At 51.7% G+C, this 122,261-nt stretch overlaps 3 protein-coding genes across 5 annotated transcripts; all 3 read left to right on the plus strand.

Moving 5' to 3' along the window:
• The first annotated feature begins 416 nt into the window (after positions 1 to 416).
• LOC310918994 (alpha-tectorin-like) lies at positions 417 to 25,692 on the plus strand. The gene is made up of 24 exons (XM_083878084.1): positions 417 to 1,388; positions 2,701 to 2,765; positions 4,415 to 4,548; positions 6,640 to 6,927; positions 10,041 to 10,178; positions 10,691 to 10,856; positions 12,624 to 13,036; positions 13,318 to 13,888; positions 14,401 to 14,993; positions 15,394 to 15,967; positions 16,699 to 17,309; positions 17,591 to 18,152; positions 18,802 to 19,001; positions 19,795 to 20,178; positions 20,412 to 20,698; positions 20,796 to 21,076; positions 21,192 to 21,302; positions 21,670 to 21,872; positions 22,161 to 22,324; positions 22,429 to 22,677; positions 23,141 to 23,303; positions 23,599 to 23,686; positions 23,807 to 23,923; positions 24,698 to 25,692. Exons 2-24 carry the CDS (start codon positions 2,702 to 2,704, stop codon positions 24,796 to 24,798), a joined length of 6,462 nt encoding a protein of 2,153 aa, XP_083734210.1. The 5' UTR covers positions 417 to 1,388; position 2,701; the 3' UTR covers positions 24,799 to 25,692.
• Positions 25,693 to 28,668: 2,976 nt separating this feature from the next.
• SC5D (sterol-C5-desaturase) lies at positions 28,669 to 32,397 on the plus strand. Of its 2 annotated transcripts, none has more exons than XM_083878063.1 (5): positions 28,669 to 28,706; positions 29,338 to 29,555; positions 30,250 to 30,382; positions 30,816 to 30,916; positions 31,184 to 32,397. In XM_083878063.1, exons 2-5 carry the CDS (start codon positions 29,346 to 29,348, stop codon positions 31,646 to 31,648), a joined length of 909 nt encoding a protein of 302 aa, XP_083734189.1. In that variant the 5' UTR covers positions 28,669 to 28,706; positions 29,338 to 29,345; the 3' UTR covers positions 31,649 to 32,397. The 2 variants fall into 2 exon arrangements, with proteins under 2 accessions (XP_083734189.1, XP_083734188.1); XM_083878062.1 differs by lacking the exon at positions 28,669 to 28,706 and adding an exon at positions 28,709 to 28,727.
• A 4,240-nt stretch (positions 32,398 to 36,637) lies between these two features.
• Positions 36,638 to 90,217, plus strand: SORL1 (sortilin related receptor 1; the record flags this gene model as incomplete). Of its 2 annotated transcripts, none has more annotated exons than XM_083878166.1 (48): positions 36,638 to 36,850; positions 46,124 to 46,240; positions 46,531 to 46,656; positions 46,929 to 47,090; positions 48,109 to 48,176; positions 48,424 to 48,604; positions 50,445 to 50,546; positions 51,263 to 51,432; positions 52,245 to 52,437; positions 53,690 to 53,807; positions 54,291 to 54,364; positions 55,965 to 56,053; positions 56,157 to 56,335; positions 57,285 to 57,471; positions 58,470 to 58,598; positions 58,834 to 58,919; positions 60,468 to 60,640; positions 60,795 to 60,926; positions 61,056 to 61,147; positions 61,755 to 62,001; positions 62,404 to 62,542; positions 63,315 to 63,488; positions 63,640 to 63,753; positions 64,790 to 64,912; positions 65,519 to 65,638; positions 67,804 to 67,929; positions 68,175 to 68,282; positions 68,793 to 68,924; positions 69,282 to 69,413; positions 70,047 to 70,181; positions 70,472 to 70,627; positions 71,697 to 71,846; positions 72,262 to 72,390; positions 73,814 to 73,940; positions 74,467 to 74,636; positions 75,144 to 75,256; positions 75,502 to 75,606; positions 76,580 to 76,652; positions 77,786 to 77,868; positions 78,107 to 78,203; positions 78,761 to 78,945; positions 79,698 to 79,817; positions 79,900 to 80,064; positions 81,412 to 81,586; positions 82,025 to 82,131; positions 83,008 to 83,200; positions 84,315 to 84,527; positions 85,978 to 90,217. In XM_083878166.1, 48 exons carry the CDS (start codon positions 36,638 to 36,640, stop codon positions 86,043 to 86,045), a joined length of 6,570 nt encoding a protein of 2,189 aa, XP_083734292.1. In that variant the 3' UTR covers positions 86,046 to 90,217. The 2 variants fall into 2 exon arrangements, with proteins under 2 accessions (XP_083734292.1, XP_083734293.1); XM_083878167.1 differs by having other exon boundaries at positions 67,807 to 67,929.
• Between the last annotated feature and the right edge of the window lie 32,044 nt (positions 90,218 to 122,261).

A 122,261-nucleotide genomic window follows, 5' to 3' on the forward strand; every position in this document is an offset into this window, starting at 1 on the left:
CTGCCCTCCTAAAATAGCTGTTGGCTTAGAAAAGGGGAAAAATAAATTTAAAAATGAAAGGTTCCTGCTAGCAAGGCCATGCTTGGAGGATGGAGGGAAAGCAAATTCTGGGATTTGCTGTGGAGGCAGCGAGCTGCCTGGTGCCCTGATGTGCTAAAAGAGACTGCTGAGGTAAGAAACAGCATTTTGGGGGAAACTTGCTGAACAAACTGCTGGAGGCACCCAGAGAAAAACGTCTGGGCTTCTTGTTGGGCTACTGGCATTTCTCTCTGTTCCTGATAAAGGGTGAGGAGCACAAGAGGAATTAAGACCTCCTAGCAGCGAAAATAGGGAATAAAGGTCCCCCACCTACAATGTCAGAAGGGAAAATCGGCCAAGATCAGGCTGTTTTCCCACTGCTGGGGTTGGAGCAGTGCCTGTCTGACCTGAGCCTTCCCACAGGCTGAAAAATCAGTTCTAACGTGGCTCTGCTGGTGGATCCTTCACCCCTCGGCTGCTGTTCCAGCTCTCCCTCTCATCCAGCATGGATATGAACCAACTCAAAGCAGCTGGAATCTTTCTTGGGGTACAGATTGGGCTCAAATGTAGAGCTGTGGTCAGCCCAGATGCCAGAGGCAGGGAAAATCCCTGTGGAAACTGCAATTGTACGAGTGAAAATGATAATAACGCTCACAGCAGTGCCCCAGTGAAGGTCCCCACCAGCACCAGTCCTTCCAGAGAGGGTGGGAATGGGAAAAGCAAGGAAAAGTTTCTCTGGGCTGGACTGGGTGAGTTTTTCCTTTTCCACCTGTAAAAGCAGGGCTTGGATGGCAAAGCCACTCCATTGAAACTCCGGGGCAGTGCCTTTGAACGGCGCTTTAAGCCTAGCACTGTTTAATGCTAATCCTGTAACTTTATATAGATGGGCTTTTTTTTTTTTTTTTTTTTTTTTTTTTTTTTTTTTTTTTTTTTCCCTTCACACAAAGGAGGAAGGGGCTCAATTCTTCTGAGGGTTGGGTTTTCTGTTCCCTGAGCAGCAGAGCTGCGAGCCCAGTTCAGTCTCTCTGGCATTTCCATCTGAATCCACCTGAAGGGGGTGAGCTTTTGGGGAAGAAAGAGGCTCCTCTCCCTCTCCAGGCCAGAATCTGATCTCCAGATTAGCCTGCTGGTTATCAATAGAGGAACAACAGTCCTGATTGCAACTCAACACTGCTCCAGCCCTGGAAGAGCAGTGAGGAAAACGGAGTTTTCAAGTTGGAGAGCAAAGGACTGAGCCATCGTTTCAGTCATCAGCAGTAATTGGCATGGGAGGACGGGCATGCATTCTCCACTGACATAGGATTTCGCCCTGCTCTACCAAGACTGGTCTAAAATTTCAGACCTGATTGCTCCTCTAGCCTATGAAACAGGTTGGTAATTTTTTTTTTTCCATACCTAAAAAATGGTAGTTTTGGATGGGGTGTGTTCAATAGCGTGTTCCTTGCTGTCTGTCCTGCTTTGCTCCTGTCCTCACACTGCCACAGTCCCCACTGGTCACTCTCTGCTGGTCTCTGCTAATGAGACTCAGATTTACAATCTCTACAAAATTCTCTCACTCTCCTTTCACCTTTCCAAGACAGGGGAAGTGCTAAAACTTTTCCTTGGTGGAAACTTTTCCATCATTCTTTGGTGGAATGACCTTTTCCCCACAGAGAATTGCAGTCACATTGATGTGAGCGAAGAACTTCCCTTCCACTGTGTTCCAAACTTTCCAAGTAATGGGAGTCAAGTGGGATAAATGATGGGGTGTTCCTCCTGTAATCCTGTGCTCTGTGTCATTAGAAGGAGTTGGATCTGTTGACCCACATTTCCCATAAAAACAGATCCATGGGGAGAACACAAAGGGGTTTTTAGGGAGATTTTTAAGGCTGGGAAGGTGGGGAGGCTGCTGCTGACACCCAGGCTGTACACCATGCACACAGTTGGTGTGGGAAGCTCCCACATCCCTTCCCAGCACTCTGGGAGAACTCCAAACCTTCCCTGCAGACCTTCCTGGGAGCTCTCCCTGAGCCGTGCCCGCGCGGAACGAGCGCAATCAACGGGAGAAGAAATCAAAGCAGGTGTTTGAGCAATATTTTCTATTGGATTAATAACGAGTAACAAATTGCATTAGGCACAGAAGGAATTAGAGCTGGCACAGGATTTCCCTTTCATTTTGTGTCTGCGCTCTCTCAGTCTCTCATTGATTCCTGCACAAGGAGCTGCCCAGCTGTGTAAATGTTTGTGCTCCTTCCACGCTCATCCAACCCCCTGAGTGATGGTTGTGGTGGCAGCCAGGGCAGAGGATTAGCTGAAGTTGAAGCCTCTGGACCATGAGAGCAGAGCTGTTCCCCCTGGGATCAGCCAGGAGTGGCCATCCCTGCACTAAGTGGATCAGGAATTGCTCCTGAACTCTCAGAATGAGGAACCCACAGAAAGCTGTGGCTGTTCACAGTTTCCAAATACGAAATGAGCTCTTCCAGGTGTTTCTGGGCTTCCTTTGGCAGGGATTTGCTGTTACCACCAGGGAATTCTCCTCACACCAGTCCATGGGACAGGCATTTCAGGGCTGCCTGGCAGGTGAGGGACATCCAGCTCTGAAACCTCCACATGTCAGCAGCAGTCAGGCAGCTTTGGGAATCACCTCAAGGATGTGTTTTCCTACCAATGTGATGCACGGCTGGGGTTGTCTCCTTCCTGCAGGATGAACAAGAGATCATTTCTGGGAGCCTGGGTGGCCCTTTTGGTGATAACAGCACGGCAGAGAGGTGAGTATCTCCCAGCAGGAAAAAATTCCCCAGCTGGGCTATGCCCAGAGACCCTAGAGGGCTTGGGAAATGACCCCAGAGGGCTTGGGAAACACCCCAAAGGGTTTGGGAAGCACCCCCAGCTCCTTGGCTGGAGCAAGAACAACAACCAGGGCGAACTGAGTGTTTCCCATGGCGAAGGAGAGACTGAGAATCCTAAGGGATGCTTGTGTTTATAACTGATCTGGCTGTGTGTGCACCTGGAGCATTCCAGAGCAAGCAGGAGTTTGGGAAATGTCTGTGTTAGGGCTGCTGAGCAGGTGTGGTAGTGTGGCACTTGTAGAGCTAAAGAAAAATTGAGGAATGCCTGCTGAGCCTCCTGTTTGAAAAAGAAATAAAATCCACATCCTGTAGCTGTGCCTTGGCTGTGATAACTCATCAGGTGTGTAACAGCTGTGAAATGATTTATTTTACTGCCTGGCAGGAGGAATTTTGCTGTGGCCCTTTGGATGTGTCTGTGGAGACAGGGCTGTGGCTTGGACACCACCAATGCCACCTCCCTTTACGCCCAACAGGGCACTCAGGGCACACAAATGTCTTAGGAAATCAGGATTAGGCCAGTGGGTTAGGCCAGATTTCCCTTTATCTCCCTTTTCCCAGGGAAATTTGGAGCTTGTGAAGGGTCAGGCAGTGACTCCTGAATGCCCAGCACGGAGCATCCTCAGAGTTGGGCATCAAGAGAGCCCCTTCCCTGCCCATGGGAACACAAAACAGCCTGGCTTGGCTGGAGGCCCCCAAGAACTCAGGGCAGGAAATAAAAGCATGTCCTGAATCCAGGTGAACAGAGCTGGGATTGTTCCAAGCCCAGGGGTTCTGTCATCCCAGATTGAGTGTCGTGAGGCTTTCCTACATCAAAGAGGGGAAGGCAAACCCAGAAAAATCCCCTTTTGCTCTGTGAGGAGGTGGCTGGAGGAACAGGACGTGAAATGACAGCAGAAGCCTGGCGGTGGCTGGGACAGGAAGGGATGTGTGCCCCGGGGCCTGAAGTGGCTGCTTGTGCCTCAGGCTGATGGATTTTAGGCTGGTAAAAAAAGCAGCAGGCTGAAATGTGTCAAAACCATCTTCTGAAGTACTTTTGGGAGTGACAGTTATGTTCTCTGGCAGTGCCTTTTAGCAGGAAAGTTAATTTTGCTGGGAAATGTGGGAGCAGTCGTGACCCCCCAGGTGTCACCCGGGCCAGGAGCCCTGGAAAGGGAGGAACAGGCAGGAGGAAGGTGGGCACTGCCAGGAATGTGGCCCTGGGGGTTGGAATTGGTGCTGTTTGCTCCCCTGAGCCCCTCACCCTGTGGAACAGCCAGTTCTGCCCATCCTGGAGCAGGGCATGGACCTGTTGTCCTCGTGTGAAGCCAAGACTTTGGGGGTTTGACTTGGTCACAGTTCCAGGAGAGGAAAAACTGCAGCTGTGGTGCACCTTGTGGTCACTTCGCTGTGCCCTGACTAACCTGGATGATGCTTTTCCTCCTGAGCTTGTTCTAAATCCAGCCCCACAGCCAGCAGCTCTGCCCTGTCTCCAAGCACCCTTTGGCTGCTGCTGTTGGGGTTTGGTGCTGTTCTCTGTGGCCCCTCTGAAATCAGGACTGTCCTGAGGACTCCTCTCCCCCTCCTTCCAGCTCACACCATGGCGAGCCTGTATCCATTCTGGCAGAACGACACCAAAACCCCCAAAGTCGATGACGGGAGCTCACCTGAAATCAGGATCTCTGTGCCATTCATCTTTTTTGGAGCCCCGTACAGGAGCATTTATGTGAGTAGAGAAAGCAGCTCTTCCCTCCATCCTTTCCCTTGCCATTATTGGCTGCATTTTAACCACGCTCTGCCTGTCATCAGGAATTGGAAGATTTATTAGCAGCTACCTGACAAGTTCTTAGATTTCATGAACTGATAGGTTTTATGATTAAGAAAGTCAAAGGTGTATTTAATGGGATAATGTTCATAGGAAAGGAATCTAAAAGGCAATAAATTTTCTTTGTGGGTGATTAAATAGCCCAGCAAAGCGAAGGGCTTGACATGAGGGACATTATTCCTGCTCCATGACAAGGAACAAGAACATGCAGGACCTGCAGGGAGGAAAAGGGGCAACAGTTCTGTGAGGGCCCTGGGCAAGGACAGGCTGCTGCTGCTGCCAGGTGATGGCACAGCAAAATCCTGGCTCAGGGCTGGGCTGAGAGGGCTCACCTGAGCTCACCTAAACCTTAGACAGGGCCTAAGTCAGTGTGACTGTGCCACATCCCAGGTTTTGTGGTCTCTGTGGGATCAGAAGAGAGGCTCATCCATTCTCCAGCTCGTGTTTGTGCACAGCAGCACTGGGAAAGCAGAGCCCCATTCCAAACCCTTGTGTGCTGGGGGAGTCCAGAATGTCTGGGGCAGCTGTGCCTGTTGTTGTCCATTCTTTGCACAAAATGTTGTTTTGGGGAGCATCTCCAGCAGACTCTGGGGAGGCTGAGGTGGCACCTCCCTGCTCTTGGGGGGCCCAGGACATGTCACAGATGACAAAGCCAAAGTTTTTTCCATGCAGCCACCTGTGTCACCATCACCCACATCCCTCAGTGCTGCAGAGCTGCTCCCCCAAAGCTGAGTAACCCCAGGAAGCCAAGGCAGTGTCTCAGCAGGTTTGGGTGCCATCCTGCTCTGACGGGTGCCTCCCCTGTAGAACCCTGTTTTGAAGACTTTTCTGGGTTTTGTCCTGCTTTTGGGGCTTCCTGCACCAACTCTTGGCCACCATGGGTAGGATGAAGCTGAATCTGTGCCCAGCTGCTCACCTTGTATCTGTGGTGTTCTTATTTGAGTGCATTTTATCATCCTGGGTTTTGCTTAATTCTCTTAAAGGTGACAGGGAAAGCCTCACCTGGTACAGAGACAGAAAAACAAGTGTAGCTTTCCTTCCAGCCCATTAATTCCCTTCCATGGAGCCCTGCACCAGTCTGAGCACACAACTGGGAGGAATCCCAGCACAGACATCTCCACACTGCAGAAACCCCCCAAAAAAGAGCTGGGTTTGTTTTGAGGCTGGGTTTAATGCATCTGTCCAAAGTCGTGGCCGTTTTGGGGAGCTCAGAACATTCTTTGCTGTTCTGCCTCAGGAAAGAAACTCAGATCACAGGGACTGCAGAGAGATCCCAAAATATTTGAAGCTGTTTAAGTAACTATAGACCTAATTCAGAGTTCTTTGTCAAGTGAGGCACTGTCGTGGTTTGAAAGCAAAACGAGTCAGAGGCTCCAAGTCAGAAATACAATTTAATAAGAAGAAAGGGAAAAAGGTAAAAAATAAAATAAAATAGAATAAATGCAATGACACAAAGGAGCACTGCCAGAGTCAGAACACAGCCTGAGCAGGGTGGTGGGAGCAGTCCAGGTGAGGGGCTCTTCCTGAAGCAGTGATCCCACAGAAAGGTCTGGGAGCTCTGCTCCTCTGGGAATCCAGTGGCTCAGGGCTGCTTGTCCTGTCCCAAATCCCAGATTCTCTCCAGGTGGGAATGCTTGGCTCCTCCCCCTGGGCATTGGGAGCATCTCCCAATGGGATGAGGAGTCGTGCAGTGGCTCCTTGATGGCCCATTAAACAGAGAGAGCTCCTGGAGGGAGTTCCCTGTGAGTCCTGGGCAAGGCATTGATGGGCCATGAGCAGAAGAGCCCAAAGGAGGGGCCTGGGAAAACACTGCCCCACCTGGTTCCAACAGCTCATGGGGATGGGGATGGAATAAATACTGTGTGCACATCCTACACTAAACCCAGGACAGGCACCCAAATCCTCTCTCCCCACATTTCCTGACAAACCAGCAGCTCTGCACTGATTCATTCTGCTAAAACCAAAAGTGATGGGGGGGTGGTCTCCACACAGGTCAACAACAACGGGGTGATCTCCTTCAACGCACTGGTGAGCCAGTTCACACCCGAGGCTTTCCCGCTAACCGACGGCCGCGCCTTCGTGGCGCCGTTCTGGGCCGACGTGCACAACGGCATCCGCGGGGAGATCTACTACAGGGAGAGCACGGAGCCAGAGCTGCTCCGCAGGGCCTCCCGGGACATCCGCAGGCACTTCAGGGACATGGCCTCCTTCTCTGCCCTCTGGGTCTTCATCGTCACCTGGGAGGAGGTGACGTTCTACGGGGGAAGCGGCACCACGCCGGTGAGTGGTGCCTCCGTGGGTGTGTTTTGTGTCTTGTCCTGTTGTCTGTGGGTGAAACTGAGTGAGGCACTTGGTGTTCTGTAGCAGTGGAACATGAAATAAAGATGTTTGACTCCAGTCAGGAGGCAGCAGAAATCAGAAGGTTTTGTTTACAGTTCATCCAGCCCTTTTATAACAAAAAATCAGAAGGTTTTGTTTACAGTTCATCCAGCCCTTTTATATAACAAAAAAATCAGTAGAAATCAGAAGGCTTTATTTACAAATCATTCAGCCTTTCTATAACAAAAGCTGCACTAAAAAGGCACATTATTGGTCTATAGAGATGAAAAGTCACATTATTGATCCATAGGACTGACACCTCTCCCATTGGCTCAGTAACAGAAACAGCAATCAACACCTGTTGTTATGGGAAAGGAACACTGTTTACACAAGGTTGTTTTGGGAAAAAACTGCTTAAAAGTTTCCTTTGGGAAGAGCTCAGCAATTCTCAGGCTTAGAAAATATTGAATCCACAGTGTTCCTGGTCCCCACTTCCCCTCTGGGCAGAGGAGCAGCAAGGTCCTTTCATTCTGTCCCCTGGGAGCCTGCAGGAACCTGCCTCCCTGCTTTGAGATCTCCAGGGAAAGCATCGCCTCCTCAGTGTTTGTAGGATCTAAGCAAGGCTCTGACACCAATTAGGATGTTTTGGCTTGATCATAATGCATTTCTCGCATACAAACCCAGCCGCTCCTGACGGCAGCTCCCTGCCTGCCTGGGAGATTGATCACGCTGATCAGAGTCACACTAATGACTTGGCCGTGTCACATGGCCACGAATGTGTGAGCTGGATCTCACAGGAGGGGGATGGCGGTGGGATGTTTGTCAGGGCACGAACAGCTTTTAAATATCTGATGAATTTGTGAGCTGTGACTGCAGCTGATGCCAGGAGATGCTGGACTGCTGGTGGGGCCTGTGCTGGAGCTTGGGGTGAAGATAGAAGCAGAGGGGTTTGGGTTGGAAAAGATCACCTCATTCCATCCCATGCCATGGGCAGGGACACCTTCCTCAGGCTGCCCCAGGCCTCATCCAACCCATTCCTGAATAGCAAGTGAGGGATCCCAGCTATTGTCTGGATTGTTCAGGATTAGCCTGTGTGCTATGAGTGCCAAAACCCAGCCTCTCCTGTCTCGAGGAGCTGGCTCTGATAAACACTTCAGCTCTTTTCCATTTGTTAGAGAAGCTTGAGATTTGATGCATATTTTTTTGCCAGTCCTGGCAGCACTTGCAGAAAAACCCTACATATATATATTTATATATATATATATATGTATTTGCAGACAGCGAGCAATATAGAGATTCATGTATTGCCTGAAGAATTACATTTGCAACACAATGCCATTTATTTTGCTGTGGAGCAGCCCTCCTGCTCAGCAGCAGCCAGGGCTCGGGGTTGGCATGAGGAACAGCACCCTGCAACTTAAGCAGGAATTTCATCGCAATGCAGAAAAGCTGCAGAAAATTTGGGAATGTGGCCTCAGGGACGCTGCAGTTGCTGCCTGGAGGTGTCACCTGAACAAACAGGTTCATTTTCTGAAGGCCTGGTTGAACACAGAGGGTGCTCCATGGCTGGGAGCTCCAAAGAGGGGAATTTTGGGGGGGTTGATGGAAGTGTTCTCCATGAGAGAGCTGAGTGTAAGATTCACCTCCTGCCACCCTCCCAGAGGCTCCTGAGCAGAGCAGGGTTTGCTCCTGTGAGGAAAAGCTGTTGTGGCACTCTCCAAGTGCCACTGCCTTTAACGTGTGATGGGTTTGTGATTTCCAGCACCACAAAAGACTTGGCAAAGGTGAGCGAGAGGAAACCACAAGTAGGAGAAAGAATCCCAGGAAGAGGCTGAGGAGTGGAAGTGGCTCTGCTCTGTCTCCCTGCCCTGCTTGCCCTGGTGTGAACTGTGCCATTTGCAGCTGCTGGGAGGCAGCTCTGCCCACACCTCTCTCTCTCTCCTGACAGCTCCCAGAGCTGCTTCGCCTCCGTGCTGGAGAGTTCTGCTGGCAGGGCCTGGTTTCCTTGGAAGTGACATCCCCTGTGGTGTGCAGGCAGCCAGAGCAGCCCTGGGCTCCCCTCTGAGACATCCTCAGAGCCAGTGGGTTTGCTCCAAGGGGATGGAATGCTGTGTGACCCCCAGCCCTCCCCTTCCTCCAGCAGCCACCAGCTGCTTGCAGGGCTCAGGGCTCTGGCAGGATCAGCCCTGGTGCTTCCCACTGGGAGATGGTTCCATCCGTGGGCTTTCCCAATCACCTGGGAACTGTTTCTGTGGCTGTGGTTCCCTCCCAGGGGGCAGTGCCCAGGCTCGAAGGGTTGCTCTGCAATAACTAAAAGAGAGGCAGCCCATGCTTTGTGCCCTGCTAAAATCCTGTTTGCTCAGAGGCAGGAGGAGCTGCTCTCATGGCATGGTCCCAGGGCAGGGATGGGAAGGACAGGAAAATGCAGGGAGCTGAGAGAAGTGATGGACTGAGTTCCCAGTTCCTCTGCTGCTGGATCTGGAGGGATAGAGGGGATATCTCTATGCTTCTGTCTATCTGCACAGCTCTAAAAGGGAAGATGGGCTCTTGCCACCCGGATCCGGGCTGGAATGTGCCTGGAGTTTGTGGGGCTGGAAATGCAGAGTCATTTCAAGTGAAAGGAAGGACACGAGCAGAGGATTTAGCAGGTCGGGAGGGGATTTGGCAGCCAGCAAAGTGCGGGATATACACGGCTGGCTCGGATGTAATCCACCCTCAGCAGCGTTGTAGGATGTGAATGTGGAAGGGAACCGGGGAAGATAATGCAGGAATGAAGCTAAGACAGGGTAATGGGAGATAACAGATCACAGCCACCCAAATCCTTCCCCCTGAGCTTATTCTCGTGCTGCCATCTATTGGTGTTCCCTCGGATCAGAGACGGCCTTCACAGGCTCCCAGGTGGAGGAAGGAGCAGGAATTGGAGCTGCTGGAGCTCTGGCAGCAAGAACAAACGGGGTTGGGGTCTCATTCCACTTCTGCTCTTCACTGTGAGCCCCCCCGGGCCAGCCGTCAATGCGGCAGAAGGGCAGGAGAAAATCAGCATCACCCGTGAATGTGCCCGTGGTTTTCCACAGGTGAACACGTTCCAGGCTGTCCTGATCACAGACGGGGTCTCGTCCTTTGCCTTGTTTAACTACCACGAAATCAGCTGGACCACGGGCACGGCCAGCGGAGGGGACCCCCTCACTGGCCTCGGCGGGGTCATGGCTCAGGTGAGGCTCCTGCTCCTGTATCCCCATCCCTGCTGAGCTCTTGGGTGACTGCCTGTGGCTTTTCCCTGCTTGCTCAGGCCACTGAATCCCTCAGCAACCCTCGAAATTGCCTTGCACTGAACTTCTGGGCACGGTGGGATGAGCAGCCCAAAATTTGGAATGGAATCCTGCATCCCCACATTGCCTCCTCACTTCATCTCTCCCTGCATTGCTCCCCCACTTGATTTTGACCACTCAATTCGCCCACCCTGAGATCTATGTGTACACACGTGTATCTATACAAATATAAATCTGTGAGTGCACATCCTTCTGCTTGTAGTGCCTCTTCAGCTTTTCATTCACATCCAGACTACCTGAAAATGGAAATTTAGGCTGCCTGAAAACAGAAATCTCCAGCAAGAGCTGTTAAAAGTAAACCAGATGCACTCAGGGTGGAACAGAGAAGCGAGGAAATGCAGCATCACTTTCCCGTTGCCAAGAAGGGTGATGGATTTTCTCTCTCTCTGGTTTAGGCTGGCTTCAATGGTGGAAACCTCACCAACTTTTTCAGCATCCCAGGCTCCAGAACCCCAGACATTGTTAATATTGAGGAAACAACCAACGTAAATGTCCCTGGGCGCTGGGCTTTCAAAATAGATGGCAGAGAAATAGACCCGGCCAACGGCTGCAGCCTCAGAGGTAAGGGAGAAATGCCATTGCTTGTCCCCAGATTTTAGGGTGCAGTGTAGCACGAGGTGATGCTGTTGGGGTGCTGCAGGATCTGTGCTTTTACCAGGGCATCCCCATGAGCTGCAGCTGCAGGGACAGAAACACAGGAGAGGGTTCAGCCCTTGCACATCTCCGAGTTCCTGCAATAATTGGTGGCAACAGGAAAGACCCGGGGACAGCAATTTCCTCCTGCCCATAAATTAGGGGAGCTGATGTCGTGGTGCCATTTCCCTTGTTTGTGCAGGAGGAGCAGCAGGTTTTGCAGGCAGGACAAAAGCCATGTGTCTGCAGCAGTTACAGAGTCTGTGCCTGTCGCTGACAGCGCGGGGCCATAAAGGGATTAATCGATGCACACACACTGCCTGCACAGGGACTGTGCTGCTCAAAGATTATTGCATTTCCATTTGACAAATAAAACTGTCAGGAGCATCCACTGTGCTCCAGGAGCCTTTCCAGCAAGAGAGGATTGTCATTTGCTGACAGACACTGGAGACATGCGGCTTCTTTATGTCCTAGTTTAGAACTAGTGAAGGTCCACGAGATTCCAAGGCTCTTGCAGCTCCAGCAGAGTTTTGGGTCCAGCTGCTCCAGCATTTTCCACCTGCTGACCCCAGGAAGAAAGGCTGGACTTGGCAGAGAAGCTGGAAAACCAGTCTCAGCTCTGCAGGTGACAAGAGGAGTGCGAGTAGATTTAAATTTCACAGCAAATGGCTGTGACTGCCCTCCACGAGAGGAGATGCCGCATGAGGTGTTGGATTCAAACGACACCCCTTTCCCAAATTCCCCACACACCAGCATGGCTGGAGCGTGGGCCTTGCCAAGAGGAGACATTTGTCAGGGGGAAGCAGTGGAAAATAGCTATTTGGGTTTGGGTTTTTTGTTTTGTAGGAGGCAGGGAAGAGAACAAAAAGTTTATCAGAGTAAACTCAGGCAGCGCACGGCAGAAGCCACGCGCCGGAGGAGTGTGAAAAATGGCCAGATGGAGGGGAGAGAAACTCTCACGGGGACTTGCCACCCTTGTTCTCCAGCCTTCCCCCTGCCTCTCCTGTCTGTCACCAGGCACACCCGCTCCCTCTCTGGCGGTGTAACACGTCTGCTCCGTCTGGGGCTGTGCGATCACTCAGCGCCCCGCTGGGGCTCGTGTGTGGGGTGGAAGTTGCTTATCAACAGCTCTTTGGTGTTGTAACTACTACGAGCTCTTCCTGAATGGGAGTAAATTGCTCCTGGGGCTGCTGATGACAGAGTGACTTTTTGACCAGCAGAGATATGTGAGCAGGGGAGCCATGGAAGTGACAGCAGAGCTGGAGGATGGTGCAAGTGCAGCAAAAGTGCTGGGAACCAGCTCCAAATGGGGCTTTTCCTTTGGGAAAACAGCACGAATGCCTCTTGTGCCCTGCAGTGCTGAAGAGGAACCAGAGTGGTGGGTGTCCGAAATGTGTGGAATAAGCTTCAAGTTTTCCAGCCTGCGTGTTACAGCACTGACCTCGGATTTGTGACGGCACCCGCAGCATTCCAGGCACTCAGGGTGCTGGTAGGACTCGAAGAGGATACACCAAATGTTAGAAACAAAGCTTGGGATTTGCTGAATAGCTCTTTCTGGGAGTTTGCACAAAGAAAGCAGCTGAGAAGCCCAGCAGCAGGACCCAGGACCAGCAGAGCCCCCCGAGGCTGCACTCAGAGCGTGTTTCTGTTCCAAGAGGTGATGTAGCGTGGGTTTTTCCCTTTCTGTCTTTCTAGGACAGTTTCTCCGTCAAGGGGAGATCTTTTGGGACAACGCCAACTGCACCACCAAGTGCCGCTGCCTGGACTTCAACAATGAGATCCTCTGCCAGGACATGGCCTGTGGCCCCTTCGAGGCGTGCGAGACCAAGAACAAATTCTTCCAGTGCGTGCCAGTGGAGAGCAGCACCTGCGTGGTGTTCGGAGATCCACATTACCACACCTTCGACGGCTTCCTCTTTCACTTCCAGGGTTCCTGCTCCTACCTCCTCGCCAGGCAGTGCTGGCCAGGCTCCCAGCTGCCCTACTTCAACGTGGAGGCCAAGAATGAGAACCGAGGCGGCTCCTCCGTCTCCTGGCTGAGGGATATTTTTGTGGAGGTCTACTCGCACAAGATTGTTCTCCCCAAGGGCGGCTTTGGGAAGGCAAAGGTAAGAGCTCTGCTGGAAGGGGAGAACTTGCCAGGTCAGCTCCTCTGAGGTGGCAGCAGCGCTGTGCAGGCAGCCTGGAGAGCGTGGGATGGCACTTGTGGGCCTTGTGTGTCCTGGGGAGTGGGCACAGGTGGCACAAAGTGCCTGTAGCTTACCAATGGCTGTCCCTCTGTGCATGTCCCTTCCCCAAGACCCCACCACGGGGCTGTCCTGTCTGTGTCCCAGCATGAGGCCCCTGCTGTTCCATGCACTGGCTCAGCTGCTGGGCGTTGTCCCCGCAGGTGGACGACCTGGTGGTGTCCCTGCCCATCTCCTTGGAACTGGGCGCAATCAAGGTCTACCAAAGCGGCCTGTCCACTGCCCTGGAGACTGACTTTGGCCTGCTGGTGACCTACGATGGACAGCACTATGCCTCCGTGTCCGTGCCGGGCTCCTACATCAACGCCACGTGCGGGCTGTGCGGCAATTACAACAAAGACCCCGAGGACGACGTCCTGCGCTCGGACGGGAGGATGGCCACCTCCGTGCCGGACCTTGGGGAGAGCTGGCAGGTGCCACACCCCGAGCGCAGGTGCTCCACGGGCTGCCTGGAGAACTGCAGCCTCTGCGACCCCACCACCGAGGCTCTGTACTTCAGCCCCGAGTACTGCGGCTTCATCAACAAGAGCGGGGGGCCCCTCTGGGAGTGTGGCTCTGTGGTGGATCCCACTGCCTTCATCCACAGCTGTGTCTACGACCTCTGCAGCGCCAAGGACAATGGCACTGGGCTGTGCCAGGCCATCCAGGCCTATGCCACTGTGTGCCAGGCCCTGGGCATCTCGGTGGGAGAGTGGAGGAGCCAGACGGGATGCGGTGAGTGTTTGGGAGGAGGGGAGCAGTGCCAGGGGTTTGCCTGTGTGCCCAGGAGTGTGTGACAGGAGGGAGAGGAAATCCAAGGGAGGGAATTGCCTGAAGTGGAGGGAGTTGGGAGAGAACTGATTGGTCCCTCCTCTCCATGGCATCACACCTTTGCTCTGGCAAAGGTGTGGCACAAGTCAGGTGTGAGGTGGGAGCTCCACTTTGCTCTGGAGATCATCAGCTGCCATGAGGAGAGCTGGAGGCTGGACTGGAATGGGGACTGGTTGGTCAGTCCCACCATCCTTGTGGCCTTAAATAACTGTGGGCAGCTCAGTGGCTCTGGGGCTTTTTTGGAGAAGCCCAGGCCTGGCCAGGGAGACCTGAGTGGGAAATGGAGGGGCTAGTCCTACCACTGGGGGCTCTGTGTGGTGATAGCTCTGTGTTGTCTCTGCTGTGGTCAGTGAGAAGCTGGCAGCTGACCCGTGCTGTAACACGGCCCTTCTGTTTGTCCCCCTGTGTGACCACAGCGGCGGCCGTGCAGTGCCCAGAGCTCAGCCAGTACTCGGTGTGTGCCACCAGCTGCCCTGCCACCTGCTCAGACCTCACGGCCCCGCTGTCCTGCACGTCCCCCTGCACCGAGAGCTGCGAGTGCCCTGAGGGCCACGTGCTCAGTGCCGACCGCTGCGTCCCCGTGCAGGGCTGCGGCTGCGACGTCAATGGCCGCTACTACCCCGTCGGGGAGTCCTTCTGGGCCTCAGCAGACTGCTCTGTGCAGTGCCACTGCCAGGCTGGAGGGGAGGCCAGGTGCTTCAACACCACCTGCCCCGAGGGAGAGATCTGCACCATCGAGAATGGCTACAGGGGGTGCTACCCAAAGAGGGAGACCGTGTGTTTGGTGGGGCAGGACCAGGTGCTGCAGACTTTTGATGGCATCACCTTCCCCTACCCGCTGGAACAGTCCTACACGCTGCTCAAAACATGCCCAGAGAGGCCAGACTTCATTGAGGTGGACATCAACCAGAAGAAGGTTGGCTCTGCTCCCAACGGGCCGCGTGTTGTGAGGGTCCAGGCGGCCGGCCAGGAGGTGAAGATTGGAGGCACCAGGCTGTCAGACATTAAGGTAAAGGTGCTGCCCAGGGACAGCATGGGAGGTGGTGGCTTGTGGTGTGATCCAGTGGAGACGGGCTTATGGGTCTGTGGCTGTGGACACCACAGAGACACTTGAACCATCATGTGGAGGCCCTTTGGGTGCCTGTGAAGTTGTTGTCACAGCACTGCTCCTTCCGTTTGCTGAGGAGGCTGTCCTGCCTCCTCCTTCTCCAGCAACTTGCTATTTCCCTGGAAGAAAAATTGCTTTTTGTGGGGGAAAAAAATCAAAGATACAGCTGTATGACCTCACTCAGAGGAGGCTCTGGGCCTTGGAGGGTGGGTCTGGGTCAGGAAGTGTTTACAATGTGCACAGTGTGGTTGGGCAGAGCCACACCAGCCTCCCTGAAGCCTCTCCACCTTGTCCCTTGTAGGTGAATGGTAATGACGTGGAGCTGCCCTATTTCCACCCCTCTGGGCGCCTGGAAATCTACCGGACTGACAACAGCACCGTGATGGAGTCTGAGGGGCTCCTGGCCATCAGCTATTATGACTCCGGCCTCCTGGAGATCCGCCTCTCCACCTCCTACTTCAACTGCACCGGGGGCCTCTGCGGCCTCTTCAACGACAATGCCACCGATGAGTTCTGCCTGCCCAAGGGCAAGTTCACCGACAACCTGGAGCTCTTCCTGGAGAGCTGGACCACTTTTGACGAGATCTGCAACGGCGAGTGCGGGGACCTGCTCATGGCCTGCAACAACGACTCGGAGCTGCTCAAGTCCTACAGGAGCCGCTCCAGCTGCGGCATCATCAACGACCCCACCAACAGCTCCTTCCTGGAGTGTCACAGCGTGGTCAACGTCTCGGCCTACTACAGGACGTGCCTGTTCCGCCTGTGCCAGAGCGGGGGCAATGTGTCAGAGCTCTGTGACTCGGTGGCACGCTACGCCACCGCCTGCAAGAACGCCGACGTGGACATCGGCCAGTGGAGGAGCCACAGCTTCTGCCGTGAGTCCCCCAGAGCTCTTCGTCACCCAGGGTGGGGAGGAGGGAGTTTGGAACCCACCAAACCCAGGCAGAGTCCTTTCATCACCCAGGGTGGGGAGGAAAGAGTTTGGAACCCACCAAACCCAGGCAGAGTCCTTTTCTTGGGGATTTGTGGGCACGTGCAGAGGCGGAGCAGCTTTTCATGCTGGAGACTCAGGCAGTAGTTCCTGGTGCCAGCAGAGATAAATTTCCCAGGGAAGTGGTGGGATTTCAGGAAGCAGCAGAAGTTTTATGGAGCGCTGTAGAGGAGAGTTCCAGAGCTGCAGATGGTGTCTGGCGGTGCCGTACGCCACCACCAGAGGATAATTTGAATAACACTGGGTTTTAGCTGTCGCTGTAAACTTGCTGTGGATGGGAGAACATTCATAATTCAGAAGCAAATGTGAAAAATTGTGAGTGTGGAAGTAGACAGTGAAAAGGCTGCGCCTGTCTCTGCCTCAGAGGCTTCAGGGAGGTGTTTGTTTGGGAAATAACAGGAGGAAGTGATGTGTGGCACATGGCAGGACAGGGCTGAGATGTGAGATGGCTGAGGGGAGAAGGGGTTGCAAAGGGAATGGGATGAACCACTGGCCACAAGATGCTGAGACTGTTTCCCCTTTTCCCCTGAACCCATCACCACCTGCTTTTTGCCTCTTCCTCACCCCGTGCTTTTGGAGCTGGGGGCTCAGGCTCTGTGTTTGCCAACCCCACAGCTCTTGCCTGCCCGGAGAACAGCCACTTTGAGGAGTGCATGAGCTGCGTGGAGACCTGTGAGAGCCTGGCCTCGGGCCCCGTGTGCAGGGACACCTGCTCAGAGGGCTGTCAGTGCGATGAGGGCTTTGCCCTGCGCGGCACCCGCTGCATCCCGCGCCGAGAGTGCGGCTGCAACTTCGAGGGCCGGCAGCTGGCCACCAACCAGACCTTCTGGATGGACATCTCCTGCCACTTCCTGTGCTACTGCAATGGCTCAGACAACAGCGTGTACTGCGAGAACGTGTCCTGCAAGGATGATGAGTACTGCCTGGAGGAGAACGGCCTCTACTACTGCCACGTCCGCACCGATGCCTCCTGCATCATCTCGGGCTATGGGCACTACCTGACTTTTGATGGCTACTCCTTCGACTTCCAGAGCAGCTGTGAACTGGTGCTGTGCACCACCATCTCCCGGCCCAGGGTGGAGCGCTCGGACACGTTCCCAGCGTTCACTGTCACGGCCAAGAACGAGGATCGGGACACCTCTCTGGCCCTGTGGGTGAAGCAGGTTCAAGTGGAGGTCTTTAATTACAACATCGTCATCCACCGTGCCTACAAATACACTGTGATGGTGAGTGCAGGGCTGTGAATCTTTCTGCAGGTGAATCCATAACTGTTGAGCAAACCCTGGACATGAGGCCTTATGGGTTGCAAGGCTTTCTGGGGGTCAGGTCATGTTTGGGCTAATTCTAGGGTGCTGCCAGGCACAGCTTTTGGAGACAGTTTCTGTTTTGGCTGCCTTGTTTTGGATGTGGAGGCGAGGTCAGCAGGGACCTTTCTTTTTCATTTGTGTTCCTCTGTGGACTCTCCCACCATCATTCCCTTTGTGTGTGCCTTGTCTCCTCCCTGCAGGTCAACGATGAGCGTCTCTACCTGCCCCTGAAGCTGGGCCAGGGCAAAGTGAACATTTTTGCCTTTGGTTTCCACATCGTGGTGGAGACCGACTTTGGGCTGAAGGTGGTGTACGACTGGAAGACCTTCCTGTCTGTCACCATCCCACGGGCCTTCCAGAACCTCACCTATGGCCTCTGTGGCCGCTACAACGGCAACCCCGAGGACGACCTGGTGGCCTCATGGGGGACACTGGCCACCAGCATCGGTGACTTTGTGCAGAGCTGGGCCAAGCGGGACGCCTTCTGCCGCGTGGGCTGCGGCGACCGCTGCCCGGCCTGTGGAAAGGTGGAAGGATTCTGGAAGCCCCAGCAGCTCTGCAGCCTCATTCCCAGCCAGAGTGGTGTCTTTGCCAAGTGCCACAGCAAGATCAACCCCGGCTTCTTCTACAAGAACTGCCTCTTTGACACCTGTGTGGATGGGGGGGCCATGCAGACAGCCTGCAGCTGGCTGCAGAACTACGCCAGCACGTGCCAGACTCAGGGCATTGCTGTCACTGGCTGGAGGAATTTCACCTCGTGCTGTAAGTGCCACCCTGCCTCCAGGTCCTTCTTTTACAGGGGTGACAGGGAGGGGGAAGCCAATGGCCTGGCAGCTAATCCCTCCCATGCTTGCTGGGTGAGGTGGGTGAAATCTGGGGCACAATATTCTCTTGGACTTGTCACAAACTCAACGTGGTACAGCAGGAGCAGGGATGGAAAAGGGCAAGTCTCAAGGTCAGAAGGGACAGGGGTGGAAAATGGAAAGCCTCAAGCTCAGAAGGCATCAGCCATCCCCTGCTGTTATAAACTGTTAACCAGGGTTTATATCAGGCAGCCTCACTGCCAGCAGTGCGTGTTTGCTCTAATGAAGCTTCAGCCCCTTGTCAATAAGATGATGATGTGCTGTTCAATCAGGCTCCTGAGGATGGGCACTGCACGCATCCCCGGCAGCCAATCTGTCTGGCAAATCGGATGGGAAGTAATTGTCTTTGCTAACGAGACTGAAAATTAAATTTGTGTCGTTTTTCCCTTCTAACAAGCAAGCTCATGGCTCAGGGGCCCTGCTGTCACGGGGTGGTGAGGCCGCAGACTGGCACCATGCATGACAGGCCTGAATCAGTCCCTGGTGGGGAGCCAGGTTGGTTGTGCCCATGGAGCTAATGTGTATTGTCTGTTCTGTCCCCTGCTCAGCTGTCAGCTGTCCCCCCAACAGCCACTACGAGAGCTGCGTGTCCCTGTGCCAGCCCCGATGTGCCGCCATCCGGCTGAAGAGCGACTGCAGCCACTACTGCGTGGAGGGCTGCCAGTGTGACCCCGGCTATGTCCTCAATGGCAAGAGCTGCATCCTGCCCCACAACTGTGGCTGCTACTCTGATGGAAAATACTATGAGGTACGCAGCTCTTGGGGCCTGCTCCCCCCCTCTGGATGATATTTCTGGGCAGAGTTGGAGTAGGGATGACAGTCAGAATGGGCTGGTAGAGGAGAGAGATGTCCTTCCATGGTGTGCTGCATAGTATTTCTATCCAAAAAGCGCCATCATGCAGTTGTTGGGTGAAGGTGACCTGGGTGTCAAGCCACAGGAGGGAGCTGATAGAGATGGGATGGAGAGAAGGTGATTAGAAAGACTCTTTGATGTGTGCCAGTATTGTATGATCACATTGTGCTAGGTATTCACACGTCGTAGATTTAGTGTTTCACATGAAATTTGTTTTTTTGTAGCTACTGGCTGCCACTGAGGAGTTTGAAGCAGCAGAGTGCTGTGCTCATAGCATTGGTCATATCATAGTGGGTTGTATTTTGTGCCAGTGAAACTGCTCTGTGTAAGGTGCCTTTGAGGAGCCAGTTTTGGGGTACTGGTTCAGTCCTTGTTCCATGAGCAGCCAGTATCAGGTAGTGTCATATGGGCTGCCTTGCAGATGGGTTGGTGGCTGGCAGAATGCAAGAAAGAGGCCAAGGGGGCATTAAGCACTGTGGCTTTGTGTGTGCACAAGAGGTGAGGGAGGTTGTGGTGGCAGTGCAAACCTGAGTGTGGGTAGCAGAGATGTTGCAAGAGGTGCAAGCTGCCAGCGTGTTCTCTGCACCCTTTCCTCTGCTCTTGCCTGTTGTGTGACAGAGGGGTGCAAACCTTGTCCCAGACACCCTCAGAGACTGGCAGGGCAGCCGGTGACGGGTCTCCCTTTCAGCCCAAGCAGCTCTTCTGGAGCGGGGACTGCACCCGGCGGTGCCGCTGCTTCCGGCGCAATCTGATCCAGTGCGACCCCCGGCACTGCAAGTCTGACGAGGAGTGCGGGCTGCGCAACGGCGTCCGCGGCTGCTTCAGCACCCGCAGCTCCTTCTGCCTGGCAGCTGGTGGCGGCGTCTTCCGCACCTTCGATGGCGCCTTCCTCCGCTTCCCCGCCAACTGCGCCTTCGTCCTCTCCACCATCTGCCAGAAGCTGCCCGACTTCTCCTTCCAGCTCATCATCAACTTCGACAAGTGGTCCTCGCCCAACCTCACCATCATCTCCCCCGTGTACTTCTACATCAACGAGGAGCAGATCCTCATCACTGACAGGAACACTGTCAAGGTGAGGTCTCGTCAGGGGTGTCCGGCCCCTCCAGAGTGGGGCTGGGAGGGGATAGTGGATGGCAGTCCAGGCTGCACAGTGATCTCCACAATGCCCCCAGACTACTGTCAATGTTTTCACAGCTGTGGGATAGTGGGAAGCAGCTGTGGAATCTTTTATGAGTGGCTCACACCCACATCTGTAGGCAGAGGATATGGGAGGGACGTCAGCTTCGTGTCCTTCTCTCTTGCCAGGTGAACGGAAGCCTCGTGAGCATCCCCTTCGTCACGGGGCTGTCCACAAAGATCTTCACCCAGGAGGGCTTCCTGGTCATCGACTCCAGCCCCGACATCCAGATCCGCTACAACGGCTTCAACGTCATCAAAATCACCATCGGGGACCGGCTGCAGAACAAGGTGTGCGGCCTCTGCGGCAACTTCAACGGCGACCGCACCGACGACTACGCCACACTGCGGGGCAAGCCGGCTGTCAGCAGTGTGGTGCTGGCACAGAGCTGGAAAACCAACGGCATGCAGAAGAGGTGAGTGGTCAGACAGCCCTTTCCCACCAGGAGGGAGCGGGAATGGGAGCAGGGCTGGCCGTGAAAGGAGCCCCCACGACGTGTCCGGTGCCCACAGCTGCAACGAGCTGCAGTACTCGCAATACGCCGCCTCCTGCGACAACGTCCAGATCCAGGAGCTGCAGAGTGACAGCTACTGCCTGAAGCTGACCGACATGAAAGGCTTCTTCCAGCCCTGCTACGGCCTCCTGGACCCGCTGCCCTTTTACGAGTCCTGCTTTCTGGATGGCTGCTACAACCACAAGAAGGTCCAGCTGTGTGGCTCGCTGGCTGCCTACGGAGAAGCCTGCCGGACCTTCGGCATCCTGGGCACCGACTGGATCGAGAAGGAGAATTGCTGTAAGACAACTGGGGCTGCTCAGGTTGAGGGGAGCCGTGTCTCACTGGGCTAGAGGTGGCTGCCCCACGGTCTGAGGGTAAAGGTTGTGTTTGTGCTGTGTCTTGTGCTGTTTAGCAGGAGTGGTGGAAGATCCCTGCGTGGGCGCCGACTGCCCCAACCGCACCTGTGAGCTGGACAACGGCGGGGAGCTGTGCGGCTGCATCGAGCCCCCGCCCTATGGGAACAGTGAGTCCTCTGCTCCTGGCCCTATGGGAACAGTGAGTCCTGTGCTCCTGGCTGTGGGGTCAGTGCCAAGCTCCACGTTGGGCCATTATGCCACAGGGGCTTTGGGAAGGGACTTGCTGAGGGCTGTGACCTCTGCCAAGATGGGCTTCCCTGATTGTTCACAGTTCAGGAGGAGAGCAGAGAGCAGGGAACAGTTTTTCTGGGGTGCACATTTTGGGCATCTCAGGCTTGGGAGCACTTTGAGCAGCAGGGATGTAGGATGGGCAGAGCACACCACAGGAGATGATCCCAGCCCATGTCTGGTGCTGGAAAGAAGTGCCAAGGGGCCATTTGTGGTGATCTGAAGTTGTGTCATCTTCTCCTCCAGCCACCCATGACATCATTGATGCAGAGGTGACCTGCAAGGCTGCCCAAATGGAGGTGTCCATTTCGAAGTGCAAGCTGTTCCAGCTGGGCTTTGAGCGTGAGGGTGTGCGGGTCAATGACCGCCACTGCCCCGGCATCGAGGGGGAGGACTTCATCTCCTTCCAGATCAACAACACCAAAGGCAACTGTGGCAATCTGGTGCAGGTGAGCTGGGACGTGGGGCACACAGGGCTGGGAGTGTGGCACAGTCCACTGCAGTCCAGCTCAACTCCAGGCTTGGGGCAGGTCAGTGCAAGTGATGCTTGGGAGGTGCTTTAATGGGCTGGGGGGATCAAGGAGAGCACAAGGAAGGTTTTGTAGAGTAAGGATGCAATTCCAAACCCCGCTTTTCTGGCCAGAGGTGGAGGGGCAGCAGGTCCCTTGTCACACAGCTCATTAGGAGCAGGGAAGTTGGAACAGCTGGCATTAAATGTCCCTGTGCTCCCTCTGCAGTCCAACAGCACTCACATAGTGTACAAGAACACGGTGTGGATCGAGAGTGCCAACAACACGGGCAACATCATCACCCGGGACAGGACCATCAATGTGGAGTTTTCCTGTGCCTATGAACTGGACATTAAGATCTCCCTGGATTCAGTGGTGCGGCCAATGCTCAGGTAGGAGGAGGGCCTGTTACACAGATGGGTGACACAGCAAGGCAACAATCTGGGAGTTCAAAACCTTTCCACCAACTGAGCCAGTATTTTTTTGCCATTGTTAGCGTGATTAACCTGACGGTGCCGACGCAGGAAGGGAGCTTCACCACCAAGATGGCCCTGTACAAGAATTCATCCTACAAGCACCCGTACAGGCAGGGCGAGGTGGTGCTCACCACCAGGGACGTGCTCTACGTGGGGGTCTTTGTGGTGGGGGCCGACTCCAACCACTTGATCCTGATGCTGAATAAGTGCTATGCCACCCCCTCCCGGGACAGCAACGACAAACTGCGCTACTTCATCATCGAGGGAGGGTGAGCAACCACCACCCCGTTGGTTTTCATGCTTTCTATTGGTGCTGGAAGGGTGGTGACATCAGCTGGGACAAGGACCTTTTGGCCAATGAGATGGTTGATCAAAATCTGGAAGGGGTGAGGAGCAGTGCTGTTAGAGCAGGAGTTAATTTGCTTGGTGTAGACATAGCCAGAAGCCCTGCATGTGACAGAGTACCAGGTGCAGAGAGAAGCGCTTTCCTTGTGTCAGTGATGCTGTGGACAATACTGCAGCAGACAGGGGGATATGGATCATGGCACAGGCATTTTGGGAAGCTGGAAATGCCAGAGAGAGGTGACAGAGGCAGGGCATGACACCCTTGTCCAGACAAGCCATGGCAGGGTCTAAGCACCCCACTGTAGGACCTGGGGTGAGGGGCCTTATGGGGACAGGGAGGGTGCCAGTCACAGGAGGGTGGTGCTGAGCCATCAGTGCTTTGCACAGGTGCCAAAACATGAAGGACAACACCATTGGCATAGAGGAGAACGGGGTGTCCCTGACCTGTCGCTTCCACGTCACCGTCTTCAAGTTCATCGGGGACTACGACGAGGTTCACCTGCACTGCGCCGTCTCCCTCTGCGACTCCGAGAAATACTCCTGCAAAATCGTGAGTGGGGCCAGTGCAGGGGGAGGGGGTGCTTGATTTGAGGGGTTCTTCCAAAGTGCAGTGAGCTCTGCTGATGTGGCTTTGGAGGGGTGGCCAGAGATGTCGCCCTAGGGGTGAGGTGGTGGGAGGGTTGTGTGTCCCTCTAGGCACGGGGAGGAGATGCTCTGTCATGGGCAGGTCACCTCGGGACCTGTGCTGGTTGTAGGGTCTCTCTGGGAGCTGGGACAGCTGGAGGGACACAGAGGGGCCTGGGCACAGGCTGAGGGTGACAGAGGTTGTGTTTATCCCCAAACAGAACTGCCCTCAGCACACGAGGATGGCCAGCGCCTTTGCCGAGGAGTCCAAGGAGCAGATCCTCTCAGTGGGGCCTATCAGGAGGAAGCGTAAGTGTGGGACCCCAGGGAAGGCTGGGGGCTTTGTCTGCCATCCCAGCCCCAGGCAGCCAAGGGGCTTTGGGGTGTAGGAGCGTGGCTCAGGTGTCTCCCTTTGCTGTTTGTGTCCAGGGTCAGACTGGTGCGAGGACAACGGAGGCTGTGAGCAGATCTGCACGAGCCGGGCGGACGGGCCTTTGTGCAGCTGTGTGACAGGGACACTGCAAGGGGACGGCAAGAGCTGCAGGGGCAAGTACCGGGGTCAGGGTGGGCACAGCAGGGAACTGCCACCCCCAAACCCAGGGGCTGTGGGGTGAGCAGTGTGGGGAAGGTGGCTGGGATGTGTGGCGTTGTCATTGTAGGAGATGAAAGATGAGAGACTCCAAATATTTCAGAAGGCAAAGAGTATAGAAATTAGCTTTATTGTCTAATTCTCACTGCCTTTTATAAGGTGTTCCCATACAGACTGAACATGGTTGGTGAATAGAAACGTCACCTCTCTGATCCCATGGGTTAAACCAGAGAAACAGCAAAACACCACCTGGAGAAAGATTGTTTTCAGAAAGGAGAGTTGTTTGCCAGGATTGCTTTGAGAAGAAACTTTCTTGAGAAATTTTTCCTTGGGGAAAAGAGTTAGCACCTGCTAGCAGGCTCAAAATCTCTAAGACCTAGAAATATCAGGCCCACATGGCGTGTTGCAGACAGAAGGGGTGTGAAGGGCAGGGAGCCAGGTGTGCACTGTCTCCATCACCTGAGGGCTGTGAGGGCACTACTGGCAGGTTCTGAAGAGCTGCCAGGCAGCTGCAAAGGAGGTGATGGTGCCTGCATGGCACAGGGCAGAGTAAATGCCGTGGGCAGAGTTTGGGGGCCCAGCACAGGGTGCCCAGAGTACGAGTACTTGGGCATGAGTTTGGGCATTTGGGTGGGCACCAGCCTGGCATGATTTGAGGGGCATCTGGGAGGGAGGCACCCACTGTGTGTGTCCCAGAGCCCCAGCTGACATGGATCCCATTGTGTTGGCAGCCTCCAGCTCTTCGGGGGAGCACCGAGCCCGAGTGACCCTCCTGCTGGCGGCCCAGCTGTGGCTGTGGCTGCGCTCAGCCCCGCGGCCCCTGACCTCGTAGGCGCGGCCCCGCCGCCCAGCCAAAAACTGTTCTCGCGCCAGCCTTGAGTCTTTGTAGGGTAGGAGACAGCCCCCCGTGCCGTGGCCACGCCGCTGCCCACCCGGCCATGCTGCGAGGAGACAAAGGGGTGTCACCAGGGCAGAGAGGGGACACGGAGATGGCCACGAAGGTGACACGTGCAGCCGGCACAGCGACGGCGAGACTGGGCAGGATGTTGGCCAGCAGCAATGTGGGACTGGGGTTTGGGGGTTTTTTTTACAGCTTTGCATCATTGATGTGGACTCAAGGAGGGGTTTTGCAGCTTTTCCCCGGGCTCTCCCTTGTGGGGTGCACTGTAGGTGGCCACACCACTGTCGGCAGTGTGGGACAGGATGCTGTCCCCTCCCATGGACAGCTGCAGGTCTCCACTGTCCTTGGGACCTGTCACCAGCATCTCATGGGCTCACAGACCTGAGCAGAGGTAGGTGTTGGGGCACAGGTCATGGCCAGAGCAGTGCACTGCCATCACTGGATGCTGTGACACCTTGGGACCGTGTCACCCTCTGGCTCTGCGGAGCAGAGGTGGTGCTGAGGTTTGGTTCAAAGAGCCAAATTCATCCACGGGAGGTCTGGAAATCTTGGCATTGTGCTGTGGTGGTGACAAGCTGCTGCTAATGATTGGCAAGAGGTGATTTCTGGTAAGCAGGAACAAGAGTCAGAGGAGGGAGGGATGAAATTCCCTGCCATGTGTGCATGGTGTGCAAGGGCTGAGGGTCAGAGCAGGGCTGGGGTCTGCGGGCACAGGGCAGCATTGGGGTGCCTGCTGAAAGAGTGGGGAGCAGCTCTGGGGTGCTGGTGGCCGTGGCGGGGCTGTCTGTGTTGGTGTCTTGTCTTGTGTTTGTACTCTGTGAAACGGCTGCGTGGGAATAAAAAGTGTTGTAATCCTTCGTAATCCGGCTCTGTGTGATGGGGGTGAGCAGCAGCAGGGCCTGAGAGGGCACAAAGAGTCCCTGGGAGGGATGGGCAGGAGTTTTGGGGTGCCAGGCAGGGACACACCAGAGATGAGGGCACAGGGATGGGGCTGCAGTGGGGGTGTGGCAGGTTTGCCATGGGGTGGGCTGGGATGTCAGGCAGAAGGAGCAGAGGAGATTTGAGTTTGAACTCTAATAACTCCAGTGTCCTAGACCCCTAATTTTGGGGTTACTTTAGGTCACTTTTTGGGGTTATTAGAGTTCAAGTTTTCTCTCTCCAGAGCATTTTTGGGGTTATTTTTGGTCACTGGGGTTCAATTTCTCCCTCTTTGGGGACCAACTTTGATCATTTTATCTCACCCAGTATGTTTTCCCCTCTGTGCCAATTTTAGTCATTTTTACCATTTCCTTCCCACTCTGGTTTGTTCTCTGGTCCCACCTCCATAGGATCCCTGTTATCATCTGAACTTGTGGGGGGTTTTTTTAGGATTTACCATTTCTCTTTCTTTGGGATTCAAGGATGTGGTTTCACCTCTCCACAGTGTCTCCATCCAGCCACTCTGAGCCACCAGCTTTCCACGATAAGTTTAGGATTTACATCATTCTCTGCCTCAGACTTTCACCCTGTATTTGTGAACATCAGCAGCATCACCCCATTAAAAAACCACCCACATTTATTTTGGTGGAAGCCACACTTCTGTCAAAGCTAATAAAAATGTCTCTATGTTCTAATAAGAAAAGAAAATGAGACTGATTTAATTTTTTTTTTCCTGCAACTTTTTCCCTGCTGAACCTGATTTTTTAACTTGGACCAAATATTTCCCCCAGCTGAGCCCAAATCCATTTTATTCTAATGGTTAAATAAAGGCAATTCCAGAAGGAATGAAAGTCCTGGACAGGATTTTCTCATTGAGCAATTATGGATTTTTCCCTCCACCCTCTTTCCATATCAACATCCTGCACCTGTGGATAAAAATGTGCATCAAACATATGGAATGTGCTGGAGCCCCAAATACAGGGAAGACCTGGAGCTGTTGGAGAGATGAGCACACAAAAACATCCTCAAAAAACCACCCAGAGTCCCTGCACCACCCAACCCACCCTGGTTTTGGGTTTATTTGTTTATTCATGGGGGTTTTAAAGCACTGCAGGGAGTTTAAAACAGCACAAGGTTTAAAGCCAAGTGGAACAGTTTGTGCTCCCTCTGAAATAAAGTGGTTACAGGGACTTGGTGATGATTTTTTTTTTTGTTAAAATTCCATTTGTAAGCACGGTTAGTACAAGAATAACTACAGCTTTAGCAGTGAAAATGACTTTAGGTCAAGATATAACTTTTTTATTCAGCTGCCTTGCCAAAAACCCTGCTGGAAATTGTTTTCCCCCTTCTCTCCATCCTACACTTGTCTGTATTTATGACACCAGCAGCTTGTAAATAACAAACAGGACTCGAGTTTCCTTATAATTCAGTGTTTCCGTCAAAAAAAATCCAGTTTTAATGCCTATAACTGCAACAAAATACAATCTTCTGGACTGACTTTTATATTGTGAAGTTTCCCTTAAGTTCCACTGGGAAAACAATCAAAAGAATTGGCTGTATCTTAATAAAAACAAGCTTGGGGGATACAATTTTTGCTCATGTTAGGAAAAAAATTCTGTGTTTTTGGTGGCTGAGACAATGTCAGGAATACACTTTAGTGAATCCCTCCACCCCTCCCTTACAGATTTAACTGCACAAGAAAACACAGTAACAGACCTTTCCAGCTAAAAGCAAGCAGAGAATTCCTGTGGATGCAGGAATTTGGGTAGAGAGAGGAGCAGGAAGGATGATTTGAGCAAAGCCCTTCTCTGCTGGAGTTCTCACACTGGAGAGGTGCAAAGGTATGAGCTGAAAATAGGAAAAGAGATGTGTTACCTGGGGAAAACTCAGGGAAAAACCCAGGGAAATGGGAGTGGCAGAGAGGAGGTGGGTCTGGAGACTGAGTAAAAGCTGCTGCAGAGGAAACTGCGGGGGGAATAGAATAAAAACCCCAATAATTAAAAGAAAAAGGGCTGAAAACTGCCTGAGAGGGTGGGGAGAGGAGCTGTGGCTGCCCCATCCCTGGGAGTGTCCAAGGCCGGGCTTTCAAAACTTTCAAAACTGACAACACTGCTGGATGCTTACTGAAGTTACCACCAAACAGACAAAACCTATTTTTAATACACTGGTCCATACCTACATCCATATTAAGCTGGCACTGACAAGGAGGTAATCACAACTCAGGTCCTTTTGCACACCTTATGTTTCACATTTTTTCCCAATCATCAAAAAAAATATTCATAAGTTCTGCTCTGAGAATTCATCTGCAATATATGAACTCACTGAGTATTTTCAGGTGGACGGGGCTTGGCTCAGCCTGGGGGAGTGGAAAGTGTCCCTGCCCTGTGCAGGGTGACAGCGGATGGTCTTTAAGGTCCCTCCCAACCCAAACTGGCACCAGGGATGTGTCCCCGAGGGGACAGCGGGGAAGGGGCTCGGAGGGGGCAGAATTCCCCCGTGGGCAGAGCTCGGAGTGACCGGGGAGTGACCAGGGAGTGACCAGGGAGAGAACGGGGAGTGACCGTGGAGCCCCGCCCCAACCATGACCACGCCCAACTCTAGGCCACGCCCCCAAGCACGCCTCCACCAATTACTCCGCCCCAGCAATTACTCCGCCCCCAGCCCATGACCACGCCCCCAGCCCATGACCACGCCCCCAGCCAATGACCACGCCCCCAGCCAATGACCACGCCCCCAGTCCATGACCACGCCCCCAGCCAATGACCACGCCCCCAGCCAATGCCCCCGCCCATTCTTACCCGCTGACGTCACCGCCCGAGGTGGCGCGAGCGCCGCCGCCGCCGGTGACGTCACGTGGCGCTACCGCGCGGCCCCGCCCCCAGCCCCGCCCCCGCCGCGCGCCGCTCCGGGACCCCGGGCAGGTAACGGGATGCGGGATTGGGGTACGGGGTACCGGGGTACCGGGGTGGGGGGCACGGACACCGCGGGCCGCTGCGCTCCCCGCCAGCCTCACCCTCGCCCCGCTTCCTGCGCCCCGCGCTGGGTCCCCGCCGCTGGCCGGGCCACCTGCGGCTCCGGACACAGTGACCCCCCCCGGCCACCCGGCCTGCACAGGGACCCCCGATCCCGCCCTGGCCGGGCCACCTGCGGCTCCCGGCACAGTGACCCCCTCTTGGCCACCCACCCTGCCCGGGACCCCCGAGGGGCGCTGCGGGAATCCCCCCGCGGGGCACGGAGCGGAGCCCGGCGCCCCAAAAGGGGTTTTGCAGCCCAGAGCCTCATCCCGCTGTCCCCGTCCCGCTGCCACCCCCAGCCCGCTGTCCCTGCCATAACTTCCCCCTCCCACAAGAATTAGGCGAGCCCCCTCTTCCGGGCTTTACACCCACACCCTGCATGTCCCAGACTGGCTCCCACTCCCAGCTGAGGTGACCCGGACAGACAGACGGACACCCCAGCGCTGCCACCCCCTGCCCACAGCCCATTTCCCGTGTCCCTGTGGGTGATGGGGAGGGACATCTCCGAGCAGTGACACCAACTCCTCATTTCCCGCAGGAGCCGCCATGGATCTGGTGCTGGAAGCCGCGGACAGGCACCTCCTGACGCCCTACGTGTACCCGGCGGGGTGGCCCGAGGGCGAGCCGTGCCGCCAGCTCCTCAGCCTCTTCGTCATCACCAACCTGGGCGCCCTGGCCCTCTACCTGTTCTTCGGCACCCTCAGCTACTACTTCATCTTCGACCACGAGCTCAAGAAGCATCCCCAGTTCCTGGAGGTGGGTGCAGCTTGCTGACCCCTCACCCTGCATGGCAGTGTCCTCTCTTGTCCATCCCAAATGTCACCTGCCAGGCTGGTGGCACTGGCTGTCACATCCACCCCTCTCAGCCTGCTGTTGCCTTTGATCATCCCTGCCCCAAAGCAAGTGCCACAACCCCCTAAACCCAACAGCCAGTGTGAGCCCTGCCCTGCCCCAAGCTCAGCTGGCCCCATATGAGCAGCACCCCGTGTCCCACACCATGGCACAGGTGCCACGACAAAGGGGTGGCCAAGATGTCAGCCCTGCCAGCCTGGTGAGGGGCATTGAGGGTTTCAGATGTCCCTGTGCCCCTGACCCCTCCTGCCACACCCCACAGAACCAGGTGAGCTGGAAGATGTCCCTTGATCCCTCTTGTCATGCCCCACAGAACCAGGTGAGCCAGGAGACATTCCTGTGCCCCTGATGCCTGTTGCCACACACCCCACAGAACCAGGTGAGCCAGGAGATGCTCCTGTGCTCCTGATCTCTCTTGCCATGCCCCACAGAACTAGCTGAGCTGGAAGATGTCCCCTGACCCCTCTTGCCAGACCCCACAGAACCAGGTGAGCCAGGAGATATCCCTGTGCCCCTGACCCCTCTTGCCACACCCCACAGAACCAGGTGAGCCAGGAGATGTCCCTGTGCCCCTGACCACTCTTGCCACACCCCACAGAACCAGGTGAGCCGGGAGATCTCCTATGCCGTGCGCTCCCTGCCCTGGATCAGCGTCCCCACGGTCGCCCTGTTCTTCGCCGAGGTGCGGGGCTACAGCAAACTCTACGACAACATCGAGGACTCCCCATATGGTGAGTGAGCTCCCTGCACCTCCTGCCACAGCAGTGTCCTCTCCCCACCCGGGTCACCTCTCTCAGCCCCCATTTCTCTCCATGACAACCCCAGGAAATCTTTCTGGGTATCTCCTGTCCCAAGCTGTCGGCCAAAAACCCAAGTTCTCTTTAGGGGAAGCTCCCACACGCCCTCACTCAGGGTCGTGTCCCCTGCTTGACACATTCCACCCTCCACAGAAGAGATCCTTCCCTTCCCTGGGCGTGGCTCCCAGTGAAACAGCACCTGACTCACTTTCCCTGAGTCACAGGGGACAGCCTGACGCTGTCACCTCAATGGGGCAGACCCTGGCATGACTCAGATGTGTCTCCCACCACGAGGACCACTGCAGAGACCCTCACAGCCTCCTGATGCCCACATGTGCCACCTCTAACAACCCTTGTACCCCTCCAGGCTGGTCTGGTGTCTTCCTCAGCATGCTGTCCTTCCTCTTCTTCACTGACATGGGCATCTACTGGATACACCGTGGTCTCCACCACAAGTTCTTCTATAAGGTATGGGACGGGACAGGGGGCTCTGGGCAAGAGTCCTTGTCCTGCTCTGGTGACATTTCCAAGCTGCTCCTGCCAGGGAATGCATGCTCGGGTGGGAATAGCTAAACAAGGTGTCATTGTGTGGTGGGAGCTGAAAGCACTTTAGGGCACATGTCCCTCTCTCAGTTTGGGTGGTGATGGGCCAAACAGCATCCCTTGGGGCCAGGAATCTGGCTTGGGGACCCTCCAAAAGGTCCCACCCCCACTGACCAGCCCCTGTCCCCGCAGCGCTTCCACAAGCCCCACCACCTGTGGAAGATCGCCACGCCCTTCGCCAGCCACGCCTTCCACCCCGTGGACGGCTTCATGCAGAGCCTGCCCTACCACGTGTACCCCTTCCTGTTCCCCCTGCACAAAGTCACCTACCTGGGCCTCTACATCTTCGTCAACGTCTGGACCATCTCCATCCACGACGGCGACTACCGCGTGCCGCGGCTGCTGCGCCACGTCATCAACGGCTCTGCCCACCACACTGACCACCACCTCTACTTCGACTACAACTACGGGCAGTACTTCACCCTCTGGGACAAGATTGGGGGTTCCTACAAGAGCCCCACGTCCTTCGAGGGCAAAGGCCCCCACGATTACTTGCGCAAGCTCCGAGAGAAAGACGCGGGAACGTCCAATGGTGTCGTGGCCTCCAAGAAAGACCCCGGAGCGTCCAACGGGATTGTGGCCTCCAAGACTGAGTAGGCTTCCTCCAAGTGTGCCCCTTCTCTGGCTGGATCTTGTCCCATTCCTAACCAGTCACTCAAGACTGTTTTCCACGGACAAAGAGCCCCTGTTCCTGATGATGTGACCAGCGTGGGGTGATTTTTGGTGATTTTGCCCCGGTCCCAAAGCCGCGGCGTCCGGCCTTGCTCCACACCACAGATCTGCCCTGGTTTTCCTACTGCTTCCCCTCCCAGCTCCCTTTGGATCTCTGCTAAGGTCCCTGCACTGCTGTAGTGCTGTGCTGATGCTTTACAAGAAGAATAACATGGCACAAATAGAACGTGGCACAAATTAACGTGACTCGTGGCAGGGTCTTCGTTCCCCTGCTGCACCCTTTTGTTTGATTCATTGTTCCCATCACGGTGTCCATCGGGACCAGCCGTATTTTGGAAAACAAACCCTACCTTTTGGAGGTGGTGTGGCTTCTTCTGATGGCTCCCTTGGTGGGACTTCTTGCACTCGACCTCCTCCCTCTTGCCCGGGGATGTCCCATGGAAACATCATGCCTGTAAGGACAGAGGTGTGCTTTGAGTCCTGGTGGATTTCTCGAGCTCTCTGAGAACACTGAGGGGGAAGGGAGGAGGAACAGGCACCCAGATGTGAGGGGCAGGGGCTTCTCCTCACTCAAGGGTTTGTGGCCAGCTTTCCCCCTTAAGGGCTTGTGATTTTCCTGCTGAAATTTGGTCGCCCCACCTTTGGGGTTGACCCCTGTTCAATAAATCGCAATTGCCAACTTGGCTGCTGTTTGGTCCCTTCTCCCTGGCTCGTGCAAAGTCTCCTGGGGCAGCCTTTTTCTGCCCTACAGCACCCCTGAGGGGCTTGTCACAGACCCGTGCTGTGCTGGCAGCAAATTTGGGCCAAAACAGCAGAAGATGGGCAAAATACAGAGTGGCCAGAGCCACCTCCTGTGCCCCAAACCTCCTTAGGTGTAACCATGTCCCTGCACAGTGACACCTGTGCTTTCCCATTCCCCAGTCCCCCAGTGTCACCAGTCACTGGAGCCCTGACTGGGGATGGAGGCCCCTCTCTGAGTCCCTTGCTGTGGTGGCAGCCCCTCTGCTCCTCATCCATCTCAGCTGGATGGGCAGGGCATGGCCTGAGGCCACACCTGTGGCACCTGGGGAGCACAAGGGACACCTGTCCCACGTCCTGCCAGCACAGTCACACTCTGCTTTCCCCTTTTCACCTGCCCAACGTGCTCTCCCCACGTGCACAGGCCCCCTGACCTCTGTTTGCTGATTAACCTGGGGGCTGGAGCACTACCTGGCACAGCCCAGACCAAACACGGTGACACTGTCACAGACTTTGGCCAGCCTGATTCCCATTCCCACTTGGGAAAAGCCCCAGAACCTCTCATCACCCCATCCTTCCCCCTTAGCTGAGCCCCATGCCTGGGCACCCATTCCTGGGACAGACTGACCCTCAGCAGCCGGGTCCTTGCAGGGCAGTAAAGCCCGAGGATGAAGTTACATCACTCCTGGTGCCCAGTGCACCCTCCCACGGCCCTTCTGCTGGACACCATTCCCGGGGGGTGGATCTGCAGCACCCAGAGCCCGGGCACAGGGAGGTGATGGTGTCCCCACGGTGGCCTTGGGGCACTGGAGCACTGGAGCATCAGCTCTAGCTCCTGGTCCCCCGGTGCTGCTGTTGCCACAAGGTGGGGATGTTGCTCACGGCAGCCATGGCTGGAGCTGCACCTGCGTGGATGTTCTTCCTCCTCCTCCTCCTCCTCGTTCCCCCGCCGTGGGGCAGCAATGCCGAGCTGCCTCTCCTAGAGGGGTGTCCCTGCTCCAGTTCCATTCCTCACGCTTTCCTGCACACCAGAGCCTTTCCTGCTGATTTGTCTGCAAGAGCTTCCCTGTCCCACCCCACACAGAGCATTTCCTTCCCTCCTTTCAGCCCCCCACACATCAGGGCAGGTTTGTACCACACTCTGAACATCCCCCTCGGAGACACCCCAAAGTCACCCGGGGTGTGTGGATGCAACAATTGGGTGTCTCTGACACAGCCCTGAGCCCTGCAGGAAACCCCCCAACCATCTGAGGAAGGCTCTGAGGTCAGTGGGGCTGGTTTTGGCTCCTGGCATCCCTGTTTTGCTCCTCGATTCGACTCCAGCAACAAGCGAATGGTTCCTTTAAGCAGCTTTTCCCTCTCAGTGAGGCTTTGTGGGGAATGGCTGCTCCAGCCCCTCGGTCCCCCAAACCCTCTGGGGCCTCTAAAGCTGAGACAGGGAAAGGTCTCAAGGAAGAGGGGAAGGAAAACCAGGGGCCAGGGGCTCCTCACCTTGCTCTGGGAGTTCACAGCTTTTGCTGCTGATGAAATCCAGATGGACCTTAAAATAAACTCTGCACTGTTCCCCTCTCCCCTTTACGCCTCTTTTCGAGAAACAAAAAATACCTTGGCAAGGGAAACGTGCGTTTCCCTGCACAAAGAAAGAGCCATTCATCTGTGAGCATTTCCCAGGGCTGGGCTCACCCCAGAGCTCCTGGCTGAAGCTCCCTCCCTGTGCCCACCCCAGGGAGCTCACAGGGACCCTGCAAGGTGTGAAACCAGGGCTGGAATAGAGACAGCAAACCCCCCAACACCATTTTCCTCCATTTAGCACCTCAGCAAAGGCAGTTCCTCATTTCCTCCTATTTCTTATTCTATTCCTCATCTCCAGGTCCTTTTTGAGTCCTTCTCCTCTGGCCCAGAGAGGAGCTGGCTGCAGGGATCCCCACACAACAAAAGTCCCTCAGTGGCTCTGCCCATGCCCACGGTGACCTCCTGTGCTCCAGGGGGACATTACTCCGAGCCAAGACCTCTAAAAGCTTTATTAGGAGGGTTTATAATTGTGTTGACCCGATAACTGAAATACACTAAACTGGGTTTCTAGGTGAAAGCACCTCGGGGAAAGCTCTGGACAACATTCCTGCTATTAAGGCAAGTGGATGAGGGGGAGCAAGGCTGCCTGGGGGCTGTCCATGGGATTTATAGGCTCCCATTCCTTCTCTGCTGGGCCACATCCATTTTCTTGGGTGGAAATGGAATGGTGCCCATGAGGCAGGAGGGGTTGGAAGCCATCAGTACCTCGGAGACACAAGAGGCCTGAGCAAGATCATGTCTAAAAAAACCCACCTCTGGCTTAGAGAGACAAGCTGGGGCTGAGCACCAGGCACAGCTCAACTTTCCTGTCATCTCGCAGTGGCATTTGAATCTCCTGCCTCAAATCCTTGCTCCACCTTCTTGCTCTGCTCTGTAACACTCAGGACACACAGGAGCCCCAGCAGGGATGGGATAAATTGTTTTCCGAGAGGGATGGACAGTGACCAGGGAAGCAGCACCAGGGAAATCCCCACGCCTGGGAGTCCAGCACTGCCCCAATAAATCAGAGTTGTGGCCACTGGCATCGGTCCTGTGCTGTCCCTGCACAACCAGCCAAGCATCAGCCCTGCCCCTGGGAGAGTTATGGGCATGGTACCTGTGCCAGGTGTTCTGTGGGAAGCACACAGGACTGGAACAGCTCACGCCCCCCTGCTGTGGGTGGGAGAGGTGGCAAAAGGCCCTGGGGAGACCCCGAGGGTCTCTGGCTTCCCACTCCCACCGTGTCTTGCCCACCTTCCCAACTCTGCCCAGGTAAAAAAAAAAAAACCAGCATAAATTGAGATAAAGACCTCTGAGGGCTGCCAGAAACATACCAGGGGAAATCTGTCACAAAAACCTGTGAAATCATTTGCACCTTTTCCTCTTGACATCCATCCACACCTTCACCTTCCCATCCAGAAGCAGACTCAGCTCTTCATCACACTCATATTACCCTGATTTTATGGCTCGCACACTGTGATCCCATCAAACCCCAGCCTGGACAACTCTGCCATTTCCCACCAACCCTGGGGTGCTTTGGGCCCACACCCCAGGCTGAGGGACACACCTGCAAGGTGTAAGTGGGAGGAAAAATGCAGCTTGGCTTTTTTGAGGAAAAACCTCACTCATTCTCCAGAGAGAAGCAGCTGCAATGCTTTTATTTGAGTTTGTTTTATAGAATGCCAGAATGGTTTGGGGTTGAAAGGGCATTAAAACTCATCCAGTTCCACCCCCTGCCGTGGGCTGGGACACCTTCACTACCCCAGGCTGCTCCAAGGCCCATCCAATCCTGCCTTGGACATTTCCAGGGGCAGCCACAGCTCCTCTGGACAACCTGTGCCAGGCCTGCCCACCCTCACAGGGGAGAATTCCCTCCTAACACCCAACCTAACCCTATTCTTTGCCAGTTTGAAGCCTTTCCCCTTTGCCCTGTCACTCCATACCCTCCTCAACACCTTCATTTACTTCAACTCAGTTTCCTTCCATTCTCTCTCGCTCCCTTCAGCTTGATCTCTGGCTGCTTCATTTCTCTTTACTCCATTTCACAGAAATCAACCAGAACTTATCCTCTCACTCCACCTCACCGGGCACAGGAGCATCACCCAGAGAGGGAGAAAAAGAACAAGAGGAGAAAGAGCAGAGGGGAAAGGAGAGGGAGAGGGGGGGAGAGCTTTAACCCATTTCACAGAAATCAACCACAACTTATCTCACCCCATCCTCCAGAGAGAGAGAGAAAAAAAAACACGGAAAAGAGGAAGAGGAAGCAAAACAGCGAGAAAGAGACGAGAAGACAGGGGGAAGGAGAGGGAGAAGGAGAGGGCCCAAGCATCAGTGCCCGCGGGGGGGGCTCTCAGCATCATCAGGGCTGCCCATGCACATTCTCCCCGGGCGGGAGGGGGCTCACAGCGACAGGGGGGGCTCTCAGCATCATCATCGCTGCCCATGCACATTCTCTCCGGGCGGGGGGGGCTCTCAGCATCACCATCGCTGCCCATGCACATTCTCTCCGGGCAGGGGGGGCTCTCAGCATCACCACCGCTGCCCATGCACATTCTCTCCGGGCGGCGGCGCGGCTCCCGCTCCTCCCGGCCGCGCTGCGCTCCGCCCGGCCCCGGCGGCACGAACATGGCGACACGGAGCTCTGGCGGGGCCGGCCGTGTCCCCGCTCTCCCCGGCCTCCTGCTGCCGCTGCTGCTGCTGCTGTGGGCGCTGCCGGCGGCCGCCCGCTCCCCGCTGCTGCTGCTCCGCGCCCCGCCGGCCCCGGCCGCCCCCGCCGAGCCCCCGCGGGGCCGCCGCGCCGCTCCGCGCCCGCCAGAGCCCGTCCAGGTGTACGGACAGGTGAGCCCGCCGGGGGGAGGGGGGAACAGGCCGGGCCGTGGAGCCCCCCGCGCTCCATCCATCCCTCCATCACCCACCCTCCTGTGCCCGTCCTTCCGCGGGGTCGCGTCCCGCCGGGGGAAGGGTCGGTGCGTGGGTTCTGTGCTGGGAGCAGCGAGGATTGAGGAGCTGCTGGAGCCTGCCCGGGGCTCTGCCCGCATCCCCCGGCTCTCCCTTCATCCCTGGGTCTGCCTGCCCTCATCCCCGGCTGATTCTCCCCGCATCCCCCGGCTCTCCCTCATCCCCAGCTCTCCCCGCGTCCCTCGGCTCTGCCCGCATCCCCCGGCTTGCTCTGCCCTCATCCCCGGCTCTGCCCTCATCCCCGGCTCTGCCCTCATCCCCGGCTCTGCCCGCATCCCCCGGCTCTCCCCGCGTCCCTCGGCTCTGCCCTCATCCCCGGCTCTGCCCGGCTCACCCCCGGCTCTCCCCGCGTCCCTCGGCTCTCCCCGCGTCCCTCGGCTTTCTCTGCCCTCATCCCCCAGCTCTGCTAGCTCTCATTCCCGGCTCTGCCCGCATCCCCCGGCTCTCCCTGCAGCCCTCGGCAATGCCCTCATCCCCCGGCTTGCTCTGCCCGCATCACCGGCTCCTGCCCTCATCCCCTGGCTCTGTCTCCCCTCATCCCCGGCTCTCCCCACGTTCCTCGGCTCTGCCCGCAGCCCTTGGCTTTGCCTGCCCTTATCCCCGGCTCTCCCCTCATCCCCAGCTCTCCCCTCACACCCGGCTCTCCCCTCACCCCCAGCTCTCCCCTCACACCCGGCTCTCCCCTCACCCCCGGCTCTCCCCTCACCCCCGGCTCTCCCCTCACACCCGGCTCTGCCCCCATCCCTGGCTCTCTCCTCATCCCCCGGCTCTCCCCTCACCCCCAGCTCTCCCCTCACCCCCGGCTCTCCCCGGTCCCGTTCGGCTGTTCCCCGCGGTCCCGTTCCCGGGAGATGCACTCCCGGAGGAGCGGCCAAGGGCACAGGGCGGGCAGGGCTCGGGGCCGGGATCCCGCGGGAAGGGACAGGGACAGGATCCCCGCGGGAAGGGACAGGGACAGGATCCCCGCGGGAAGGGACAGGGACAGGATCCCCCGCGGGAAGGGACAGGGACAGGATCCCCCGCGGGAAGGGACAGGATCCCCCGCGGGAAGGGACAGGGACAGGATCCCCCGCGGCTGCGGCGCCTCCAGGGATGCTCGCGGTGAGCTGGGGCAGGGGAGGTGACGCCGGGGGAAGAAGACATCGCTATTTATTTGTGAGGCACCGTGTCCTTTCCCCGTGAGAAGGGGTCCTTGCGTGTCTAAGCCACCCTCCACTGATCCTTGGAAAATCCAGAGTTGTTCGTGGCAGGAAAAGACAGAAACTGTTATTTCTGAAGGTGTCCCTGCTCGGGCTCGATTCACGGGCAAGTTTTGGTGCCAGGACCCTGTAGGCTCCCCTCACCCCCTCCTTTTGCATCCCTTTTGGGTGGTGATGACAAATTACACTCGGACTCTCAGCTGGGGAAGGTTTCAGCCTTTTAAAGGTTCTACGTTATTTCTGATGTACCACATGGTGTCTGCACTTTGCTGCCCCATTGATCCTCCTGCTGACACTGCCCGTGTCCCCATCAGGGCCCAAAATGCTGATGGAGGGGGGGACCAGCCCACGGAGGGCTTGAGGAGAGGCTTTGAGCCTTCAGTGACATCTGCCTTTGCCTCCTTGGATAAAGCTTTCCCCTCAGGTGCTCTGTAATTTCCCCTTTTTTTGCTATTTGTGGGATGAGAAGGAGCTGGTCATGAGGCAGGGCTGGCCCTGGAGCTGCTGGAGGGGCACACGCAGGGCTGGAGCTGCTCCTGAAGCCCTTCTGTTCCCTTGTTTAGGGAAAAGCTGTTCCTCCTCCCCTTGAAAATCTGCTTCGCCTCCTCTACCTCCTCAGCGTTTGGCTGTTTTTAGCATAACACAGCTACCCCGTTTTAGAAGAAAACATGACACTTGTCTCTCATCCACGGCAAGGCTTTGGTGGCACTTTCCCTTCTGTCCCATCCAGCCCACCCTGCCAGGTGCTCCAGCAGGAACGTCCCTGTCACCTGCACACAGAGCTGCAGATCCAGGAGGGTGCAGTAACCCTGTCACTAACCAGGACAGGATTAACAGGAAACAGTGGGAGTTCAACAGTTTCCCCACTGTTTGGGCTTCTCTCATTGCCTCAAGCTTCCAGAGAGGATTTGCCTGGGGAATGGAGATGCTCTCACTGGCAGCAGAGCACACAGCACCCCTTCCTTCCTCTGCTTTTGGGCAGGACACACAAATTTTACAGCCCAGGTGTGTCACCAAGAAGAGCTGCTCGGCACCAAACAACATTCCTGAGTTCTCCCGAGTGCTAGAGTGCTATAAATCAGGGATCTGCTTTAATCAAAGGGACCAGAGGGAGCCTGCATGTCCTACAGATCTGACCACACAAGCTGCCAGTGCCCGGGGAGCCGGAAAAGCCTCAGGGCGCCGTGCTCAGGGGTCTCGTGCCTGGTCACAAGCACCCAGCAGTCCCCGTGACCCCCCTCCTTCCCTCCCCCAGCTCTCTCTGGCACTCCAACAGCAGCAGAAAATCGTGCAGTCAAAGCACTCCTCTCTCAGGGCCGTCAGTGTGAGGGCAGTGCTTGGAGCGAGCATCCTCATGCCGTGTCACTGCAGTCCCTTATCCGGGACACGTCCCGTCCCGTGCCTTTGGCAGCTCACTTGGCCATATGCTACACACTGGCTCGTGCCCCAAAACTCCCTGCCCTTCCCTGGCTCTCCACCGTGGGCCTGAAACAGGGCTGGTGGGACAGCTGAGAGCCCGGGCTCAGCTCAGGGGTGAGGGGAAGTGAGGTTTGCTGCTGGCGTGGGTGATGTCATCAGGGGAGCAGAGGGAGGGATGGATGGCTCTGTCTGGATCTGAGCTGGGGAAGAACATCCAAAGGCTTTGTAGCTCCTCAGGAGCCAAGCACAGCTTACTCAGCACCGTCAGGAACAGGCTCAGAGCCCTCTTGCCTTGGACACCAAAGCACAAGCACAGGATGTTACTTGGATTTTTTTTTTTTTATCTGGACTTTCACTGCTGATCACATCCTCGCTGAGCAGACTGCAGCAGAACTTCCCAGGAATATCCCCAAATAACAGCACCAGCAGCCTAACCCTCTCTGTGGCTTTTCCTTGTCTTTTCTGACTTGGAAGCAGCAGCAATCAGGAGACCAAGTGCCCAACTCAAGTCTGTGGACCTCGAGACAGAGCAGGTTTTGTTCCCTTGCACAGCCCTCACCTCTGAGGGATTGTTGGTGAGGGTTACAATGGACAGACTGTTTGAAGCAGGCACTGATAGGAGACAGGACTTTTCTGGGATGGCAGCAGAGAATCATTTCCAGGGCAAGAAAACTCCACCCTTGGGGCCAGCAGGGCTCCCTGAACCCCTTCCACAAGGGTGGCACCTCACCCTGCCCTCCTGCTCCAGCCACCAGCACAGTGGCTGGTCTGCCATCCACCCTCCTGTCCCCTCACAGCCTTTCTGCTGCTGCCTACACACCCCTGTTCAGGCCTGGGAACAGGGCCTGGCTCCAGGATTTTCCATTTCCATGGAACCTCCCCACCATCCCACATAAATCCCGGCTGCTGGGTGCGAACCACATGGACTGCAACAAACAAGGGAGAGAAAATCAGCCACTCTGGCTGCCTGTGCTGAAGGGTGACCATGGGGACGGGTGTGCAGGAGCCCAGATTGGTTCTGCTGGTCCCAAAGGGGAGAGGGGAGTTATGAGAGCATTTACACTGCTAAAACACATCTAACCTTTACCTGCAGACATCCCTTCCCCTTCTTTGGAAAGGCTTTATCTAAAGCCACCCCCTAAAGCACACAGCTCACGAGAAATCTTTGCTTTAAACCACGCTGGGACAAAAGATATTTTCTCTGAGTGCTAGTGGTTCCTGTGGCAGCCACTTCCCCTCCCTGCTGTCACTGCGAGGCTTGAGCCTCTTCCTGTGCTCATAACCTGCTGTCACCCCTGAACCCTTGTTAGTGCCTGCCCTAACATCGTTTTTCTCTTCCCCTTCTGGTGGGAACTATTTCATTGCTCCCAGCCTTCCTGTTTCCTGATGACAGCCCATCCTTTGAAGCAAAGCAATGAGTTCCCATCACTTCCAGCCCATTTACTACGCCCTGACCTCTAATCAGCCCACCACTTGACCTTGACCCTGCCCACCCCTCTGTGCCGATGGAGACCTCAGATAACCTCCTGTGAGAAGGTGCAGACCTGGCAGAGAGCCCTGCTCCTCTCAGGGGAGGCAGAGATTGCTCTGCAGGGTGAGCAGCCCTGGGAGTGCAGACATCAGTCATGCTGCATCGCAATTGGACCGTACTTAATTTTGACCTACTTTGCCAGCCTGGCACAGCCTCCCCAGATCAGACTTTAACCTTCTGGAGGTGCCCTGGGTGGTGACAGTGCCTCCCAGCCATGTCCTTTTCCTCCTTCTTTGTGTTAGCAGCTCCCCCTCCCCATTGCTCAGTCTTTCATGGCCACCCCGAGAAGGTTTCCCTGCTCCTGGCATTTGCTTTTTGCCAGAGCTTGATCCCTGGGAGCCACACAGTTCCTGCTCCTGGCACCGTGGTGGCTGCGAGAGGCTTTTGTGTTTTTATTCATTGTTTTTCCCCTCCAGCAGACGCCTCACAGATCCTGTGAGCGCTGTGGTGTCCCAGGGGCACCGCTCAAGCTTTCCAGAGCTGCAATGACAAGCTCGTGGCACACTTTGGACCTCTCCTGCAGCCTTCCTCCTTTATTACGGGGGAATGAATTTCATCAGCACTTCTAAAAACTGCTGGGGAAACCTTCATTCCCATCACAGCCCTGCCCCTCTACCAATTCAGGAGAACCCAGGTTGTTTCTGGGGTTGTTTCTGGATTCCTGCCCTGACCTCAATCTTCCTCCTCCCCTACCTTTTCCATTCTCCTGGAAACAACAGCTCAGGGAGAGCTCTCTTGGTGGTGGCAGAGACAAGCCAGCCCTGCGAGCAGACGATTCCAGCATTAACTAAATTAACACGGGGGCCTGGCGCTCTCCGAAATGAGTCACCCGTGTTTCATATCAATGATTTCAGACCCTGGCATTTTCAGTCCAAGCCACAAGCAGCGCCACGGCAGGCACAGGCTGGGTTCTAAAATACCATGGCAGGGCTGGAAACAGATGCTCGGGAGCAGAGCAGAAGGTGCAGTAATGGAGCTCCAGCGGGGAACGCGCCGTGCCGGGAGCCACCCATGGCACTCTGGGCCCGGCTCTTGCGTAAGCCCTGCCGGGGGAATGGGCACCTAAGGCCTGGCACTTGTCCTCTGCAGCTTCCAGTGAGCTGGAATGAGGAGGAGCATGGTCAGAGCAGCTTTTCTGTTTTGGCCCTGTGCTGTCCAGGCACACGGTTAGCTTCTGACTAATAAAAGCTTTGCTTCTGACCCCTTCTCCAGCCCCATTGTCATTCCCCCAGCTACTGGGTACAAAATTTAGCCTGTTCCCCTTCTCCAAGCATGTCCTGGCAGCCCCAAAGCTGATGATCTGAGCTTATGGCAGCACTTGGATGGTTCCAGCAGCTGCTCACAGCCACAGAGGACCCTTGCTCTTTGCCACCCTCGCTTATCAAACAGCAGTGTTAACTTATTAACTGCTCACAAATTCCCTGGGAGCTGCATTTGTTTGTAGGTCACTTTGGGGATGGGAAAACACCCAGTGATCCCTAGGAATCTTTGTTCTGCACTCAGTTTTACAGCTCTGAGCCTCAGCCCCCCGAGCTGTCAGAGCACATCACCTCCCAAGGAATCGTGAGTGCCCGGCCTGAGCTGCAGCCCAGCCCTAGAGCTGGAGCATTAATCCTCAACAAAGAGACCCAGGGACACACACAGCCAGCTCCCAGGCCTGCTGGACACCAAGAACAGCCCCTAAGGCTGTCCTGTCACTTGTCACTGCTGTTCCAAGTCGGCCAGCACACAGTATTTCTGCTGGCAGCTCACCACAGCCAGCAGTGGGATTTCTGCACGGGGAAGTCACGCTTCCCACAAGAGCAGGAGCTCCAAGGCTGGGATTTAGAGTCCTCTGGTGAGGGAAGGGCTTGAGAACAGCTCCAGAGAGCTGCTCCTGCCTGTCACTCATCCCCTGGCCAGCCTGCACCATGCTGGAACCAAGGGCTTTCACATTTGTCACATCCCGGGGCTGAGCCACCTCCACAACCAAAATCCTTCTCCAAACTCCACATCTGAGCATAGGCAGCAAAGAGGGATGTGGCAGGAGGGAAACTGGAGTTTAGGTGCCAAAGGACGTGGATCAGGGCACTGCACTCACCCAGGTCTCCTCAATTCCTGACATCCATCACCTCTCCAGCCTCAGCAGCACAACACTTCCACCTCAGCTCGCAGGCATTCCTTCTGCCAGCCCAGCCTGGAGCTGTCTGGCTCCAGCTGCATCCCTGAAGCTCATACCTGCTCTCAGATGGCAGCTCCAGGGGCTGTCTTCTTCCCATCCCATTCCTGCAGGGCGCTCATTTGTTGGAAGATGCTGTTAATAAAGAAATAAATACAAAACAAAGTTAGAAATGTTCACTCCATTCACTACAGCTACAAGCAGCCTCTGCTATGTCTTGGCTCCACTTTTCCCCTCCTGGACTTCATTTGGCACCTTACATATTAGGAGGACAAATTAGAATTTCATGCATATTTCATATATACTTAATCACTTGGCAAAGACCAAAACGCTTCCCCATTAAGTGGAATTTATGCTAAATGCTGTTTCCATTAGGTCTGTTCAGAGGTTACAGCAGTTCCACGGGCAGGTGTCCCCTGCTAGAGGAGGTGGGGACGCTGTGACAGTGCCACAGCAGCAGGGCAGGGTCCCTAACAGCAGCTTTATTCCACAAAGCCCATCCTGGTTAATGGGACATCAGCTGCTGTCCGTGGGGTCCTGTTTGGTGCTCCCCTGAGCACCACAGAGCTCTGAAGGGCTGCAGGGCAGCAAAAACAAAAATGTGAGGCTCAGAAACCTGGGCCACTGCTGTACAACCCCTTCCTGGGAGACTTACAGCATCCTCATCCTGCCTTCTCCTGCTTTACACCCTCTAGTAAGAGCTTCTCCAGCTGCTCCAGACCTTCCTCCTTCCCACCAGGGAGCCAAACCTCCCTTATCTCCAGTTTGCCTTTATACAGGGACTCTGCCATAACCAAACTGCCCGAGCTCACATGGCTCCTCAAGGACTAACAAAGCTCAGCTGGCTCCCCTGACCCCAAACACGTTGCCCTTGGGGTTTTGTTTTTTTTTTTTTTTGGGTTTCACTACACTTCCCAAGTCTCCAAAAAGGGATCTTGCTGTCTGCTTTATCTTACAAGAAAAAATATAGAGAGGTTTACTGTTAAACCAAGGTGCAGATAGGAATCATCTTGTGTTTTCCTGCTTTTGAAACTCCAAGTGTTGGATTTCTTGTGGAAAAAAAAAAAAAAAGGGAAAAAAAAAAAGAGAGAAGTACTATTAAATTTGACACTGAGGTAGTGACAAACCCCCCTTGGCTGGGAGGATCTAAAGGGCCAAGTCTGTGTTCCTGACCATGGCCAACTCCAGCCTGGGCACAGCTGGTCACCCAAAAAAGCTGCACCCAAAATAACCAGCAGAGATGTCGGAGATTTAAACGGGGTTATTCTGCTTCCAGAGCAGGGGAGGGGGACTGGGAGAGCACAGAGATGAGTTCCACACCCAAGGCTGTCTGTTGGCTCAGTGGGCAGCACCAATTCCTCCTTCTCCCTCCTATTTCCCTGCATCCTCAAACAATATCTCCTCCTTTTATATTTTTTTAAATTGTTTTTTATTATTATTTTTTTCCCGGCGGGCACGCAGGGCTCTGTCTGCCTGGCATTGTAGCTGCTGCTGCCTGACCTAAATCTTTTGGTAGCTGAGAGCTCCAGGGGGGTTTGCCCAATGGGGGGGTCCCTGCCCGGGCAGCCGGGGGGCTCCAGCCCTGGGGGATGCTCCCTGCCAGGCTTGGGGTCATCTCTCCTTCCCCTCCTCTGAGCCTATTGCATAAGAGGGATTTGTGGGCTTCTACTCTGCTCTCCCCCCCGCCACCCCTATCTTCTTCTTCCAGAATAAAGACCTTGTTTTTCCAAGTGTTTCGCTTGCTGGAGGTTAAAGCAGCCCCTTCTTGCAGGCGGTGCTGGAGGCTGATCCCGGGGTCAGCGGGAGCTGCAGGGTATCAAGCCTAAGAAGGGCTTATCCCTGTATTTTTACAGCTTCCCAAGGCCCCGAGCTCCGGGGTTAGCAGCCCTGGGCTGAGCTGAGGCGTGCGAGGGCTCAGGCACGTCCTGTGCTGCTGCTGCAGGGAGCGGGGCACCCATCCATGGCCAGGGAGAGCTACTTTCCCTGCCTTTCCATGGCTTTCCCAGCGCCCATCCATGGCCCAGCTGAGCTGTTTTCCCTGCCTTTCCCAGCACCCATCCATGGCCTGGCTGAGCTGATTTTCCTTCCTTTCCCAGCACCCATCCATGGCCGGGCTGAGCTGCTTTCCCTGCCTTTCCCAGCACTCCTGGCTGTCCCTGCTGGCTGGTGACAGGCACTGAGGGTTTGTCCTGCACTGTCAGCTCCCACCGTGCTGGTGCTGTCAGAGCTTCCCCATAGAAACAGCGCTTGGCTGGTGGATACAACACACACGGGAATGACGGGATCCCTGTGTACTGGAAACCAGCACGGAATCACTGAATATCCTGAGCTGGCCCTGCATAGACATCCCGACCATCCCACCCTGTGCATCCCTGGGAGTGCTGTCCAAATGCTCCTGGAGCTCTCAGGGCTGTGCCCATTCCCTTGGAGAAGAACCTTTCCCTGATATCGAACCTAAACCTGCCCTGACCCAGCTCAAGGCAGTCCCTCAAGTCCTGCCACTGGTCACCAGAGAGAAGGGATCCGTGCCTGGCCCTCTCCTTCCCATCAGGCAGAAAGCTGCCTCTGTTTCCCTGTGGCCTCATCAAGCCTGGATTGGAAAACACTTCTCAGTCCTTGGTTTGAGTTTTTATTCTCATCATCCCCTGCATCCTGTTTGTCTGATGAGAAATAAAGGGAAAACTTACCCTTCTATAAGCACATTCTGTCAGCATGTTCAGGAGAGATGAGTTTTGGATGGGTTTTCCCAAAGTCTGGTATTCCCAAGGAAGGATGGCACGAGCAGGTGTTTGCTGTCCCTGTGGGTGAGGCTGTGACTCAGGGTGTCCTTCTCCTCGGCATTGCAGGTCAGCCTCAATGATTCCCACAATCAGATGGTCGTTCACTGGGCAGGAGAGAAGAGCAACGTGATTGTGGCCTTGGCCAGGGACAGCCTGTCCTTGCTGGGTCCCAAAAACAGCGATGTAAGTAACACACCCCAGGCCTCTCCAGGTGCTCCTTCTGCTTCTGAGCCAGGCAAGGTGATGGTGGCTGCTGAGCTACAGCCTGGCTTGCTCTTGTGTCCTGAGAAACACAAAAAAGGCCCAGGTTCAGAGGCACAAAAATATTAAATATTAAATTTCCTCTGTGCTGCCCCATGGGTTGGGAAAATCTCAGATCTTTCCCTGCCTCGTAGTTCACTGAGTTTTCACCAAATCTGTCAGAAGGGAGCTCAGAAATTTATGCTTCTCACTGTGGGGCTTCTCCTTTGCAGGTTTACGTGTCCTATGACTATGGGAAGAGTTTTAAGAAGATTTCAGAGAAGTTCAGCTTCGATGGGGGGAACAGCAGCGAGGTGGCCATTGCCCAGTTCTACCACAGCCCCGCTGACAACAAGAGGGTGAGGGGACGTGGCAGCTGGGCCTTTGCTGTCACAGGGAGCCTGGACACACCTTGGGCTGTCCCTGGGGCAGAGGTGGCATGTGCCAGGCACTTCTTGTATGACTTGGTGATGCTCAGACTGCGGTGGGAGAGGGGTGGCTGGGACAGCCCAATTCTTCTCCTCCAAAGTTTGCCCTCCCAAAGGCTCCCTTGGGATGTGCACTTTCATTCCTGCCAGCCTGAGCTCTGCCCTGACCTTCTCTTCTCCCCTGTCTGTCCCTCCACTGCCAGTATATCTTTGTGGATGCCTTTGCCCCGTACCTCTGGATCACCACCGACTTCTGCAACACCATCCAAGGCTTCTCCATTCCCTTCAGAGCAGCAGACCTCCTCCTGCACAGCAGGATCCCCAACCTCCTCCTGGGCTTCGACAGGTCTCACCCTAAAAAACAGGTGAGCACTTTGCTCAGGTGGGGAACTGTTGTAATAGGACACAAAATAAAGATGTTTGACCCCAGTTAGGAGGCAGGAGAAATCAGAAGGTTTATTTACAATTCATTCAGCCCTTTTATAACATGCTGTGCTAAAAGTCACATTATTGGTCCATAGGGCTGACACCTCTCCCATTGGGTGAGTAACAGAAATAGCAAACAACACCTGTTGTCATGGAAAAGAAATATTGTTCACACAAGGTTGTTTTGGGAAAAAGAAAACTGTTGGAAAATTTTTTTGAGAAGACCTCAGCCTGAGAAAATATTGGGTTTACAGGCAACCAGCATCCTACCCCTGCCCTGCTGGGATGTTCCTGTGGCCTGTTTTGTCCCCCACAGCTGAGAGCCATCCTGCCTCGTGCCAGGGCCATGTGGCTTCATGCTTTGGCCATCCAGAGTGTCTGATCTCACATGCAGAGCTGTCCAAATCGTCCAGGACACCCCTTTCCCCACAGTCTGTCTTGTTCTTACCTCTGGGGAATGAGGATATAACACCTGCCTGTCTTATTTCACTTCCTTTCTCCTCCATCCACAGCTCCCAAGAGAATCCACCACCCTGACTCTCGTGGTCAGAGCTCACCACAGAGCCCTGGCAGCTGAGGCAGGGTGACCTCTGCAGTGTTTCATGTGGGCCTGTGGTTTGGCTTTGGGTCCTGAATAACAAATTGCTGCTTGAATACAAACACTTTTTTATTTTTTCCCTCTTTTTGGAGCTGTTGGGTAAAGATTGAAAATAGTTACAGAACCTTCAGATGGACTCAGTGAGTAAAACTTGGAGGTGAAATAGTGGGAAATCCTTCTGGTAGAAGGCTGAAGGATTTTTTTTTCTTGCTGTTTGGGTTATTCTGTTAGAAAAGTTGCTGCCAGGAGCTGCCACATGAAAAGAAGCCATGGGAGTAGCCACTGGGCCTCTTGAAGGACTGGGTCTGTTTGTGTTTGTGTCCCACTCCTACTGACATCTCTCACCTTTGTTGTTGCAGCTCTGGAAATCAGATGACTTTGGCCAGACCTGGATAATGATTCAGGAACATGTGAAGTCCTTTTCTTGGTATGTATTGCACCTTCTTCTCTCACTTCTCACTTCTTGCACTGTTTGCTGCCCTGTGAAAATCAAGAATCTGTGTGTTCCAGCCCTGCCCCCTGCTCCCCTCACCCTGCACTGCGGGGCTGTGGCACAGCAGGGTGACAAGTGACACCCACACTGTCACCCAAGGGCGTTACCCATTCCCCCCACCCCATCTCCTTGCTCCTGCTGCCTTCTTCCCCCACCCCACCACGTTGCCTGTGCTCCCCAGGGGGGTTGAGCCCTACGACAAGCCCACCACAGTGTACATCGAGCGGCACGAGCCCTCGGGTTCCTCCACCGTCATCCGCAGCACCGACTTCTTCCAGAGCCGGGAAAACAAGGAGATCATCCTGGAAGACGTCGAAGACTTCCAGCTCAGGGACAAATACATGTTTGCGACCAAGTCTGTGGTGAGTGACACGTGAGGAGTTCGCTGCTGAGGGTTGATGTGGTGCAGAACCACAGAGGGAGGGCAAGAGCATCTGCCAAGGGTGGTGCCACTCCCTGCTGCACCTCAGTGGCTTGTCACAGAGGTGTCACCCCAGCCTGCCAGCAGCTGCCACCCCCTATGGGCTCACAGCAGTGATTCTCTCCCCGTGGTGTTTCCATACACGGGGCTGGGCAGAAGTAGGTCAGGCTGCAGAGGGCTGGGAGCAGGGAAAAGCCCCAGGATGGCTGGAGGGATGTTGGGGTGGGGGTGGCAGGGGAGGGGGATGTGGCTCGGCATCTCGGTGGTTAAAGGAGGCCGCTTGTCAGAGGAGATTACCATCAAATGTGGACCGGGTCCAAGCAGCCTAATGTGCTCCAGCCTGGAAAGAAAGCTGCATTTTCAGTCTGCTTTCCTAAGAAAAAGAGGATGGGAGGGAGCAAAAGTGGTCTTTTGGTCCCTCTGCAGCCGGAGCCTCTCTGTGCTTTTTACAGCTCTCGGCCAAATTCGAACAAACCTGAAAGAAAGCAAGAACGTGTCTGTGCTTCCTCTGAGGGCCAGGCCTTTCTAGATCAGAAACAGCATCAGAGGGATAAAGCCCTGATCCTTCTAGAATTTAAGAAGCAGCTTTCTTTTCAGAAGGTGCATTTCTCCCCTGCAGCTGCCATGGAGTGCTTTAAGAAAGAACCTTTATTAGGGGTGGCTGCTGGTAAAACCAGGGAGGCTTTCCCAGGCAGTAAGTGATGGGTGTGTCACCTCCAGCCCCCTGAGCAGGCACAGCGGTGTCTGACAGAGGCAGGGAACATTTGCAGAGCAATTTCAGTTTCTCAGAAGTCTCCCTTGCAGGTAGTACAGCCTGTAACTCCCAGGGCCCGGCCCCTTGGCGCTGTGCCTGCTCTGTGGTTTGCACGAGATTTTATCGAGGGCTCGCTGCTGGTGTAGGGTGAAATGCTGGGGGTGGATTGTGTCTCTGCAGAGAAGCCACTGAGCTCAGGGACAGCATCCTGAAAGCATGAGGAGGGTTTGGGCCCCATTTGGGGGTGCTTTGGAGCTTTTCCTGCTTCTGGAGCGCTCAGGGGCAGCGTGCCCTGCTTCCTCCTGCAGCTGTAATGACTAAACATCAATAAAATCACCCGTATTCCACACCACGGCAAGCACTGCTGGGAAACCCTGAGGCAGAGGGAGGCTGGCTGCAAACCCCTCATTTGGGGATCACATCCCCAGGTCTGGGCTGAGGCACTTCCCTCCAAGCCTGGCTGCAGCAGGGGCGGTGCTGGGGAAAGGACAGGCTGGGTGGCAGCGCTGCCCAGGGCTCTGACTCCTGCTCCTTTCCGTGGGAGGCATGGTTGCTTAGTGATACAGAGCCTGGGGAAAAAAAACCAAACAAACCAGGCTGCTTATTTTTGGAGCCTAGATCTGGGTTTAGGTCCTCACCATTGGCATCCAGTATGAAATAGGTTGCCCCCAGCCTTTTTTACTTTCTTGGCTCCGCGCCGGCGCCTTTCGTTTTGCGCAAATCGGTAAAAATAGGAAGGAAGGAAAGGACAGTGTGCTCTGAGGAAAAAGGAGGAAATAAAACCAGCCTTCTTACCCCCACCTGACTGACCAGGAAGGACAGTTTGTCTCCTTGCTGAGCCCTGGCTGTGGCAATATAAACCCTGAGTGGGGTTTAAATTGCCACAACAATCCCAGCATCAGGCAGCTACCACTCTTTGCCCACATGCAGGGAGGGGGAAGTCCCAGGCACTGGGAGATCCCAGTGGAGATGAGGGTGATTTTTTGGGGTGAGAGCCCCTCCTAACGTGTCCCTGTGCTCTGCACAGCGTTTGCTCGGCAGCTCACAGCCACCCTCAGTCCAGCTCTGGGTCTCCTTCAACCGCAAGCCCATGCGGGTGGCGCAGTTCGTTACCAAGCATCCAATTAAGGTAAGTGGTGCTTCCCGAGCAGCCTCCCAGCTCCCTGCCTTGCCAAGGACACCCCGTGGTGTCAGCAGCAGCTCCAGATGCTGCAGGAGTGGGAAAGGACCTCGTATGACCCTGTTGGGGGGAGGGTGGCAGAGCAAAGGCTCGTGTTGGGATGATCTTGTGGTTTACACGATGGCACCTGGACAGTCACTGGGGATGGGGCTGGCAGCAAAGCCCAGACACCAGAGAGGGGCTGATCCCACTGCTCTGACTCTGCTTTTGGGGACTTTACCTCTTCCCATGGCATGGGGTGCACTGGCATGATCTGGAGCATCCACTTCTTGCAGGCTGAGGAAGCCCAGGGCACCACCAGGGCTTGTAAAAAGACTCTGATCCGTGAACCAGACATGCCATGGTGTCCCCAGGGTGGTGGGGATGAAAAAGGGCATGAGAAGCAAGTTCTTGGTGCTTGGCAGAGCAGTGGGGTGCACTTCCAGCCTCAGGGGGGGTTCAGAGATCCAGCATTTGTGGGGCTTGGCCACCAGTGCTGCCTCCAGGGGGCTTTGCAGGGCGAAGGATGGGAATCACTGTAAGGGGGAACGCAACAGGAAGAGCAAAGTGAAGATTTTCCACCAGCTGAGTGGAAAAAATCCAGAAAGGTGGAATCCAAACCAGCCTGTGTGTAAACCCTCTCTGTGTGCACACACACACGTGAAGCTGTTCCTTGTGTCCCAAAGGAATATTACATTGCTGATGCCTCGGAGGACCAGGTGTTTGTGTGTGTCAGCCACGACAACAACCGCACCAACCTCTACATCTCGGAGGCAGAGGGCCTGAAGTTCTCCCTGTCTCTAGAAAATGTGCTCTACTACAGCCCAGGGGGAGCTGGCAGCGACACCTTGGTCAGGTAAGACAGGACTCACCCAACAGTGAATGAGAACATCGACCAACATCCCTGACTTCTGGCTGTGCTGCCTCCATGCATTACCTTTGTGGGAACTGACAGTGGTCAGAAAATAGATTTTAGGCTCCAGGCAATGGCTTGAAGCCTGTGAGAAAGCTGGGCACCTAACATTCTCATTCTGGCCTGGGAAATCATGAGGAGAAACCCAAAACAATGCCTGTAGGTAGCCTCCTCCTGACATCTGGTGTTTTTCCAACTTGTTTACTGGTAAAGATGTTTGCAAGGAGGTGGTGCTCTAAAGGACCAATCCTATTCATTGTACCCAAACAGTGTATAAAAGAATCTGCCTGTCAATAAATTTTGCTATAAAGCCCTCCTGTAGCCCTGGTTCAATGCCTGAGGTGTTTTGGTTTTCTGAAATTAATTTCCCAGGGAATTTTCTATAAACAGGAGAAATGTTTTTGTAACTGTACCTTTGTTATTCATTCCTTTCCCCAGGAGGGACTTCTTGATGTCCCTCTACTCTGACCAATGTGATTGAAGAGGTTTGCCTTTGTTTCACCAATCAAATTGGTCTGTGTGAAATAGTATAAAAGGGAGACACATCCCAAAAATAAAGGAGTCATTTTCAGCCTCCTGAAGCTCAGAATCTGTGTTGTTGTGATGTAAAACAGCATTACCCCCTGAAGAACTGGAGTTCTACATATCGTTAATTAAGCCATCCCAAAACCTAACTCTATACCTTTGCCTGACAATCCCCCACATCCCCACTTACGGGGAAAAGGGGTTCAATTTCCACTTTTCTGACCCCGCAGGTACTTTGCCAACGAGCCCTTTGCGGATTTCCACCGGGTGGAAGGCGTGCGGGGCGTCTACATCGCCACCCTCATCAACGGCTCCTTCAGCGAGGAGAACATGCGCTCCGTCATCACCTTCGACAAGGGCGGCACCTGGGAGCTGCTCCAGCCCCCAGCACAGACACACTACGGGGAGCACATCGACTGCCAGGTAACCACGGGGGGACTGGGACTGCCAGGAGATCCCCCAAAAAGTGGGATTTGGGGGGGTGAACCTGATATTTCTGTGTCGCAATAGGATGCAAATTAAAGGTCTTTATTCAGCGGCGCCTGGTTGGGTGTGTTTTGTGTCTTGTCCCATAATCTGTGGGTGAAATTGAGTGAGACACTTTGGTGTTCTGTAGCAATGGAATACAAAATAAAGATGTTTGACTCCAGTCAGGAGGCAGGAGAAATCAGAAGGCTTATTTACAATTCATTCAGCCCTTTTATAACACACTGAGCTAAAAATCACATTATTGGTCCATTGGGCAGACACCTCTCCCATTGGCTCAGGAACAGAAATAGCAAACAACACCTATTGTTATGGGAAAGGAATATTGTTCACACAAGGTTGTTTTGGGGAAAAAGAAGACTGTTGAAAAGTTTTCCTTGGGAAGAGCTCAGCAATTCTCAGGCTCAGAAAATGTCGGGTCTACACTACGGGGTGCCTGGGACAGGGAGGAGACCCCCCAAAAGTGGCATTTGGGGGTGTGAACCTGATATTTCTGGGTCTGAGAGATTTCAGCTTGCTGGCAGCTGCTAACTTTTTTCCCAAGGAAAAATTTCTCAAGAAAGCTTCTTCTCAAAACAATCCTGGCAAACAACTCTCCTTTCTCAAAACAATCTTTCTCCAGGTGGTGTTTTGCTGTTTCTCTGGTTTAACCAATTAGAGAAGTGTTATTCCTATTCACCCATTCCTATTCAATCATGTTAAGTCTGTATCAGAACACCTTATAAAAAGTAGTAAGAATTAGACAATAAAACCTTTTTTCTATGCTCTTTGCCTTCTAAAATATTTGGAGCCTCTCATCTTTCTCTTGTGTCCTACAGCAACATGGGGATGTGGTTTATTAGTGATGGGCTTGGTGGTCTTGGAGGTCTTTTCACTCTGCAGGAAGAATTTTGGCAGCAATGTAGATGAGTTACATGAAAGGTGATGAGCTGGCAGGTCCTCAATGCCTTAAAACAAATAATAGTCCTTGAAATATTTGCTTGTGAAGGGATTAATTTACAGTGTGAAAAATCATCTCCTCAATCACAGATAAAAATAGTTTGGAGGTGTCTGGCTTCCTTTCGCTCTGCGAAAAGAGTGTGAAACAGCAAGGCCACCACGAGGGAGTCCCTCCTTGCCTTCCCAAGCAGAGAGGGCTGGGCTGGACAGGGTGAGGGGTGGATGTTAATCCGCTGTTCTACTTTCCCAGTTGTCCCAGGGCTGCTCTCTCCACCTGGCCCAGCGCCTGAGCCAGCTGCTGAACTTCCAGCTGCGCAGGATGCCCATCCTCTCCAAGGAGTCGGCGCCAGGACTGATCATTGCCACTGGTACTGCTTTTCCCTTGGCTTGTGGTGATGTTGTTGTCAGGCAGCGTTTAGTTTGTACAGGCAGGTTATAAAATGCAATTAAATGGTGCATTTTTCTGTCCTTTCTCTGCTGCAGTCCCCGTACAGTAATTACAGAATGAACATTTCACTGCAGCACAGAGATGTGAGAAACCTGCTCTCTTCTGATCCTCTTTCCTGATCCTCGTGAAGGGCTTCTTGAAGATTCAGAAATTCCTGTTTGTCTCGCTCTGTTACTGAAGAAAGCACACATTTTGTTTAATCATGTTTGCAGCCATGGGTTTTTCCCCCATCTGCTTTTAAAACTTGTAATAGTCCTTGAAATATTGGCTTTTGAAGGGATTAATTTACAGTGTGAAAAACCATCTCCTCAATCACAGATAAAAATAGTTTGGAGGTGTCTGGCTTCCTTTTAAGCAATCACTTTGCATTTCTCAAGAAGGATGATTTCTCCCATTCTCCCAGGCTCCGTTGGCAAGAACATGGCAAGGAAAACCAATGTTTATGTCTCAAGCAGTGCTGGAGCAAGGTGGAGAGAGGTAAGGCTGCTCTTACACCTGCCAGGTCAGCCAGCCTGCTGGGGGAACAGGAAGAATTTTGGCAGCAGTATAGATGAGTTACGTGAAAGGTGATGAGCTGGAAGGTGCTCAATGCCTGAAAACAAAGGAAAAAGGTTTTTAGATGAAGGACCAGGCGTGGGTTGGCTGGAGATGAACCTCTGGTGTAGGTGATGGATTCAGACACAGGAGAGCTCCGTCCTCTATTTTTCCTTTACACCTGGCAGGAGTTGTCCTCAGACACTTGGTGTCTTTTAGACAGGACTGACAGCCAGGACTTTGTGTGTCAGAGTGTTTGGGGAGGCTCTGGCTTCTTCCTGAAAAATGGGATGCTGCCCTCGGTTTATGGGGAGTTTGCTACTGTTTACTGAGTGGATGTTCTGGTCTGTGGCAGTGTTTGTGGTCTGCCTGTGCACTCTGCAGCCAGTGTAATGTGGTATTCCAACATCTGCAAGCTATTTAATCCTGGGAGCTGAGCGGGCTCCTTCTCCCCCTGCGAGTGCGGCGCAGTCGGGGTGAGGTCTGGGCAGCTGCAGCAGTGCTGGGGACATGCCACAGGTCTGGCTGATGCCAAAGGTGGTTCAGAGGCTGCTCCTGGCTTCAAAACCCAGCTGGAGAGCAGCTGTGGGGACCCTGCAGCCAGGCAAGAGCTGGCAGATGAGGCAGGGTATCCAAAACCTGAGACTTTCTGGTGCCAAGCTCCACAGATTTGCCTTGGAGTGCAGCTAAAACATTGTGAGGAAGTGTTGATCCAAAGCCACCAGCACCAAGCACCTGACTGATCTTTGTATCATGAGCAGAGGTGCAGAATGACCCAGCAGTGGAGCTGAGGAGCAGCGCCACAGCTCCTCCTGCTCAGCTTTGGCCAGCAGCAGGCTGGGAGGCTCACTGCTCTGCAGGTCACTGGGGTGATTTCACAGCCCAGAGAAGAAAAGAACAATGCATTCAGTGCCCTGTGTAAGAATGTCCCCAAGTGTGACAGCACGTCCTGTAAACAGGATCTGGCATGGACACGCTCCTTGTTTTCATTCCGAGGTGCTCTGGGCTGCACAAAGCTGATTGTGTGCTGCAGGTGTGGGCGAGTGTGAAATCCAAGCTTCTTGCCCTGAGATGGATGGATGAATTGTCTCCAGGCTTGTTCCTGCATGCCATGGCCCCACTTCTCTCTGAACATTCACAAGACCTTCCACAGCCTGAGAACCAACTTCTCTGCAGTCCTGGGAAGGCCACGAGTCACTTCTGGGTGTCAGGAAAGCCTCACAGGGGTGACAGATGAGAGGAGGAGTGATGGACTCTGGTTTTGTGTCATGGCACTTCTTCCACTGATTCTTTCCATGCACAGAGCACAGGAGGAGCAGAGTCCAGGGCTGATGGCAGCTTTTGCACACATCTGTTAGGGGGAATGGGCTGGCTCTTCTCGTCTGCAGATGGTGTCCCATAAACACTTGAATCTCTGGTGCTCCAGATACTTGATTTGGCCAAGGTTGAAGCATTAGTTTGTGTCAGGCAGAGTTTCTGACAAAGCCATTTTCCCTTCATTCAGCACAGCTCTGATCACCCCTCAGCACTGTTTCTCTTCCAGGCACTGTCTGGACCCCACTACTACACCTGGGGTGACCACGGTGGAATTCTGGTGGCCATCGCCCAAGGCACCGAGACCGACCAGCTCAAGTGAGTGTCAGGGCCCAGGGACTGCACAGGGATGGCAAAGAGCGCTCTGCAGCAGGCAGGACGTGCCCCTGGCATCTCTCCCAACCTCCTGGTTTTTGTGCAGGTACAGCACAAATGAAGGGGAAACCTGGAAAGTCTTCACATTCTCAGACAAGCCGGTGTTTGTGTACGGCCTCCTGACCGAGCCCGGCGAGAAGAGCACCATATTCACCATCTTTGGCTCCTACAAGGAGAATGGCCACAGCTGGCTGATCCTGCAGATCAACACCACTGATGTGCTGGGTAAGGGGACAGCTGGCAGAGCCATCTCTGGGGTGGCTCTGCAGGTAGGAGAGAGGGCATGTCCTCTTGCCCTGTCCCAAGTGTCTCAGGTCCACGTGGGCACAGCTGCTGAAGGCACTCGTGTGCCCTGTGCTCTCCCTGTATTCCTTCCCTCCTCACTGAGGAATTTGTTGAAAAGGAAAAAAAAAAATTCCTTCTGAAGGCTTGTGCCTATGAATGTTTTATAACCCATTTCAGCTTTGATTGCGAGGCAGCATTTTAATCAAAGCGCAGTTAAACCCAGCAGAGGAATTTGCTTGACTGAAATTTATCACCGATTCCCTTGACGTTCTGTTGGGAGCGGATCTGTTTGGTAACCAGAACGACTTCATTCAGCTTCCCTGTCACTGCCAGGGAGCTGCCTGCTCCCTCCTGTCACTGCGTGCTGCTGCACGCTCCCAGCTGGGATTCTCCTTGCCTTACCTTTCCCTTTCCTTGCACTCTGGGGGAGGTTTTGTGCCAGGGGAAAGTGGAGAGGGAATCACAGAATCACAGAATGAACCAGGTTGGAAAAGACCTCTGGTTGGAAAAGACCTAACCAGCATCCTTATCAGCTAAACCATGGCGCTGAGTGCCATGTCCAGTCCTGGTTTAAACACCTCCAGTCTTGTTTTAACACCTCCAGGGATGGTGACTCTACCCCCTCCCTGGGCAAATGAGTCCAATGCCCAATCACTCTTTTAGTGAAGATTTTTTTTCCTTGATGTCCAACCTAAACTTCCCCTGGCACAGCTTAGGGCTGTGTCCTCTCATCCTGTCAGTGCCTGCCTGGGAGGAGAGGCACTCCCGTGGTGTGGGGCTGGATGCCAGCACACCTGGCACTCCTGGGCACCAGCATCTCTCTGCCTTTAAACCTGGGGTGCTGCAAAAGCTGCACCTTTCTGCACCCCAACCCTGTTTCTCCTCTCAGGGGTCCCTTGCACAGAGAACGACTACAAGCTGTGGTCGCCCTCAGACGAGCGAGGCAATGAGTGTTTGCTGGGCCATAAAACCGTGTTCAAAAGGAGGACTCCTCATGCCACCTGCTTCAATGGGGAAGACTTCGACAGGCCTGTCATGGTCTCCAACTGCTCTTGTACGAGGGAGGACTTTGAATGGTAAAATACCAATTAATTCCTTCTAGTCTGGATTGTAAATCCAAGATAAGTATCTGTGACCAATCACTCTGAGTGAGCAAATGTCCAATTTACGTAGCTCGGAGTGTCTCTGCTTCATTTTATAGCAGAGAGGAAACTAAACAGACTGAAAACATCCTTTCATTAATAACAGGGCATGAGACTTAATTAATGTCCTTAGAGCCTTTTGGGAGCCTCTGAAAGGTTCCACGGAAGAGGGAAGTATTGTTAATCCATCACCTTCTGAACAATAATGGATCATTTCCCATCACAGGCAGAGATCCACTAAAAATCTTTGTGATTTTGTAGCCACAGGGGTGCAGCTGGCCCTGCTATTGCCCTTTGACTGCAATTCCCACAATCCTGGCACTGCACAGCTTTCACGATTGGGAAACATACTCTGGCAACCTGATGCAAAGATTTGGGGTTAGAAAGGGAACTCCTTTTCGGGGGCTGGGCTTTCAGTGGAGCTCACCAGACTGCTCCTGTCCCTGATGCTGAGACCAAGTCTGGCTCACCACGAGCAGACTGAGAGCAGGGCTGGTGGGATCCTGCCTCAGAATTCAGCCCTGGGCTCCCTACAAAACCCCACTGACAAAACCTCTCTTCTCCCACAGCGTTTTCCAAAGAACAGCCGCACTGTAACTCCCATTTTAGCAGCAGGACCAGCCAAGAGACAGAGCAGTGACCCGAGCCAGCCAAGCAGCAGGGCTGGGGCTTGCAGCCAGCTTTGCAGAGCACACTGCCTCAGCTCTGCCTCACCTTCCCCAGCCTGCCCAGCCACTGGCAAAAGCTGATTTGCAAAGTGTTCTTGAAACAGCCTGTCTGGCTCGGAGATGTTCTGTGCAGCTAAATACTGATAATAAATGAATGGTCACTCTGGGTTTTTAAAAATTCTGTGCACATATAGACTCGTGGTATAGCATGGCTGCATTTTTTGTTTTTTCCTGTCTCTCCCTACGTCTTTCTTCTCCTTGCAGTGATTTTGGCTTCAAACTGAGCGATGACTTATCCTTAGAAGTTTGTGTCCCTGACCCTGAGTTTGCTGGGAAGCCCTATGACCCACCAGTCCCTTGTCCTGTTGGCTCAACTTACAAGAAGACTCGAGGGTATGTGCTGTGCTTGGGAGGGCAACCTGATATTCCAAGTGCTGGAATTTATCTTACTGGTGATTAAAAAAAGCCCCAAACAACCAAACAACCACAAAACCCACAAGAGTGACAGCAAACACACTGCCTGTTAGGACATACATGGCAATTAAACACCACAGCTCATTCTGGCTGCACGGGGCGGTTTGTTCACAGTTTTTCCATGGAATAAAGTGCCTGGCTCTGTGTGTTGCAGCTACAGGAAGATCTCTGGGGACACTTGCACGGGTGGAGACATCGAGTCGCGGCTGGAGGGGGAGCTGGTGCCGTGCCCGCTGGCGGGTGAGTGTGTGCAGGATCTGCTCTGGGCACAAGGGCTCCATTCATAGAACCTTTGGCTGGTGCCTGAGGGACCAGGCACAGAGTCCCAGAGGGCTCTCAGACAAAACCTGTGACACAGGAGCCCTGGGTGGGTTACAAATCACCCTCTCCTGTCCTGTGCCCAGAGCTCTTGAGGGTCCTGCTCAGGAGCAGCCTCTGCCCACAGTGCAGAGCCCTCTGAAGCCCTCAGGCTGCAAGCAGGAACCCCTTCATCCTGGTCACGTCCTTGCTGTAGTTGGCTTCAACCCAACCAGAAAGACAGGAATTAGATCAAAGACAAAGATCCTTGGGAAGGTCCCACTCTGAGACGCCCACCGTGTGCAGCTGAACGATGTCCCTTTGGGGCCAGACCTTCAGCCCTCACACCTCTGCCTGCCAGAACTCACCCCCCTCAATCCTTATTTTCTCCTCTTGAACGTACAAGGCAGTGTAGCAGTCCCGTGCCCCTGTGCTGCCGGAGTTATTTGCATTCTGCTCATTACAGCTTTAATTTAATCTGCCGTCACGAGCTGCGTGATCAGCATTGCTGCCGTGCTGCAGCTCCAGAGCCTCAGGCAGGGCAGGGGCTCGTGGAAGAGCTGGGGAGCTGAGCAGAGCAGCCAGACCCACCAGCAGCAAGTTCCCCTGCGCTGCCCTAAAATTTTTTCAGTGCACAGAAGATATTCCAGGTGCGAAAGAACCCGGGGAAGCATCCCCTGTGCTGGGACTCCTGCCAGCGCTGCACTCAGCTTTACTCCTGACACGTTATTCACCCCTCTGAGCCCTCTTGAGCTATTTGGAGAGCTGTGTTGGGCACGCTGAGAAGGGCCCTGCTGATTGCAAAACAAACCTGCGGTCCCCACCGGGCCGGCCTTTGAAGTGTCGTGTTCCCAGAGTGTTTGCGGATCGTCTCGGGATCCGCGCTCCATGGTAACACTTTCATGTACAGTATCTGTTTCATATCTCCCTATAATCTCATTAGGGATGCACAGCCAGAGTTACTTACTTGACATTAGCTCTACTCATTAATAGCATTATTGGACTTGACTGCTGGTGGGATAATGCCCGGGAGACTTTGTCCTGCACCAGGATCCCGTTACCTGGATTTGGCTCCGTTTGGAAACAAAACACACTTTGGGATATTTCCCGCGGGGCTGGTGTCTCTGAGGACTTGCAGAATTGCATCACTCCCACTCTTTTTAATGTTGGGCTTTTTTTGGTTTTTTTTTTGGAGAAGAGGAGATCGGTGTTGTGTTTCCCATTGGCAGCACTAAGGTGGGAGGAAATAGGTCAGGGCAGGTTCTGCCGGCCGTGCCTCCTCCACCTCCTCCTCCTCCTTCTTCTGGACCAGACAATGCCCACAGTGTGTGCCTGGCCCCGTGTGAGGCTATTACCACATTCCCATTAACCTAATCCCACTGAGACAAAGGCTCTTTGCCTCCCCGAGGTGCCAGAACCAGGGGTGAAGAACACCTGCTATTTTCTTGGAATGGCCAAAACCGGTCACTAAATAAGGCCCTGTTGTTGCAGAGGAGAACGAGTTCATTCTCTACGCCACCCGCTACTCCATCCACCGCTACGACCTGGCCTCGGGGGTCAGCGAGGAGCTGCCCCTGGCCGGGCTCAGGGGGGCTGTGGCCCTGGATTTTGACTACGAGCACAACTGCCTGTACTGGGCCGATGTCACTCTGGACATCATCCAGGTGAGCTGGGAGCAGGGAGGCATCGCCTCCTTTCACACCCCGAAATGCAAATGTTTGTCTTGCTACTCCTCTCCTCCCAGCTGTCACTTGGCCTTCAGGCTCAGGCAGTTCCTCGTCTTTTATTCTGATTATTTTTATTTTATTTTTTCCCCAGCGTCTCTGTCTCAATGGCAGCTCTGGGCAGGAAATAATCATAAGCACTGGGCTGGAAACAGTGGAAGCTTTGGCTTTTGAACCTCTCAGCCAGCTGCTCTACTGGGTCAACGCTGGGATTCCCAAAATCGAGGTACAGCTCTGCCCACCCCTGGCAGTGAATATTTTATTAAGGGGCAATAAATGCGTGCCACGGATTCTGTGTCACTTCAAGCAGTTCCATGAGCAAACACAGCTGTCCTGGGTTTGGTTTTGGGTCTAGGTTGCCAATCCAGATGGAGACCTGAGACTCACCGTCCTCAACTCCTCCATACTGGAGCGGCCCAGAGCCCTGGCTCTGGTTCCCCGAGATGGGTAAGAGAGAAAACATCACAAGTATTTCCCTGCTATTCCCAAGGGAAACTGCTGCTCCTCCACCACTTCCTCCTCAGGGAGGACAGCTTGGTGGGGTGGAAGTGGGGACAGGCACAGCACAGTCCTGCCCTTTGGAGCCCACTGTCACCACTGCATCCCCAGCTCCCTCAGAGCACAGATCACCAACTGTTTATTCCTTCCTACCCATACATATCCATTAGTAAATCACTTTTCCTGCCTGTAAAACTGGTCTGGTCAGTGGGGAAAGCTGCAGTGATGCGTGAGAAACTGAGCTGTGCTCGAATTCGAGAGCCAAACACGAGTTACATCTTTCTGGGGTTTGGCCTCGGCTGCAAATGCAGCTCTGACAAACCAGAGCAGTTCATGGCAAGGTAACCTGCAGCTGCACTCCCACCACAGAGCCTGCAGCTCCAAAGCCTCTGTGCTGCTCGTAAATCTGCTGGTGGCGTTCATTAGAATTGCAGAGCTCCCTGTAGAAAGGCATGTCATGGAATGTAAAGCATTCCAACCTCTGCCTCTCCTAACCTGCTTCCTTTGGAGGAGCTGCTCTGTGTGGATTTGGAGTAACCTCTCTGCCTGCTGCCAGGTTGATGTTCTGGACAGACTGGGGGGACTCCAGGGCTGGCATCTACAGGAGTGACATGGACGGGTCTCTGGCCGGGTGCATCGTCTCGGAGGGCGTGCGGTGGCCCAACGGCATTTCCGTGGATGACCACTGGATCTACTGGACTGAAGCCTACATGGACAGGATCGAGAGGGTGGATTTCAATGGCATGCAGAGATCTGTGATCCTGGACAGCCTCCCTCACCCCTATGCCATTGCTGTGTTTAAGGTTTGTTTTCCCCGTTGTTGTTTTTTCCATAATGTGCAGGCTCTGGAGGAGCACGGAGCGCAGTGGATTTAAAGGATAGGGATGTGATTTGGGGCAGCTTTCTGCTTCCCTGAAACATCCCCACAAATGCCTGAAATGAGCAGGCAAGCAGTCAAATCCAGGACCAACATTCCCCAGCAGCTGCACTGCAATGTTTGCCATTCAGCAGATCACTCTGTCACCCTCATTCCTGCTCAAATCCCACCTCAGGCCTTCCTCTTCCTCTCCCCCTTGGGTTGGGGACACTTTTCACTCTCCATGTCCCCCCATATCCAGTATTCAGGGTGATTAGTGCAGGTAGCACGCATGAGCACAGCCCTGGTGCTGCCTCTCCTCCCACTAAGAGCCAAGCCTGTGTTTCAGAATGAGATCTACTGGAACGACTGGTCACAGCTGAGTATTTTCAGAGCATCCAAAACCAGCGGCTCCAGGATGGAGATCTTGGTCGGCCGACTGAACGGGATCATGGACATGAAAATCTTCTACAGAGGAAAGACAACAGGTAATGGTGCAGATGATCCTGCCTGGGATTTAGAAATGTTTTCGTTCCCCATTTCCACAGGTTCCCAGCCCGCTGGGCCATCCTGGCTTGCATTTCCTGAATATATCCCCATTCCTGCAGGGCTTGAGGCTCTCAGGCACAGTCAGGAGGAATGAGTTTTATGGGTCTTTCTATTCTGTTTTTTGGCTGCCAGGAGAGATTCTCCCCAGGGAGAGAGCTCGTAGGGCACTCAGCTGTGCTGGCACCTCATAGGTTATGTCACGGTTCCTGGCTTTTCCATCACAGTGTTGTGTAGACCAAAAAAGCCCAGGATTTCAGGGCTGCACAAACTTCGTCCTCCTTTAATTGTCTGTCTGCATTGTGACAAGGCAGTGCAGGGCTCCACCAGCCTCTTCAGGAGACTGGAGGGACAGGGGCACTCTGAGGGTGTAACTCACATCCTTTGGCAGACCTCCAAAGCCACTTGGATGAGTTGTGTCCCTTTAAGGCCAATCTGGTCCTCTTAAAGGCCCTCAGACCACCTGGAGCAGATGGCTCTGAGCATTGCTAGGGGTGACCTCAGCACTCAGCCCTGCAGAGCTGGCTCCTAAAGGGCTCTGAACCCAAAACAGGTGACACTGGGGCTCCTGTGCCTCTTTGCTGGGCTGGCAGGTGACACTGAGTGACACTGGGACTCCTGTGCCTCTGCCCTGGGCTAGCAGGTGACATTGGGTGACACTGGGACTCTGTGCCTCTGCCCTGACATTATCCCCTTCCTCCTGCCCTGCTCCAGGGCACAACGCCTGCATCTCCAAGCCCTGCAGCCTGCTCTGCCTGCCCAGGTCCAACAACGGCCGCAGCTGCAAGTGCCCCGAGGGGGTGGCCAGCACCGTGCTGCCCAGTGGGGACCTCAGGTGTGACTGTCCCCACGGCTACACCATGAAGAACAACACCTGCATAAAGGAAGGTAAAGTCCTGCCTGGCTCTTGCTGGGTGCTGAGGTGGCTTCAGCCATCACAAGAGGTCAGCATGAGCTGTCCTGTGCTGGGGAGGAGAGAGTCCCCTCTCTGGGAGCACAGCCTCATGCCAGCTCGTTTCTGCTGTCCCTTCTACCCCAGAGAACACCTGCCTGCCCAACCAGTACAGGTGCTCCAACGGGAACTGCATCAACAGCATCTGGCAGTGTGACAACGACAACGACTGCGGGGACATGAGCGACGAGAAGAACTGCCGTGAGTGTCCCGCCTTGCTGGGCCTGGCCTGGCCACATCCAGCTCTCTGCTGGGCTGGATTCTCAGCTGGGCTGAGGCTCCACACTCCTGTCAGTCAGGGAGAGCAGGAGGCTCTCTGGGGTGTAACTCAGCTCCTTTGGTGAGCCCCTAAAGCAGATTGGATGGGTTTTGTCCCAACCCCCTTGACCAGATGAGGCGTCAGTGTCTAAAATTTGGTGATACTGATGCCAACTGTCTCTTGCACTAATTGTCTTCTGAAGCTAATTGAGGGCACAACCAGTGAGGAAAAGAGAGCAGACAGTGGTGACACTCGCCTCTTGTTGAGATAATAAATCAAGTTCCCACATTAAAGATGGAGGTCACCTTTTTGAGCAAAGTTAGGAACTGCCAATGTGTGCAGGAGGGGCAGGTGTTCCACAGCTTTGCACAGCCTGAAGGGTTTGGATTAGTGCACTGTGGAAAAAGGACTGGGTTTGAAGTTAGGAATCACTGGAGAGCCAGGAGAGAGGCTCTTTATGTCCATTTTGTATCAGTAAGGAATTTATTTCCTTGACAAAGTTGAGGTACCAGTCAGCAGAGTCCAAGTTTGAGTTCCATGTCTGGCTCCAGGTGTGGGAAAGCCTCTGTGGGTACTCATTCCTTGGAGGGAGGTCACCAGCTTGGCACAGAGGTGCTGCCTTGGATAGCAACACTCCTGCCCAGCTTCTCCCCTGCTTTGGCTGCCCTGTCTCACCCCACCAGCTGAGGTTTCAATCCCCTTTGTGGGGAGCAGACAGGCTCTACAGCCTCCTGGCTTGGGAGTGGACATCAGGAGTTTCACTCCCGATCCTCAGACAGAAAACTGACCCCTGTGCGCTCTGCTTTACAGGGAGTGCCTAAAAATGGTCTTAAAATACAAAAGCAGGAATTCAGGTTGGACTGGCAGGATTCTGTCCCTGTCCTTCCACTCCCCTGCAGTCAGTACACACCCTCAGGCAGCAGAAACCATTTTCTAACCACCACCTTCTCCTCCTCTTCCTCCTTCTCTCTCCATCAGCGACCACCGTGTGCGACACCGAGACCCAGTTCCGCTGCCAGGGCTCGGGGACCTGCATCCCTCTGTCCTACAAATGTGACCTGGAGGACGACTGTGGGGACAACAGTGATGAAAGCCACTGTGGTGAGTGCCCACACTCAGCCCTCCTCCTCCTCCCCTGGGCATGGGTCGGCAGCTCCAGCGGTCTCAGTGCTGCTCAGAGCTGCTCCTCCTCTGGATGCTGCTCAGAGGTGATGAAGGGAGAGATGCTCCTGTTGGCCCAGGCTGTCTCCTCCTCATTGACTGGGAAATGAGGGACAGGACCAGCATTTACAGGGAATTTGGGAGTTAGGGACAGGACCATTGTGTACTGGGAAATGGGGGACAGGACCAGGATTTACAGGGAATTTGGGAGTTAGGGACAGGATCATCATGTACTGGGAAATGGGAGATAGGACCAGCATTTACAGAGTATTTGTGAGTTAGGGACAGGACCATTGTGTACTGGGAAATGGGGGATAGGACCAGCATTTACAAGGTATTTGGGAATTAGGGATAAGACCATCATGTACTGGGAAATGGGGGACAGGACCATTGTGTACTGGGAAATGAGGGACCGGAGAAGAGGGTGAGGCTGGCTCTTCCCCTCGCCGTGTTCCAGCTGGGAGATTTCTGTGCCATTATTATCCAGCTCTCCTGCTCTGCTCCTTGGGTATTCCCGTGACCTGAAGGCCAGTGTTTGGTTTGCAGAGGCTCACCAGTGCAGGAATGATGAGTTCAGCTGCAGCTCGGGGATGTGCATCCGTCTGTCCTGGATGTGTGACGGGGATAACGATTGCAGGGACTGGTCTGATGAAGCCAACTGCACTGGTGAGTGCTCAGGTGTTGATCCAGAACCTCCTGCTGCTCCTGCTTTTTACTTCCAGCCTGGGAGACACTAGCCAGTGTCTTGTGCCTCAGTTTCCTTGCTTGTTAGAGCACCGTAGGGTGATGTGATGCTCCAAATCCAAGGATTTCTTTCCCCCAGGTTCACTGGGAATTTGCTGGCAGCTCTGAGATGCCCACACAGTGACCCAGCTTTGCTTTTTACCTGCAAGACTGCACCCACAGGCAAAGCTCTGTGGAATGGGAAGTGGTTTTGTGGCTGCTGAGCAGCCAAAGGAATCTCCTGGCAAGGAGATCTCCCGTGTTGCAGGGAGGCAGCGATCAGTGGGCACTGGCAGCATTTCACAGCTTTCACTCTGTTTCCTTGCCATTAATGTGGTGCAGAAAACAGGCTTCTCCACAGTTATTTGATGTGAAGAAGAGGCAGATTTAGTTTGGGAAGTTTGGTTTGGCAGTTTTAGTCCTCCTCTGGCAGCCTCATTGCTCCACAGGCTTGAAAACCTAAAGAGGGTGTCCTAAGCAGGGAGTCCCACATAGAAGACCCAACTCTTGTTTTTACTTACAACTTGTATTAAAGCAGCCTGGCTGTCAGAAATAACCTTGTTTATGCCTCCTGTGCAAGTCCTGTGAGGCTCAGTGTGTGTGTTTGGAGCGGAAAGTCACAACACTCCGCCCTCCTCACCACCACAGTGATGTTCCTCAGCAGCCTCCCGAGGTTCACACCCACACAGAGCCTTTTTCTCATCAGAAAAACCAACAGATAAGCAGTACGTTGGTCTTTTCCCCTAGAAACAATCAAGCAGAAATATCAGCCAAGCCAAAACTCTCAGTGCTTGCACCAGAAGAGACTTCTCAGAGGAGGCAGAGCCCCAGCCCATCAGTGAAAGGCACAAGGCTGCATTTATGGAGCCATACATGGGATATTTCAGGATAAAAGCAGTGCTTTGCATGGCACGAGGCAGAGATCCATGGGGAGGCTGTAGGGACCAGGACAGCCCCTGGAATGCTGGCAGCAGTTTGGCTCAGGTGCAGCCTGGAGCCTTTGGGACACAGAGTGGCCTCAGGTGCTGTCCTGGAGCTCTGGCACGGGGATTTAAGAGATCCTTTTCAGGTCTTGGAGCTCCTCTTTGCTCACCCCTGTGGCATTTGCTGTGCCTGGAGCACCCTGAGCTGATCCTGGTCATTAGTATTCCGTGAGTGTGGCTGTCTAAGAAGGTTTAATTTATATTGGTATCACTTATCTCTCATATGAGTGTCTCCAGAGAGAATTACTACAGGAGAGGAACCTACTTCAAAAAAGCGTGCCGGGTTTGTAAAGCCCCAAGTTGGAATTATCTAAGAGGATCACAATTATTTGAGGAACATTCCGTCTGACTTCACCGGGCTGCAATTATTGCTCTTATCTAAAATAATTACATTTCATGCTGAATACCTAATAGAATATTACTGCCACCAGATTGTACTATTTCGAAATATCTGCGAGTGCATGTCACTCTCTAACCTAAAACTCAGGATCATGCCATTTAATTAAGTTGAACATTGCTTTTCTCAGTAACTCTGAGCACTTTCGTGCTTGAGGAGAGAGATTTGTCTCTGAAGTGACAACACAAACCAGGCTGCAACCCAGATACCCCACAGGCAGATATTTTCCTGACAGGAGCCTAAGGAAAACCCCCAGGGAGAATCGTATTTCTTGTTTGCTTTGGCAACATAGAAGAGCCTTGTTTGCCTTAATTAAAAGCTCTCTCTGACTGTGTCCTGCCCTGCACGGGGGACTCTGCAGCTCTGCCAAGCCTTGCTCCACCTCGGTGACATTTCTCCCCATCTCTGGCATGATGCCACCTCTGTCACCTTTGCCCACACACCCCAAGGGCTGGCATGGAGGGGGAGAGATGCTGCTGATTTTGGGGAGAGTTTTGGGAGATCTCTACCCTGCAAAAGCCATCCCTAAACCACAGCAGGCTTGTGAGGAAGAATAGCAGAGAGAGGGAAAACTGGGACTCATGGAATTCTCCTGCCTGGGGTCCGTGGGGTGGCAGATCCTGGTGCAGGGGAAGGAGCAGGGTGAGGTGGTGTGGCCTGGCTCACTCTCAGCTCAGCAGGGCCACAGTGACAGCCCACACTCAGCTGTCCCCCTGCTCTGGTTTCAGCAGTTTATCACACCTGTGAGGCCTCCAGCTTCCAGTGCCACAACGGCCACTGCATCCCGCAGCGCTGGGCGTGCGACGGGGACGCCGACTGCCAGGACGGCTCTGATGAGGACCCTGCCACCTGTGGTAACGTGTCCTCTGTGTGTATGGGGGGCTCTGCCAAGGGTGGGAGGGATTTCTGCACACCCACCCAGCTAAAACAGCAGAAAACTCAGGGGGAGAACCCCCATCCCTCTGAAAGCAATCACAGCACAAAGGCAACCGTGGCTTTTTCTAGCTGTGGTTAGACTGATTAATTAAACAGCTTAACTTAAAACAACTTTAACAAAACCCCAAAAAACGCACAACATCCACCCAATTCTGGATTTCAGAGAAGAAGTGCAACGGCTTCCAGTGCCCCAATGGCACCTGCATCCCAACCAGCAAACACTGTGATGGCATCAATGACTGCTCGGACGCCTCGGATGAGCAGCACTGTGGTGGGTACCAGGGGCAGGGGGAGCTGCTGGGGCCCAGCACTGAGGGCTGACACATTTCTGCTCTGCCCGAGCCTGTCCCACTGGGAGTGAAGGGAGATAATGGGAGATATTTCCCATTATCCCAGGGAGATAATGGGAAAGCCTTTAGCCTGCAGTCATGAGCCCCTTGTGGAATCAAAAGGGTCAGCAAAAGGCACAGGCTGGGGGGCACTGCCAGGGAGGTGACCAAACCCCTCCTGGTGCCCTGTGACCAAACCCCTCCTGGTGCCCTGTGACCAAACCCCTCCTGGTGCCTGTCCACACCCTGAGGGGTTGTTTGGTGAGGGCAGCCTGTGCAGGGACACAGCTCAAACCACTTGGGAACTTTCTATAAGCTCAAACCATTTGTGTTGGGAACTTTACTTCCCTAAAATCCTCCTGCTGCGCTCAGGTCACCGGCGGGTGACGCTGCTGTTTGCAAGGACAGCAGAGGTGCCACCCCCTGTCCTCCTGTCCCCCTGTCCCCTGCAGAGCCCCTGTGCACCCGCTACATGGATTTTGTGTGCAAGAACCGGCAGCAGTGCTTGTTCCACTCCATGGTGTGTGACGGCATCATCCAGTGCCGGGACGGGTCGGATGAGGATGCCAGCTATGCTGGGTGCTGTAAGTGTCACACTGGGGGGAGAGGATGCCAGCTGTGCTGGGTGCTCTAAGTGTCACACTGGGGGGAGAGGATGCCACCTATGCTGGGTGCTCTAAGTGTCACACTGGGGGATGAGGATGCCAGCTATGCTGGGTGCTCTAAGTGTCACACTGGGCACCTCTGACAAGGAAGGGTGGGCACAGGATGGAACCAGAACCATGGGGAGAATCAGGTTACCAGGAAGGTACCAGCTCTCTGAAGAGGTGGCTCTAGACCCCGATGCTCTGCTTAGAAATCCATGATTGCCCCTGGGTGTGCTCCTTCCTGCTCAAGCTTTCCTGAAACCTTTCATCTTTACCCCAAACCTCTCCCTGCAGCCCAGGACCCCGAGTTCCACCGGACCTGTGACCAGTTCAGCTTCCAGTGCCAGAATGGTGTGTGCATCAGCCTGGTGTGGAAGTGTGATGGGATGGATGACTGCGGTGACTACTCGGACGAAGCAAACTGTGGTGAGCAGCACCCCCAGGGCCTCCTGCCACTGCACCTCCAGCTCCCTTTGGATTTTGGGAGCACTGAGCACTGTCTTGCTCATGTTTTTACTTGTGTATGTGTGAGTGTAGCTTTCCCTGTGCACATCACAGCGTGTCCAACCTGCAGATCAGTGTCATTTCCCTCATACTGCAGGTAGGTAAAGTGAAGCACAAAGAAAACCTGGCACATCTTGTGCTTGACTAACTCCTCTGTGACCATATTTACTGCACAGACTCCCAGCCCTGAGCAGACAGGCAGTTTACAGCCAAACCCAATATTTACCACTGTTCCCTGGGTGGCTGTAGGAGCTGTACCCAGCCAGGTGAGGCAGCTGCAGCCTCATTTCAGAGTTGCAGGGTTTATTCCTCCTTTTCTGCCATGCTCTGGTGTATTCTACTCTGGTTCTGAGACCAGGGGTGATGTCTGGCCACAAAGAACACAGACAGAGCAGTGGTGGCCACAGAGTGAGGGATGGGAATGCTGGGGAGGAAAAGAAAGGAATGTGCTTGTGCTGCTCGGGGTGATGCTCTCTGGGCCAGCCTGAGGTGCTCCCAGCTCTCAGCTGTGCTGAGGTGACCCTGTGGCTCAGGGGACTCTCCTCTCCCTGCCAGAAAACCCAACAGAAGCCCCGAACTGCTCCAGGTACTACCAGTTCCAGTGTGGGAACGGGCACTGCATCCCCAACCGCTGGAAGTGCGACCAGGAGAACGACTGCGGGGACTGGTCTGATGAGAAGGACTGCGAGGGTAAGGAGACCCTGCTGGGGCTGTGACAGGGACAGGACAGGGCCTGGGACATGCTGAAGGATCACTCTGCCTTCTCACAGCCGCTGTGGCCCCAAAAATGCCCCATGAGTGGGTTGAGTAGGCACTTTCATGCATCTTTTTACTCTATAAATATCCTGATTACAGACACAATGCCAACAAAAACACCAGGCTTGTGATGCCTCACCTGCTTCCCCCTCGGCCAGCAGGGAGCAGGCAGAGCTTACACAGGAGCAGGGAGCTCAGCTCGGCTCTCCCTGGTATATTTTTAGGATCTCCAGTTCATCCCATTACCACGCTGATCCCCCCGACGTGCCTGCCCAACCATTTCCGCTGCAACAGCGGCGCCTGCATCATGAACAGCTGGGTGTGTGACGGCTACAGGGACTGCACCGATGGCTCTGACGAGGAGGCCTGTCCCACCTCAAGTAAGCTCTCCCCCCCTTCCCTTCCCTTCCCTTCCCTTCCCTTCCCTTCCCTTCCCTTCCCTTCCCTTCCCTTCCCTTCCCTTCCCTTCCCTTCCCTTCCCTTCCCTTCCCTTCCCTTCCCTTCCCTTCCCTTCCCTTCCCTTCCCTTCCCTTCCCTTCCCTTCCCTTCCCTTCCCTTCCCTTCCCTTCCCCCAGATCACATCCACAGGGAGTTCTGGCCTTCCAAAGCCTTGCCAGGTTGTGCATCGGCGATTGATGGAGAGATGGGAAGACTGACTGTGATCAGAATCCGATTTTACTCAGGTTTTCCAAGAACTTATATACCATTTCAGTGAGGTTAATAATTTCTACTACAATAATTAGGTTAAAAGATCATACAAACAACTCATACATTTTTCAACATCTTCATGTAGGGGGTTGATTGAAGCATCTTCTTTAAGCAGGTTTCTAGTCCCATCTTCTCATGAGCTCAAAGTTCTGTTTGTCCTCTCCAAGGCATCCCCAGACTAGATGTGCTAATTAAGTCTGTCTCACTCTCGTGAATCCCCACAGTTGTGTTGTTAATTGATGTGGGTGTAAAATGTTCTCCGGTGTTGGGGTCACCCTCCAGCCACCAGCTGGGACAGAGCCCCAGAGCAGGACATTCCCTGCCCCTGCTTTTCCAGCCCTCTGCAGTTGGGAGAGAGGATGGCTTAGGCGTCATCCCTTCCACCTGCTGGGTGAAAGGACATTCTCCTTCTCCCAGATCACATCTGCAAGGAATTCTGGCCTTTCACAACCTTGCCAGGTTGTGTTAATTGATGTGGGAGTAAAATATCCTCTGGTGTTGGGGTCACCCTCCAGCCACCAGCTGTGACAGAGCCCCAGAGCAGGACATTCCCTGCCCAGGAGAGGCTTTTCCAGCCCTCTGCAGTCGGGAGAGAGGATGGCTTAGGCGTCATCCCCTCCACCTGCTGGATGGAAGGACATTGCCATCTAGTGGAGTCGGGACCCGGGGACAGCAGCTGCTGGTGGCGGTGCCAGCCCGGCTGTGCCCCGGTGCTTTCCTGCCTGTGTGTCCTTTGTGCAGGACCCAACGCGACAGCCACGTCCCCTGCTCTCCCGGGGCGCTGCAGCCGCTTCGAGTTCGAGTGCCAGCAGCTGCACAAGTGCATTCCCAACTGGAAACGGTGTGATGGGGTCAGGGACTGCCAGGACGGCACGGACGAGAAGAACTGCCGTGAGTGTGGGCAAGGGATGGGCTCACACCTGGATCCTTCCCTTGGGAAGCTCCTTGGGAGGGCAGGGAAGCCTCTGAGGAGGCTTTGATTGCTGGTGAAAATCCTTGGGGACTTCCCTTTACAGGAAAAAAAAAATCCTTTACAGAAAAAAAAATCCTTTACAGAAAAGATAAATTCTTTACAAGAAAAAGAAAAAAAAAGGATAAAAAGCCCAAGTGGTGCTATTCCCATTAAGAGTCCAGTTGTCGTTTTTAATGGGATAAGCTCCAGGTTTTGCAGCCAGAAGGAGACACCCCCAGTGCCTCTGACACATCCCCCTGAGCTCCATCCCTGACATGCAGCCACCTGCAAACATTCCAGTGCTGCTGAGGGAACTTCCCTGCCTCGAGTCCTGAACTCTTGTGCCTTTTTCAGCCACTCAGAGCAGCCTGTCGTGCCCCAGTGGTTTCAGGTGTGAGGATGGGGAGGCCTGCATCCTGCTGACAGAGCGCTGTGATGGGTATCTGGACTGCTCAGACAGCAGTGACGAGAGGAACTGCACAGGTGAGCAGCAGCCCTGTCCCATCCCTCACTCCCTGTCACACACAGAGCTGCTCTCCTGGATTTGTGACCTTTCCCTCCCAACAGCCTTGATTTATCTGCCTCTGCTCACTTGTCCAAGCTACCTCTTCACCCATTTATCACCAGCTGGGACAAACTTCCCAGCAGCTTCTACACTTACAATTTGTCTTCCAGCAGCCTCAGACACAGCAAAAAAAAAAAAAAAAAAAAAAAAATCATTTTAGGAGCAAAGCTGTCTATTTTACACAGCCCACAGGTGAAGCAGGAGTCTCCTGCTCTCCCCTCCTTTGCAAGGTGACCCTGGGGGATGTGGCAGGTGCCCTGCTGCCATCCCTGGCTGTGCCACACTGGCCTTGGTGGCCCTGTGGGGGCAGAGGGACAGAGCCCGCCCTGGGCTGATAACAGCAATCGATTGATCGCTGCCTCTAGCCAGCCATGAGCTTCAGCTGCCTCCCCACTGAGCTGCTGGGGGGGCTGGGCATCAATCAGGTTTAGTTCTTTAATTAAATATTGATTGGGAGAGGCTAGCAGGTTCAGGGGAGAGGGAAGGAGATGCTGAGATGCACAACTCAGCTGCTACGCCAAGGGAAAGCCATCTCTCTTCCCTTGGAAAAATTGTCCTGCCTTGCTGCCCATGGGCCCGTGTGCCTGCTGGATTTAATCCCAGCTGGTCAGGGAAAGCAAAACAGCAGCAATTTGCCTCTGCTCTGCTTGGTTTCTGTTCAGCACCAAAGCTGAGCACCCCAGCAGAGCCAAGCCACAACAGTGGGATTTGGGCTCCAAGAGAGCAGGGAATGGCCTGGTGGGAGCAGGGCACAGATTTGGGGAATTTCAGATCAGCACTTCCATCCCCAGCTCTGTCAGGGCTGGTTCCACAGTGCTTTTATCCCCTCAATGCCCCTGTGAGGCTCAGGCAGTGATTCAGCTGCAGAGCTGGCATCAAGGCAAGCCCCAAACTTGAATCAGCAGCCTTTGCTTGGGTCCTGCTGCTGAACACAAGATGGGATAAGGAAAAACACACAAAGAAAGGCCCTGGCTGGTGACAGGGACAGCACAGACTGACCACACCAGGAGAAGGGTGACACTGAGCAGTTTGCACTCACACACTTCCAGAATTCCCATATTTCATCAACCGCCACTCTTTATCTTTCCTCAGGGGAAAGGGGACACTTCCTGATGCAGCATAAAGATATTTTGAATAGAACTGAGAGCACCAGGGGTAAACCCCTGCTCTGAACTGCCCTCTGTGAGTCCAGTCTTCTCCACTGATAAATTCCACATCTCATTTAAATGGTGCAGACACCCCTTCAGTCAGTGCTGGTGTTAAAATCAAAACCGCTGTTTCTCTCCTGGGCACGGGGCTTGTTTCCCGGCAGTAAATGACCTTTCCCCACTCCCTGCTCAGATGACACAATCGTGTACAAGGTGCAGAACCTGCAGTGGTCGGCTGATTTCTCTGGGGATGTCACCCTCACCTGGGCTCGGCCAAAAAGGATGTCCTCGACCTCCTGTGTCTACAACATCTACTACAGGTACATCACCCCTGCCCTGCTGGTGTGTCAGGCATGAGCACAGGTGTGCCTGTGTTTATTGCAGAGCAACTCACAGAGTCAGGCCTGAAACATTCAGAGTTCCTTAATCAAGTTCTGCTTGGAAAATCTAATATTTGGTAGCAAAAGAGACACAAAATAGGTGCACCCAGAGGGCATTTGTGACAAATTGCATTGCTTTCCTTGTTGACTATTTACTCAGACAGTAAAGTTATTATATTCTTTTTTTTTTTTTTTTTCCATATGGGCTTTGTCTTTGTGGGACCATTAACAACAAGAACAAAGATAATAAATCTGAACACAAGAGTTATAGGAAAGCTCAGGGGCTTCTAAATCACCAAGCCACAGTTAATTGAGGCTTTCCAACAACATCTTTTCAAGATTGGTGGCGTGGCCTTACCAAAACGAGCAGTGACCTTTTAAAATGGTTCAATTTTTGGGCACAAATCTGTGTGTTCTGTGCTAAAAAACCCCATCCTGACCAGAGGTGTGCGTCTCTTTCACTCAGGACGGTCGGTGAGAGCATCTGGAAGATCTTGGAGACCCACAGCAACAAAACCAACAGCGTTCTGAAGGTCCTCAAGCCTGACTGCACCTACCAGGTGAAGGTGCAGGTGCAATGCCTGAGCCGGGTCTACAACACCAACGATTTCATCACGCTGCGGGCGCCCGAAGGACGTAAGCACAGCTGCTGCTCCCCCCAGTGCCTGCCAAATTTGGGCTCAGAAACAGAGCTATCCCTGCTAGGAACAAAAAGGGTCTTTCCAGGGGCTTGGGAATTGTGCTGGATTGGGAGAAAGGGCCCTGTTGCTATTTTGGACACATAAAGGATGAAAAGTTTGGCAGGAAAAGCTCTATTTTAATTTTTTTGACTTTATTTTGTATACAGTTAGATCAGAAGGTAGAAGATGGGCTACACAGGTTGCCACCTCTCTGATTTTGTTGATGAACATCACCATCAATCATATTTCTCCTCCCAGAGGAGAAATACGTAAACAAATAGATAAGTTTTAAATATATACATAGTTTACATCAAGTTGCGTGAGGATCTCCATTGCAGAGATTCAAACACTTGAAAGCAAGAAAATTCAGGGTGCCGGTCCCTTTGTGTGCTGATTTTTCAGGGAGATGCTGCTTTCCCCCCAGCACTGTGACTGTCACTGATATTTCCCTTTCTCTCACTAGTACCAGATGCTCCCCTCAACCTTCAGCTGTCCCTGAAGAAAGAAGCTGAGGGTGTTGTGATGGGCTGGTGGAGTCCCCCTGTGAACGCCCACGGCCTCATCCGGGAATTCATCGTGAGTCCTGCTGCCCCTGGCTGGGGCTGGGCCAGCTGGGTGCATGGGGACAGCAGCACACAGCCTCATGCAGGGTGGAATGGGATATTTTGGGGAGGAATTCTGCTGGGAATGTTGGGAGAAGAAATGCTGCAGGCTGCAGGCAGCACCAGAGCCCTCGAGTCCCTAATTTCTCCCTTTGTCATGATTCTTTCTGCTGACCTGTGGTATTTGTGAGCCCTCACGCCTTGTTTTGGTGCTCCTAGGTGGAATACAGCAGCAGTGGATCCAAGGAGTGGTCGTCCCTCAGAACCACCAAGAACTACACGGAGATCAAGGACTTGCAGGTCAACACTCTCTACACAGTCAGAGTGAGTATTTCCAAAGCTCTCTCTCAGAGTTGAGTATTTCCAAAGCTCTTTCTGAGTATTTCCAAAGCTCTCTCTCAGAGCTGAGTATCTCCAAAGCTCTCTCTAAGTGAGCTCTCAATTCTGAGTGACCTAAGTCCTGCACAGCCAAGAACTTGGTTAGAAAAAATTTGTTATGAAAGAACCTTGTAAAAGCCCTGCCCTTTAATGCCAACCCACAGCACCACTGTCAATGTCTATAGTTCCAAGGGCCTTGGTTTGCTCTCCTTTGTCCCAGAAGGCCAGGCTGGATTACAAAATCCTCCCTGCTAATTGCCCATTCCAATGTCACTGCAATTGCACTGGATGTGGGCCAGAGATAAATTCGGTCCTGGGTGTATCAGTGGGAAAAGAGGCAGATCTGCCTGTGGGGAATGTCTGCACAGGGGAGAGAGCCTGGGTAATTATAGACAGAAGTAATAAGAACAGGAAATGAAAGTCTGCACAGAGAGCCCTGGGAAATGTGTGCTTTGCCTTTGTCCATCCTCTTGAGTTTTTGGGGAAGTTCTTGGGGATAAACCCCCTCCTCCAAATCTCTGTTTTTCTCACAGCTGGTTGGAGCCTTTCCTCCCATGGTTACATCCTTCTCGATGTAACCCATCCCCAAATAAATCTGTGGAAGTAGATTCAGGGCTTGAGTTTCTCACCAACTTAATGGCCCGTGGAGTCCCGAGCTCCTTATCTCGATGGACTCCTCAAAGATCTCATAAGAGAGCACTTATCTGCAAAGAGGCTGCACCTCCCTCCTCTTAGATCCCTCTAATTGACTTTAAGCAGTCGGCTTTATCTCTGCATTAAGCATTTTATTGCCAAGTAATTAAGCTTTTGTTTGCTTCCAAGTCCTTTTCCCCGGAGCCCCGGCAGGTCTGTAACCTTGCTGTAACCTCCCGCTCTGTTTGCACTGAGAAATGTCCCTGGTGTTCCCTCGTTTCCAAAGGTTGCTGCAGTGACCAGCCGAGGGGTGGGAAACTGGAGTGAAGCCAAGTCCATCACCACAGTCAAAGGCAAAGGTAAATAAATGTTGTTGTTGGGCTGAGCTCAGAGAAAGGTGACAAAAAGGTGAAGTGTCAGCCTGGAACAGCAGCAGCACCCAGAGACACCTCCCCGGCCTTTATTCTCCCTGCTGAGCCTTTCACACTGTTCAGCAGCTTTGAGCTGTAAAAAGTGACTTTTTCACTCAGCCTGAACTGCCTCAGAGCTCCGTGGCATGTCTGGAGGGGTCACTGATTTCCTCTGAGCTCTGTGGCACAGGGGGGATGGATGTGCTGTCCTGGAACTGAGCAGGAGCCTGTCCCCTCTCTCCCAGGCTGCACACAGATTCCCTCGGACTTTTGTAGGCCAAATCCTGCCTCCAGACAGACAAGAAATTACCAACCCCATCACTCTGGCTCTGAAATGATGTTGGCTCATCCTTCTCCCTCTTAGGTCACAGTTACTGTGGCTCCTCCTGCAGGTTTAGACCATAAAAAGCACCCACAGCTCCCAAGAACTGTCACAACATCACGGTCTAACAGCAGATAAATTCAAACAGCACAGTAAATAATTTCCTTCCCAACGTGTTGTTTTTGTGGTTTTTTTTAAAAGAAAAACCTTTTGAAGTCGTTTGTATTCATGCCAAGTATTTAATCCAAACTTACATCCCTGTGTCAAAATTGTCTGCTAATTTGTCAGGTGAAAGAAGGGAAGGAAAAACACCAGGCTGCTCAAAGTGCAGGATTCAGATAATGTGAATTACCTGATGGTTTAGAAAAACAGAGGTAAAAAGAACAGAATCAGCTTTGATTTCAGGTTTAGCACTGAGTGTTTGGCATTGATATCTCCTGACCCCCCTCAGCAGCTCCTGGGAAGGCTGGGGGCTGTTAACTGGGATAGGAGCTCACCCTGCTGAGTTCAGAGGGAAAAAATCCCTTTGCCCAGAGCCCTCCAGTCCCAGCCTGCACTGAGCAAGGCACAGATAAAGTAGCTTTGAGATGGTGAACTTAAAAAAATGATGTGTCTTCTCTGAGGGGAACATGTCTCAGGCAAGGTCGGGGTGTGCTGTTCTGGGAGTTACCACAAAAAGCTCTATTTTGTCTGTCCCCTCTCAATAAATATTTTTATTTCTTTGTGCTGTGCTAACAGGTCTTTTCTCTCTTTCCTCCAGTCATTCCTCCCCCTGTCATCCACATTGAGAGCTACAGTGAGGACTCCATAAGCTTCAGCCTAAAAATGACCACCAATATCAAGGTAAGAGTTTTTCCCTTCCCATCTGAGCCGGGTAAATGGTGAATAATGGCTGGGAGAAGCTGTCACCCACTGAAGCATTGCAGTCACCAGTTATTTCACTGCCAAATCATTTCTTACTGCTCCCAAACTGCCCCGGGGCTCTTAATTGGGATGGAAAATACAATGCAAGGACTGTCAGGGGTCTGCCAGTAACTCTGGTTCAGCTGGGCTGATGGCTCTGTGTCCTTGGGCTCCACAGGTCAGTGGCTACGTGGTCAACATCTACTGGACATTCGATACCCACAGGCAGGAAAAAAGGACTCTGGTCATAGAAGGGGAAAAGTCCATCCAAAAAGGTGAATTCTGCTCAAAATACAAAGTTTTGCTTTGGTCAACACCAAGCAGAAATATTTATTAGATATTATAGCATTATTTTATTTTATTTTTTTTAACTGGTAGTTTCTGTTTGAACAATTCTGTTTAAATCTGGACAGGACAAAGCAGCAAATTCTCTGTTTTGAAGACCTGGGGATTTCAAGCAGATTTGGGATTTACCCCCAGAGCTGCCCTAGTCCTTTCTCATCACATGGGGTTTTGTTTGTTGTTTCATTTCTAGTTTGCTAAAGGGAGTAGAAACAAAACAAGGATTTTTTGAGCTTGCATACAGCACGTGTCCCTGTAAATCACATTTCTGATTTGGGAAAATCTCTTTGGATATGGGAAATCATCCGGGCACAGAGGAGCACAGGCTGGGTTGGATTCCTGAGTCCCAGGTGCTTCTATAGAAAGGAAATTACTGCAGAAAGTCCCAAAGTGCAGCCCAGGAGAGGCAGGCTCCTGTTTGCTGATGCTGACCACCCTGCCCCACAGTGCTTTGCCTCACCTAATAGTGCCCCTTTCTCTTCTTGCCCAGTGGCCAATTTGACAGCACACACCCCCTATGAAATTTCTGCCTGGGCTAAGACGGAGCTGGGTGACAGCCCTCTGTCTTTTGTGCATGTGGTGACCAGTGGCACAAGACCTGTGTCCCCAAGCCTCAAGGCCAAGGCCATCAACCAGACAGCCGTGGAATGCAGCTGGACCGGCCCCAGGAATGTGGTAAGGGACCAACCCTGCCCTCACCAGCCACCCTGGGCTCTGGCTCAAAGCCTCAGAGCGGCAAACAAAACCACTGAAATCAGGAAAAAATTATTTGTTTGGGTCGAATTCCAAGGTTCTGAAAAATTTGGTGGATAATGAGGGAAAGTATGGGGGTTGGAACAGAGAGTATAATGATACTCCTGATAAAGGAGCCTGGTATCTGATATCTGAGGCTTGAAACCATGGGAGAGACAGACAGATAAATGCTCCCTGCGGCAGGAGTGACCAAGAAACATGTTGTGAGACTTTGTAATGATTACCAAATAACTGAGCTCATAAAGAATGTATAACCAATGAGAAATTGTTACCAAAAATAGAACCCTATATAAAAGAAAAACCCCTATATAAATGCTCAATAAATTTGGCTTCTGATCAGGACTTGGAATGTCCCCGATAGGAAAGAACCTCCTGCCTTTTAAATAGAAGCAAAGAAAAGCTTCTTGTCTGTTTGTTGCAGTGAGAAGTGGCTTAAACACAGACAGCACAATGCTCCTGCAGCCTCTGAATCAACTGCTGTTACCTGAGCCGAGCTCAGGGGGTTTGGGTTGGGAGTTCAAAGGCAAGTGGGCAGATTGAACTTGGGCAAGACAGAAAGAAAAACAGGAAAAAGCGTCCAGAGGGAAAAGGGTCTTTGCTTCACACCCCTAAAAAGTGACATCCAGTGGATGCTCTGGGCCATGCCAAACCCCTGCTGTGCTCTCCCTCCTCAGGTCTACGGCATCTTCTACGCCACGTCCTTCCTGGAGCTCTACAGGAGCCCCCACAACAGCACCACCAGCGCCCACAACATCACGGTGCTGGTGCAGCGAGACGAGCAGTACCTGTTCCTGGTGGGCTCCCCTCCTCCTCTGCCCCTCTGCCTGCCCGGGGCTCCACCAGCACGCAGCCCTGACCCCTGTGCCTCCCTCCCAGGTGCGGGTGATGTCCCCATACCAAGGGCCCCCCTCTGACTATGTGGTGGTGAAGATGATCCCGGACAACCGGCTGCCGCCGCGGCACCTGCACGCCGTGCACACCGGCAAGACCTTCGCCGTCATCAAGTGGGAGTCGCCCTACGACTCGCCCGACCAGGACATGGTAACGTCATGGCTCTGGCTTCTTTTCCTTGCCAATGATGGGATTAATGCACAGGAGTTGTAATTAATGGTTAATGATTTGTGATTAATGCATGGGATTAATGCGGGAGTCGTAGTTGGGTGTTCGGACTCGGTGTTTATTATTTCTTATCTACATTACTTTGAGCTCTAACTAGCAAGTTACAAAACCAAGGTAAAATGGAGCACCTCTAACTCTTTCCAAAGTTATTTAAGTGCTAATCACCCAATAACGAGGTGACACCTCTATTATTTATATTTTTGACCCAATAATGACCACCCAAGGCCCGCAATGATGTCCTTTTCCACCTAATTACAGAAAACCACTCAAACCCATGAAGAAGAAGGAAGAAGAAGGACTTAGACTTCCTCCACCTTGCCCCATGTATTACTATGTACTAAAATCCCAAATCTAAGTTTTTCACCCTGTGAGATCACACAATACTATTCAAACTACACACCCACAATCCCAGTGCTGTCACTCAATTTCAGAACCCTGTTCCAAGGCCTCAGGTCAAATGTGCTGCTTGCTTGAGGGTCAGTGACTTTTAGAACAGAAAGCCTGAGATTTTCAGCCTCCAGGGTTCCAACAGTGACACCTCACAGAGCCTTCTCCTGTCCCTGTGCACACAAAATCCTGGCTTAAAGGCCTTTCTCCTGCTGGAGGAAGGCTGAGATCAGGTCTGTGCTCCACATGAAATCATCATCAAAGTGCTGACACCTCCAACATGTTCATTTCCTCCCTACTGGCCATTAGCTCAGGACTGGAGCATTTAAAAAGAGCCAGGTCTGGGGTATCTGTTGCTGACCAAATCTTAAAAACATGTGCCAAAACACCTTTCTGGGCTTTGGGTCTGCCCAGGAGGTGGAACCAGCCCCAACAAAGCCTGGTTCTGTTCTCTGCCACACTGGAACACACTCAGGTCTCGCTCCATTGAAGGCCAGTCATTTTCTCAGGAAGCTCTCCCCTCCCATTCTGCTCCAGAGACTTTAACAGCAAAGGTTTGGAGGTTTAAACCTTCCCAGCAGAGCTGGAAACTCTGACAGGGCAGAGCTTTGTGTTGCATCCCTGTGATTCACCAAGAAACACAACCTGAGGTTTTCCTCCTGCCTCATCTGTTCCACTAACTGCATTTTCTGTATCAGTAAAGGCTGATTTTGGGCAGAGATTCAGAGAGAGGCTCAGAATTTTGCTTCCCAGACTTTCTGTAAAGCTCAGCCTTGGTTTAAAGCAAATTTTACCTGCCCTGTCTACTGTCTTACCACTCTTCAGCTGAAATTCTGCAAGAAAATGAGATTTTTTTTTCCCATCCGTTTCCTCCCCCTCCAGCTCTATGCCGTGGCAGTTAAAGATTTGGTGAGGAAAACAGATAAAATCTACAAAGTGAAAAGCAGGAACAGCACGGTGGAGTACACCATAAAGAAACTGGAACCAGGAGGGAAATACCACGTAATTGTCCAGCTGGGAAACATGAGCAAGGAATCCAGCATGAAGATCAACACAGGTAAGGGACACACAAACCTGCAGCTCTTGGTCCTCTCCCACAGCCAAAGCCCAATTTTGGGAGGCCTCCCAGGGGAGGTGATTGCACCCCCAGACAACAGCAGTGGAGAGAAAGCTTCTCAAATTATATCCAATGATATTAATTAATATTAATTAATTTTTAATTAAAATTAATTAATTTTTCTCCTGGTGAATGGGGGTGGGAAAGACACCATTTTGACTGTGTGCACATCACCAAGCACCATTACAGCCCTGCCACTGAAAAATTCCTCCACAGTTTCCACAGCACAGCAGCCTCTCCTCCAGCACATCCCTTTTCCAGAGTATTGTGCTGATCCCTAAGAAAACCCACTGAGTTTCAGAATTTACTCCATTCCTGCAAGAGGAAAGTGCCACCAGTGCTACAACCTCACCTGCTGTCACTTTTTCCCATTTGCAGTCCCCCTGTCTGCACCAGACGCCTTAAAAATCATCACTGAAAACGACCATATTCTGCTTTTCTGGAAGAGTTTGGCGTTGAAGGAAAGTAATTTCAATGAAAGCCGGGTAAGTTTTGCTGTGCCTCTTGTCCTACAGAAAATCCTGGAGCAGAGTCAGTGTGAGCTCCTTTCACAGACTGAAATCCGTCCTGTCCTTGGTGAGCCCTCTAGAAGAGCTCACTAAAATTCATGTCATGGCTGAGGCTCTGAAGCTGGGAGATGCAATCAGTCACCTTTTAGGAACATAATTACCCTGCTAGAAAAGGAAAATTGTCCCTTGTGTGAAAGGACTGGGAGTAGGACACTGCCCTGCCGTGCCAGGAAGTCTGAAAGTTGTCGTTATTCAGGCTTGGATAGAAAATCTGTGAAATGTTGTCTGTCAGAGCGTGGGCAGGTAGAAAACTCCACCAAAAAATGCCTCACCCTCCTGGACTCTGTGTTTGGGTGGGTGTGCAAAGGACAGAGTGGAGCAGACAAACCAAACCAGAGTCGTTTAGGTTGGAGAAGATCTCCAAGATGTGTCCAAGCTGTGTCTGATCCCCACCTTGTCACCAGCCCAGAGCCCCCAGTGCCACCTCCAGTTGTTTCTTGAACACCCCCAGGGATGGGAACTCCAAACCTCCCTGAGCAGCCCTTCCAATGTTTAACAACCCTTTTAGTGAGGAAATCCTTCCTGAGGTCCAACCTGAGCCTGCCCTGGCACAGCTTGAAGCTGTGTCCTCTCCTCCTGTCGCTTGGGAGAAGAGAAATCTCTCCTCCCTGAACTGGCCAAGGTCAGTGCACAGCAGCAGGGGCTCCTGGAGGAGGCTCCACATTGCCCCCTCCCAGCAGAGCTCATCAAAGCCAGATCCAGGAGTTCAAACCAAGTTTCAAAGCCCTTTTGGAAGGAACAAACCCGCCCTCTGCAGCCGAGTGATCTGGAGTTTGTGTTTCCCTCCCTCAGGGCTACGAGATTCACATGTTTGACAGCCTGATGAACATCACAGCCTACCTGGGCAACACCACAGACAACTTCTTCAAGGTGTCCAACCTGAAGATAGGCCACAACTACTCGTTCACCGTGCAGGCCCGGTGCCTCTATGGGGGGCAGATGTGTGGGGAGCCGGCCACGCTCCTCTATGACGAGCTGGGAACGGGTGAGTCCCAATTTCACAGAATTCACAGAATTCACAGAATCCCAAAATCAGTTTGGAAGACGCCGCCAAGATCATCGAGTCCAACCCAGCCCCAGCACCTCAACTAAACCACAGCACAAAGTCCCACATCCAATTTTTTTTAAACACATCCAGGGATGGTGACTCCACCACCTCCCAGGCAGACTTTATCTCTATCCCAATCCTTTATCACCCTTTCTGTAATAACTTTTTATTAATATCCAACCTGTATTTCCCTTGGTGCAGCTCAAGGCTGTGTCTTCTCGTTTTGTCAGTTGCTGCCTGGAGAAAGAGATCGACCTCCCCTGACAACAACTTTACAACCATTTTTCAAGTAGTTGTAGAATGACAAGGAGTGATATTTTCTCTTCATCCTTCTTAAAAAAAAATACTCAGGGAAGCCTCATAAATTCTTTAGGGATGTGCTGTTGGTACAGACAGCACTTGTGTCCTGTTGCTGTAGGACATGAAAGACTCCAAACATTTCAGAAGGCAAAGAGCACAGAAAAAAGGCTTTAGTGTGAAAATTCTTACTACCTTTTATAAGGTGTTCCCATCCAGACTGAACATGGTCGGTGAATAGGAACGACACCTCTCTGATCCCATGGGTTAAACCAGAGAAACAGCAAAACACCACCTGGAGAAAGATTGTTGTGAGAAAAGAGAGTTGTTTGTCAGGATTGTTTTGAGAAGAACCTTTCTTGAAATTTTTTTCCTTGGGAAAAAGTTCACAGCTGCCAGCAGGCTGAAATCTCTCAGACCCACAGTGTGTCTCCCTGATCTTTTTCAGCCTTCTGATGTTTGCATTCTTGTAGTGGAATTTCTCATAAATTTCATGTAAAAAAAAGTGATGTTTTTATAACTCTCCTTCATGTTTATCATTCCTCTTTTGAGGAGGGACAATTGATGGACTTCTAGTTTGACCAGTGTGGTTGGAGAGGTGTCAACCTCATCCTCCAATCCATGGTCATTGTCCAAAATCTATATAAACCCAAGTAAGAAAATGAACCTCCCTCTTTTTGCCCTGACAACTGAACTCTGTGTGTGTCATTAATTTATTGTCCTATAGCAACAACAGTGTCCTTCCCTCCACCAGGTCAAGACTCCTCTGCCACCAAATCCGGCCGCGCCACAGACGTGGCTGCCATCGTGGTGCCCGTGCTGTTCCTGCTGCTGGTGACCCTGGGCATTGGCTTTGTGGTGCTCTACATGAGGCACAGGAGGCTCCAGAACAGCTTCACCGCCTTCGCCAACAGCCACTACAGCTCCCGCCTGGGCTCGGCCATCTTCTCCTCGGGGGATGATCTGGGTACGTGGGCCCTGCTGGGGTTTGGGGGGTGAAATCAGGGCAAGAATTAATTCTTTGTTGTGAATTAATTCATAATCATGGGCCACTCTGGTATCATAATCTCAATAGATTTGATCTCAGAGTACAAATCATAGAATTACGGAGTTGTTAAACTTGGAAAAGATCTTCAAGACCATCAAATCCAACTGCCAAAAGTTTTCCCAGCTGAACATTTTTATCACATTAAACTTCTTCTGATGCAAATCATTTAGAAATGCACTGAGGATGTGAAATCAGGGCTAGAATTAATTATTTTATCATTGTTTGGGCCACTCTGGCATCACAATCTCAATGGATTTGATCTAAAAGTACAAATCATGGAATTATGGAGTCACTAAACTTAGAAAAACCTTCAAGACCATCAAGTTCAACTGCTAAAAGTTTTCCCAACCGAACATTTTTATCACACTAAACCTCTCATTCCAATACAAATCACTTAGAACTGCATTGAGGACATGAAATCAGGGCAAGAATTAAATATTTTGTCATGGTTTGGGCCACTCTGGCATCACAATTTCTGTGGATTTGGTCTAAGAGTACAAATCATAGAATTGCAGAGTCGTTAAACTTGGAAAAGATCTTCAAGACCATCAAGTCCGACTGCCAAAAGTTTTCCCAGTCGAACATTTTTATCAAATTAAACTCCTCCTGATGCAAATCATTTAGAAATGCATTGAGGATGTGAAATCGGGGCAAGAATTAATTATTTTGTCATGGTTTGGGCCACTTTGACATCACGATCTCAATGGGTTTGGCCTAAGAGTACAAATCATAGAATTGCGGAGTCGTTAAACTTGAAAAAGATCTTCAAGACCATCAAGTCCAATGGCTGAAAGTTTTCCCAGTCAAACAATTTTATCACACTAAACCTCTCATTCCAATACAAATCACTTAGAAACGCATTGAGGACGTGAAATCAGGGCAAGAATTAAATATTTTGTCATGGTTTGGGCCACTCTGGCATCACAATCTCTATGGATTTGGTCTAAGAGTACAAATCATAGAATTGCAGAGTCGTTAAACTTGGAAAAGATCTTCAAGACCATCAAGTCCGACTGCCAAAAGTTTTCCCAGTCGAACATTTTTATCAAATTAAACCCCTCCTCCTGATGCAAATCATTTAGAAATGCATTGAGGATGTGAAGTCGGGGCAAGAATTAATTATTTTGTCATGGTTTGGGCCACTCTGGCATCACAATCTCTGTGGATTTGGTCTAAGAGTACAAATCATAGAATTGCAGAGTCGTTAAACTTGGAAAAGATCTTCAAGATCATCAAGTCCAATGACCAAAAGTTTTCCCAACCAATATTTTTATCCAATTAAACCCCTCCTTCCAATGCAGATCATTTAAAAGCAGAGTACAGAGTGCTGGGGGCCCCCTAACAGCTCATTTTTGGGTTTGTTTTCCAGGAGATGAGGATGATGAAGCCCCAATGATAACTGGATTTTCAGATGACGTCCCCATGGTCATTGCCTGAAGGCGCATTTCTGACTGTACAAAAAAACCAAATGGTGTAAATATTTTCATTTGATAAAAATAGTTGATTGTTTATTTTAAAAGTGCACTTTGAGTTGCAATACGTTATTTTTATATGGGCCAAAAAAAAAAAAAAAAGAAAAAAATAATAATAATTTTAAGAATACACTTTGTAGTAATCAACTGTGAATTGCAGACTAGGTTGGTTGAGTAACAAATTGCTTTGATTTAACATTAATTTAGTCTTACAAGGCTATGCTTGCTGGGCATGCTTTTAAGTCTGTGAGATATTTTTTCCGTTGACTAAATTGGCTACTCATTTTATTTTTCTAAGACAAGAATAAATTTATTTAAAAAAAAATAATAAAAAAAAAAATTCAGGAGATTATATATGTAGAGAGAGATAATATAGTCCCTGAAGGTTTTTGCTTTTACTTTAGGACAAAAAAAAAAAATCCTTTGGACTTTGTTTTATATGAAAGTATTTTTGTTGTGTTAATTTATTGGGAAATCTGCTGCGGAACAGATTTCCAGAGTCGTCAGACATTGTACACATTCTTGTGTAGAACATGTGCCACTTTATCTTGCAAGGCAGTCGTATCTTGGCATCCCCATCGTTGTCCTTGCCACCAGAATAAATCCCCTCATTTTCACATTGTTTTTCTCCCTTTTAAAAACCCAATCTTTAGGTACAGCAGCACATTTTTATTTTATATTTTTTTTTTTAGGAGTGAGATTTAGCTTCCTGCTGCTGTGGGAAGTCAGAAATATCCCCACACCAAGATGTGCTGCCCAAACCCCTCCTGCTGCTGCCCCTGCCCTTAATTAATCTGGAGCTTACGACCACCACATCACTGAAACAAACAAACAAAAAAATCACCAATTGCACCTTAAAACTCATTTCCCAGGTATTTTTAGGATCCCCCTGCTCTGTGGAGTTTCCCTCAGATGCCAGCACGGTGGTGGGACAGAAGGGGGAGCCTCCAGTGTGTTCAAATCCAGATTTTCCACACTCACACAGAGCAATAATTACTGAAAATTTAAATTAATTTGGCCCCACAGCAGGGATTTGATGCTCCCTCATCGGAATTTCCTAAAAGCAGCTGTAGTTTTACCTACAGCTTTAGAAATAATATAAATACACACACACACACACACGTGTTATTTTCTCATCTCACATTCCCAGCAGACACAATACTGGCTGCAGAGCCAAATGCAAAAAAAAAAAAAAAAAAAAAAAAAAAAAAAAAAAAAGTCTGCTTGCCACTGTTTGGAGCTTTGATTTTTATTTTTTTTTTTTTTTTTTTGTGACAGCAAAATGTGAATTTCACCAAAAAAAAAAAAAAATTGTGAACCTCACTACCTGCTAAGCCAGGAGCACGACAGGAGAGGATGTTCAGGGCTCTCCCCTGGCCGTGCTCAATATATGCAAAACTTCTCACCAGGAAATACAGCACACTGTCTTGTCACACTGTTTTTTGTGGGGAAAAAAAAAAAAAAAAAGGTATTTTTGCTGTGTAAATTAAGTTATAATTGCAGTCTTCCTACAGATGAAACGAGAGAGGCCAACTATGTTTTGATACGCGACTGATCCGTTTAATTTCACAATAGAAAAATGTATTTAAGAAAACAAAAAAGAAGTTGAAGTCTGGATGGTTTGATACTCTAGAGAAATACTGACTCTATTTTCAATTACTGGTGTTAGCATTCCAGGTGACAGATTTTTTTCCCCCCCTTCCCCAAAGCTGGGACCAAACTAGAATCAGATTTTTATAAATAGCAGCAAGCTCACAGAGTTGCAATATTTTTACCTTGTCAGTGGGTCAGGAGTTGAAATTTTGAGTCAAATCAACCCAGTACACACTGCTCAGTTTGCCCTGGAGTTACACAGAGAGACCAGACTCTGACCCAGAGGATAAACCAGCCTCAAAAACATAAATCAAAAGATTTTATGCAGGAGAGGCAGCCTAAAAACAGAGATAAAGAGTATTCAACCCTTTCTTTATAAAGTATAAATTTTTAGCACAGGTAACTGAAAATTACAATGTAACATCCCAAAATCTGGTGAGGGTTAGGAGTGGTTAAATTCTGATATTTTACTCCCCCAGGGTAAATCCTGCTGCAGTAAAATGAGCAGAATTTAGAGTCCAGCCCATCTCTGTCTACCCAGATGCCATGGGGGAACCTTGTAACCACTTGATATCCTGCAGAAATCCCTTGCCTGGAGAATTCCTGGGGGAGAGGTCACTCCTGGCCACTCTGAAATGCTCCTGGCTTGGGGACACTCGTGCAGAGCAAAGCATTTTATACCCAAACCCCAACACTCTTGGTTAAATCTAATTCTAAAACATAATGTGGGGCAGAGCAGAGCTCTCTGTGGAGTCACCCCTGCCTGCCCAGGGCTTTGGGGACACTGCCCTGTCACTCCAGAGCTGTCCCCAACCCTCCCTTTCACTGCAAAAAAATCACCACTGTGCTCTCAGCAAAGCAACTTTCACAGGGCTAGTGTATTTTATATGTAGAGATAGACAAGTCTGGGCTCCAGGTGGGGAGGAACCGATGCAGTTCTGGGGTAAATTGTATATTTTTATGAACTTTTGGAGCACGAAATCTCGTTCACGGAGACGTTCAGGGGGTGGGAGGGTCCTGCTGTAAATATGGTACGTGGATGTGGATGTATATTTTGTTCTGGTTTCATTTCAGTAGCCTTATGTGGATGTGACATGACTTGCTACCCTGAATTTCGGGAGGTGATTTCGGGTTCGCTTTATGGGAACCCGATAAAATGTTTGGATCTGTATGAAAAACAAAACAACAAAAAAAAAAAAGGGTGTGGAAAATACCCTGGTTAGGAGGAACTTCCAGCAGTTAATCTGTGTTTGCATCCATTTCAGGGTGCTCTCAAGTCCATTTGAACAAAAGACTAAAGGTTGAACACAAAAATCTGTTGAGGTTTTGGACCATGAGGCTCCTTTTGCTTTGGCTCAGGCTTTTTGTGAGGTTTCCTTTTTTGTGTTGGGGGTTTGGTTTTTACAAGCAAAGACAAGGAGGTACCATTTCCCAGGCTGGTGACCTATTAAAGGTCCAAAAAAGGCTCTTTTCAGTCTGAACAACCCCCATCCTTGGGCTGCCAGCCCTGTAAAACTCGCTGAACCCAGCGAGAGCAGAGCCTGTGCAGGCAGCAGGAGCTTCCAGCCCCTCTGGGCTTTGGCTGAGCACCCAGCAAAACTGCAAAAGGATTTCACAGAGGGGTGAAATCTGGGGTGAAACCCCCTGGCTGCAGGTGTTTCATATGCAGAAGAGCTGGTGTGCTGCGAGTTCATGCCCCAGCTCTGACCTGCTCCAGGTGCTCCCACCTTGACTCAGCCCCAGGAAAATCCTCTTTTCCTCGGACACAGATGGAGTTATGGGGATGTTTGGGAGCTCAGAGAAACCAGGAAGGGGAGAGCAGAAAGGCAGAGCTGCTGCAGCATCCACCTCTTGTGGCCTCACAGCCAAAGACCTTTGTGGTCGATGGTCACCTTGGTGGTCACCACGTTATTTCACTCCTCCTGTTTCCAGAGTGTCCAAACCCCTCACATTATCCACCAGGGAACCCCCACCTGAGCCAAAGAAAGTCTCCCTGAGCAGAATTCCCATTCCTGGCAGGGCAGAGCTCAGTGTGAGCATCTCCATGCTTGAAATCAGAGTAAATTTAATTACAAACTTCACCTACGCGCTGATAGAAAAGTCAAATGTATTTTTTTTTCAGAAAAAAATATAACCTTTTCTGAAATAGCTTTCAAGTCTCCTTCAAATGGACTTGAGAAGGGAAATGGTGCAATAACTCAGCTACTCTTGGACCCCAAGAGCATCTTTGTTCCTGGAAATAGCTGCAACATTATAATTAATCCTTCCAAACCTGCACCAGTCCACAAGCAGCCAGCCTCTAATGGAGGTAGTGTCAACTTTTAATCAGGTTCTTTAAGTGAAGTTTAATGTTTTACTATTTGAATTGCTACTCTGTGTCCTTTATTTGTCTGTTTGGTTTGTTTGGGTTTGTTTTTTTTTTTTTTTTTCATTCACTGATTTCTGCTATGTATTATTGCACAATTTTGAAGGAATTTTTGTCTGTCCATTTTTTTCCCCCCTCCCAATTAATGATAATAATAAAAATGGATTGGGTGAACAGAATGGTTTCTGGTTTCTGAAATTGTTATCCAGCCTCTGTATGTCTAGTGTTTTTCTGAAAGGAGACATTTTTCTGAACATATTTTTGTTTTATAAAACCTAACAGGATTACAGAATCACTCAGTGGTTTGGGTTGGAAAGGACATTAAATATCATCTAATTTCTACCCCCTGCCCTGGGCAGGGACACCTTCCACTAACTCAGGTTGCTCCAAGTTCCATCCAACCTGGCCTTGGACATTGCCAGGGATTCAAGGGCAGCCACAGCTTCTCTGGGCACCTGTGCCAGGGCCTCAACACCCTCCCAGGGAGGAATTTCTCCCTGATATCCAGTCTAACTCTGCCCTGTGTTGGTTTGAAGCCGTTCCCATCCTGTCAGTGCTCCTGATGAAGCTGCAGTGACAGGACAAGGGCGATGAGAATCAGGAAAATTGAGCTTTGTGCTGAAGGAGCGGCAGATCCTGAGAGGAGCCACCCTCATTCCCAACACAGTCACGTCTGCCTGTCCCTTCCCTCAAGGTCACCAACACCCTCAGACAGCAAATATCATCTCCAGCCTGTCCAAGCCTCACCTCCACATTTGCACACCACCCCAGAGTTATTTTCCATGCTTAAGGCCCATTTGCACACCACCACCCCAGAGTTATTTTCCATGTGAAAAACCCATTTGTACATCACCCCAAGAGTTATTTTCTGTGCTTAAAACTCATTTGCACAACGCCACCCCAAGAGTTATTTTCCATGTGAAAAACCCATTTGCACACCACCACCCCAAGAGTTATTTTCTGTGCTTAAAACTCATTTGCACAACACCACCCCAAGAGTTATTTTCCATGTGAAAAACCCATTTGCACAATGCAACCCCAAGAGTTATTTTCCATGCTTAAAACCCATTTTCACACCTCCACCCCAAGAGTTATTTTTTGTGCTTAAAACCCATTTGCACAACACAACCCAAGAGTTATTTTCCGTGCTTCAAATCCATTTGCACAACACCACCCCAAGAGTTATTTTTCATGTGAAAAACCCATTTGCACAACACCACCCCAAGAGTTATTTTCCATGTGAAAAACCTATTTGCACAACAACACTCAAGAGTTATTTTCTGTGCTTGAAACCTATTTCCACAACACCACCCCAAGAGTTATTTTTTGTGCTTCAAACCCATTTGCACAACTCAACCACGAATTATTTTCTGTGTGAAAAACCCATTTGTACAACACCACCCAAGAGTTATTTTCTGTGCTTCAAACCCATTTCCCCACCACTCCCGCCCCTGCACGAGGCGTGTGCAGGTACACCCGGGCACCTGAGCAGCCAAAATCCAGCTGGATTTCTCCTGGCAAGGAAGGTGATGAGCAGGCAGCCGCCTCCTCACACGTCCCTCATTTCCCAGCCCAGATAATTGGAAAGGCAACACTTGATCGTGCTGGACATAATTGAAGGCGTGCAAGCATCTTAAGTGTTGCACTTCATTAACATTTAGCTTAAGGCAACGTTAACAAACAGTCGTTCCTTCCTTGCTGTCGCCCCCTCGGTCCTGAATGAAGCTGATTATTTTATTTTTAAATTTTTTTTCCCTACTGCTGCTGGAATAGATTGTTCCCCCCGGGGCGTACAAGGAGCTCCACCTCATTCCCAGGCACCGACTTTCTGCTGGAGGAACCGACGTGACTCTGAAGCCTCAGCGCTGTCTCTGGGAAAACTTTAATGGAATGAAAGTTTGCCTCCTCTCCCGGCAAAACCTGCAGGTTTCTGTGGACAGGGAGGATTTCCACCCATAGCCTTTACTGCCTTCACCACAGCACGTTACATCATTTTTCCCCATTGTGATGAGAACCCATCAAAGAGGAAGATTGCAGTTCCTGGAGGAGCTTTGGATGGAGCACAAGGCACAAACCCATCCAGGAGCTGGATCCAGGCTCCCCTCATTCTGCTCCTCCTGAAAAATTCACTTCTTTACCCCAAATAACATCAGGGGCTGCTTCCTGCAGCCACAGGAAGAGGGAGATGTGGATCCTGCCTGCAGGAACGAGGAAACCAGGTGAAAATACAGCAAAAAAAATCCCTTCCCACCACGAGTTAAGCTTTTCATGGAATCAATGGACTGATGTTGAGAGAGAGCAGCTGAAGTTCTGGCTCACTGCTCCTCCTTTGAGCAAGCGCTCCCAGTGCCTCGTGCCAGACTCCTGAACGATTGTGTTTAGCCTTTCTCAGCTGGAAAGATGAAATAGCTGAGGATATTTCACAGCAGAACTCAAGCTGGGTTTGGGGATGGAGGAGCCAAGAGCTCCCGGATAGCCCAGCTGAAGGAAGGAAGGAAGGAAGAGAAGGTCTGTGGGAAGGGAAGATTCATGTTAACCATCAACATCTTGGCTCCCACCACAAACCTCCCAACCTGCCAAGTGTGGGATGCAAGAAAAATGGCATCTTCCAGGATGTGAGGTTTATTTCTTTTCTGTAAAATTACAGGCATCCAGAAGCCCACAACCTCAAACTCTCAGAGCTGGGCTGACATCATGCCCAGAAGATTTTCTCTCCATGGGTTCTGCAGACCTGGGATGGATTTAGGGAGCAGACTTGACCTCTTATTTGTCAGAGCACCTGCGTGGGGTTGTGCTGGAAAAAATCCCAGGGTGATGGAGGGTCATAAAAAAGGAGCTAGACAGGAGTTTGGGAAAGAAGGAAAGACACTCAGTGAGCAGGAAGGAGGTCATTAAATCCATCCTGAAGCTCCAACCTGACACTGGTTCTGTGGGAGGGGAATGTTTTAGGGGGGAGGACCTGAGGCAGAGGTGGACAAGAAGAGACATTCACGTCACCAAGCCTCTCATCTCCAGGCTGCCCTGGCCAGAAGATAAGACTTATTTTCCCTGGATCTTTCTGTAGCCAGTGGAGGGAAGCAGACACCGTTCAAGGAGGGATTTAGAACCTGAATGAAAGTTTGGGGCTTGAGTGAGCCGTTCTCAATCACTTTTGTACTCTGGGAGAATGGCTGTCTGTGCATTATGTACCTCCCCAAGACTGAGAGGGATCCCAAAGGCAACGAGAAGATGGAGAAGAGGGTGGAGGTTCCTCCTGGCCTGGGCTCTGTGTGACAGCAGGCAGGATTCATCCCTGCCCAAGCTGAGAGGGTCACTCCAGGCCTCGTCTGCAGCCAAGGATGAGGCACAGCAGTTCAGAGAGTGCTTCCCTCATCCTAAAATAGGCCAGACTCTCTTTGCTATAACGGGAACTCAACGGCGACTGCCTCACACCGAGCCCGGGGACTGTAAGACACCACAGCCTACGTGAAACGCATCCCAAACCCCAGAGCTGGGTGAGAACATCCCCCCTGCAGCCAGGCAGCTCCTGCAGCACACACACCCTGCAGGCTGGAGAGGAGCCCTGGCCAAACATCTCCTCTTTGTTAGCACCCATACCCCAGCTCCACGGAGAGCAGCGCCACAGCTCCTCTCCCAGCACTGTCCCCACACCCGCTTTGAGGCTGCTGGTCCCCTCTGGGCTCAGCCCGGCTCTGAAGTGACACAGCTTTCCTTCCCCCGTGCCAGGGCTTTCTGGGGATCCCTCAAAGCCAGGAACAGGAGCCTGGAGGCCAAATCCCAGTGGTGTGCCCAGTCACGGGAGCAGCCTGGGTTCTCATCCAGCTCCACTCTGCAGTAGCTCCATGGAGCCCACAGCCAGCCCGTCTCTGTACCCTGCAAATCACCACGGCAGACTCAGGGCTGGTGAAGACAATAGAGCCTTTGGCTCATTCTCCTGCATCAACACCATTTCCAAATGTACTTTTCCCTCCTAAACTTATTTAACCTCGCGAGTGAGAGCCACAGGGATGGCGAGCTGTTTGTTCCGAGCCCAGATCTCTCGGGAGCGAAGGCACAAAGAATAGAAGGCCTGGAGAGATGGGAAGAGGGGAAAATCCAGAGAGGGATTCGAACGCACCGCCCTTGGAGACCGTGCCAGTGACCTGCTAAAGGGTCCAGCCATCATAAATAAATAGGCTGCTTTTATTGTCTGGCCAAGCACGGTAATGCTTGAGCCGGTTCCAGCGGGTGGGGCCAGGCCCGGCCCCGCTCCTCCGCGCTGAGACAAAACAGATGTCGCTCACCCCGCGCCCGTTCCGCGGGTGGTTTGTGCTGCAGCCCCTCCTCGCCCGCCACGGATCAGGGGGTTTTGGCAATGCCCCTCCCGAGCCCCCAGGAACGGAGCCAAAAAGTTCTGCCATGGCGGTGGTGAATCCTAAACGAGGGGCGACAGTGCCAAGGGTGACAATGCCAAAGGGCGACAGTGCTATGGGGGTGACAAATCCATGGGGTGACAATACCAGTGGGCTCCAGTGCCAAGTGGTGACAAGGCCAAGGGGGCGAAAATGCCAAGGGGCTACAAAACCATGAGGCCACAATGCCAAGGGAGTGACAATGCCAAGGGGGTGACAAAGCCAAGGACGACAAAGCCAAGGGGTGACAAAGCCATGGAGGTGACAATGCCATGGAGGTGACAAAGCTGTGGGGCGACAATGCCAATGGGCTCCAGTGCCAAGGGGCCACAGCGCCAAGGGTGACAATGCCAAAGGGTGACAATGCCATGGGGGTGACAAAGCCAAAGGGGTGACAAAGCCATAGGGTGAAAATGCCAAGGGGTGACAATGCCAATGGGCCCCAGTGCCATGGGACAACGAAGCCATGGAATGACAATGCTAAGGGCGTGACAATGCCATGGGGAGTGACAAAGCCTGGGGGCAACAAAGCCAATGGGCTCCAGTGCCAAGGGGCCACAGCACCAAGGGTGACAATGCCAATGGTGACAGTGCCAAGGGGGTGACAATGCCAAGGACACAGCCCAAAACCTGCGGCAATTAAAGCACCGTGTTCCTCTCCCTCTGCACAGCCCCACCAGATGCTCTGCACTGGTCCTAACCCCCCTAAGCCTGACCCCAGCTCCACTCATGGGATGGTAGAGCTGAGAAGCAGCTCTGTCTGTACCAGAACCAAAAAATTCACTTTTTAACCTGTTTTTTTGGCCAGTTCGGTCCAAAGCGAGCAGTTCCCAGCTGGCCCTACTGCCACCCATGTGCAGTAGATGGCAGCAGAAGCTTTAGTCATTGCCACCAAACAAGGATCCCTCCTCCTTCCCCCACCTTTTTTTTTTTTTTTTTTTTTTTTTTACTTTTTTACTTTTGGTGGCCTCAAAAATTATTAGTTCCAGATGAGCTCCCGCCATTGTAATAGTCCATTTAACCCGATCCACTCTGGGCAGAGTCAGTGCAAGTTCAAATGCAGCATTTTCACGTGTTAAACCACACATCAGAGACGTTTTTCTCCGCTCAGCTCTGGGCATTCCTGGTGCAGCAGAGAAGGGGAAATGCAGAAGGTTAAAACCTCACACACACACACGGCCCCGGCCATGGGCAACAATGGCACTTTGTCAAGGCAGCGCTGCCAGAGCGGGGCTGAACTTCTGAATTGAACCAGGAACCTCAGCACTGCTTCTCCCTTTGAAGATTACCACTAATAAGCCAAACCAGTGGGTATTTTGTTTTATAAGGAAAGAGCATTTCAAGTCACGTACGCTGCTATTGTTGGACACAAAACATGTTCTGTCTCTGCCTGTGGTGACTCCAGCGACTGCTCCACGCTTGTCTTTTGCTGGGATTACCTTTATTTTTTTTATACTATATTAAATTTACCTCCTGCCATCTTTCAGGCCTGTTAAAACTGATGGGGTTTCCCAGAGCTAACTACACATATATAGTTAAAAACCCCAATTTTATTACTGTATTATTTTATGATCATATTCAAATTTTACGCCTTTTTTTGGATGAAGCATTGAGAAATAATAATCGAAATTACCAGATTTCCCTCCTACTGGAATAACAGGCGCATCTCATATAAACAAGCTCCATGTAAGAGGTGCATTAAATGATTTGTTTCTGGTAAACGAAGACAGCTCTAGCACAACACATGGAAAATTTCATGTTGTTTGCTTTTGTAATTCACTGTACACACAGCCTTTAATCTGAGGATCTCCGAGCACCCTGCACAGTTTAATTAAGGCCCACAACTGCCATGTTGGGGAAGTACATTAAGTGCTGTTATGCTGATTCTTTACAGATGGGCAGGCTCAGGGGCTGAGCTGTGCGCTCCAAATTCCCCTCTCCCCATCCTGGATGGGTCCTTAAAGCTTTTCCATGTGGCCTCCCCAACGACAGCCAGAGAAAATAGCTGAACTTCAAACCCCAACCAAACAAGAGAACCTGCTTTCCTCCAGGGCTGAGCCTTCCAGTGACATGTTGTACCTGCAAAGGCTCTGACTGCATTTCCACTCCCTCAGTTCTGCTGCAAAACCGTGTTCCTGCCGTGTGGATCAGCACAAGGCCTGGGTGATTCTGTGATTCTGCCTTAAATACCCCCTTACCAGCCTGCAATGGGTTAAACCCCAAATCCATGTACTGACGTGACCCCAATATTGGGTCAGGAGCCAGATCCCGTCCCAAACTGAGACCTGCCGGGCCCCAGATTGTCTGTTTTGCTGCAGAGCTGGGCAGAAGAACATCCCAGCATCTTGGCTCCCAAAGCCCCATTTTTTCACGGTGTCCTCTCCTGCGGGATCTGTATGGAAACCGCTCGCGGTGCCGGAGCCACGGGACAAATGAATGGGAATTCACCCTGCCAGTGATATCCATCATGAGACACAGGGCTGCACAGGGGAGGGGCACGCTGAGCCCTAACCAGCTGCACATGTACAGTGTCTGCCTCATCCAGCCCCTGGCCTTGGGGACTCAACAGTTGCTAAATTTTGGGAGAGGGATTGGGAGCAGCCGGGTCACCCCGTCACACCTCAGCCACCCCAGGCCACCTCTTCTTCCTCGCTGACATTGGGAATGGGCAACCAACCAGCTTTGGCCAGGGGATGAATAGGTGCTGAAGTCATTCAGCTTTTCCCAACATTGTTCCAGCTCTGGCTGCGGAGCAGTTTCTCCATCTCTCCCTTTCTCGTGCTCCTTCCCCCTCTCCTCTGCGAGCTCCTTTGTTCTCATGTTTACAGCGGCATCGATTTGCTGTCAGAAAGCAACATGGCCTTGGAGTTTCTGTACACACAGCCCAGACCCAGCCACCTGGAACCTGCCCCTCTCACACCCCGACTGGCTGCCACGGGCTGCACTTGGCGTTTCAGATGTCACTGCTCCTTCCTGCTCCTCTCAAACCTGCTGGGGACAGTCAGGGCACAAACCATGGCCCCAGAGAAACACCTGGGCAGCCCCAGCTCCTTCTGCTCCTCTTTCCCATCAGCTCAGACATCTCAAAGGTTTCGGTCATGTTTTCCTCTTGTGATTTGTGGAAATCCCCTCCCTGCTGCCTGAACAAAAGTCTGGGTTGGTTGTGCAGAGTAAGCAGCCCCAGGACTGCTGTCCTCGCTGTGTTTGCAGAATAGATAGAAAACATGAAAGCGCAGGGCGTAAACCATCTCCCTCCTGCTCTACCAAGATGAAATCCAGCTTCTGGGTCTCCCCCAAAGAGCTGAGGGATTTCTGCCAGCCCTGTAAGGCTTTAAACAGGACCATGGGCTCCATCTCACTCATGAGGATACCTGGGGGAAATCTGCCAGCAGTCCCCATGCTGGGTGCTGCACCAACTCCCATGACCTGTTAAGAATTCCCTGCCTCTCTCAGCTCCCAGCAAGTGCTGCTCCAGGTTTTAGAGGAGCAGCTCAGCTCTGTTTATTGCCACCTCAAAACCCTCCAGCCAAACTTCTCATGGCCATTCCCTTGGCGTGTGGTAACTCAAGTCCCTTTAGTGGCTTCTCAGAGGGCTGAAGGCCCCGTTTTCACCTGGTTCCAGTTTCCAGATCCCCTCTCTTTTCCAAGCTCCATTGCTTTTACCTGCTTTTGTTCAGCTCTCCCGTGAAAGGAGGGGTTGGAAGGGGTGACAGGTCTGTAAATATATCGGATTGTCTCCGGGAGAAAAAAAAAAAAAAGGTAGAGCAGAAAGAGTGATGGATACACTCTTCCCCTCCTTGCACTTGGGACAGATGAAGGAAGATGGCAGATAATTGCTCTTTATTGTGCCCCGGGTTCACCTTAAGATGAAGGAAGTGATAAGATTTCAATTAATGTCATTTAAGATTCCCTGCAAGCTGTCCTGCTCCTTTCTCGGCTCCTTTCCTCCTCTGAAACTGGGGTCCTCAATGCTGCTTTTGTAACCCCAGGGGAGCTCCCTAAATGGGCCACATCCTCACCTGGTGAGCACTGTCAGGGCTTCACCACCAGCACTGGAGCAATGCTAATTTAGACCAGATGCCAATCCCCCTGCAGCCCCGCTCTGGATTTATTGTAGGGCAGGATAGATAACATACTTCATTATACAAAGCAGGGATCGTTTTCCAGCTTGCCCAAGAATGAACCGAGGAGCTTTTCTAATCAGCTTAAACTGATCAAGATATCCAGGCAGGGAAAGGCTGATATGATATCCAGGTTTCTGTGTAAGGCACCTAATGCTGAGCTTTCTTCCTTTCCCCAGGAACTGCATGGAATTCCTTGGGATTGCTTCCCTGGAAAAGGAGAATGCAGGGAGCTGCAGCCCAGGGAGCTGGCACCCTGTTGAATAACACACAGACACACTGGGGCAGGGAGAAACCTTCACTAGATACTGGTTCTTTTAAAAGAAAAAAAATAATCAGAAAACAAAATATACTAAAAGAAATAAATGGGTGCAGGAAGCTGCTGGTGAGATTTTGCATACCAGAAACATCTGAATTTCAATCTCATTTTACCTAAAGCACTGAATCACCAAGGTATCCCAGAACAAGCCCCCAACATCTTGAAAACGTTCAGATTTTCAAAATGTCTCCTTACAAATATCTGCTGGCACGCAGTCACAACATCCTCCTTTTCTGACCGCGTCGCTTCGGAACGAAGCAGAATTTCCACGTAAAGAATGACTCCTGCCTTCCACAGGCTTCCTAATTCAAATAAATTATCAGTATTGCATTTATGGCTGCAAACAGCAGTGAAACCCCCCACCCCGACAGACATCCACCAAAGCGGCGCAAATAGCAGGAATTCTTTGCCCCCCCTGCAGATACATTAATGTTTATTGTACCCAAGAGCATCCATTTTCGCTCCTCTTCTATATATACACGCATGACGTTTCCATATGTTCTGCAGCTCAGCTCCCTGGTAACATCACACCCTCCAGGGGAGGGGGAGAAGCCTGGAAGCAGCGGGGGGAGCTCAGCCAGAGACCCCGGGTCGGGTGGGAGCAGGGTGGGGAAGAAGAGCTGAGCTGAGATTTTGTGCCTCCTCCTCCTCCTCGAGCACCTGAACCCAGCCTTGTGCTGCCACCACAGAGATGCCACATCAAACATTGATTTTCCTGCCCGTGCCCTGCAGCAGCGAACATTCCCCTGCTACTTTTAATTTTTTTTTTCTTTTTTTTTTTTTTCTTTTTTTGAAACAATAGCCATTCCCAAGGTGTGAAATCTGCGGGAGGAGGTGGGGGGCAGGTTGGGGAGGGGGTGCTGCATCTGTGAATATGATTACAGGTTTAAAACGTGTGAAGTCTTTTCAGATTTAATGAACCAGAATGCGACTCTCATTTTGGCTGTGCATATTTTGAACCCCTAATATATGTTTATTTAGTCTAATTAATTGCCTTTTAAAATTTTTTCCCCCTCTGAAAGATACCTGCTCAGCTCTCCCAAGTATTTTGCAGTGCCCACACACAACAAAGGCTGTTCCTCTGCAATACACGGGCTGAGACCTCCTCATTCCTGCGTTCTGCATGGGAGGAGGAGGCTGATTTGAGGAGGAAACACTGCTCTCCAACAGATTAGAAAGTCATTTTCCCCTCCTGGGGTCGATGCTGAGGTGCTGCATTTACCTGATGCGGTTTGAGCAGGGGCTGTGGCTGGAGATGGAAAATCAGACAGAGAGTGGGGAATTGTGCAGGGATGGGGGGTTTGGGAAAGGCAGGGACACTGTGAACGCTGCACAAGTGACCTCCTCGGAGAAAGGCAGGGATTTACATTTGTCCTCTGTGATTTCAGTCCTCCAGCTCAAGACAGGAAAATAATCTGGCAATATAAAGCAGGAGGAGGAAAGTCCTTGAATGGCAGCAACAGATATCAGCATGTAACAACCCACTGAGCCACAAGTCTTGGAGGAGCAGGTAGCACAGGCTGGCAGCCTGGAGATGGAAAAGCTGGCACAGCCATGAGGGAAATCCTTCCCAGCAGCTCCAAGACAAAGGGCAAAGCCAGCCAAAGCCAGGGCAGGGGATGGGAATGTTCAACAGAGCCCATTCTGAGGCATGAGGTGATTAAATAGGTGATGTTGTACAAAGAATATATACAGCGCACATATAGAGCTTTCCATCTGGAGACCTACTTGTTCCTCTGCCTTTGTCTGCCAGGTGATGCAAAACCTGCTCAAAACCCTTTTGTATTTACCTTTTCCCTCCAACATGATGCAGCACACAAAACCTCGAGTCCTGAGCACGAATCCATCCTGCTCAAGCGATCACCATTGATCACAGACAGAAAATCTGTGCTCTGCACTGACGGACAGGATGATCCATAAACCCTCTCCCCACCCCAGCCAGGGGAGAGCTGCTGACCTGCAGTGAGTATTTGCAAGGCCTCTGCAGACCAGGGGCTCAAATCTGAAACCCTCATCGGGCACTTTCTGATCACATTTTCCTGCCCTCGAAACCCTTCACCCCAAACATCAAACAGGATTTTTTTTTTTTTTTTTTTTTTCCCTCTCTCTACTACGAAAAGTTTTTCAGGACAGGAAAACGGTTTCCTGTCCAGACCAGACACCGGCTTCCTGCAAGCTCTCCAGCAGATCATGTAATCCTACGCCCCTATTTGTAAAATGAAGATGATCGATTGCCTTTGTCTCCTCTACTCCAACGTCCAAGCTGTGGTCCTTAAAGCAGCCACGTGAGCAGGCATAACTCTGCCCTGATCTCACTGCAGTGACACTCATAAATAATGGCAGAGTTACGAAAGGAGGATTTACAGTAATGCGTCAGAGCGCGGGATGACAAAATCGCCCGGGTTTACTCTGAATTTACAGGAGAATAAACAAGGCCAGACTTTTGCCCTCGTTGCGCGGAAGGGCCCCAGGTTGTGTGTCTGTGTTCCATCTCCTCACCCCCACAGGCTCTTATGTGGAATTACGTTGATTTTAACATGATGAACTTGAGGAGACTGAAGTTTGCCCCCAGCCACAAAGGTCTGGGCTCTGCCCAGAGGGGGCTGTGGGTGATGGTGGGGATGTGATGAGGGTTTTTCTCCACGGCTTTGGGCTGGCCCTACACATCCATGTGCACCCCAACAGCAACAGAACGCTCAGCACACCTCACCCTCTGGAGAAATCCATATAAACCCACCAAAACCAGCTCTGCTCTGGGAGGACAGAGAACTGAAAGGGTTAACTGGCTGCTCCAGCGATGAGCTCTGGTTACACAGAGAATATTTAGGAAAAAAAAAAAACACAACATTTTGGACATGGGCCACGAATGCAAATGCTCTGAAAAGTGGAACTGGTGAGGTCAGACCTGGTGCTGCTGGGCTGGTAGGAACGACATGGTGGAGTCCCCAGGGAGCAGTGGGGGTTCTGTCTGGGCTGCAGAGCAGAGCCATCCTCCAGGGGAGGAAGGAGCTGTGCTGGGCAGGTTGGGGCACTTATTCCTTCCATCCTACAGCCCTGACAGCTCCTCAGCCACCTGAGGCTTCTCACAGCAGCCAGTGCTGCCCCACAAGGTACCTGCTGCCTTTGCAGAGGGTGACACCAGCACGTGGAGCTCCAAGGAGATGCTCCTGACCCATGAGGACAACCAGGAGTCACCGCTCTGACCCTGCACCCCACAGGGACTCATGGAAGCCACAACCACCTTTCAGACCCCCAAAATCCCATCGTTTTGTTAAGGGCACACCCAGCTCTGACAGAGCAGCCCAGTGGTGGCCACAGAGGGGTCCAGGAGCCACTGCAGAGCCATGGGAGACAATCCAAGTGTCCCCAGGGTGGTCTGGGGCTCCTGGCTGACAAGAGCCAGGCTGGGATGACTTTTCAGGAAAAGCAATGAGTAGGAAGAGATGAAAAGAAGAGGCAGCAGCCCCAGGGAGGTTGGAGAGGGAGCTCCATCCCTCCCTGAGATGGGCTGTGGCTGCTGGCAAGCCAAGGCTGGATCTGATGGCCCAGGAGGTGCCTGGGGAGGGGCACGGCTGTGGAAAGCCGGGTGGTTATGTAAGAAAACCATCCCTGCTGCAGCAGCATCGCGATAGCAAAGGGCTCAGGAGGAGAGGCAGGAAAATCTGCTGACCTGGCTGTTCCTCTGTCACTGCTGACAGCCCAGACAGGGATGGGTTTACAGCCAGGGCTCCTGCTCAGCTGAACTCTTCTAAATTGATACTTTCTGCTCAAAGAGCTCTGCACAGACCCTGACCCTGATGGATTTTCTCCAGGGCTGGGAACTGAGTTTTCCCACCAGCTGCTGTCCCATCTCCTCCCTCCTGCATGGAATGGTTTGGGTCGGACAGGACCTTGAGCACCATTGTCCAGCATGGAGAGGCTGCGGCACTGTGGAGCTTTCGTCCCTTTGCACGGGGAAAACTCAACAGGCTTAATGGCAGTGGTCACAAACCACAGAATGGGATGGGGCAGGATTCCCGGGATATCTCAGGATTCCCGGGATGGGGCCAGACCCAGGGATATGTCAGGACTTAGGGATGTGTCAGGATTCCCAGTTTATCTCAGTATTCCCAATATGGGGCTGGACTAGAGATGTCTCAGGATTCCCAGGCATATCTTCCCCATTCCCAGGAATATCTCCCCATTCCCGGGGCCATCTCCCCATTCCCAGGAATATCCCCCCCATTCCCGGGAATATTCCCCCCATTCCCAGAGCCATCTCTCCATTCCCAGATCCACCTCCCCATTCCCGGGATGGGGCGGTGCCCGGGGGCCACGCCTCGGGCGCGCGCCCCGCCCCGCCCCTCCTCCTCGTCCTCCCATTGGTCGGCGGAGCGGGGCTTTAACCAATCAGGGCGCACCTTCCCCGCCACGCCCTGGCAACAGCGGCGGCCGCCGGCGAGTTCATCTGAGGTGCGGCGGCGGCCGCGGGCGGTGCGAGCCCGGCCCGGGCCCTGCCCCGGGTCCATCGGCCCTGCCCCGGGTCCACCGGCCCTGCCCCGGCCCCACCGGCCCTGCCCCGGGTCCGCTCCGCCCTGCCCCAGCCCGGGCCCTGACCGGCCCTGCCCCGGGTCCGATCCGCCCTGCCCCGGCCCCCACCGGCCCTGCCCGGCCCCCACCGGCCCTACCCGGCCCCCATCGGCCCTACCCGGCCCCCATCGGCCCTGCCCCGGCCCCCACCGGCCCTGCCCGGCCCCCACCGGCCCTACCCGGCCCCCATCGGCCCTACCCGGCCCCCATCGGCCCTGCCCCGGCCCCCACCGGCCCTGCCCCGGCCCCCACCGGCCCTGCCCGGCCCCCACCGGCCCTACCCGGCCCCCATCGGCCCTACCCGGCCCCCATCGGCCCTGCCCCGGCCCCCACCGGCCCTGCCCGGCCCCCACCGGCCCTACCCGGCCCCCACCGGCCCTGCCCGGCCCCCACCGGCCCTACCCGGCCCCCATCGGCCCTGCCCCGGCCCCCATCGGCCCTGCCCCGGCCCCCACCGGCCCTGCCCGGCCCCCACCGGCCCTGCCCCGGCCCCCACCGGCCCTGCCCCGGCCCCCACCGGCCCTGCCCCGGCCCCCACCGGCCCTGCCCCGGGTCCGATCTGCCCTGCCCTGGCCCCCACCGGCCCTGCCCCGGCCCCCACCGGCCCTGCCCGGCCCCCATCGGCCCTGCCCGGCCCCCACCGGCCCTGCCCCGGGTCCGATCTGCCCTGCCCCGGCCCCACCGCCCCCGCCCCGGCCCCCAGACCCCCGGCCGGCCTCCCCCCGCCGCCGTTGGGGTTGTCCCTGTGGGATAAACCCGCCCCGAGCATCACCCGCCCAGCGCTCAGAGCAGCAGGAGATGTCTGGTTTCTGTGTCACAGCCCTTTCCTGGGGTGGTTAATACTGGTGTGTATTTAATATGATTCTATAGTCAATATACTTCCATTATTTAGTATATTTATGTATTCAATATACTTATATATTTAGTATACTTATATATTCATTATACTTATATATTCAATATACTTATATAATCAATAAGTATATTGAATATACTTATACATTGAATATACTGGCATATTCGAGATAGTTATATACTCAATATGTTTATATTTAATACACTTATATAATCAATATACTATATTGAATGTACTTATATTGAATATACTAATAAATTGAATATACTGGCATAGTCAATATAATTATATATCCAGTATATTTATATATATAATACACTTATATAATCAATACACATATATATTGCATATATTTATACATTGAATACACTGACATATTCAATATACTTATAAATTGAATATACTGGCATAGTCAATATAATTCAATATTCAGTATATTTATATATTTAATACACTTATATAATCAATACACGTATATATTTATACATTGAATATACTGACATATTCAATATACATATATTGAATATACCTATATATTGAATATAATTATATATTCAATATACTTCTATACTCAATATACTTATATATTAAATATATCCTGGTAAAAAAAAAAATAAATTAATATACAGATGCAGCCTGCTGAGGTTGCAGCACGAGAGAACAGCTGAAATCCGTGGCCAAAAAGGTCTTAGCAGAGGCTCCACGCTGCCTTTCCCATGTAAAGATCAAACCCCTCCGCTCGCTCTCCTCCTCGCTATCATTTTTAATTAATGAGGGCAGCAATGCCTGTGGATACGGAACCGGGGAGAGAACGCCCTCCCCATCCCTCTGCTGCATTTCCTTTAAGGAGGAAAAAAAAATTAAAATGGCAGGGAATTATAATGATAATAATAATAATAATAATAATATCATAATCGTGCAAAAGATCCAGGTGATAGAACACAACATTTTGGTGTTTTTTCTGGATGTCGGGGATGAGGGGGTTACGGCTCGGGGCTGCTCCCTCTGATTTATGTAAAACATTTTAGCGCACCGGAAAATAGACAGCGGAGAAAATCCCATTCCAGATGATTCAAAAAGGCACAAAGACAATGGGGAGAAAAGGGACCAAGTTCAGCTCATTTAAACGCTGTTAATTGTTCATTCCCATAGTGAGGCGGTTTCTTCCGCAAATGAGAGAACAAACCCTTTAACGCCGGGTTGGGTTGTTGTTTTTTATTTAATTTATTTTATTAGCACCGTGCCAGGATTGAAGCGAACCCAAATAATCCTAATCGCTGAACAGTGCTCGCTGTTTCATGGCTTTTTAAAGAAAGGGAGGGAAGAAAAAGGAGGAGAACCCACTGGCACAAAGAGCTGGGGTTGGAAGTCACTGCAATCCGCGCCCAGACCTCTTGGAGGTCTCGAGCACCGTTAGAAACCTGCAAATAAGGGAGAAAAAAAATAAATAATAATAATAAAAAAATTAAAATAACCCTTCCGAGAGAGGGAACAAAGTTCCATTTACTGCTCACCGGTGAGGGCTGCAAGGGGGTGGCATTGGCGTTCTGCTGGAGGTGCCCCTTTTATTTATCCCTTTATTTATCCCGTTATTTATTTGTGTATTTATGGGCAGCGGCCGGGGATGCAGAGCTGGTGCTGGGGGTGAATTTTGGGCTCCGGGCAGGGGAGGTTGGAGCCTCTGGCGGGCTGCCCTTGCCCCTCAAAGCCGTGCCTGTAAAAGGAGAGAGGAGGAAGGAAAAATAAAAATAAATAATAATAATAAAATATATATATATATAAAGGGGGGAGCATGAGAAGGACAAACGCCGCACGGATGAAAATGCAGCACGTTTAGGGGAGGCACAAGCCCAGCTAAACCCAGCAGAGGACACAGACCTGCTCTGGTCCCTCCCCTGGGCTAAAAATCCCCGAGATGCTCACAGGGATGTGGGTGAGGATCCTCCTCCTACCTCAGCAGCAGTGCCCTATGTCTGTCCCACCTGCAGGCTTTAGATGCCCAAAAAAAGTGATTAAATTCCCTGTGAGGCTTCAGATGCCCACAAAAAAGTGATTAAATTCCCTGTCCGTGCCTCGGTTTAGCCTCTGCAGAGCAGGAGTGGCAGTGCTGGTGCAGCCAGCTCTGCTCTGCTCTTCCCCAGCGCTGCCAAACACAAAAATACAAGGGAGGAAAAGCGGGTTTTCTGCAGAAAACAGAAAAATCCGCATCCGTGGCTGGGAAACGCAGAGGAAAATCAACCCAGCTGGGTAATTCCTTGCCCTCACACCTCGTATCTGGGCTCCCAGAGGAATTCCTGGGCCAGCCCTGCTCTTGGACCAGCTGAGGGTGCAGCACTGCTGGGACAGGGTGAGGGTCCTGCTGGGACTTTCCCCAGAAATGACCCCAAAACCACCAACACTATTTTTCCTGCTCTTCTCCTAATTCAAGCTTCCTTTTGCTGTAGCACAAGCTCTTCCCTACCTGGACTAACAACAACCTGGAGCCACACGCTGGATGTGCAAGGAAAGGGCGTTTCCCAGGCAGGAATGGCACTGCCAGAGAGGAGCATTATCCCAGCCCTATTCCCACTGCTCTGCTGCCAGGATGAGTATCCCAGCATGTCCAGGTTATAGCACAGGTCAAAACTCCAGCTCTTCTCTAAAGACCCGGCCACTTCCTCAAATTTTCCACCCTCCAATTCCCACAAAATGGAAATACATTCAATATTTGCAAATCCCGGGGCTCTCCGAGGACTGGCCCGTCGTTAAGGGCTCCACACATCACGGAGAAAAACATTTGGTTTTGCCATTAGCAGAGCCAGTTCCCCCTCAAACCGCGAGGCAACATCTCTGTTGTGTGTGTGCCTGACAGTGTTTTCTGCCCTGCTCCCAAAGCACAACGAGGGAAAAAAAAACCGGGAGCCTTTCACTCCATTTCAATGGACTTTGGAACAGGCCCCTCATGCAATATGCATTCACTCATATAGTGCTGGCAGAAAAGGCTCCTGAATGAGACAAAATATCTAATCAGCTGCATTTTACCCCGTGCTTCAGTCCCCCACCTGCACCAGGATTACATTGGAGAGCGTGCAAACTGTACCAGGGTTGCCTCTATAGCATCAATCACCACATTATGCATTTTTGCATCGGTGAAGGGAAGCAATTTATAATTTGAGGCGGCTTCGAGTTGGGAAGGAACTGATTGCAGCACGAGGAGCTTGTGGTTCCCCCCCTCCAGAATATCCCAAACCCTACATCTCGTGTGTGTGGGTTTAAAATGGCTGCTCTGCCTTGTTCCTGGAGGTAAAATATTCCTTTTTAAGAGAGTTGTAGTGGATTTGGGGATGCTCATGAATGGAAATGTCACCTCCAGTGCCTGTGTCCAATTTTTTGGGAGTGGAAATGTGCTTTAAAAAAAAAAATCTCCATTTTTTTTCTCTCCAAAAATCCCCCAGTCCTATAGGGGAGGTCTTTTGTGTTTTGATTTTAAGGTGAGACACGGAGCTGAACAACAAAGCGGAGCTGGGAGTATTTGGGAGAGCTGCAAGCTTGGGGTTTTTCCAGGCAGAAATTGCATTCCCTCCATGCTGAAAGCAGCACAATTTGAGGAAAATTTTTGGTGTGGTGGGTGTCAGGCTTAAGCAGGGGTTTGTGCTTCTGTTTCCATTCCATATTTTCCATGCTGACCTTGACAGGGAGTATGTTTATTAAATTTGTGGACAGCACAGAGCTGGGAGAGCCCCGCCAGCACGGTAAGGTCAGAATTAGCCTTCAAAATTATCTGGATAAATTGAGAAATCGTCTGAAATAACTGGCTGAAATCCAACGGGGGTAAAAACACGGGATATTGGACAGAGACAGGAATATTCCAAAGCACAAATCAGACCCAGAGCTCGGCAGGAAGGGACCCAGCAGTGGGTGATGAGCTGGACAGGGTGGGGTGGTGGGGCAGGATTTCTCTCCTTTTCCTGAGTGAAGAGGATGGAGCTTGCAGGGAGGTGGGGAAGGTGCTCACATGGACAAGGAAAGCTGGATGTAACACAGTGCACAGGGATAAATTCAGATTTAAACAAAGACTTGGTGCCACCCTGCAGGTTGGGGAAATTCATCCTTCCCTCAACCAAACCTTGCCTGTCTTTGCTCATCGGGTGCTTTGTTTTATTCCCCAAATGAGCCAAGAAAAGTCAAGACTGTGACAAACTACAGAGAAATTCCCATTCCATGTTAAGACAGAAGGTTCCAGTAGCTTTGTACTCACTGGGAATTCAGTTTAGATCCCTGTGTGCCTCCTGGAATTCCTGTCTGCAGAAATCCCTGTATCAGGAATTCTCCCGAGCTGATTCAGGCTATTCCCAACCTCTCTGTGCAAAGGTGTGGGGATCTCCCCCCTGCACAAGCCACTTCCTCATGGAAATTGGGATCATTGCTATTTTACAGGTGCTGTGTTGCTGCTCCAAAAAAGCTCAAAGAGCCAGAGTGCTCCCCCCACCAAAAAAAACCCCCAAAATTAAAAATATTTAACCACAAAGCTGCATTTTCTGGGGGTTAAAGCATCTCCTGGCACTTGGAGGGTTGATGATTATTTTTCCTACCATGCCACCAGCTCTGCAGATGATCTTGGGCTTCTCTTGGGCTTCTCCCATTTCTCTCAGCTCTAGAGGAGACACCCCACCACCAGAGAAAAGCACCCAGTGAGTGCAGGGTCTCATCCTTCCCCATCACTAATTATCCTCATTTAGCAGCAGATCACCTCAGCATTTCTCCTTCCTCCTCTGCAGGCTAAAACCCCCCCACAGCTTTATTTTTCCTGGCAGGTTCAGGGAAAATTTTAGGATTTTTAGGTAATTCTTCATGGATGCCACTTCCAGGAGGGCAGGGAATGTTTCCCTCTGCCTTTATTTCGAAGGAAAATTTGTGCTGCCTCAACACCAAAGCCTTTATGGGCTTTGGTACTGCAGAAATAAAGCACAAAAATGGTGAATTCCTGCTAAATTCACCCAAGTATCCAAGAGCTGCACTCCCACTGCTCCACAAGCACTCTCATGGCTTTGGGGGCCAAATTAATGTGAAATCTGTTTTTTCTCAAGGCATCACCATCACCTCAGAAGTGAAATACCATGAGGAGCCCATAAAAGTGTCCTTGAGGTGTAAAAGAAAGGCAGCGAAAAATATGAGCACAAATAAAACCACTGGCTCGGGCTGCACACCCTGAATATTGATATATTTTTATTTTTTTTTCTCCAGAACAGTGTCTTCCTTTCAGGCTGAAGGATATATTGCTTTATAGCTGATTGTTAACCTGACACTGATAAAAGTGATCATAACTTGGGGGTTATTCTCTTCCACATAACATTTAAATAAAACCAATAATAATAATAATAAATAATGAAAAAATAGAAATCACTGGTAATTTTCCCAGGGGAAATCCTGCCCCTTTGTCCAGATAGGATTCACACCCAACTTGTGCATCTGGATTTTTCAGCAGTTCTGGAATCAGTGGCCACCTCCACCCCACCTGTCACAGCCACAGGTGAGCTCTGGTTCTCCAAGCCAAAAGTGACTCCAAGTTAATTTTGTGGGGTCACTCTGGTGTTTCCCAGCTTGGAGAATCCTCGTTCCCTCCCAGACTAAATTTGGGCTCAGCAAACCTGGTGTGTGATTTCTGCCTGGAGCCAGCAGGGCTTAAATCACCCACCCAGCAATTCTGGCTGAGAATCACAAAATAAACTGGGCTGATTTCCCCTCCTTTGCTGTTAGACCAGTGGAAAATTATAGAGATTTTCCCCATTTTTTAAAAAAAAAATCTGCCTTGCCTGGGGTTGATTTTATTGGTTATTTCTCACTCAGAACTTTGGCATCTCAGCTTGCCAAAACTCAAACTGCCCAAACTTCATCCTTTGTGCCTGTGCAGGGTGGGACAAGGGGAAGGATCAGATAATGGCAAATTAATCATCATTATCATAATTGGCCTCGTCCACAGCACTCACATTCCAAACCATTCCCAGGGCTGGGCTCCTCCTGAAGCCTCTGCTCCTCATTTTATGCATCAAGCCTGGCACGGGGAGAGCCAGGAGCACAAAAACGACAGAATCCTCAAGATTAACTCCTGTAAATTCCATGTGGATGGAAGCATTGCCTGCTCTGGGATTTCTCCCTGAAGGAGGGAAAAAAACCCAACAAAATGTTTAATTCTGTGCCCAAAATGTACAATTCTGTGCCCAAATGAACGTGCAATTCTATGCCCAAAAAGTACAATTCTGTGCCCAAAATGTTGAATTGTATGCCCAAATATAGAATTCTGTACCCAAAATGTACAATTCTGTGCCCAAACACTGAATTCCATACCCAAACATTGAATTCTGTGCCCAAAAATAGAATTCTGTGCCTCAAAATGCTGAATTCTGTGCCCCAAAATGTACAATTCTTTGCCCAAACACTGAATTCTGTGCCCAAAAGGTACAATTCTGTGCCCAAAATGATCAATTATATGCCCAAATGAATGTACAATTCTGCACCCAAAATGTTGAATTCTTTGCCCAAATAGAGAATTCTGTGCCCAAAATGTTGAATTCTTTCTCCAAAATGTTGAATCCTGTCCCCCAATGAATGTACAATTCTGTGCCCAAATGCTGAATTCTGTGCCCAAAATGTTGAATTCCATGTCCAAACATTGAATTCTCTGCCCTAAAAGTACAATTCTATGCCCAAAATGAATGTACAATTCTGTGCCCGAAATGTACAATTCTGTGGCCAAATATAGAATTCTATGCCCAAATGCTGAATTCTGTGCCCAAATAGAGAATTCCGTGCCCAAAAAGTACACTTCTGCACCCAAAATGTTGAATTCTGTGCCCAAATATAGAATTCTGTGCCCAAAATATACAATTCCGTGCCCAAAAAGTACAATTCTGTGCCCAAATGCTGAATTTTCTTCCCAAATGCTGAATTCTGTGCCCCAAACATAGAATTCTATGCCCACAATGTACAATTCTGTGCCCAAACATTGACTTCTGTGCCCAAACACTGAATTCTGTGCCCAGAATGTTGAATTCCGTACCTAAATGTTGAATTTTGTGCCCAAAGGCTGAATTCTGTGCCCAAACATTGAATTCTGTGCCCAAATGAATGTACAAATCTGTGCCCAAAAATGTTGAATTCTATGCCCAAATACAGAATTCTGTGCCCAAATGCTGAATTCTGTGCCCAAAAACTACAATTCTGTGCCCAAAATGCTGAATTCCATGCCCAAATGTACAATTCTGTGCACAAATGCTGAATTCTGTGCCCAAAATGTACGATTCTGTGCCCAAAATGATCAATTATATGCCCAAATGAATGTACAATTCTGCACCCAAAATGTTGAATTCTATGCCCAAATAGAGAATTCTGTGCCCAAAAATGTTGAATCCTGTCCCCAAAATGTTGAATCCTGTCCCCAAATGAATGTACAATTCTGTGCCCAAATGCTGAATTCTGTGCCCAAAATGATGAATTCCGTACCCAAACATTGAATTCTGTGCCCAAAATGTACAATTCTCTGCCCAAATGCTGAATTTTGTTCCCAAATGCTGAATTCTGTGCCCAAATGAATGTACAATTCTGTGCCCAAAAATGTTGAATTCTGTGCCCAAATGCTGAATTCTGTGCCCAAAAACTACAATTCTGTGCCCAAAATGCTGAATTCCATGCCCAAATGTACAATTCTGTGCACAAATGCTGAATACTGTGCCCAAAATGTACAATTCTGTGCCCAAATGAACGTACAATTTTGCGCCCAAACACTGAATTCTGTGCCTGAAAAGTACCAATCTGTGCCCAAACGCAGAATTCCATGCCCAAACATTGAATTCTGTGCCCAAAAATGTTGACTTCTATGCCCAAATGCTAAATTCTCTGCCCAAACGCTGAATGCCCAGAATGTTGAATTCTGTGCCCAAAAAGTAAAATTCTGTGCCCCAAAGGTACAATTCTGTGCCCAAATGCTGAATTCCGTACTCAAACATTGAATTCTGTGCCCAAAGGTAGAATGTTATGCCCAAATGAATGTACAAATCTGTGCCCCAAATTGTTGAATTCTATACCCAGATATAGAATTCTGTGCCCAAAATTTCCACCTGGCTGTGTGCAAACAGCCTGGCTGACCACCGAGGCTGGAGAGAACTCTCGAAAGAAAAAAAGCCCTTACTTTTTTAAAAAAAAAAAAAAAAAAAAAAAAAAAAAATTATTTTTTATTTTTTCCTCTCTACTTTTTCTCACAAAAATAAAATAAATACAAACCAAACCCCCCCCCCAAAAAAAAAAAAAAGAAAAAAAAAAAAAAATAAAAAAAAAACCCCACCCTAACCCAACTGTCTGTCCTGGCTGGCTGTGGCAGAGGCTGCCCCCAGTGAGTGTGTCCCCAGCATTCATTAGTGATTCCATGGGCCGGGAACACCTGCGAGAGCGGCTCATAAAGCCCGTATTCATGGGCCCTGGCAGCACCAGCCTGGGAACTGCAGCCCACAGGGCCACACTCATTGTGACTCCAGATAAAAAACATTCTCTCGCCGAGCCCCTCTGAAAATAGAAAGCTGGCTGAGGTTTCAGTTCGGCACCACAGGGTATTTAAGGGGGGAAAAAGAAATAAAATAAATAAATAAAATAAAATAAAATAAAAAGAAGGGTTGCTTCACCTCGGTCGCTTTTAAAGTCGGTTTAAGTGCAGGCTGGGGTGCTGTCGGTGCAGCAGGGACAAATCACAGGGTCCCCAAGTGTTTCCTTGCTGGAGCATCTGGCAGCGGTGCCATTTCATCCCTTTGCACTTCCCATTTATTCTCCTCTTTGCCTGCAGCAGCTCTAACAGGGGTGGTCAGCAGAGAGAGGCACTGCCCTCAGGGCTCCCCTTGGAAACATGCAAAGGGGTCCCCTGGGGAATATCAAAACATGTAAAGAAAATTAAAAAAAGATCATTAAAAGAAAAGGGGAAAAAAAATAAAGCACCTATAAGATTTAAATAATTTTTAAAAAAAGGTAGGAATGGTGGCAGTGAAGTGTTAGAGCACAATGGTGCCTCACACGGGGCAGGGTGTGCTCAGAGGGGCTGGGTGCTGCCAGGGACTGACTCCAAACCTGTCCCCAGGTGAGGGCTGGGGGACAAAACACTGCCAGGACCTCGCTGGAGGGGAGCAGGTCCCCATCCCACCCACCTCACACCAAACACGGGCAGGGAATGTCACTGCCAGGGCAGGGGGAGCCCTGAGTTTCCATATGGAGCTGACATGGCACAAAGAAACCCAAATTTGAGGAGCTTTTGAGTCCACTCCTTCCAAAAGCAGCAGAAGGGAGCTGGAGTGGTTCCAGAAGGAACACAAGGGCAGGAAGGGGCTCTGGTGGCAATGCAGATATCCCAAACCCAAATATCCCTGTTGAACCTCCTGCCCTGGGAATTAAAACAAGGGTGAGGGATTGTTCCCTGCAGCCTTTGCCTCCAGCCACGCCGAGCTGCTCACACAGAACAGAGAGGAACTCTGCTCAGCTCTTCTTGATTTGCTGCTGGAGCCTCAGGGGTGAAGGAGAGGCTGCCAGAAGAGCTGGTGACACTGCTCAGAGCTGCAGGAGGGACAGCAGGGGACACCTGGGTGTGGCAGGGGGATGGAGCTGTGGGTCCTGCATTCCACCAGAGAAATAACCAAAGAGGTGACTCAGGACAGGTGAGCACATCTTTGGAGTGGGAACACATTTATCCACCTCCTCTTTAGGGTGTCAGGTCTTTCCACATCATCCCCTGCCCAGGGTAAACCCTAAAGCTCACAAAGTACCCAGCACATCCTCATTTCTTAACTCAGATCCTCCCCTGGCACCAGAAAAATGCCACCTGCACAAACCCCAGTGCCAAAAACCAGGGAGATCCAACCAAAATTCCCCCCTGTGCTGAGTCCCAGCCTGGCAGGAGATGTTTTAACATTCATGAGGCTCGAGGAGACGTGGAAAAAAACAACTGCATTTTTAAAAACCTGTTCAAAGATTTGCCTGACACAGATTTCCCAGGCAGCCAACCTGGGGTTCACCTCATGTAAATTTTATTCCCCTAAAAAATTAAATGTCTAGTCTGAGGCAGCTATTTCAACTCCCTCTGCCTCCAGAGGGTTGCTGCTCCCATCTTAAGTCCCCCTAACCATAGGATTAGAGCAGGAAGCAGCAATGGGAGCGTGTCAGGAGCATTGCAGTTAAACCACGACTCAGGAGCAGCACCAGAGGGATTTTCACGGTTGCACAGAGGGCAGAAAAGCTCATTTCTCACCTCAAAAGGGAGAGGAAAACCAAGGCCTGGCAATGTCTTTGTGGAGCAGTGGGGAGAAACCATCACAGTTAATTCCTCTCTGCCTTTCCTGGAGGAGCCACACCAAGCTCGGGGCTGCTGCTGGAGCCTGGGGGATGCTGGAATTCACCTGCCTCTGCCCACAGAGACACCACAGAGCATCCCAGCCCTTCCAGGCTCCTCTGCACATCCCCAGCATCCCTCAGGCTCCTGCCTGAGCCACCCTCCCAAACCATCATTGGGATCACCTCTGGTTCCTCACCAGCCCTGCAGCGCCAAGGCTTGGCCTTTGGGGTTGTCCCTGTGCCTTTGAGGATTTGAGTGAAGATCCTGCATGGCTGGGGAGCTGCAGGAGGACTCCAGGCACAAGGAACCTGCATTTCAAAGCAGATTGAGGAAAAAGAACCCAGGAGCTCCAGAGCTGGAGACTCCATCAATCCCTCACATCCTACATCCCAAGCTGCCTCAAAATCCCACCATTTCCACTCTTTTGCCATTCAAGAAAGTGAAGAAAATATCATCTTCTTTCAAAGAAGCAACACGGGGGGAAAAGAAAAAAAAAAAAAAAGAGAAAGGAAAATATGCAGCAAACTCTCCTGTGTGTGTTTTTTGACTTAGTAATATCTGTAGCCAATTTTCCCAAGAGACACAAACAAACACATGCCGAACCGGAATATCAATGAGGGCTTTTTTAGAGCAGGCACATTAAAATGCAAAACAGGAGATAATGAGATAAAGCAGCGACTTACAGGTTTCTTAATTCCAGATTTATTATTTTTTTTTAAAGCCCGTGAAGTAGCTGGAGGAAGGGAACGATGCTGGAGCTGGTGGAGGGGCTTGGCTGGAGGGCAGCTCGTGGGGATGGAGGAGTGACTGAGGGTTGGAGAGAGGATGGGGGGGGATCAGGGAGCTCAGGTGAGAGAGTTTAATAATTTTATTAAAATTAAATAATTTTAATCCCTCTGAGGGATGCTGCTCTGCACCTGTGTGTGCCCTGGTTTGGACGGACAGAGGATGGGAAGGAGGAGAGAAGAAGTTCAGAGAGCCAGGCATCCTCACATCTCACATTTCCCTTTAATGCTTCACCCCCAGATCGTTGTTCCTCACTGCAACACATAAAAATCACTCTGGCACAGGAGGGGACCCCAAGAAAGGGTCAGAGCACCCTCCTGCACACACACACACTGTGGGGTGGCGGGTGAAATTCGTGCTCCCAAACTGAGCTGACAACACTGCAGCAGCCTCAGAGGCTTTCCTGGACTCAAACACGGCCATGCTGAGCAGCAGAAAGGTGGTTTTGTTCCTCCTTTCAGAGCTCCAGCCCCGCCGAAACAACAGCTCCATGTTTTCCCACCCGTCCGCCTCGGCCGCGCTCCCGCAGCCCCCGTGGGTGACACTGGAAAATTCGGGGTCACTTTGAGGAGGTGACATTTTGGATGCCGGTGCCAAAAAGATCATGAAAGGAAAATGAAAAGGAGAATGAATGAGAGGAAATGGAGAGAGAGGGGGAAAAGCATAAGAAAGAGCCATTATTTAACCAGACCTGGCCAAGGGTAAAGGTTTTAATTCTTTCCAAGTGCCATATGTGGTTGCCTGTGGGGGAAAGGCAAAGCCATATTTATCTGACTGAACCAATAATTCATATCTGTTTCAGAAGCCGACTTTGGTGGATTGTAGATCTACAGCTGTTCCTAGTCTAGGTCCAGACTTTCCCGGTGGGAATCACTGTAGCAACACGTCTGACTTATAGGATTCATATGGAGGGGGATAGGAGACCCAGAACTGTAAATTCAAACCGTGTGTACATTACTTCTATGCGTTCAATTCAAAAGCATTTAGGGCTTTTCAAAACAGTCCTTTCACTACAGGAAAACTCCCCCACACTCACCATTTAAAGGAAACAGATCTTTTCATGTTTACCCTTCCTGTTTCTTGTAGGAGGTCTTGAAATAAAGGTAAGAATGCAAAGCCGTTTTATATTTTTCCAATAAAATTTGGAGCAGTTGCCCTGGTGGACGTGTCTGTGTGTGTGTGTGTGTGGAGGGGGATGGTGGATGTGTTACTGGGGAATAAATCACGGTGTCAGGATTAAACAAAGAAGGCTCAAGAAATACTTTGACTTTCCCTTGCTTTGCTAAAGACGACTCAAGATTATGTTTCTCCTCAAATTTGTTTTTTTGGCACACACGCCCCTCACAGCTTAAGAACCATGAGAGTATTTTTTAGTTGATTTTCACAGCAGAAATGTTGGCATTTTCTTTTACCTGCTTGAGGAAGAGCCCCCTTTCTCCCTGGGGACACTCAGAGCTGTGTCACTGCTGGTCACCTGGAGATGGGCAACTCTGCCTCTGCTTCTGGATGAACTGACCCAGCCCCAAACACAGGGATGGGGAAAGGAGATCCTCACCCAAACCCCATCCTGATGGGAATGTCAGGAAGGACCAGGCACTAAGGAAAAGTGAATTTTCCTCAGGGAAGTGCAGGGAATCCATGGAGGGCCCTGCAATCCCAAAGGTATCACCCTCTGGACAAAACGGTTCTGCCAAAGGGCCAGAGCAGGAGTCTGGCTTAAAACTGACTTTTCTAACAGGATTTATCTCTTTATTGATTACAGCAGCAAACCAGGTGCTTCACAGCTACTGCAGGAGTCTGAATTTGGCACAGAAACCCAGAATGGTTTGGGTTGGGAAAGAACATTAAAGATCATCTCATTCCAACTCCCTTTCCATGGGCAGGAGCATCTTCTGCTATCCCAGACTGCTCCAAGCCCCATCTAACCTGGCCTTGGGCACTGCCAGGGATCCAGGGGCAGCCACAGCTGCTCTGGGCACCCTGTGCCAGGGCCTGCCCACCCTCACAGGGAAAAATTTCCTTCCAATCTCCCATCCATCCCTGTCCTCTGGCAGTGGGAGCCATTCCCTGTGTCCTGTCCCTCCATCCCTTGTCCCCAGTCCCTCTCCAGCAATCCTGGAGCCCCTGGAAGGGGATCTAAAATCTCTCCAGAACCTTCTTTTCTCCAAGCTGGACACTCCCAGCATCCAATCTTGCATTTCCCTGCAGATGGGAGCTGGGAGGGCGATGGATTTGGTTTTGTTTTCTGAATCCTGCTCTGGAAGGTGCAGAGAGGAGCTGCTCTCAGCCCGGGGCTTGCTGAGTTTCCTGGGCATTTGATCTGGGTTTTGTTTGCTTTCTGTCTCCGTGCCTGTGTCATGTATAATGTATGATTGCCATGTAAGCTCTCCTCGCTCACCCCGCCAAGGAAAACAAGGGGTTTGGAGCTGGGAGTTAATCTGTGCTCTGTGCCTTGGACAGGAATCACTGCTGGGCTCTTCATGGGGCCAGGACACGACAGGAACCTCTCCAAACCAGGGATTCTGTGCTCTTTTCGCACCACTGGAGGCTCCAGCCCATCTTCTCTTCCCTCTTGCCCTGAGTCACCGAGGGCTCACTGCAAACCAAAGGAACAGGACATGAACGAGGATGGAGACAACTCCACAAATCCCACAGAGAAAACCCTTAGTCAGACACCTCAGAGAAATGATTTTTCTCCTTCTAACACATGAGCTGGTGGGATTTTTTTTTTTTCCACAAAGCCTGGCCAGGGGAAGGACAATTGAGCACCTGGGAGCACCCAGGGAGCTGCCAAGGGTGAGGTTCATGGCAGGGGAGTTTTAAGCCCATTGCAGTTCTGATCCAGATGTCAAATCTCTGCTTCCTGTAACATCACTAACCTACAGTTCTTGGCCTGGAGAAACACCTCAAAACCATCTGAGGGTGCTGCTGTTCTCTGGAACCAAATGGCTGAGGATGGAACACACTGGGGATGAGATAAATGTCATTTTAACAGGGGCATGGAACCCAAACTGCAGCAGGCTCAGCCCAAATCTTCACTCTGTCTGAGCAGGATGAACTTCAGGGAGCATCCAGCACTTGGAAGGATCTATAAAATTTTGGCTGCAACAGTCCTTAGCTATGGATTCATATTTTCTAGAACTGATCTCAGCATCTCCCCTTGAAAATGTCAATGATGAGCTGATGCTTAATGGTAATAACTTTTTATTAATAACTATTTATTATTTCAGCAAGGGCCTGCTCCAGTGCTCAGGCTCAGATGAGTGCTGGGACTCCTCCCCAAGTGAGGGAAAATATTTCAGGACCCTCCCTTGACTCTCAAAAAGCCAAAATCTTGTGGCACTCTTGACCCAGGTGGTAGAAAAAAGCAGGAGAATACTTTTAACTGAGTTTTTGGTGAAGAAAAGTGTCCTGTTACATCTCCCAAAAGAGGTTTTCACAGAGAATACAGTCATTTCATGCCCTGCTCTCAAAGGCCTTGTTGGTAAATTGGAGCTGACAGAAAACTGCTTCTCTCTGAATTTCCCTGGCTGAGGTGTCACCTTGTGCTGGGTGACAGATGGGACAGGCAGTGACAACTCACAGCCATTCCTGGCTGACTCTAAAGCCTGTCCTGCCTCTCCCTGGGGAGGCACAGAGGGAAAAACCCAGCCCAGGCAGAGCTGGGGAAACCCACACCGAGGTCCTGGACCACACACAATTCCCAGGATCAAACCATCCATCTCTCGTGGGGTGCTGCAGAGAGGGGCCACAGGTGGCAGCTGAAGAGGTCCAACAACACCAGAGACCACTGAAAAACTGTTTCACACCAGTTTTGGAGGCGTATTTGAGGATATTTTAAGAATAAGAAGCAATGCTGGGTGGGAAAACCGCCTGCTCTGGGTGTGGCTTCCACCTCACCTGAAAAATGGGGAGTCATCCACCTAAACCACCTGAAAAATGGGGAGCCATCCACCTAAACCACCTGAAAAATGGGGAGCCATCCACCTTAACCCTTAAAAATGGGGAGCCATCCACCTAAACACTCTTCTCTCTGCACAGAAACCCTCAAAAGCTGCCAGCCACCCCTTTCCATCCTCCCCTCTCTGTTTCCTGCTCAGCAGAATTTTTGCTAAATGCATTCTTAGCAATATTTTATTGGGTTTGGGGTTTGGAGTTTGGAGACCTCCATGGATCTCTTCCTCCTCCTCCAGTGAGCAAAATGCTGGCAGAGGGTTGGAAAAATCACATTTTTGTCCTTGGGATGGGAGGTTTCTATAGGGTAGGGAATCAAATCACAGCAGCATCATCTCTCCCTGGTGTTGGACCTGCAGAGAGACCCCCTGGAGGGTTTTAAACTGGTTCCACTGGGAACACTGGACCCACAAGTGCAGCAGCCTGGCATCAATATCTTCTGAATTTTTAGGGGTCTCCTCACTTTGTCCCAGGTGTGCTGCCCTAAAAGCTTCTGCAGAGGGTCTGCCCCAGAGTGCCTGCAGTCCATGCTTAGGAACCATGCTGCAAATTCCAAAAAAAAAAAAAAAAAAAAAAAAAAAAAAAAAAAAAAAAAAAAAAAAAAAAGGATTAAATGGTTTCCTTTCCCTCTCCAGGCTCAGCTCTTCCCCACCCCCCTCCTAGACTGGCCCTGGAAGGGGTTTTTTTGCCTTTTCTCAGGTGATGGGGGAGGGATCCAGGCTGGACCCAGAGGCCCCAGACCCTGCTCTGACTTTGCTGCCTGAAGCACTGAGCTCTCAGAAAACACAGATGAAAGGGAAGCTGGGGGAGGGCTCCAGACTGGGAGAAACAACCCTCGTGGCAGGTCCTTTGGCAGGGGTCAGGCTGCAGGACACACAGAGGAGATATATTAAAAGGGGAAGCTGAAGGAATCCAAATAATCAGGCTCCCCACTGGATAATGCCTTGACAAGAGGAGATGCTGCGGGAGCCAAGGAAAACTGACTCGCACCGAGGGGCAGAGAAGGAAAAACTCCCTGCACAGAGGGGCTGGGGCTGGCCATGGAGACCTGGGGGGCCCCGGGGAAGGGCTGAGAGCTGCAAGGAAATTAAATAATAGCCCGAAATTCCCAGGTGAAGAACAATGGAATTGAAAACAGAAAGGCCCCCGAGAGATAAACAACCAGGAGGGAGAGGCCAAGAGCAGAGAGAGAGACCTGGGGGTGAATTCTGCCCCCTGTCCTGCCATCCCACCTGGGCTGGAATGGGGCACAGCCCTGCCAGGCACCCCACAACATTTGGGGAGGTCCCAAATGCCTCCCCTGAAAATTTTTATAACCTAAACTAGCAAAGCCACAGGAAAAATATCAGTTATCCCTATTTATGTGAGGCACAGAGAGATTAAACTCAATCCTCATGCCCTAAAAGCCTTTTTTTACTCTCTCTGCTTTTCTAAAAAAGACTTTTCAGAGGATAAAAAAATGTCCCTACTTTCATTGGGGAAAGCCAGCACAGCCCTATGGAGAGTTTACTGCAAGACAAGGAATTAAATCCACGCTCAAACATCCCAGGGAAGATCCTTGGATGTCCAAGAGGAATATTTCATGGAATATCCATCAGGAAACAACCTGGGAGACAGAAATCCAAGGAATAACTCCTGACACAGGTGTGACAAACTGCTGGAGCCTGGCTGGCTGTGACAGATGTGTTTTGATTGAGGACACGGTCCTCGGAGGGTGGGAAATTATTGACTTGGAACCAAACAGCAGATTTTTATTTTGTTTTGTTTTGTTGTTTTGTTTTTTTGGCAATTCTGTCGTGTTTTAAAAATTCATGGGCAAGGCCTGAAAGCACTTTACCAATGAGCATTAATATTCCCAGAGGGGAAAGGGAGGCCTGGGGATGGGAGTTCCTGCACCACGATGCAAGAACAAGGAAAAGGACCCAAAGAGCTTCCCCAGAGTTTCCCCACAGCATCCACACAGAGTCCTGCTGGAATTCACTCACACTCAACCTGCCTGCTCTGCTCAATTCCCTATAAATGGGAAAAAAAACCACAGGAAGCAAAGAGGAAAATCTGAATTTTCAGCTCCAACAGAAAGCTGTTCCCTAATATTGAATCCCCTTTCACACCCTGCATTCTTCCAGCACCAGCTCAGTTGTGTTCAAAAGCCTTTTCTATTTCCTTTTCCAGTGCCACATGCTGCTGTGTCAACATGATACAGAGTCTTCCTCAACAAAGGAATGTGTGTCTAGAAACCATCCACAGGGAATGGCGGCCACAACCCCCCAGCAGGGGGGAAAAAAGGGGTCCCACGCTCCTTTTTATGGCACAGCTTAAAAATTAGGAGGAGGTAGCACCTATCACCAGGTCTCTGATAAAGGATGGGGGAAGTCTGACACCCTGGAGGTTCTTCCAGGAGGCCAAAGGTTATCCCTGGACAGGGAAATTCATTTTTGTCCTCTCTGCCCCTCTTTTGTCCTTCTCTCTGTCCCTCAGGAGCAGCCAAAGGTGTGCAGGGATGGGTTTGGGTTCCCCCTGTGCCACAAAGAACCAGGAGAGTCGAGAGACCCCCAGCTCTGCTCCCAACTTGTCATTCCATCCCGGCCAAGGCGCTTCCTCTGCCTTGTTGACTTCACTTCAAGCTGGTTCCGAGGCTGCAGCCAAAAAGGTTTTCATCAGAAAATATGGTTCAGAGGAGAACATATGACCTGCAGCTGAGCTCTGTCGGGGTGTGAGACCATTGGATTGCACAGTGGCATGCCAGACCTCCTCATTTCCATGTAGGATGGATTCAGAGCACTGCCAAGGATCTGCAGGAAGCATATGCATTTGTTTAACATGGTGGGAGCACTAGGAGGAGGCTCAGGAAACATCGAGCCTTGTCACAAGGAATCCTGCCCCTG

The sequence above is a fragment of the Zosterops lateralis genome (assembly GCF_965231275.1).
Source record: "Zosterops lateralis genome assembly, chromosome: 25".
Lineage (NCBI taxonomy): Eukaryota > Metazoa > Chordata > Aves > Passeriformes > Zosteropidae > Zosterops > Zosterops lateralis.

Coding starts and splice junctions, on each gene's coding strand:
- LOC310918994 (XM_083878084.1), top strand. CDS start 2,702: ATGAACAAGAGATCATTTCTGGGAGCCTGGGTGGCCCTTTTGGTGATA. Junction 22,325..22,428: donor GTGGTGCGGCCAATGCTCAG/GTAGGAGGAGGG, acceptor TGCCATTGTTAG/CGTGATTAACCTGACGGTGC. Junction 23,924..24,697: donor GGACGGCAAGAGCTGCAGGG/GCAAGTACCGGG, acceptor TTGTGTTGGCAG/CCTCCAGCTCTTCGGGGGAG.
- SC5D (XM_083878062.1), top strand. Junction 29,556..30,249: donor AGCATCCCCAGTTCCTGGAG/GTGGGTGCAGCT, acceptor CACACCCCACAG/AACCAGGTGAGCCGGGAGAT. Junction 30,383..30,815: donor CATCGAGGACTCCCCATATG/GTGAGTGAGCTC, acceptor GTACCCCTCCAG/GCTGGTCTGGTGTCTTCCTC.